The sequence below is a fragment of the Dipteris shenzhenensis genome, chromosome 11, assembly GCF_047967505.1.
Source record: "Dipteris shenzhenensis isolate YYH24624 ecotype China chromosome 11, Dip_SZ_1.0, whole genome shotgun sequence".
Lineage (NCBI taxonomy): Eukaryota > Viridiplantae > Streptophyta > Polypodiopsida > Gleicheniales > Dipteridaceae > Dipteris > Dipteris shenzhenensis.
Window position 1 is genome coordinate 9,578,542 of NC_141606.1, and position 137,188 is coordinate 9,715,729.

At 43.5% G+C, this 137,188-nt stretch overlaps 2 protein-coding genes across 8 annotated transcripts in view; both read left to right on the top strand.

Annotated features, from left to right (window-relative positions):
• Positions 1-15,198, top strand: part of LOC147896597 (putative phospholipid-transporting ATPase 9) — a 19,360-nt gene extending 4,162 nt beyond the window's left edge. Inside the window, exons 2-11 of the mRNA XM_087381132.1 lie at positions 1,315-2,681; positions 2,825-2,935; positions 5,421-5,697; positions 5,805-5,893; positions 5,995-6,103; positions 6,198-6,407; positions 12,825-12,950; positions 13,169-13,267; positions 13,389-13,580; positions 13,669-15,198. Of these exons, the coding sequence (XP_087237258.1) occupies positions 1,315-2,681; positions 2,825-2,935; positions 5,421-5,697; positions 5,805-5,893; positions 5,995-6,103; positions 6,198-6,407; positions 12,825-12,950; positions 13,169-13,267; positions 13,389-13,580; positions 13,669-14,352 (3,264 nt within the window). The 3' untranslated portion in view covers positions 14,353-15,198. The remainder of the gene's footprint in view (positions 1-1,314; positions 2,682-2,824; positions 2,936-5,420; positions 5,698-5,804; positions 5,894-5,994; positions 6,104-6,197; positions 6,408-12,824; positions 12,951-13,168; positions 13,268-13,388; positions 13,581-13,668) is intronic.
• A 35,913-nt stretch (positions 15,199-51,111) lies between these two features.
• On the top strand, positions 51,112-107,321 carry PGLCT (plastidic GLC translocator). 7 transcript variants are annotated; one of them, XM_087381083.1, is made up of 14 exons: positions 51,112-51,661; positions 52,726-53,086; positions 70,510-70,624; positions 70,709-70,776; positions 70,891-71,023; positions 71,188-71,287; positions 71,407-71,519; positions 94,667-94,760; positions 94,893-95,046; positions 95,185-95,331; positions 103,416-103,489; positions 103,640-103,728; positions 103,814-103,928; positions 106,664-107,321. In XM_087381083.1, the coding sequence occupies exons 2-14, from the start codon at positions 52,822-52,824 to the stop codon at positions 106,844-106,846; spliced, it is 1,650 nt and encodes a 549-aa protein (XP_087237209.1). In that variant the 5' UTR covers positions 51,112-51,661; positions 52,726-52,821; the 3' UTR covers positions 106,847-107,321. The 7 variants fall into 7 exon arrangements, with proteins under 7 accessions (XP_087237209.1, XP_087237212.1, XP_087237210.1 ...); XM_087381086.1 differs by having other exon boundaries at positions 52,871-53,086; XM_087381084.1 differs by having other exon boundaries at positions 51,112-51,533.
• The last annotated feature ends 29,867 nt before the right edge of the window (positions 107,322-137,188 follow it).

Sequence of the window (137,188 nt, forward strand, 5' to 3'; positions counted from 1 at the left end):
TTTGGAATGCATCATTCAGAAAATTGTAGAACTCCCTTCCGATGTTCATTCAATTTTTCATGTGAGTAGGCTTAAGAAGAAACTTGGAGATGGAGATAGGTTAGCATCTCATAGAGAACTGATAGAGTTGGAGGATTTGACCTGTGTCCGCATGAACCTTAAGGTTCTAGACACAAGGCAAACGCAACTAGGGAAGAGAATCATTACGAGTAGTATATAAAGTGGAAAGATAGAGGTGATGAAGATTCAACTTGGCTAAGAGTTGTTGACATAAAAAAAAGCTTTCGTGGATTTATTTCAGTGGACATAAATATGTGAAAGGTGGAAGAATGTTACATCCCTAGCTAAGCAAGGTTAGCTAGTGGCCCACCTATAAGTGAGGAGAGGGACCAAAGTGCTATATTTGGATGGAGGTATAGAAGAAATGGAGACTGTATGCTAGTTAAAGCAATATGCCGGGGCTATATATTGGCATAGGCTTATTGTAGGGGCTCTGCCAGTTGATCCCTGAGAATCTTTACCTTGACTATATGCTACTGTCTTTTGTCCATCATTATGCTGATTAACTTATTCTGGAGCATGATTTTCCTAGAGGCATTGTTGGTCTCCTACAAACCCTTTAAGAAATTCCAGGCGCAAGTTGAATATGTGGTATAACTGAATCCGCGGTCTTCCAGGTAATTACAAATAGTGTTTCAGCATCTCTAAATATTCAATCTTTGACTGCTACCAGATCTGCAGGTTTGGTCACCTTACGCGAATCTCTCACATCCTTGGCTTCGCCTGTTGGGATAGATGGGGTCAAATCCTGACCTGTGCGCCCCCATCCAAGGAGGACATGGGCGAATGACACCTGCAGAGGGCAAGGGAATGAGAGGACTGACACATGGGCAGTAGAACAGCATGCTATGGGGCACATCTAGTGTGGAAAGGGAAGCCACACCCTCAGCATCATGGCTGTGCATGCCATGTGGGCAGCATGGCAGGCTGTGCAATAGCAGCATTGCACTCATGCTTCTTGGATTAGGTTTCAGCCCTTATAGTTTTATGTGGAGATTCGTATTTCTTTATACGGGTTCATGCATCCCATCTAGGAGCAGCAGTTCCCCATGTACTGGCTTACCCGTCTGTTAGTCTTGTTTAATATGCTCTGCCCATCCCTGAAACTGTATTTGTATTTGTGGGCCTGTTCTTCATGCGGTTGTAATTCTTGCATCGTGTTTTTAAGCACTTCTGGTTTCTGCGTTGTTGTCTCTGTTGCTACTGAGTGAGGGACCCATTGACAAATTGGCATCTTTTTCTTGAAACGTGCAGGATAAAGATGTAAATAATAGGAAGGTATGTGTGAACCGCGAAGGAAAACTTGTTCTTCAAGGGTGGAAGAAGCTGAGGGTTGGAGACATTGTAAAAGTGGAAAAGGATAATTTTTTCCCTGCTGATCTTTTACTGTTGTCATCTAGTTTTGAGGATGGCATTTGCTATGTCGAAACCACAAATCTTGATGGTGAGACAAATTTGAAGTTGAAGAGATCATTAGAGTGTACAATGGATTTGGATGAAAATTTAATAAAAACCTTTGATGGATTTGTGTATTGTGAGGACCCCAACCCACAACTATATAGTTTTATTGGCAATCTGCAAATTCCAAACAGAGAAAACCAGTCAGAATCTCATGTATACCCACTAGGCCCACAACAGATTCTTTTGCGAGATTCAAAGCTGAGAAATACACAATATGTCTATGGAGTTGTGATCTTTACTGGTCATGATACAAAAGTAATGCAGAATGCGACCCCTCCACCGTCAAAGAGAAGCCGCATTGAGAAAAAGATGGATCTTATGATATATCTTCTCTTTAGCGTCTTATTTCTTATGTCTGTTATAGGCTCCATAGTTTTTGGCATTGTAACTTGGAGAGATACGCCTCATTGGTGGTATTTGAGACCAGATGATACAACTGCTTACTACAACCCAAGACGGCCCATAGTTGCAGCTCTATTACACCTTGTCACTGCACTTATTCTATATGGCTACCTCATACCTATATCGCTATATGTCTCTATTGAGATTGTGAAGGTTGCACAAGCCATGTTTATTAATCAGGATGCAAAAATGTATTATGAAGAGACTGGCATACCTGCTCGTGCTCGCACTTCAAACTTGAATGAGGAACTTGGACAAGTAGACACCATCCTTTCTGACAAGACAGGAACTTTGACCTGCAACATGATGGAGTTTCTGAAGTGCTCTATAGCTGGTGTTTCTTATGGCCAGGGGGTAACAGAGGTGGAGATGGCTGCAGCTCAAAGGCGAGGAAAGAGTGTAACTCCGCAGGATGATGAGGATAATGCATTGGACACTGAAATTGAGGGTGGTGCCATCGTTGAAAAACCCCATGTGAAAGGATTCAACTTTAGGGATGAACGGCTGATGAACAAACACTGGGTACAGGAGAGAAATGTATCGGACATCCAACTCTTCTTTCGTATTTTGGCAATATGCCATACAGTCATTCCAGAGGAAGAAGAAGAAACTGGGAAGATTAGTTATGAGGCTGAGTCTCCGGATGAAGGCGCTTTTGTTATAGCTGCTCGCGAATTTGGCTTTGAATTTTACAAGCGTACTCAATCAAGTGTGCTGGTGAGAGAACCAGATCTTGAATCTGGCAAGATGTTGGAAAGGTGAGCTGGATTATTCTTGTTTTTTGACAAGAGATGTTTCCTTGCAGAAAAGAATCTGAGAACTCAGAATGCCTTCTGACTACCTGCTAGTTCGAATTGTTTTTTGGTTTTAACCAGATGGAGGGAATGTGTTATTTTGGCAGGGAATACCAAATACTTGAGCTTCTAGAGTTCAGCAGTGCTAGGAAGCGCATGTCAGTGGTGGTGCAAGATGAAGAGGGGAATATCTTTCTTTTTTGTAAGGGTGCCGACAGGTATCTTCTTGGACTCAATCTATCTCCAATATGGTTAATGTGTGCTATGCCAGTATTTTTTGTCAGAGCTTTACCGCCAACTTGTCATTTTTTAGTTGCAACGCATCATATGACAGGGCCACTCGGGAGAAATCCTTGTGGGCATGTGGGTGCTCACCTCGCTAAAGTCACCGAGTCTGAAAATGCATGCAGATCTTTGCCCATGTGGTATCTAAGCAAATATCATGTCTCCCAGCATTCTTTAACATGACAAAATTGTGGGACTCTTAAGTCTAACAGTGCACCGAGTTAATCCTCCACAATACCAGCAACCCGTTGGAACCCTGTCGATACTTTTCACAGCAAACAATCTTAAATGAAAGGGATGCGCTCATATCCAAGCATGTTCATAGACTTTCAGTAATGAATAGTTTCATGTTTTTTGAATTGCTGTTTACTTACTGGCCAGATAATGGCTACTTCCTAAACATAGGGTACCCTTAAAAATATAAATTTACAGTCTAGTTTGTTAACAGAAGGTATCCTTAAAAATATAAATTTACGGTCTACTACTTTGTTAACAGAAGGTATCCTTTAAAATATAAATTTACAGTCTAGTTATAACATTAATCCAGTAAAATGACAGCTGCCAAATATTATTTTCAAACACAGAAAACACTTCATGGCAAGGGTTGCAAGCTTCAAGGAATTAACAAGACCTCAGATTGTCCATGTATATTATTTCTGAGTTTGTGCCTCGACTCTGGCACAACCTGCTATTCATCCCGACAGCCTGCTACTAATCGTAGGCTGTCTAGCTGCAGTTTTACTGTTATACTCAAGCTTATGGAAATGAAATACGATACAAATGGAAGCACTCGACGATGTATCAAACCAAACTAGATGATTATATGACTCATATATTCAGAAGAAAAGTAAGAATTCAGGCCAATGTATTATGTAGCCAAAAATGGGGCTCTCTCACAAGTAAGAACAAATCCAATATTCACTTCTTACGCAAACTTCTATCTCCATTCTATCTTTGTCACTGCAATGCGTAGCAGCAATCTGCTCCAAGTAATATGTCTTACCGGTTCAAATCAACCAAGCCGCAACTATTGGATTACATTGCTCCCAATCATCACCAATTATGAGGTTCAACCCTTGGAGTCCTACCTTTACTTGGAATCAGAACTCAGAGATTGGGAGCTGAACGTTGGTAGATACTCCAGATCAAGTGTTGGCAAAGTCAATAAAAACTCGTAAGACTCTGACTGGTACTTGGTATAGCCCCCCTTTTGAGACGACACTCGCATGGTTAGCCAATTATTGAAATGTTGACCAAACAATTTTAGTTGTAGCTTCTCATATGTATCCAAATTCATGACATTGATGGCTGACTACCACACTGTTATGATATATCCTTTGATAGGTATAATGTTCTGATGGCAATTTTGTTTTAGCAGTCATTAGCACAATTATAGTTTCTCGAGATGTCAAAATGCCATTGTTGACTATTTCGCACCTTGAAATAAGGTTCTAAGGATTCGACGAATGCCTAACAAGAGTATCTATTCACAGGTAATTTAAGGTCTTTTGTAACGTCATATGCATTGAAATCTTTTCAACGGAATTTCAAGTGTGACGGCAGTCTATTGTCTGACTCTTTCTATATCAGTCTAGATTGCCCTTTGTAGCTGCTATATTGCATACATACGTACATATATATGTGTCTCTCTCTTTCTCTGTGTGTGTGTGTGTGTGTGGTGAAAGAGAGAGAGAGAGAGAAGAAGAAGAAGAATGTATTACCGTCCTCTGGGGGCCGAGAAACCGACCCATGGGACCCATGAAAAACACAATACAAGTGTCTCCCTTCTTTTATGGAAGGGGTAGGAAAAACAACTATTCTGAAATACATTGAGTAATACAACATTCCCGATATTGAAGAATCTTGGCAATAAAATTGCCCAGAGTGGCTATATGGGGTATGTATGTATGTATCTCTATCTATCTTTTTTTGTACGTATATATATATATATATACACACACACACACACACACACACTAGTATGACATTCTTCTAATATGAAAAACACAATTCGAATCTCTTTGTCCTCAAGTTTTCTTTCTCCCATGTCATTATTTTCGTAGGACATTCCCATTTCGACATTCTTTTTCGTCCTGCTCCTTCCTAGGTAAGATTCGTCTTTCCTCCTCTCTTCCATTGTCCTTTCTCCGCTCCATCGCCTCTCCTCTTCCTTCCATCTCTCGCTGTTCCATTGCCTCCTACATGTACTCACTCATGCATGCAGATGCACATGCACGCATGTATCTGCATATGTATATGTATCTGTATAGTGGACAGTTAGCTCGTCTGCATGCAACGGGGATCTGATATGAAAAGCATTGTGCGTGCCTATGTATGTCTCATTTCTGGTGTTTATAAAAAGTTTCTATATTTGGTCATAAGAATAAATTAGACTTGTGGATCTATGTATTCTTGCAGTGTAATATTTGAGAGACTAGGGCATGATGGAAAGGAATATGAGGAAGCAACGAGAACACATATTGCCAATTATGCTGATGCTGGACTGAGGACTTTGGCTCTTGCGTACCGCAAACTGGATGTTTCAGAATTCCAGTCTTGGAGTGCAGAATTTTCAAAAGCTAAAACATATGTGGGTGCAGACAGAGAGGCGAAATTAGACAATGCATCAGAGTTGATAGAGAGGGACCTTAGACTCCTTGGAGCTACAGCTGTTGAAGACAAGTTGCAGAAAGGGGTATGTAACAGACAAGAATTCCATCTTGTGTAAGGTTCTAAACTTGGTTGCAGAGTTGTTATGATAAGTGATTAAAGCATCTTTCTCCTGTTTGCATTGTTGTATAGGTTCCACAGTGTATAGATAAACTTGCTCAAGCTGGTATAAAACTTTGGGTCTTGACAGGGGACAAAGTTGAGACTGCCATCAATATTGGGTTTGTGCTGAACTGTGATTATTTGCTACTGAATACAGGAATCGCTTAAGCTCTTTCATGAAGGTACTCTTGTGCTAACTCACCCTTCTGTGCTCTGACAGCTTTGCATGCAGCCTTCTGCGTCCGGGTATGACCCAATTGATCATCTCGTTGGAAAATGAGGAGGTGAAAAGAGCAGAAGCCTCTAAAAACAAGGAACTTATAAGCAAAGTAATGTTCTGTAACGATATGTTTCCTTGTCTCTGTATGATATTGCAACTCACAGTGTGCATTTGTGACAACTCACAAATGAGCTTTTCTATAGGTCTGCCGAGAAAGCACAAAACGCCAAATCTGTTCCCGAAAGCAACAGATTGATAATGAGGAAGATATGGATGCAGCTTTTGCTTTGATAATTGATGGCAAGGCATTAAACTATGTTTTGGGGAAGGAAGATGAAGTTGAGCTGCTGCAGTTAGCCATCAAATGTAGCTCGGTAATTTGTTGCAGGGTTTCTCCAAAACAAAAGGCCCTGGTGAGTAGCTTGAATTATATAATTGTATATAATTCTTCAAAACCAATTTGATTTTGTACAGCGAGAATCCCTTTTCTAGGCTGTCAGTGACTTGTTACTGATTTGCAGTTCGCAGAGAGAGTATGGGTTCTGGGACCTTACTTTTCAAAGTTTTACGACTGTAATTTTCTTTCAATCAGCCATTGTGTGTTCCTTTTCTTATGTTATACGCTTTGATGTTATTGCATTAGCATCCTGCTATAAATTTTGTGAGAGAATCCTCTGTGTGTGTGAAAAAACCCACTGACATGTTCTGGTTTATTCAGCACCAGAAGCTAAGCAGTATACATCTAGCTGGAGTCTCATCATTGATGAAAATCATGGTGAGAGGAGGTAGGGATCACTCAAGGTGGGTGAAGGCAGATTAACGTGGCTCAAAGAGTGGAGTGCAAAGGGCTTGCTGTCAGCAATGTTGGGCATATGAATGATGGGCTTGACAAGTGCAGTTAAATAATCTACATCAACCCAAAGTTCATGAGTCATAACATTTGTGTTGCATGCATTCCTTGCAACTGTGCAAGAGGTTGGCCAGCTCACCACTCGTTATTCACCACAAGTTGTTTTAGTGCCATTCGCACATCATGGAGCCTTTCCAACATAGTGAAGAGAGGCCAAGCTCACACAATTCCCAATATCTTCTAGTTATTTTCATAAACCAAGTACATCATCTTATATCCAAGGGTACATCCATCCACATCATTGATTAGCTCACTCTCAATACCTCATCACTTTACATGGCTCAACTTTGACCCCTATCCACTCTCAAAGGTCACTCGACCATTCACACACTTCAAGCACACCATCTCCCACATGACCCTCAAACACAGACAAATTACTCGCATTCTTGGTGCGGACATGAATACATGAGCAAGACCTTGATCCAACAAACTCCTCCTCAAGGGATAATTCTAGATGCATTGTCTCTAGTTTCTCATGCCAGTTATGGTTCCCAAGGGTAGAGGCAAACATGCAATTAGGACATGCACATAAGGCTCATGTTTCCCTTCAATCACAACATTGTCCATCACCGCAATTTTCAACAATTCCTAGCCAAAGTAGTGCAAAAACGAAATTCGCACCTACCTGGAAGATCCAAACAGAAATCGCTATCTCCTTTAAAAATTCGCCATCCAGAGTGGCTCTGATACCAACTGACATGACCACGATCGCTATCGGGAATCCGGACCTGTATAGAATCACAAACAACCGATCATAGAACCATAAAGGGAGGTGCAGGCATGCTCACCACCCAACCGTGATGCTCATGGGTCCAGGACCCCTAGAATTCGAGCATCCCTCTGAGCCACAGACTGGGCTGCTGGCACGAACATTACATCCAACCAGTCCACAATGTCCCATACCATCAGAAGGTGCCTCAGGATTGTGTTGGGAATCCGGGCTACATTAGAAAGCAGGTGCGCGTCCGCAACACGGTCCAAGATCCTGACCGGCAAGGAAGAGCTAGACCTGCTATGACTTGCATGAATGAAAATTGAACCCCTAGGCCCCTTATATAGGCTCCAGCCCAGTGTCGCTAAAAATAGCAGGAACCCTCACTTGTCTGTTGCCCTTGCAACCCAACCTGAAATTGTCTGCCTAGCCTCTGGCCTCCCCAAGCTATCAAAGCTAGTCTTGTGCGCCTAAGCGCACGTCAGATATGATCCATGCACATGACACTTGGCAATTAGGTGCTAGTTTGTGCTTGAATTTGGATGCCTATTGAAGCCAGGAATCGGCTTGGACAGTGGGCTCATGTTGCCCCATGCCCTGCAAAGCTCTGTAGCATCATCATTTGGCTGCTCACTAATAACATCAGGCATTAATCCTGCAGATGGTTTAGGCTTCTTGATGTTTTGCTCTTCCTTATCATCCACTTTCCCTTTTTGCTTACGTTTTGGGCAATTCCGTGCCATATGGCTCTCTTCTTTACAGTGAAAGCATTTATTAGCCTCCATCAAGGCTTTCCTTTCCTCACTGGATAGCGAATTAGAACCTGGCCTATCATGCTTCTTCCCTTTGTTGAAAGGAGGCTTGAAAGCATTCCCTAGCTTCCCTGCTTTCTTGAAACTCTCAGACTTCCTGTTTTTATACTTGCTGGTTTTTCCCAACAGTAATGCATTAGCTGTGGTAGCATTCTCAATAAGTTGAGACATGTTGGTAACCCTTGTTTTAGTACAGTAATCCCTGATTTCCTTTGGCAGCCCACAACAGTATTTTCAATCTGTTCTGACAAGGACACATGCCTATAAGAGCTGACCGGCAAGAAAGCTTCCCAAAACTTTTTGTTGTACTCTTCTAAGTTATGACAGTGAGCTGCATCCAACTTGTGCCATGCTGTCATAACATCTACCTCAAAGGTAGTGGTCAACCAGGTAACTGAAAACACTTGCTTAAATCGTGGGTGCTCTATTTTGGAGCAGCAAATTTGTCCACCACTGTAGAGCATTCTCCTTTTAGAAGGTGGCTGCCTTCCGCATTTTAGATGACTCAGTAATTTCCCTCCTGAGAAGGTTGCATCAAACTGCTGCACAAAAGTTAAAGCCTTCAGCCTGTCTTGAGCCCCATTAAAGGTCTCAAACTTCACTGCTGTACCACCCTCTTTATAATCTTTTACCATCCCTTTGGGTGTCAAATTATCATACACAGGTGGCTGCAAAAATGGAGGTTGAATTGCATTCGCTCCAGCCTGTCCTGCATTACCACTACCCATTAGAGGATTTGTCAAACCTGCCCCAGGCATACCAAACATACCTGTAGGAGCTCCAAAGGTTCCTATCCTTCCACTTTGCATTCCTGGCTCCATGCCAATATTGCCATACATCATGTTGGACGTTGTGGGCTGTATTTCCCCAAATACATTGCCTTGCATCCCAGGCTGTAAACCAACAGGGTAATTTCCAAGCATTCTTGGACCATCATTAACTTGACCAGCCCTTGCTCGAAATACTGAACCCCCACCAAAATACCCCAGATGCATAAAGGGTTGGGGAAGAGCTTGCTGCCCTTGATTTAGATTATGAAAATCCCATCCAGTGGATTCAATCCAGATGGCTGTTTTTGAACCCCAGTAGGCTCCCCTGAATGAGAATGCTTCTCTCTCTCCTTGGACCTCAAAGGAGTATGCATAAACTCAAGGAACCTCGGGTCTTGTGTGAGCTGCGTGAGTGCTCCCACAGTGCTCACTAATTGTGTCTTAAAGATAGCTTCGGCTTCCTCTGCATCCTCAGCCTCTTTTGACCCTTTTGACTGAGAGGCACTCGCACCAAAAGCATTCACCTCTTGTTGTGCCTCAACATTTTGGTCATCTTGAAAGGCTCCCTCATGCGTGGATTGCTCTTCTTGCTCATCTTGGGAGGACTGCCCCTCCATATCCCAATCATTATCTGTCAAAGACATATTTGCTGATTTTCTTCTCGCTGTAATTGAATTACAGCAAACAACACTTCACTAAAGACAACAACCACAAGGTCACCTGCTTAAGAAAGATGGTGATGTCCCGGCAACAGAACCCTGAAACCTAGCCTCAAGGCTAACAAGAGGGTGGTAGAACACTAACTAAACAAAAGCCTTCACAATAAAATACTCAGCAAACACTCCACAGACAGATAGGGCGAAGGAGCGCTCATTTGGTGTGGTTGTACTCGATCCAAATAAAAATGCATTCTTCTTACCCAGCATACACTATGCTGATCATTGCTTTGCTCACTCCCACCTAGTTGGCATTTAACACTACCCAACCATGAGTACACAACTTGAGGCAAAGCCAGCCTATCACCCTCATGCCCGCAAGCTGCCCAAGAGAAGAATGAGCGGTGCAATCATCCGTACACCTGTAGGTACATCTACCGTACAACATCCTGTACATTCACGTACAATTACCGTACAACCACGTACGACTGCCCGAATAGAGGCTTTGGCCCTTTGCAGCCCATACTCAGGCGTACGATATGCCAGTCATACACCCGTACCAAATGTCCGTACACAAGCGTGCACCTGCACGTGATCATCCGTACATCCGTACTGCATCCCATGAGCACCCGTACACGGACCATATCGCAGTTTGTACGACCTCAGCGCGTGCTGAGGTCGTACAACAGCATATAAGCCAAGCCCTGCACAATCCGTACACACCGCCAATCGACCAGCCTGCGTCCACGCCTATGTGATGACCAGCAGCTCGCCAATAGGTCCCTTACCGTTATCTGCTCCTCAGCCCGTGAGCTTAAGCATACGCCCAGCCATCCGTTCATCTGTAATCCCCCTTTTTCGTTTTCCTCCCTGCGTGGACGATCCCATCGATTCTCCTGCTTCCAGGCCTTCCTTTCCAAAGTGGGGCTGCATGGGCTTGCCACGGGGCAGCCCATGCCTTGGGTTGCCCCCAAGGGCTTCATTTGCCCCTAGGCCCCCTCTAGTGGGGCCTTTTTGAAAGCCTACCAAGGTTTTTGGGCCCCTCTTGACCCTAAACGTTTCAGTTGCCCCCAAGGCACAATTGCCTAGGGGGAATTTGCACACCCACATCCTACGACCCCGCCATTTGATTACCGGGGTCAAGGCCACATGTGAGCATCAAAACTCACGCCCTCATGACACTCATAGTAGGCCGGACAGGTACATAGAAAATACTCCTTTGTCTCTATCTCCCCCAAGGTGCACAATGTGCAAATCCGCTACTCCTTGGGCTATGGCTCTTCCTGTCTCAATCTTGAGTCGATGGGATGAGACCCACATATGTCCAATGGCAATCTTGAGGGCATGTGAAATGTGTTTGTCCTACAAGTACTAGGGTCTGATGATCACTCCATCCTCCGATACTCTCAAGAAATGGTCGCGATAGAAATGGGTCTATCGCAATCGAGAGAGAGAGAGAGAGAGAGTCCATAATATATGGACTTTATATACTATTAATTATGCATATAGTATTATATATAGTTTATATATTATGTATTTTTAATGTATAACTAGAGCACGTTTCTCCTATCAAAATCTCAAAATGTTTCTAAACAAAACCTGCAAAATGCATTTCGTAAAACATTTCTAGTAATACTGGCTGTAAGGGAGAAAAATGGAGGAGTGGGAGGCAAGGAGGGACCAACAGAAAAGATAGAGCTGCAAACAAGCTGGCCGAGTCATCGATGACAAAATGATGGCATGTGCAGATCTCCTGAATAGTACTTATAAACTTCTCCAATGAGGGCAAGAACCTCTTTTAAAATTCTTAAGGAGGACTTCTCATTTCCTTTGTGGAAGCCTCTAGGGAACCAAATGCTTATCACTTTGAAGTAGTCTGAGTAACCCTAGCACAAAACTCATGCTTCACTGTATGTGGAGGCACAGCTTCGCCTTTCTTGCTCAACTTCTTCTGAAGGAGGCTTGCTTGCATAGCTTATGGAAACACTTGGCAAGATTCAAACAGCTAACCAAGATTGGAGTACTTGACTACTAGCTTTTTTCCTGGGTGTTGGTGTGAGTGAGAGTGCCCCGCCCGGGGGGGGGGGCGGGGGTCTAATATTCACGAGTGGAACAGATTTGCAGTCACCTGCACTTCTTGCTCGCCCCTATGGACCCACAAGGTGAATGCAGGCCCCTCAAGTAAGGACAAGACACAAGGGGGTTATCTTCCTCCCCTTTTGTTATGCAGCTCTCAAGGCATTCATAGGTTCTTTTCAAGAACAATCGTGGAATCCATGATAGGGTGGTGCCTCTCTGCACTTAAAGGCAAGACGTGAAACATAGAAACATGTATACCAGTAGGCTAAACCCTTGGCGTTATCAAACGATTATTCCTCCCCCTCTATACTGAACTTAGGGATGAAGCTTGCAAGAGCTTCTTGCAATCATTCCTCTGTGAGCCCAATGAGCTCTCTTTCTGTTGACAGAGCAATCTTCCTTAACTTATTATAAGATTTGCTGGTGACTTGAAGCACAATTTGTGTGCTCTCTGTATCCAGCATCATTGGATTCTCTTCGCTAACCACCATAACAAAGAATGTTCTTATGGACAGATTTCTTTGCCTAAGCGATTGATGGGATTTTTTCCAAGTCAGTCTCTCCTTCTACTATTTTCATTAACATGTGGTGTGGATGGTATATCGGTGTACCATGCGCCCAGTAATCTGTGCTTTGATTCTAGAAAATATCCATAATGTTGACAGTTAAATTAATGCAAGGAATTGTGTGGTCACCTTAGATTTTCAATGACATTTTTGGCTACATTTGTTGTCTTGGTTATCTTGCTTGTCTACTAATGATGTCCTTCATGGGTTGGTGTACCACACTGTCCTTTGCGGGGCATGTATTTGTAGAATTAAGGAAGAGGTTGTTGGTTTGCTAACAGTAATCTGCTTTTGTTAACTGCTTGCTGTATGGATAATTTTGCAGATAACTCGGCTGGTTAAGCATGGGACAGGAGTCGTCACCTTGGGAATTGGGGATGGTGCCAATGATGTTGGTATGATACAAGAAGCACATGTTGGTGTTGGCATCAGTGGAGTTGAGGGCATGCAGGTATTTTTCTGGTCTCAGCTTTGCTAGGTCCTATTACAGTTTGAGGTATAGTCCAGTTTTGAATCATGGTTCACCTGTCTTTTTTCTACAGCACAATTCTTTTGATCTCCGTCTTCTTAGGCCACATTTATGTCTTTTGATCTTGGCTTTTCTTCCTTGTTTCGTCTTCCATTTTCCGAGTGGTGATCTCTTATTGGAATGGCGGTTTCTTGATTCAGGCAACCATGGCCAGTGACTTTGCCATAGCACAGTTTTGCTACTTGGAGCGTTTGCTGCTTGTTCATGGCAGCTGGTGTTATAAACGAATCGCTGTCATGGTGCCATTTCCAACCTGCCATTTGGTTGCATTGTTTACTAAGGATTGCTCGATTGAACCTGTTCCTTGCATGGGTTGTTTTCTCACTTTGTGTATGTCCTGCTTGCTTGTCTGGTCTTCAGATCTGTTACTTCTTCTACAAAAACATACATTTTGGCTTCACTCTCTTTTACTATGAAGCCTATGCAGCTTTCTCAGGACAGGCAGCCTACAATGACTGGTATATGTCACTATTTAATGTGTTCTTTACATCCCTTCCAGTGGTAGCCCTGGGAGTGCTTGAGCAGGACGTCTCTGCAAAATTGAAATTAGAAGTAAGTATGCATTAACTGCCTTGCTGGATATTCCTGAGTTCTTTGAAGTCTTTTATATTTCAGTGACTCATGGATGCTACTGCGACAGTTCCCACACCTGTATCAGCAAGGAGTAAAGAACCTACACTTTGGTTGGATTAGAATTCTTGGATGGATGGGGAATGGCGTGCTTAGCTCTGTTATTGTCTTCTTCTTTACTATAAGTATCCTACAGCGACAAGCATTCCGCAAGGGTGGTGAAGTATCAGACTTGGAAGTCGTGGGAGCTACATTGTACACTTGTGTTATATGGACAGTCAACAGTCAACTTGCCCTGTTCGTGAAGTATTTTACGTGGATTCAGCACATATGTATCTGGGGTAGCATTCTTCTTTGGTACTTATTTTTGGTGATTTATGGCTATATACCTCCTACCATTTCAACCACAGCATACAGAGTATTCATTGAAGCCTGTGCTCCAGCACCTACATATTGGTTCGCAATCCTTCTGGTTACTATTGCATCTCTTGTTCCTTCTTTTGTATATCAGGCCTTTCGCAACATGTTCTTCCCTATCGACGATCAGATAATTCAGGAGTTCTCTTATCTTAAAAAAGATAGAGATTGGCCATGGCTGAAACGGGTTATGGAAAACACAACATTTCCAGTCGTCGTAGGTTTGACAGCAAAGCACCAGCATGGAAAAAGGAAAACCATCCACAAGCCTCAAAGTCAAGTCATGGATTCAGGTGATAGGGTTAAGCCATTCAAACCTAGTGACTCAGATCCTTAGATATTCGAGTGATGGAAATCTCCGTCTGGTTGCCCAATATTCATGAGTTAGAAGATGACTCTTCAAATGGATTTAATCATTTGAAGAGTTGTAATGTCAACCTGTAGTTGGCAGCTAGCGATGATACCGTGAAAAGGGATGGCAACTATCATCTGTGCAAAGTAACCATCCAGTGGAGAGTGATAATGTCACAACGAAAACAATTTTATTGTGGTAGCATCTAGTGGATATTATACGCTGGTGTTGAAGGACATGAATGGTTTGTTGTCAACCACCACTAATTCTTTCTGGGCCTGAAGGCCGTGCAGTTGTACTGTAACATAGTTCATTTTATTGAATGTGTCCATGCTCCAGAGTGCTCAAAATTGTCTCATTCTCTCTCTAGAAATCTCAGTTGGCCCAAATTGATAATGATTCTGGAATCATGTTAAAGGTTGTTCCAAGGGTTATCAACTTCATATGGCAGCCAACAATTCGACCAGGATTGCTTATGGCATGGCATGCAGAAGATCGGTTCTACTTTGAAGGCCAATTAGAAGTTGCAAATTATCGGCTGACCTTTTGTGAGCTGATGGCCACGGAACTGAATTGTAATAATGGCCACGGAACTGCATTGTAATAAGACGAGTAACTATGAGCAGTGAGGATCGCATATGCCATTGTAGTTGTAGAATGCCCTTTCGCTCGCTCAGTTTTGAAATGGATGGGGATTCTGTAATTTTGTTTAAAGGCCATTTAATACGGGAATGCTGGGACTCTTTACCTCCGAGCCTGGTAACTGAAAATAGTTTGTAAAATCAATGACCTTGAATAATGAAATTCTTACCGAGGATTAGCCAAAGGTCTTGCAGCTGGTTCTTTTGTAATCCTGTCAGAAATTGTAATTGTGAATAGAAACACACATCACTGGCATGTGGAGATATTTACATGGAGGTGAATAGCATGTGTACATCTGTTCTTGTAAAATTGATTTGTTGTTTTTAATTCTAAGTTAATTGCGTTAATATGTCCAACACCGTACACACATAAATTCATTTATACTTTGATTTAACTTGAATTTGCCTTGAAGACAAGAAGCTTGCTTGCATACTTGTCGTGGATTCTGAGATCACTGGTTTGGGTTCACAGAATCTCAATTCTGGGTTCACTTGTTCTGGATTTCGGATTCACTTGTTCCGAGTTCTAGGTTTTCAGATTCATTTGTTTTGTGTACTAGGTCCTAGGCTCACTTGATTTGGGTTTACATGTTCCATTTTGGTTTTGGGTTCACTTCCGAGCCCTGGGTTTCAGCGAGTCTGAGTTCAGGGTTCAGTTGTTCTCGATTCTAGGTTCAGTTGTTTCGGGTCCAATTGTTTCAGGTTTCGGGTTCACTCGTTTTAGGATTCGGGTTTCACTTATTCCAGGTTCCAGGTTCACTTTTTGCAGGTTTTGGAGTCAAGTTGTTTTGTGTTCCGGATTCAATTGACGAAGGTATCTACCATCACTCGTTCTGGGTTCTGGGTACACTTGTTTCAGAGTCCAAGTTTCTGGTTCTAGAGTTGCACTTCTTCCGATTTCAACATTCCCTTGCTTCGAGTTAATTGGTTTCGGATTCACTTGTTCTGAATTTCTGGTTCCAAGTTCATGGATTGTAAGTTTACTTTTCACAGAATGAAAATTTTTAGGAGGTAGCAGGGCTGTCGTCATGAATGATGACTTTGGATTGAAATCGTAGTTGGTGATCCTCAATGGCTTTCAGTACCTTGAGTACTAGGCAGCCTTAGATACTAAGTAATGCAAATGAGTTTTAGTTGAGAATCTCGAAACAACAATAGGGGCCTTCAAAAACTAGAATGGATCCCCTACCAAACAACATGAGAAAAACAGGGAAGGTGCATGCTACGTAAGAATGAGCATCGCCGTTCGACAATAATGAGATCGAACTCCTTTCGAGCTCGCGTCGAATCTAACAAGGAGTGGGACTGTGAAAGATATTTGTAATGGAAGGCCCTACGAAAATGAGAGATTGGAACGAAGACGGTTTCGTTTTTCTTTTTGAAAGAAGACCTTTCTATTACCCTTGTGAGGCAAGCGAAAATTTCGAGAAAGCTGGGGGGCCAAGAAACAAATTCTTCAATGAAGCCAATGCGCTGGTCGAGTTATCATTCACAAAGAACCTAGCTTCGCTGCCCTAAGGAATTTTTGGAATAGGGGACAACTAGGGTGGTGGATTGTACAACCATTATGAAAATATAGGAGACACCTTCAGGCCAAGACGCGCAAAAGGGTGTCTTGCTAGTCGCACGAGAGTTCCTCGCTCCTCACGTCCACATGGTGAGCACGGTGTAGATGATTTCTTGCCGCATGGCAATCAGGGTGGTGGTTGGTGGGTTCCATTGCCACCCATCAATAGGCGACCTAGATGCTCCAGGTAGTGATGTTGGACACCATCTTCCACATGTTGTCCTTTGGAAATAACGACTAGTGGTGAGAGGGAGGAGTCGTGTCTTGAAACTCAATTCGGAGGACCCTCAGTCCTTGGATCTTGTATGGCGGCATAACATTTTCAATTGAAAAGGCGTGGCTACCCTTTGTTAGACAAGCTACCATACCCTAGGTCTAGTCCCTTTGCATCCTCTATGATCTAACCATGATTCGGAGGGCCCCATGCCAAATCCTCTGTATAGAGCCAATGTGAGATCATCTCAATGTCTTTGTTCTCACAATAGAGACACCTCCTATCCACATGCTTTTGATCCAACCATGTGGAAGTTGGTCCATACCTACGACCAAAATTTGGGGGTGACCACTTGGTGGTACCTGCTACTCCACCTAGTGGTGTTCTCTCAAGGGGGTCCAACTGGCTACCTCCATCTAAATATGATGTCCAATGCATTTAGTGTACAAGAAGGGAACCTCCATAAGCTATTCGAGTGCCCTGCTCTTGAGGGCCAAAACCACTCTCTCGAATCCCACTGACCCTCCTAAAGGGGGCGACTTCCTGCAACCATAGTCACCAACGTGATTGGTCCTTGGGCCCCTTCCCATGACCATAGCCGCCAATGTGATTGGTCCATTGATCCATCCATAAACCCAATGTTGGGTCAATGGACCAGCTCTCGTCCAAGCATCCCACAACTTCGATCCATTGACACTCTACCATCTCTAGTGTCACAATCAGTTCTTAATCTCCCTCTGTCTCTTACTGCAGAAAAAATCCAGGACCCACTTTATAATCCATATAGATCAGAAGGCACCACGGGTTTTGTCTACATACTGAATCCGCAAGGCATCTCTATCCTAGCAAACTACCCCTAACGCTATGTAGACCATCCTTCTAGGACTCAAGGATGGCGGCACACCCCTCTCAAGCAGACACAGGGCTCTCAAACATGTCTTTGGCTCATGGGGATTTCGGCTCCAAGGCCCAAAAGATCTAGCTAAGCTGCTATCCCATTGTGCCCAACTAGTGTGCTCCCATTGCCCTAGCATTTGTCCCTCCTGATCTCGAATCTTAGGATGCCACAAAAGTGGCTAGTGATTCCACTCCTCCCAGCACAATGAGTTGGCCAGGATGAGTTCCCCCTAACAAATGCTGCCATACACGATGTAAACTCCTCATCAATGGTGAGCCCTTTGTTGTGAGAGGGGCCTCGGACAAATTCCACCAATGCAACTGCTACCATTGGCCCCTCGAAGGGGGGTTTCCTTGAAAAGCCCTCTCTAATGTAAGAGCTTCCAAGGCTTTGAAGTTGGGGTGAGACCTTGCACTACTGGCTTGCCTAGCAAAGCTTTGCTATGCATCTCTATATCAATGATGCCAAGTCCTTCCTTTGCTTAGGGTAGGATCACCATCTCGCAAGCAACCTTATCTCTAGTGTTCTTGGTACCATTTGATCCTGCTACCCACAAGAAATTGCGCACCAAGCAGCTGAGTCGTCCCATGCACCCTGTGTGAAAGCACCAGCAAGAGGCTATATGCCATGCTGTGGCTAAGGGAACTTGATTGGTCACAAGGGCAAGCCCTACTAGAGAGAGTTTGGTTGAGCTCCAATGCAGTAGTAACTAGGGCTGCATGCTCTCTAGTATTGGGGCTATCTATTGCTCTACCGAAATGCCAATGCCCACCTGACATCCTAAGTACCTTACCATTTGACCATGCTGAATCCAATGGAAACCCAAAGTTGTCCACTAGTCTAAGATCTCTTGAACCTCCTCAGTCATCACTGTAAGGAAGCTGACTAATTTGGTCCAGTTGATCCTAGCCTCGGATGCTAGATAATACAAAACTCAAAGGCTTTTGGAATCCTAAACTCACTGCCATGCCTTCCACAAAAAGCTTTGTGTCAATTGCAAACTTTGAGTCCATTAACTCCTCTTGGTGGATTAGGAGATGCATCCTAGCGAGCCTTGCTGCTCAAGAGTACAAGAAATAACTCCAAACATTTGCCACAAAAATGAAAATGAATGGAACCAAAGGGCATCCCTCGTATAAGGGCAAAGGCCTCCTTGGTGTAACCCCTACTAAGCATTTGCCTAGTACTCTTCTATGAAAGACCCCTCAAATCCATTTTTATCAGAAGCCCATCCTCTGCATGGTGCCCTCCCAAAAGGTCCACTCCACCCTATTGTAAGCCTTCTCGAAATTCAAGTGGATTTCAATAGGCTGTGACTCTTCCCGAGCCCAATCCATCGCCTCCCAAAATGTGAAGATGTCGTCCAAGATGTTGCGTTTCTGAACAAACTTGTTTAAGTGACATGAACGATGTGGGCAAGATGGGGCCACTATTGCAAACTCGATCTTAGCTGGGATCTAGTATGTGGTATCCAATAGAGTGATGAGCTGCCATTGTTAAAGTTCGAATTGAGCTCCCCTTTTAGGAATCAAACAAATCCACCCTCGAATCATTGACTGTGGAAGCAAGGTAGAGTCGAAGATCCCTTGAAAGGCCAAAAGCAAGGGTGTATGGATGTACTCCTAGAAGCACCTAAAGAAACATGGTGTCAATCTGTCTTTGCTAGGCACTTCTATGGTGGGCAGCTTTTGAGGGCCTCTAGAAGGTCCTCATTAGTGAACAGGGCCTCCACCAGCCCAATCATGTTCAAAGAGGTCATCGATGAAGTGTGTGCCTAGACTGACTCTCAGGCTATAAGAACTTGGGGGGACGACTACTCAGGCAGGAACGATTGTTGATAGAAGGCAGTCGTGATCATATTCTAGAGCTCAAGTACAACACCCTCATACCTATCCTTGAGCCACTGAGAGGCCGAATCTTGCTCCTAGAGTCGCTCGATGGAAGCTGAATCTCATCTCAATGCTCTCTCTTGCTCCTAAAAGTGAGTGTTTCCCTACTAAAATGCTAGGTGGCTGAACCTCCTCACTACTCCTCTGGATCGCGTATGCTACCGAACTTGCCCAAAATCCTGAGGGGGAGGTATCTGATTGTTGCCAAATAAATGCTACCTCATCTTGTAGCAAAGCATCAAGAATGCAAACCCCTTCTCGGTGAGTCTATGATGGGATTGCTCTAAGTGCATCATAATCAACGAATGATTTTGCTAGCAGAAGTGAGAGGGAGAGAGAGAGGAGTGCACATGATATAGCTACCTGTACACTAAGTGTATTAACAATGAACATGAAGATATACATGTGAACCCCTTAGGGTTAGGGTTAGGGTTTGCCCCTATGCCCTATGTGGATAGTGCAATTTACACTATCTTTAACACCCCCTCTTAAATTGCACTGGGTAAGTAGAGGGTGCATGTACAAGACCTTTTTGTGGATTTTGTTTGGTGCATATGCTAGCATCCAAAACTGAAAAGAAATCAGAGTAGTATGTGCATATGTGAGCACAGTGACTACATAGTGGAAGCATGTACAATGAGTACAACTTATGTGGTCCTATACAAGGTGTGGATTTCCCCCTCTTAAGTTGTGGGTCATCCTTCACCTTTCGCAATAAAACCCAGAAGATAGGTCGAAAGGAAGAGGAAGGAAATATGCAAAAAGTCAAGTCCACCTAGATCAAAGACTGGTAGATCAAAAGATGACTGCGTGAATGTCTACATGTATGGTTGCGTACTGAACATGTCATGAGTCGTCGTGGACTGTGCAACTGCTCTGAAGAAGTGGCATTCGGATGTGAGGCTAGTTGACGTAGCTATGCCGATGTGATCTGGTAGGTTGTGACATACAAGGGTGTCACCAACATAAAAGAACTGATAGCAATGTGCGAGGTATGCTGCAGTAATGTAATCTCTGTCGAATGATGCGGAGTCAAAGACGACCACATAGTCAGTGTAGACAGAGTGATCTAGGGGCTGAAAATATAGGGCCGAAGGTGCAGGTATGATACACTACTCTATTGAATAAGAGGCCTGTAAAATTGACAAGGTATGGCAACTTGTCAAACCTGTATGCTCAACTGTCATGAACTTAAGGTCGTCTGATGTGTGCATAGCTAAACATCCATCGGCATGGGATGTAGAATCTGTCAAAGGCTCATCGAGAAGGAGCTGATAATAGAAAGGCCTAGAAGCCTAAAGTACAACTGTGAATGCATAAGATATCCCTATGAGGTGCCGAATGCTGATGTAGGGACTGATCTATAATCCTGGACCCCCAACCACGGATGTGCATCACGTATGGACTATATACGACAGCCATAAGTGCATGCTAAAACACTGAGTCTCCCCAGGTTGTGCTATGGCTGAACCTCATGATGTCTATTGCACTAGGGCAAGACCGCACTGATGCATAAGTATCCTCATGCTGAGGAATGATGTGCTGATGGAAAGTGGTGGTGATAACTGAATCCAAGGGTGGTGCAATGCGGCATGACTAAGCCGAGTCCTGTAGACTGATGTGTTGATCTGTACTGCTCATGGAAACTATGTCCAAGGAATGCTCTGTCTTAAAGTTGAAAGCATCAATGATGGATGCTGGAATGGAATCACCTGAAGAGCTGAATGCGATGTGGCATATATCTCTGCATGCGGCGAGAGATGTGAGTGCCTCATACTGAGGACTTACCTGTTGAATAACTGCATTAATCATAGGTGAACTCTTGCTGAGTATCTGCATCTGTGGCAAAGGATGGAGTTGAATCCCTGCATGAACGTGATGGCTGTACATCACTAGAATCAGCCTGTGCTGATGTAGATGAGACTACCTTGTACTAAGGACTTACTGTCAAATGTGCCTCGTGCTGAGGGCTTACTGAGAAGTGTGCCTCATGCTGAGGGCTTACCGAGGAATGTGCATGATCAAAAACTGCGGGCTGATCCATGCTAACATCTGAAGTATCGGCATCTGCATCTGATCTGTCAAGGCCAATGAGGCTCGAGTCGGCATCATAGACTGGTACATATCCTGTGGCAATGAATGGTCGAAGTAGGTTCTCTTTCCACTCACGGATCTCGTCCGGAGTCATGATTGGTGCATCATCAACTGTGTGATGTGGATAACTCCATGATGGAGGCAATCTAGTGCGCTGTGCAAGAGGCTTACCCGTGTATCGAGACGAAAGTGTCTACCCATGAGAACACTGTGTGAGAGCTGCCACTGGGGGCTTATGTTGAACGTTCAAAACCAAGTCATGTGAGAACTGCTATGTGTGCCAAGGATCAAGCCTATAGTAAAGTGATGACAACTATATGTCGAGAGTAGCCAAGAGGCTGTACAAGGCTGATGTGTATGCATGCAGGAACCAATGCCAAAAATAGTCAATGAATGTGACTGTACATGGGTGGCATGTGTGCATGTGGCTAGAGTTGAGTCAACTGGGTAGCCGTGCTCCCGTTTCGTGTTGACTTCACTTCCTTTCCTGTGGTCATCTGTGTAGGAGGCATGGATGGAGGTCGCTTAGTTCGTGGCTAGGTCGCAACTTGGCTTTGGAGAAGCTCGTCAGTGGAGATTTGGCACCATTTCGTTATGGAGGCTGTGAGTTCGACGCACATAGAGAGCTCGAAGGAGATGTAGTCGCCTCTACTATGCTACAACCGCACATGCTGAGGTCTTCAGGTTGTTGGGGGGCGTGCATCCGACCTTAGGCTCTATTGTTGCATGTTGCCTTTCATTCGGAGGTCAGTGTAGATGAAATAGTTGTTGGGCGGTTCTTGGCCTGCTGGTGGGTCATGAATACTGCTCGTTACGTGCTGCCTTCAGTTGCAGTGAGACGTCACAAGAGGCCTTGGCTGTATAGTTGGCCCGCATCATGTGCGGTTTGGAGGAGCTCAAGAGCTAAAGTTGAAGGTTTCAGGAGTGCATGACCGTCCCAGTTGATGAAGGAGCTCATCCTTGGCGGCCGTTGTGAGCTACTTGTCATCGTTAGTGGTGTCTAAGGTCATTGATGGAGTTTGTAACAAGTCTATCCTTTGGAGAAGCTTGGCATTGCTGAGGTTGTAGAAGCTTGGTTGGGTCATAGGAGCTGTGCTTGGCCGCTTATTGTCGCCTGTGAGGCTTAGTTGACCATGGAGACTAGCCTTTGGAGTAGACTGGGGCTCGTTGGAGCTGGGAGGCCATAGTGGTGCTTGGAGCAGCTCAAGGATGGAGAGTTGTTGGGGCTTGTTGCTTCATTGGCAGAGCTTTGCTAGCAAAGTGACGAAGGTGCCTCAAGGAGAGGGCTTGTGCCTTGATGGAGCAAGGGCTTGCGCCTTGATGAAACAAGGGCTTTCACTCTCTCTAACGGAAATCTCTCTCAATGGAAGATGCCTCACGAAAGGAGGGCTTGACACTCATGAAGGGAGTGGAGCACCATCGGCTCTGATACCATGATAGGGGAAGTGAGTGAGGGAGAGAGAGAGGAGTGCACGCGATATAGCTACCTGTACACTAAGTGTATTAACAATGAACATGAAGATATATATGTGAACCCCTTAGGGTTAGGGTTAGGGTTTGCCCCTATGCCCTATGTGGATAGTGCAATTTACACTATCTTTAATAGATTTGTCATCATTGCCCTTGCCAAAATGCCCTTGTCTCCCCTTCCATACATCGCCCAATCTCCCGTGTAGAATTTGTAAGTCACTCAAGCAGCCCATCATATGGCACCACCTAGTTGAAGTAGCCTATAGAGACTACCCAAAAATCTAGAGAACTTTGCCTCCCACTAGGGGTCATGACCACCAATTGCGAAGAAGAAATGCTCCCAAGTAATCCACGGATAAGGCATCGCCGAGGAGGCAGCTCCTCATCGAGATCCTTTATCACTAGGGAAGCAAGAGCTCAACCCGTGGTAGTAGCAAAAATGTAGAATGTTTTTTGCAATTGCAAGTGTCTGACATAAAAAAGAAAGTAATAATTGATTTTACTCCTTTCCTTAATACATCAAGGAAGATGCATATTCCTGCCTATAATCCATTTCTTTCCACCAAGCATCAAGTTGACATTACTTGATGCCACAGATACTACTTCATTACCATATTTAACGAGCAATTATCCCACTCCTAATTTTGAATGGATTTGGTTCCGGATCACTTGTTTTGGGTTTGAGGCTCACTTGTTCCCAATTTTTTGTTCCATATTCTAGATTCACGTGTTTGTAAACCAAGTTTTGGGTCCCCTTTTCTAGGTTTACATGTCCTACATGCCAATTTTAGATTTAGTTGTTTCAATTCCCTATTCTAGTTTCAAGTTCCAAAATTAATAGTTTTTGTTTTGCTTCCACATCCTTTATGTTTTGGGTTCGCTTATTTTGGGTTTAGGTGCAGTTGTTCTAGGCTCCAGGTTTGCTTGTTCCAGGCTCCAGGTTCAATTGTGTTAGAATATATAGGTTTTGGCTTGTAGGTTTCAATAAGCTTGGATGCCAGTTTCACTTGTTCCAAGTTTCAAGTTTAGTTGTTGCAAGTTTCAAGTTTAATTGTTTTCAAGTTTCGGGTTCATTTATACCAGGTTTTGGTTAACTTGTTACGTCAATTATTTTGGTTCGGGTTCACTCATTCTAGGTTTTGGTTCACTCATTTCAATTATTTTGGTCCAAGTTCACTCATTCCAAAATCTAGGTTTTTGGTACTAGGTTTGCTGGTTTTGAAATCCATGTTCTAGGTTGCAAGTTCAGTTGTTCTTGTTTCAAGGATTACTCATTTTAAGTTAATTGGTATAGATTCACTTATCTGATTTTGAGTTTTGAATTCATCACTAAGAGAATAGCACTAGTATGATTGAAAACTCATAATATGCCTATTGGCCCCACACAAAAAGGGTACAATATTCTACCAAAACTCATGTGAGGCATTGCCAAATGCAATCTCTTAGAACCAAAAACGAAAAGAGTATATTATTTTGCCAAAACCCATGTGAGGCATCGCCAAATGCAATCTCTTAGAACCAAAAACAAAACCCGGCTTTCCAACCCCACATGAAAAGGGTAAATTATTCTACGAAGAGCTCGTGTAAGACATCAATGAGATTGAGCTCCATGAAAAGGCTCTTGAACATTTTTTAACAATGGTCTATCTCAATCAGCCAAGGGTTGCTAATCAAGGAAGAAAAATAGAAAAAAGTGGTGGTCCAACCAGCTCATTTTTGGAGAACTTAACTCATTGCCTAGGGCATCTCTAAAACATGGGCTAGCAACTAGGGTAGAGGGTTATACATCCAGCAAATGTGGTGCTCCATGAATGCAAATTTAATCTCTACCATCTTGATGCCAAACCCCCTCAGCATGAGGACCTTCTAATCTCGGACATCCGAATGCCATAAGAGGGGTTGCCACTCAATCTCGACCCTACAACACAGTCAGGCCTAAATGAGACCTCTCAAGAAGTGCTGCCACCCTCTTTCAAGGCTCTGCATCATGGGGGAGAAGGGAGGCGATAAAAAGATCCACTTGTGGGACTACGGCACTAGCCTCTCATGTGGGGTTTGTTCCTAAGCATCCCTCGATAGAGCAAGAGTGTTCAGGGCTCTAGGCTAGGAGTAAGACGTTGAACTTTTGTCTTGCCAAAAAGGAGCATGTTCTTCATCTCTCAGTCAATTATACCAAGTCCTTTGTTCACCTAGGTCATAACTATCTACCAAGCAACCCTGGCTCTGGTGTTCTACGTACCATCTGATCCCACCCACAAGAAGTTGTGCACTAGGCACCTAAGATCTCCCATGAAACTTCCATGAAAACACTAGCATTGGCTATGTATCAAGCCATAGCCAAGAGGACTTGGTTTTCCACTAGAGCCTTACTTGCAAGAGAGAGTTTGGCAGAGTCGCATTACAAAATCCTGCACCGCATGCAATGAAGCATGGTGGCAATCCGATGGTCTACTAAATTGCCAATGCCCACGTGGTAGCTTAGGTATCTATTTGTCTATGCTCTCGAAATCCATTGGAAGCCTAATACAACTCCCTAATCAAGGAAATTTTGAACGTACTCAATTGCTATGAGAAAGACTACGAATTTGGTTAAGTTAATCCTACCCTGGAGGCCAAGAAATATCTCTGTAGGGCTCCCCAAACTCCCTCAATGTTGATTATTGCCCTCTACAAAGAGTGTCATGTCATTTGCAAACTCTAAGTCCAATAGCTCTACCTTCTAGCAGATTGGGAGCCTCAACCTAGTGAGGTCTATTGCCTGAGAATGCATAAAATAGCCGAGTGCATCTTCTGCCATAAAGAGAAAGAGGAAAGGAACAAGGGCAGCTCTATCACATTGAGTGAGAAAGTGCAAAGGCCTCTCTTGTGTGACCTCCTATAAGCATTTGATTGGCATTGCCTACATACAAGGCCAAGATGCCTCATATCCATCTATATAAAAGCCCAACCTTTGCATGGTGCCCTCCAAAAAAGACCACTCCACCTCTCGTAAACCTTCTCCAACAAGGGAAAGACTATGATTCATGCTGAGACTCCTTGTGAGCCCAATCCACTGCTTTCCAAAAAGTGATGATATTGCCTAGGATACTATGTTCTTGAACAAAACCTACCTATGTGTTGTGGATGATGTCAGCTCGGTGAGGCCATACCTACAAGCTCAAGACCTTGGCTAAGATCTTGTAAGCGGTGTCCAACTGGGTTATTGGTTTCCACTATCGAATCTTAGGTCTATTCCCCCCCTTGGGGATGAAACAAATCCATTAATTCAATGACTGGGGAAGTAAGCCAATGTTGAAAATCTCTTGAAAAGCGAGGTGAAGAGGGAGGTTATTGAGCACCTAAAGATGGTTGGTTTCAATCCATCGTCCCTGGGGTACTTCTATGAAGGGAGGGTCATGAGGGTCTCCAAAAGCTCCTCATTAGTTAAAGGGGCCTCCATTTATCTACTCATGCATTGGGAAACCACTGTAAGGATATGAGCCTAAATGGCATCCCTGGCTCCTATGCAAGGATATTAGGAGTCTCATAATTGGATTGAAACAATTGCCAATATAATTCTATGGTCATCTCCAAGGTCCCTTGCATGTCTGAGTGCAACACTCACATCCCATCGCTAATGGAGCTACATATTTGTAGAGCAAGGGACAATGGTATGAAAAAATTGCCTCGTCATCCTATCTTTTCATTGCCCCCAATGTGCCCTAGAGGAGTAGCAAGAAATCGGCTTGGCATATCTCCATGGGCTCGATGTGGGTGATGACTCTAGCAACTTGCCAAAACATCGTCTAATGGAAGACAAGATAGAACAAACCTAAGGATAACTGGGAAGCATGGCACATATTATGTTGAATCCATGTTTTCCCACTGTGAATCCATGATATGAAGGAATGAAGAAGACCAAGTGAGGTCCAAGGAAAACCTGACTTACTCCACTAGTGCCTGGGTGACATTATGGGAACTTAGCTAGATAAGGGAGATCCCTCCCCCATAGATAGTGACCTCTTGAATGTGGTCGCCCTCTAATGCCAAGTGCCCATTGATGCTTTATCTTGGAGTGACTAGATTGCAATCTACAATTGTTATTTGCCCTTTGGGGAAAGTACAATCCAAATGGTTGAGGAAGTGGAGGAAGTTTCCATGTGAGCCGCTCTTGCCATACCAAACAGTCAGCACCAAGATTAGTAACTCCACAGTTATGAAAACAAATTTGCACTGATCTTGCTACTAGCAAGCAAAAAAGAAAGGGGAAAGGGTTGAAAAGAAACCAAGTAAAGGGAGAAGTAAAATTATTGAGCAAGTGGTGCTCTAGAGGTTTTAAATTGTAAAAGACCCCTAGTTTGCTGAAGTATATGCCTACTACAAAAACCCAATATGGCTCTCGAATAGGCTATCAAAAAGTATCCTGCCACAAAGTTGTTGTAGGTATGGAAACAACCAAAATGACCACCCTTGGCTAGTAATACCTAAAAGGAAACTTTTGACAATAATTCCAAAATAGAAAGGTTGCCTAGCAAAACAACAGTAAAGTGTCATGACTAGGTAGTTGAGCAAAGCACACAAATGGGTAGGTAAACATGAGCCTCCCTGAGCTTAGATTTTTCTAGTCTCAAGAGGTCGGATTTAGCATTTAGAAGCTCTTCTTGAGCATTAATGAACCCTTGCCTTTCCCGCAACTCTAGACCTTCAATGACTTCCTTAATTTTGTCCATTCTTCTAGCCCTTATGCTAGCCTAGTTTTTCCTTGAATTCTTTAGAATCAGTTGGGTATCCGTGATTGCATTTTGCCAAAAAGAGGAGGCATCTTGGCCAAGATTCAGCTTGTCCCAATTGGCTTGCCCTAGACGTCAGTAATATGTCATTGTACTGATTTAAAAAGGAAAGACTGGGGTCAGCTTTGAACCAAGATGAGGTTTTCCTCTCTCATCCAAAGTCATAGCTCAACATTACTGGCTTGTGCTCTGACAAAGAGAGGTAGAGAAAGTCTGCAACCTAACCTTGGAGGTGCTGGTGGAAAAGAGATCTTGGGAGAGATAAATTCTGCCCAATTTAGCTTCTCACCTGCAATCCCCAATCTTCTTGTTAGGCTAAGTAAACTCTCCCACCTTGTTGGGGTCTATAAGCTACAAAGCATCCTTTACATCCTCCTAGTCCTAAAGTTCTACCCCCTTATTGTGCCCTTACCCAGCCATCTGTCACGTCTGCATTCGTGCCCCAGAAGAAAGACATGTCCATCTAGCTCTTCTAAAGACTGCCAAGTGCTCATACTGTCTTGGGAGTTTGTCGGTACATACACCAAGATAACCCAAAACTGCATCCCTTTCATGTCACAGTGCAAAGCAATCCATCTATGACTGTCATCAGTAACAACCTTCATGACACCTTGTTCTTCATAATGTAAGAGCACAACAATAGTAGTACCCCTCTTCCTGCCTCATGCTTAGCAGTGAAGAACCAGACTCAAGATCATCATTGCTACATTTAACTTCCTAAAGTGCAATTAAGGTGGGAGATAAGGAACTTTATCTTAGCCACCTAGCCAAACACCCCCTTTATAGGGATCTGTTAGTCCACACACATTAACTGTGAGGAAGGAAATGGGTTTACCTACCAAGTTTCTTTTGCCCCTTCTTAGCCCTAGGGTTAGGGCTCTTGGTCAAAGTCGAAGGGTCCTTAGCAAAGCCTCCTTTTGGATTGGAGGTGGGGGCTAGAGCTTTCCCTTTAAGAACAACATCTTTCTTAGCACTAGCATGGGAAGGAAGCTTTTCTTTAGATTCAGCAACGTTCGAGAGCAAATCATCACTTTTCAAAATCTCATCTTCGAACTCTTTGGACCATCCCTCCTCCAGCTCACCCTTGGGTTTTTCAATAATCATTTTGTGTGATGTTGATTCGGTCAATACAGCAAAGGCGTTGTTGGTAGGAACATAGGATTTTCCCTTCTCTACAAGGGGCTCAGCTTTAATAATGTCTTGCTTGAGAGGGTCACTCTATGCAAGTACGAGGGCTTCTTGTGACATTGGGTTAGAGTCAAAACATTAGGAACCCATTTCTCCTTGTTAACCGCTACCACATCGGCAGATTCGTAGTAGCTTTTGGCATGGCTTTTATGCTAGGACAATTCTTAACTGTGTGATTAGAGAGGTTGATCCAAAGGCCTTGATGGAGGACCTTGGAAGTTGTCTCAGGACTACTGTTAAAGAGGAAGATAAAGTATCCCCTCTACAAGAAATGAACGTTGGTGGCACTCAACCCTTTTTTCACCCAATTTTTTCATAACCACCCTTCGAGATAGGTTACAGGGGGATGACGACCATACAAGAATTCTATAAGTGCACGATCAAAAAGATGATCTTCTTCGTATTCTAGATCTTCTTCATTGATGACTACCATGATAGACTTACCTGCTTGATGAGAAGTTTCATCTCTTGTAGTAGCTGGTACACCCTTTTCATGAATAGTTCATGGATCTTCAAGTGTTCGCTCTCCTCCACTATGGTCATTGGAGTGTGTGGGTTGTTCATAAGCTCTTTAGCACTGACCTAGTCTCTTTCTCTCTGCTAGTCTTGTCCCTTTTCTTCTAACTTGATTGTCTGAGAGCTGCCAAAATAGTCTATCTTCTGGGGATGTCAAAAAAGACTCCTTTTGTTTGTTGTAATGCCCCTATGTAAGAGGTGTGGGGCTCAATGTCTTGTGTTGCCTTGCCAAGAGAAATGCTTTGGGGTATCCACTGTGAATACTAGGCCTCAACGTACCCCTACCAGAATGCACTCCTCCTCTTCCAAGAAAAGAGGCTCTTCCAAAACTTGTGGAGCCACATCCACTACGTCCTTCTTAACTAGCTCCGTCTTAAGCACCAGCAGGTAATCATGGAGAGGGAGCACCATGCTTGTCATTTTTGACAAGGGTAGGAGACAAGATCTACTGATGCTTAGGTCTCTAGTTGAGCGGGGGGAACTCAGAAAGCTCAAAAAAGTCTATCTTGGATCTTTCCCAGCTGAAAAGATGTAAGGCAAGTGAAACGCATAAAACTAGGGAGTGATTGTCACATCATAGGTAGGATAAACCCTGAACTCCACATGCAAGATCTTTGGGGGGGGAGCTAGAGAGGATGGGCTATCCCATCTCAGTCGACCTCAATCTCTCACCTCCCCTTTTATGCATTTCAATGCCTTCTAGCCTACAAAATACACTTGTTTGTCCATAGAAGCATTTTACATTAAACATTTGGGCATCGTTTCAATGTAAAATGAATGCAAAAGAGCACTGAAGGCAGAGAGTGAGACTGAAGAATGGATTTTTAAAAATCAGAATATGGATTTGGATTCTCAGATGGTCAAAGGATTTTGAAGAGGACATCAATAGAGAGAATGAGACAACCTCTTTAAGATGAGTGAGGAAGACTTTGAAGATGATCAAGACATGGTCACAACCATGGAAAAGGACACTATGGTTCAAGGAAAGACTTTTACTCAAGTACAAAGCAAGAGAAAGCTCTCTCAAGGAAAAAGTGCTTCCCCCCAGGTCAACAGCCCCAATCCCAGGGCCAGAAAGGGAACCAAAAAGAATGGCAATTAAATCAATAGCCATCCTCTCCCTTAATGTAAGAGGACTCAGTGACCCGTCAGAGGAGAAGAGTTAGCTTATTGGGCTAAGAACCAATAATATTTCCCCTGATTTTCTTACACTACAAGAAGTTAAAGTCTCTGGTAGCTATTGATAAGAGAAGAAAATGGTTCTTCACCTAGCATGAGGGAAAGGGTGGAGTGGCAATTGGGATACTCTCTAATTATTCCCATAAAATCCTAGGGGTTCTTGGATATACTGAACAGATGGATTATGCTCAAATGCTCTCTATAGGTCAGTCTTTTGCTATGGTTTCATTGCATAATAGTATACAGGACAGAAAGATCAGCTGGGAATCAATACTGCTTGCAGGAACAAATGTTTTGTGGTGGGGGATTTTAACATGGTGGAAAACTCCACTGACAGATGGATGGGTAAAGCAACAGTAATCAGAGGCAGTGAACTGACTCTTTGGGAGAATCTAAAAGAGGACCTAGGCCTTGTGGACATGGGGATGAAAGGTACTTTCACTTGGTCTAATAGCCAATTTGGAGCCAATAGAAGAGAGGCTAATTGGATAGAATCTATGTTTCTCAAGAACTAGTAAGGCAAACTAGCTCTCTTCAAACTCAGGTCTTCTCTTCTCTTTTTCTCTCTGATCACAAGCCAATCCTTCTCAAATGTGATTTTGGCCCAAGACAAAAAACCAGCTCCTGGTTTAAGGTTGATCCTAAATTCTTTGACCTTAAAAGTGTCCAAGAAGCAGTTAAAGCAATTTGGCTGATGGCCTTCATTGATTCTATCTCAGTCAGTGACTCTTGGTGCATAGCTGTTGAAGAGACCCAAAGACTATTCAAAAAAACAAGAAAAGATAGAGCCAGAATAAGGGCTTAGAGAATGGACAACATTCGAAACATGATTGTTTCGTTGTAGAACTTAGAAGCACGGGAATGCGCTCTTATTGGTTTACCCAGCAAGCTTTGTACTTTGGTGCACTAAGGCTTGAAACCACTCTAAGCGCAACATGCCAGCTCCTGATTGGCTGGGGCGGAATTCTACCGTTGGTGCTCAAAAATGAAACCTGAGGTGCCAATTCTTCAATCAAATGCGCTTCATTTTCTCGTTGTTTGTGCAACTAGTGCCGCTCTATCTTGTGCGTGTGCACTAAGAATTGTCATAATCTGAACTCTTCCTAACCAGGACGATACAAACCTGGAAGAGAGAGAGAGAGAGAGAGAAGCGAACAGTTGCAGTGACAGCTTCATCTACAGGAAGTGGGTGGGGTCCAATCCGGTTGTACAAGTCTGATAAATCTGTGAGCGCGTTCTCAAACGCACCTACTCGTCCCGTACTGTCAAAAATCTTCATGGAGCAGGCAGCAGGTTCCATGCTCGTGCTTCTATCGAGGAAAAGGAATCGTTTAAGCTGACTGGCAGTGACGAGCCGGGCCTGTTTTGCAGCGGTTGTCGCCATCGCCCGTGGCTATTCGTGGGGCCGTGGGCGTGATTGGTGACGACCACTACCACATGGGTTATGTGCGTGGAAAGATCCGAGCACGTGAGTTGTTGTGGACTCGTACTTCTCAAGTTCTCTTTCTTCAGCTTTTCATTACCTACGAGCTCATGAGATTGAATAGGTACCCGTCCCGTACCCCATCGAAGAAAACACTCCCAATTAAATTAGGCGAGGTGCTGGATGCATGTGAGGCCACGTGTCATGCATGTTAGGTGACGTGTAGACACGTCGTGGATATTCTAGAGCTTTCATGTGCACGTTAAATGCTCCATATTCGTATTTTATCTCCGAGCAACGATATTTTGGTTGCGCAGTGTCAAACCATGATTCATACGACGATGTTATATTTCTCGTCGTGGCAATGGAGTTGGCGTTGCAAAGGATTCTGGTGAAGTTGGCAATGGCGACGGCAGGGTGGAGGCATACATTGGCGCGGCTGATGGATTGTTGAAGCAGTAAGTATGCTTTTGGATTGGTGCTTTTGTACTAGCGTTTGCCTTTGATGTTGCAGGACTAAGAAGAAGGGTGGGAGGCCTCCGAAGTCTAAGAACAAAGAGACTGCAGACATTACTAACGTCTTCGAGCTCAGTGTCACAGTCGGAGTTGCACGAGACGATATCGACGTGCATCATATGAGCAATATCGAGCGTTTTTTTGGAGGAGGCGTGCATGTCGTAGTTGGAAGGGGAGGCACTTTATTTCCAAATGGTTATTCGTATCAGCGCTCGCAATATTGAAGCGGTCAACAAGATGTTGGCAAAATACATCGCCTAGTAGGCCAGAAGGAGGTTTTATCATGTGTCGAGCCCTTAGGCAATGCAACATCCATGCATTTCACGGCATGTTGGGCTACTGCCTCAAGGATTTTGGTGAGCCACACTTTAAGAGTGTATGTAAGAATGTTAGCCGTGCAGATATGAAGTCGGGTATGGAGTTGTATGTGTACGCTAAGGGGTGGATGGAATAAAAAATCGTGTTTGTCTCAGTAGCGCTAATCTTTTTGATCGCTCCCTCATGTACCGGAAGTTCAAATTGGGCTGCAGGCTAGGAATGCCTCTTAGCAAATGTCTTCTCAAAATGTGGCGTTCTGGGCAATACTACCCCACTATGTGGGTAATTCCCTACCAAGGTAAGGGCATGGACCAAGGAGGGCACAATGTCTGTGGAAATTGATGATTTCTCATAACGCTTTGACGGCTAGTGACATAAGCAGTATCTTTTTTTCCTGTGAGTCACAAACGGCGCAACCTAGAGCAGATCAACACATTCATGGGATCTTTGATACACCTCGGTACTTTGATTTTGGCTTCGGAATGTCCTTCCAACGGATGCAACAAGTGTTGAAAAGGTGGGTACACGTATTGATGTTTCGAGTTCAAGGTTTCTTTTGGCAAACAAAAGGCCCCTGACTGCGGCTCTAACCTGAGAGTATGGGATCTGTTCCTAAGCATAGGCCCGGTAAGGAGCCAGAGCATAATCATGTTGCAAGTGATGGTTCTAATAGTAGTATACGTCCTCGTGTTCCAGATTACCTGCCTTTGGTCAGAAAAGCAAGGATGGGAATCCATATTGCGTGATTGTTTCCAATGGAAGAAAGAAGAAGTTTTGTTTTTTAGGTTATAATAGCGAGGTCTCACTCGCCCAACGTTTTGTTATATAATGGCAATAAAATACTGGAAATGTTTTTGTATCTTCAGAGTGTATTAAGACTTGTTAATTTTTTGGGCGCCATAATACGAAAACGTATGTTGATGGCTTGATTAAGTGAATATTGGTTTTTCTAAGGTTAATGATGTTAATTAGGTTAATTAACTTAATCTGCATCAGTTTTCATAGGTAATGCGTCATGGTATTAGCCAAAGAAATTAATTAATACATTTTAAGTTTCAAATGTGAATAGATAATGGGGCACAATGACTGTGGAAATTGATGATTTCTCTTAATGCTCTCACAATCAGCGACAAAAGCAGTATCGTTTTTTCATGTGAGTCACCAATGGCGCAACCCAGAGTAGATCAACACATTCATGGGATCTTTGATGCACCTCGGTACGTTGATTTTGGCATAATGCCATCACCTCGAAATGTCCTTCCAACGGATGCAGCAAGTGTTGAAAAGGTGGGTACACGTATTGATGTTTCAAGTTCAAGGTTTCTTTTGGCAAACGAAAGGCCCCTAACTGCGACTCTAACCTGAGAGTATGGGATCTGTTCCTAAGCATAGGCCCAATAAGGAGCCAGAGCTTAGTCATGTTGCAAGTGATGGTTCTAATAGTAGTATATGTCCTCATGTTCCGGATTACCTACCTTTGGTCAGAAAAGCAAGGATGGGAATCCATATTGTGTGATTGTTTCCAGTGGAAGAAAGAAGAAGTTTTGTTTTTTGGGTTGTAATAGTGAGGTCTCACTCGCCCAACGTTTTGTTATGCAATGGCAATAAAATACTGGAAACTTCTTTGTATCTTCATAGTGTATTAAGACTTGTTAATTTTTGGAGCGCCACAGTACGAAAACGTATATTGATGGCTTGATTAAGTGAATATTGGTTTTTCTAAGGTTAATGTTGTTAATTAGGTTCATTAACTTAATCTTCATCGATTTTCTTAGGTTAATGCGGCATGGTGTTAGCCGAAGAAATTAATTAATAGAGTTTAAGTTTCAAATACAAATAATTAATGATGCGCTTTCTGTGAGATTGACAACACTACATATTGGTTGTACCATGACCTTTTCTGATTTTGTAATTAGCATCCTCTCTCTTATGGGACTCGACATTGCAATATAAATACAACTAGTTTTCACCCCCAAAAAAAGGTACGTGTGTGTTTGCATGTGAATGTGCATATGCATGTATGGTTGTACCATTTATGGGGCACTTTCTGTGAGATTGACGACGGTACATATTGGTTGTACCATGACCTTTTCTAATTTTGTAATTAGCATCCTCTCTCTTATGGGGCTCCACATTGTACTATACATACAACTAGTTTTCACCCCCCAAAAAAAGTATGTGTGTGTGCATGTGCATGTGCATGTGCATATGCATGTATGTAAGAATCCTACCAAAAGCATCTACATACAGGTGCTAGTGTTACATGGTGTATGCTACAAAGAGAACATGTGTTGCTAAGGTATCTCAAATAAGTGGGAAAGGGTAGAGTTCATTGTAAGTATTTCCAAAAAATGAATAGTTCCAAGCCACCAAGGTGTATATGTCCAACCGATTTTTAATATTATAAATTATGAATTAGAAAGAAACTAGCATTACTCCAAAGGTAGGACCTAGGACCTACTGCTAACCAACACAAAATGACATAAGGAGTCTGTATTGGGAGACAAGTGTTAACAGTCAAGTTATTGATGTCAAGAGAAAGAGTGATGTGCAAAAAGTAAGAAAATATAAAGATCTTTTCCTAGTTTCTACATTTCCGCTAATCTAGAGTCTAGAGTCTAGATTCATAATTCTTGATCCAAGTATATGCAATCTATATTAAAGTGAACCATTTCGACTCCATGCACTTGTTCCATAGTCCTCATTCTTGGCAATCATTGGAAAACGTTCCAAATCAGGGTCCATAAGTCTAGATCCACCTATTCAGATCTATCTATCCAAATCAACGATCTGATAACTAAATCACCAAATTTGGCATGAATAATCTTAGGTTCATTATTGGGGAATATGGATCCATTAGACTTAATCGATGGTCTACCATCTAGATTACATGTTCTTATCTAAAGCCATTCACTCCTTGATCAATACTTTGAGTCCACAATACAAGTGTTAAAATAAAAAAAGGTTTAAAATTTAAACAACAATAGCTATAAGTTATCAAACCCATTATCAAGGTCTATGGGATCGAGAACCATGGTAAAGATCTGATTCCATAGTCTAGATATTTCAATATAAGGTCAGATCCATGGCTTGTCATCTAGATCCCATGTTTTGGGTCAGAGAGTCCAAGTCATACTCAAGGTCCAATTTACACCCTCGATTCCAATCGTACAAAGAACGTTTGATAAACTTGGATTTAACAAGAAGATGCAAAGATACTAATCCCCAAAATAAAACTTGTCAAACTTAAGTCAAGAGAGTAATCCAGCCTTACGTGAGTGATGCTCATAGAGGAGATCCCTTCCAAAGGGAGTGATGAGCAGCACAGTTCCATCTTAGCTTAGCTTAGAGTTTGAGCAAAGGCACATCGACAAGCCATGGTGGGTAATAGAGAGAGGAGCATAAACATATACAATACCTCACAGATATAGCAATCAATAAGTTTTTGCAATGACTGCACAATTAGTGGTAGATAGCATTCAATCATTCATCTACATAAACAATGATGCTAAGACATTTCCCTTCATGAGTGTCCCAATCAAAGACAACTGTCAACCATTCACATAGGGCAAAAAATTGAAAGGTCATTTCCCTTCATGAGTGTCCAATCAAAGACAACTGTCAACCATTCACATAGAACAAAAAATTGAAAGGTCATTTCCCTTCATAAATATCCAATCAAAGACAACCATTCACATAAGGTAAAACATTGAAAGGACATTTCCATAATAACACGGAGAGAGAGAGAGAGAGAGAGAGAGAGAGAGAGAGAGAGAATGCATGTGTGTGCATGTGCATGTTCATGTATATTTGCCTAGCACACTTGTGTGTGTGTGTGTGTGTGCATCCGCATGCATGCACGTGCATGTAGGCACTTCATGACATGTTCCCTCCCCACACAAAAAAGTGTGTATAGGCAATCCCTAACTCAAGTACACATAGCCTAAAAGGTAAGGTAGTGGGTCCAACAAGTGGGTTCCCACCATTTCAAGTGTGGGACCCACTACCATCAAAGGTATGTAGTTGCACAAAAAGTGAAAACCTAGTTGGGAATCTCTTCTCAAAGTTAAAATTGTTATGAACACAATTGGGTTCTTCCCTCAATTAGAGGTGGGCAAGATGTTAAATTCTCAAATACAAATGCCTATGTTACATAGTAAATTCTAAAAAGAGAAACAGGCGTTGTTAAAGATATCCCCAATGACGAAAGAATAAAATTCACAATTGGAAATTTGTAAATATTCCCAAAAAACTAGAAATGACTAACAAGGTTAGGTTCAAACTTAAAACTTGTCAAAGGTGTATAGATCCTACTATGAATTCTTATTAGAAATTAAAAACCCAAATTAGTAACAAGATCCATTCAAAGACCAACATTACTCCAAATATAGGACTTGGTACTTGCCACCATCCAACACATAACAACATAAGTTAGTCTCTCGTGGGAAGAAATATGTCAAGCATCCATCTAGTTCTTGATGTAAAAAGTCAAAAGTGGTGTAAGAGAATAACTTAGTGTGGTTGGAGATAATCACTTTTTCTTTTTGGAGCGTATCCGAATTCTTCCTGGATTGGAAGTTACGCCTTGTTGAAGTTTTTGTGAAGAAGAGGGGGCTTTGATGATGTGGCAGAGGCTGTTCATATGCTGCAGACACACTGTGCTTATGAAGGGACTGTGTGCTTAGGTGGTTGCATGATGATGTGGCATTAACCTAACCCTAAGCCTTAACCATGGTTTAACTTAACCACACCCACACCCAATCTTCTCTGCCATGTGTCAATTTTTGAACCATGACCCTTACCTATGCTAACCAAGCATTTACTAACCATGGTTGTGCTAGCCACATGGCCTTATCTACCACGTGGCATCGTCTTCGTCAGATGGCTCTCAGGAAGGCATGGCATCCTGAATGGCGATGGCAATGGCGCTCTACTGCATAGCTGAGGATGCAGGGGCCACTAGCTTTTTGGAGTTGGCTAAGCCCGGTCGTTGCAAGAGTTTATTGAAGGCATCGATTGCCTAGAGCTTCTTGGTTGCCGGGAGCGCAGAGCTAAGAGAGTCTTTATCACAGGTGTCGAGGGAGCCGTGAAGGTCTCTACACCTTGGATGGTTGCATAGGCTTTTGTTGCGGGTCAAGAGAAGCCGCTTGCTGCTATGGTGCTGAGCCAGTCGTGATGTTTGGGCACAGGTCATACGAGCTATTTGCTTCGTGCGTCGCTGGAGAGGCTTGGATGGCGGGCCATCTATAACATGCTCACTTCAGCTGATTTACAGCTGCCCGCTATGTGGCCTCGCTTTGCATGGCCATGGAAGCTCGAGGTAATCGTAGGTGCTATGTCTGTGTAGCCAGCTGCTTGCTTCATTGCTAGTGGCATGTGAGTCATGGAGGGATGGAGATTACAGCTTTGGTTGCTACTTGTGAGCCCGTGTCTACGGAGTCACCAGGATCTTGGAGCATCGTCCAAGCCTTGTTTACTATTTCGATGCTACTGCCTAGGGCACCAGGCATTGCTGAAGCTGGTGTTCATCAAGGGCTCATGGATGGAGGCTTGCTTGCCTTGGACATTCACTCCTCCCAGTAGCTCAGCCCTTGTTGTTGTCGTTTTGTGGACAAAAATGTAAATATGTTTTTTACTTATTGCATGTTGATGGGTAGGTGCATAGCTATGTATATAGCTAGTTAGTGGTGGCATTGAGTTCTGGACACTCCCAAAAGGACTCTACACTGATGTACAGATGGTAGAAACTTCTACATGGACTTCTGGGAGATGATGGAAAGCAATGTGATTGTACCAGACATCCAGAGCAGGGCATCCAGTGTGTGGTCAAGTGAAATGTTTTCGAGGTCTTATGAAGTCAAGTCATAAAGGTTTTTTTTTAAAACATTTTCTTGAGTCAACATGTTCTTGCATGTTACAAGTATTTGATATGTTCTGATGTCCATGCCAATGGGCTCTTCATGAGCGTGTACATGGCTGCATACAATTCTTAAGGTGCATCCTGATATGTGTAATAATTGAGTGACCAAGAGGTCCAAAATGTGCCTCGGAGGCGATATGCATTTTTTAATGGAGAGTGGTGAATTTCACGTGATGATGTGGCTCTAATAAAAAGGCATGCATGAGGTGTCTACATAAGAAAGGAGCTGGAGGCTTCTGGGGGATCGAGGGGGAGGTGATCGTGAGCTCGAGGGAGAATCAGGAGGACCGAAGAAGGAAAGAGGAGGTGGCGGAGGGGATTCTGGAAGAGGGATGGTATGGCGAGTTGAGAGGCGAGGATACTAGGAGGGAGAGAGAAAGGCCATCTCGAATGATGCTTGAGAGGGGGGGCTATAGCAATGGCTGTCGGGAGCTTTCGAATGGGAGATGGTCTCAACCATAGAGGCTTGGATCAATACCTTGGATACAAGAGGGCCGTGAGTTGGTATGCTTTGTGAGGGAAGCTTGGTTTATAGGGAACAGGAACGCTACGAAAGGTGAGCTTGGCTCGATAGGAGCTCAAAGGCGAGTGGACAACAACCAAAACCAAGGTGCATAAGCTCGAGGAGGTTCTAGGAAGAGGAAGAACCAGGTAGTGGAGGAAGGAGCATTGTGAGCTTGCAGGAGGGCCACGTGAAGAAGAGACTCGTGAGCGAGGGAGGTCTATTGTTGCTTGGTGGAGGGCATGAAAAAGGGTTGAGGGGTGGCTGCCGATATAGAAAGAGGGACCCCAACCAGAACCAAAGCAGCTTGCAGGAGAGCCTGGAGTGAGGTTTTCGAGCAGAGAGTGTTGGACTTGCAGAGTGTGGAGGCTGTGGACAGCAAATACTTGGCAGGGAGAGCAATTCCATCACAGGAAGTTGCTAAAATTTGCTGCTCTTGGGTGTCAGGTAAGGTGAACAGTGAGATTTTGCTGAAAACAGGTGCTAGAGGTGAGAAAAGAGTAGGAGGGAGGCAGAGGAATCAGAAAGCAGAGTTGAAACAGAGCCAGGAAGTGTAAAACAGTAAGGCGGCCTGAATTTTTACCAGGTAGGTGGCTGAATTTTGCATGCTGGTGTAGCAGGAAGCAGGGCAACTTCATGAAGAGAGTCCCTAGTCAGTAGCAGGCATAGGAACTGTAGGAAAAAGTGAAATCAATTTCCGATTTGCTTTTTTTGCTGCCTGTTGTATGGATTTGTTGGAATATGATGTCTGGAAGGGGAAAAAATGCAAAAAACAGGAGTTTTTGTCTGAATTTTATCAGGAAAAGTATCTGGCTACTATGTCCTAAGAAGATAGGAGTTGTAGAAGTGAGTTAGCCTCACGAGGATTGCTAAAATCTATAAAAACAGACTTGATTTGTTGTGTGATAGTTGTGGGCATCAGGGAGAGATGTTTTATAGGGTTTTTTTGCAGAGCAGTAGCAGAAAAGCAAGCAGTTTGGTGGGCTATCCAAATCTACAGCAAAGAGATGTTTCTAGTCTTTGAGATGAGCATGGATATGGAAGCAATAATAGTACCAAGAGACTCTCAATACGTGATGGTTAGAAACTCCGTCATAGAGGACAGGTGGATACTAATTTTGCAGATCACAGACTAAGCAACAGGACTAGAGTTTCCTCGCAGCAAATGGCCCAGAGAGTTATTTTATGCCATAGACCTGATACCAGAGCACGAGTTCTACTGAGGCAGTGTGACTCTAGATAGGGTTTTTTTGTTAGTAAATAGGAAGCTGAGAATTAAAGACATTTTGTATATATTGTTTTGAGTTGAGAAATCTGCAATGTACCTTGTGATAGACATAGATTCAGACATACACGCTATAGTCTTTGGTTGGATTTTTGAATATGAGGTTATATTTGATGTCACAAACAGAGATATGTGGTACCTCATATTGAATGTAAATGAAGATGAGTGGAATGATATAGAGATCCCTAGTGACAGTGATTTACCAGAAGATATTTACTGGTTTTGTTTATGTACTGATGAGGAGTTTGATGATGCCATGTAAATAGACTGAAAGAAAAATGAAGACTGTGGTTTTATGTATCTGATTATGGAATTTGGTCCATCTATTGGAAAGCTAGCCATGTAAATAGACAGAAAGAAAAATAAAGAGTGTGGTTTTATGTATCTAATTTTGGAATTTGGTGCATCTATTGGAAGGCTAGAATTTGGTGCAAATATTCATGTTGAAATCTTGTATTCAGAAGTGCATAAGCATATCAGGTCTGTGTTGGCTTATATGAGAGAGGAAGAGTAGAAGGATTTGCCGTTACCATCAACAAGATTAGAGTTAGATGATGTGTTTGTTTTGAACTAGTAAGAGATAGTGACTTCTAGGGTCTATAGGAAGTCTGGTGCCTCTGTTTGGTGCTTTGGATGAGCAGAAGGAAGATACTGTAGGGAGTACAAAGGCATAGTTTAGCTCTACCATTTTTTGCAATCATCTTTTGGTGCCTCCATGGAGGATCAAACTCCGGACCTTTAGTTTACAAGATTGGAGGAGTAGATGTTCTGAGATGTGTTGCAAGCAATGGGGAGAAATCCACAGATGAGAGTGATACAGTGTGAGAGGTGTGGAGAATGTGGTCATAGGAAGGACAGATGCATTGAGGTCCAGCTACGTGTGATCCGACTCCGCCGAGCCAAAGTGCAGAGAGCTCTGAAAGTGCTTGCCTGCAGAAAAAAGAATGCTCTTCAGATGCAGAGTGAGCTTCTTCAGTAGTGTGTTTGTTTTGTTGCCTTCTAGTTTTGTTGTGGTTGAGGAAGCCAGGGTGTGACAGTTGAAAGATTGTGAGGATAGCACAGGATTTTCTAGAGTTCTAGGGGATGCCGTATGAGAATGCAGTAAGATTCCCGGAAAAGATGGAATTTACAGCACTTATGAAAGATAGGGCAACCCCTGAGATTTTGTTTCAGATTCTGAATTATTGCTTGCAAGGAGATGCAAAAGCATGGTTGTAGACTCAAGTTGCTACCTTCAGGGCTGCACATCCTCAGCAACAAAATCCAGGGTATACAGTGGTGAGAGCAGCTTTCCTTGTATGGTTTGCACAAGCCTGGAGCCCTAATGAAGTTTGGAAAGAGCTATGCTCAGTGAGATAGGAGGAAGAACAAGATGTGAATCAGTACATAATCCAGTTTGGGAGATTATGGAGTTTGTGGTGCGAAGCTCTTGTTCAGGAAGTACCACCTCAAATGATCAAGCGTGATCGTTTCATAGCTCGCCTAAAGCCTACACTCAGATTGAAAGTGGAACTGAAGAATCTAGATAGTTTTGAAGATGCTATCAGAGTGGCCAGGGAGAAAGAATGGAAAGTCCAAAGACTGAGGCAGCTTGGCATGCAAGAGGAGCCTAAAACCCTGGTCAGCAGGCCAAAAATGATCAAGGCATATATAGAGAGAGAGCCGGTGTCTGTTCCTATACAGGATGACTCCCTGAAGAAGGACTTGCATGATGCTATAGAGCTTATGAAGTCACTCAGTCTAAATTGGATGGAGACTGCAAGAAGAGGAAGAGGCCGAGGTGTGCAAAACAACAAGAGAGATGTACAGGCTGGGAGTGAAGGAAATACAGCTGGAACAGGTAGAGGATGGGGATACATGAGCAATGTGAAGTGCTCGAATTGTGGAGAGTGGGGACATATCAGCCCTCACTGTGATAAGCCAGCAAGAGTAGGTGGAGAAGTTTATCCTGTGATGCAGAAGACAAATGATAGGTCAGGAGACTTCAATGTGGAAGTGAAGGATTTGAATCAGCCCTCTACCAATGGAGTCAAATGGGATGATAAAGGAAATGGGAAGGCAATCAGCCTGATTAGGGTGGAGACTATTCCGGAGATCATGCAAGTCGCAAAGAGAACAAGGAGTGCAATAGGAGAGAATGGATCTTCTGCAAAAAAAGGGAAGCATGTGGAGTTTGATCTCAACCCTCAATCAAAGAGTCGCAGGCCCAGGAAACATTACAAGACTTTAGATTTGCATATGGGTCAAGGACAAGAGGAATACACACTGATGAATGATTTGAAGGGGAGGGACAGCTAACATAACTTTTGCACAGTTACTTGGATTGTGCCCGAAGCTCAAAAGAGAATGGAAGAAGTTGGCTAATCCCAGGAAAAGTAATGAGCAAGAGCCTATGAGAGGAGAGATGGAGATGATGTCTGTGGAAGATCTTCCAGATTTATGCCCAGCAGTGGATGCATGGTGTGGGGGTATGAGTGTTGGAGAGGCATATGTTGATGGCGGTGCACAGATAAGTGTTATGACTCAGGCATGTATGGAGAGGTTGGGGCTAAAATTGAATGCTCATTCAAATTTTAGACTCCGATTGGCAAACCATGCGAAGGTGAAGTGTTTGGGTATATGCATGGGAGTAGTAGTGGATGCTTTTAGAGTATCCTGTTGCATTAATTGCCACATTATGCCTGCTGGTTTGGGAGCATACCCATTGATTTTGGGCAGACCTTGGCTCAGACAGGTAGGAGTGATACAAAACTAGAAGATGGGTACAATTACAATGCATAATAAGAAGGGAAAGGCCAAGAAATTTGATATGAGCAGCAGATGGGAAATAGAAGAAGAACAACAAGAAACAAGCATGGAGGAGGAGTCAGACAGTGAGACTGAAGAAGAAAGTACCACATCTGAGGAGGAGGGGCAAGTATCATTTCTATTGAAGGATTCTGATGCATATGAGTTGCAGGCAGCAGAGATACAAGAAGCTAAGGAGGAGAGTAAGCTTGAAGATATGGATATTTTGATGCAGCCCCCACCTTCCCAGACAAAAAGAGAAGAGATATTGTTGTCCATGCTGAATTTCAGTCTGGACGAACTGGAAAAGGAGGAGTATACAAAGTAGTGCCATTTGGATTGAAGAATGCACTGGCATGGTATCAGGAGAATACTGATGAAGTGTTAGCTCCTTTTATTGATAATTTGTGAGAGCATTTTTGGATGATATATGTGTGTACAGTTCCAAGAGAGAGCATGCATGGAGGCTGGATCAAGTGTTCCACAGAATGGATGAAGCAGGAGGACAATTCAACCCACAAAAATGTCATTTGGGATGCTCCAAAGTGAAGCTATTGGGACATATAGTATCCCAAAATGGCATTGAGCCTGATCCAGAGAAGGTAAAAGCCCTTATCTTACTTCTAGCTCCCTCTACATCAAAACAGTTGCAGAATTTTGTGTAGAAAGTGAAGTATATGACAAGATTCATACATTTAGTCTCTCAGCTGTTGTATCCTTTGCAACAAGCTATGAAAGAAGAACCTCTGCAATGGAGTGAGGATTGTGAAGCAGTGTTCAATAGAGTGAAGTGTTGGGAGAGATTGCTTGTGTGAAAGCTCCAGATTTCTCTCAGACCTTTTATGTGAACCCTTCATTTGGACCTGATGCTGTGGGAGCCATTTTATTGCAGAAAGGGGAGGAGTCCAGTATATGAGGCCTGTGTATTATGCTAGCAGAGTCAAAACAGAAGCAGAGAGGAGATATATGGAGGCAGAGCTGATTCTGTCAAGCTTGGTGTATGCTTGCAGGAAGTTCAGGGCATATCTGATCTCAAAGCCATTTGTGGTTTTGACTTGCTACTCTTTATTGCCTCAGCTTGTTAATAATTCAACACTTTCTCGAAGCATGATGAAATGGTTAGTTGAGCTACAAGAATATACTTTCTCATTTTTGGTGGAGAGCACTTCCAAAGCCACACTGGCAGATTTATTAACATACAAAGAGGGTCCCATTTTGGTAAAGGAAGTAGAGAAGAAGATAAATAAAGAGGAGCATGCTATCATCCCAGGAGCATCTATCTTGCATTTTGATGGCTCATATAGGAAGAGTTTACATCAAGCTAATGGAGGCTATGTGATTACTGATTCAGAGAGCAAGTTGATTCAGAAGGAGGGAGTCCATCTGGAAGCCGGAAGTAATAATGAGGCGGAGTATGCAACACATATGAGGGGTGGCTGGCTGCACTTAATCTGAAGATTCAGAAGATAATGATCAAGGGAGATTCTCTACTTGTTGTAAAGCAGGTTCTAGGCAAGCAAGAAACCCGAGGTTGAGAGGGTATCTAGCCAAAGTAAAAAGGCTGCTTCAACAATTTACAACATGGAATATCCAGTATGTGCGAAGGGAGGATAATCAAATGGCACATGAATTGGCTCAGGAGATGAGTGACCAAGATCCAGTGATAGCAAAGCTTGAAGATCCACTGTATAGAGGGAGAGAATTCCTGGCTCAAATAGTGTTATTTTTACTTACTGGACATCTACCTCGGGAGCTTAAGAAGAATAAAAAATATCACTTCATACGGAAGAGCAAACAGTATATGATGATTGATGATGAGCTTTACATGAGAGGAGCTAATCAAATCTTGAGAAGAGTGCCCTAGAGAGAAGAAATATATTCTATACTATCATCCAGTCATGAAGGAGCTTGTGGAGGACACTATGTTTTTAAGATTACACCGTAGAAAATAATTCTGGAGGGTTATGTGTGGCCTTCAATACAGAAGGATGTGCAGCATTGGTGCAGATCCTGCCATGAATGTCAGAGGATGGGAAAAAGAATTCTTAAAATGGAGCCAAGAAATATTATGCTGGTTTATGATATCTTTGAAAGATGGGGGATAGATGCAGTTGGTCCTCTACCCAGAACTGCCAGAGGGAAATGTTATATGCTGACTGTAGTGGAGTATTTGAACACATATGCTGCAGATTTGGGATTCCCTTAGAGCTACTTTCAGATAGTGATCCTGGATACAGAGGGGAAGTGATAGATTACTTATGTAGTAAGCTGAATATAAATCATAAGTACATCACCCCATACTACCCTCAGTGTAATGGGTTGAATGAGAATTTTAATGGGGATTTCAAATTAATGATGACTAAGATGACTGGGAGCCACACCAAAAACTGGGATTTGGAGATGAATAGAGTTTTGTGGGCATACAGGGTAGCGGTGAAGCATAGCACTCAATTCTCTCCATTTCATTTGGTATATGGGAAAGAAGCAATTCTGCCATTGAATGTAGAGATACCAGCTTTGAAATTTTTAGTTGAAGAAGGATATGAGCCTTTAGACAGTTATAGGGAGAGATTACTAGCACTGCAGGTAATGCAGTTAGACAGGGATTTGGCTTTTGAGCATTATGCCAGAGTGCAAATGCAGAGGCAAGCATTGGAAAATGTAAAAATCAAGAAAAAAGAAATTGAAGATGGAGACTTGGTTCTCAGATACAATAGTAAACTGGACAGTACATTTCATACTGCATTTCAAACCAAGTGGGAAGGTCCATACAGAGTGGAGAAATGGAACTTATCAATTGCTTCCTTTGGCCTTGTAGGGTTCAAGGTTGAATATAGCTGAAGTAAGAGGATAATTTCTCCATTTGGTAGCCCTACAAGGTCTGATGTGTCTCATGTTTCTCAATAAAAGTTGAGCCCAATCATCTTCTGAATTTAGTAGAGCTTTGATTATCCAAGTGGTAGAAAGTTTTTTGGCATCAGGAGCTAAAATATCTATAACACCTAGACCCATCTTACCTTGGAAAGTTTGTGGTTTCCTCCCCACAAAAAGGATCTACACATTCTAATGAATCTTTCAAGCCCATAGTTAGAGGGAGACTAGCAAAAAAGATAAAAAATAGATATAGGGTAAAGATAGCGGTTGAGTACTAATCTCCTCCCAGCCAAGTTTTCTTGGAAGCATCTCCACCTATCCAACTTTTTTTGAAATCAGTCTAAGACCCACTCCCACCTTTGCTTCATTGTTATCTCAAAGCCCATTGGGATGCCGACATACAGGTTATAGTCTTTGATTGGGTTTTTGAATATGAGGTTATATTTGATGTCACAGACAGAGATATGTGGTACCTCATATTGAATGTAAATGAAGATGAGTGGAATGATATAGAGATGCCTAGTGACAGTGATTTACTAGAAGATATATATTTACTGGTTTTGTTTATGTACTGATGAGGAGTTTGATGATGCCATGTAAATAGACAAAAAGAAAAATAAAGAGTGTGGTTTTATGTATCTGATTTTGGAATTTGGTCCATCTATTGGAAGGCTAGACTTTGGTGCAAATATTCATGTTGAAATCTTGTATTCAGAAGTGCATAAGCGTATCAGGTCTGTGTTGGCTTATATGAGAGAGGAAGAGCGGAAGGATTTGCCTTTACCGTCAACAAGATTAGAGTTAGATGATGTGTTTGTTTTGAACTAGTAAGAGATAGTAACTTCCAGGGTCTATAGGAAGTCTGGTGCCTCTGTTTGGTGCTTTGGATGAGCAGAAGGAAGATATTGTAGGGAGTACAAAGGCATAGTTTAGCTCTACCATTTTTTGCAGTCATCGTGCTACCCAGCTCCCATTTTTGACTACGCTCTCTATAAGTATTGACTTCTTTTGAGTCTCGCAGAGCTCATCTCGTTAATCCATTCAGGTTGGGGAACTATGGCAGACGACCAGCCTGTTGTAGAGGCCTCAATGACTATCGAAGCCTCGGCCCATGAAATGCCTCCAAGTGATGGAGTTTCCAAATGGCAGAAGAACTCTGGAGATCTAAAACTAATCTTCCATTCTAAAACTAATCTAGGAGAACTAGACCTAAGCTCTGATACCATGTAAAATCGGGGGATTGAGCTCTCCTAGTCATGAGACAACATCCTAATACAACAGTAATCTAAGGAGGATGCAACCTAAGTGCAAACATGATGAAGAGAGTGCTCATGACATGTCCTCAAGTCAATAAGGTTCCAAGATAGATAAAGCTTGGACTCATAAAGAGAATCTTGAGATAGTGCAAAGTGCTTGATTGATATTACTTCAAATGAACCTCCCTTTTATAGGTGAGGGTACTTACATCCATATGCTTGCTCACATGTGGGATATGTCCTCCATGCCATGTTGTAGCTTGCCCTTTACTCATACCTTTGCTCTACATGTGCTCATGGCACCACAACTCTCAACACCTCCTCCTCCTCCCTTCACCTCACTCCCTTCACCTCACTTGCTCCTCCTCCTCCTCCTCCTCCTTTTTCTGCCTCCTCCTCCTTTGTCCTCCTCCTCCTCCCTCCTCTTCACCCTTATTCACTCCTTCGGAGTCCTCCTCAACCCTTAACCCCATGAATCCATGAAGGAGACTAGCTCTCCATTTCTCAACCCTACATCTCTTTTTGAACATTGAACTCATCCTAAACCCTATAATGTATCTCAACCTTAAACCCCTAATTAGATTCTTACTCTAACATCCTTCAAAACCCTATAAACTTTTCCTAAATGCTTGAATCCCTATGGATGTGAGAATCTCCATCAAACCTTGTGATCCACACTTCTTTTCACCTAAAGCTGATTCCAATACACTTTCCATGCTTTAGCCTAAGCAAAGTTGCAAAGATATTGATTGCTACTTGGTTTAAAAGCTAGCTTTACCTCACTAAAGAGTATTTTTTTCAATTAACAAGATTTCGTGTCTTGATACACCTTATCATAATTTTAGAAAGGCACCGTGAAGGGGTTGTCTTGGCTTCAGTCACACATTAGCTAGGCATATTTGTTTTTTCACATAGTGGGTGAAATTCAATACAAAGCTTGACTTTCCACCTTATATAGAGTTTACTGATGGGCATATGCATGATCTCACTACATGACAACCAAGGAAAGTTGAAAAATGTGAAGCCTTCATGTATATCTCGCACTATAGTTGATAAATACATTTTAAGTATAAAATTTGCAAAAATAACAAAAAACAAAGATGAGCATAAGGAAGGTGTGGAATGTGAAACAAGGCCTCACAATTTGCCTCCTTGTTTATAGATTTGTTGTCCATAAAACCCCCTTAATGGCTGATTTATAATGTAAAGAAGGCAATTTAGTGGTAATTAAAAACCATACACAAAGAACATAACGTCTTTTCAAAATATGGGCTTCACATATGGAAATGGCAAGTTATATAAAGTTTTTGTAAGAAAAGGGTGTTTTGACAAGGTTTGCTTAAATATGACATGGCATTCGTTATTTACATAGGGTTTCATATATTTTCCTCTTTTTGCTAATATACGAGCATGCTTTTGATGGTGCCAAATGTGCTGATTAAATATAGCATCTCATTCCTAAAGCATGATGTGAACCACAAAGAGGATAAACAAAATATTGTGTTTCATTTGTTTCATGCTTATGCTTGTAATAGTATTTTTACAAGTCCATGCTAACGTCATCCATTGTCCTTGTGTCTTTTCAAAGGAAGTGCCTCAATTTAAGTCTTATATGATAGTATTTTCAATTGAAAGGGCCCTCCTATAGGTGAATTATTACCCTAGGCATACCTTTGAGATGCGAAACTCGTTTGAATTGATTGTTGATTTTCAACCTATACTGTGATTTTCATTCCTGATTAAAAGATACTACTTGGTAATATCAATCTACGAGAATGATTAAATGATTTTCCTGTTATGTACCGGGTTGGTACTAGTAGCTAAAATTTATAGTTTGGATGTGCGAGCATTGATGGAATGACCCTTAAGGTTTCAAGTTGCATTTATGATGCAATCCAATATAGCTTGAGTTACTTGATCAATAGGTGTAATTAATTTACAAGATACATCTATAATATTGATGTGCTTAAGAGCTATTTTAGAACAAATTCAAGGAAGGACCTTGGTTATTAATAATGGTTGATAAAGTTATTATGACATGACAAGGATATGCCATCTCCCTTGGTAATTATTGGTACTATAGGAGTCTTGGGTTCAATTTGTACCTTATATTTGGGGCTACTACTATTGTAGGATGCCTCATTGTGCTCTAAAGGGAGGTTGTGGTTTGCTCGAAGGCCTTGGGGAAACATACTCATGTGGGTGTAGTGAAATTTAGGCTAGGCAATTATTTATGCTATCGTCATTACGATATCTTTAAAAAAAAGAACCCAATAGAAGATAGTGGAAAAGATAAGGGCATAAGATGTGTGTGTGTGTGTGCGCGTGCATGCACGTGCATGTGTGTGTGAGAGAGAGAGAGAGAGAAAGAGACGAGATCTTCATGAGATCTACAAGACTTTGGGATTAGTGATGGAACTCCTTGTTGGATTTATGTTCAAGGAGAATGAGAGGCAAGTTGAAGAAGGCAATGGGAGGGTAGAGGTTTGAAGATTTTGTTCTTATCCACAAGGGCATCATAGACTTGAGAAGGTGGATGAGAAATAGGAAACAAGTCAAAAAGGGGGTTGGAAAGAAAGAACCCACACACACAAAAGGCAATGCTAGGGAGTGGTAAGGGCAACCTTAAGGAAGGCATTCAATGGTAGAAGTTTTACCGAGTTAGGGTGATCGCAACTTGGTTGTCATTGGTTGTAGGTGCCTGACTCCTGTGCTTGCCCTAGAGCAACTTGCTACGGCTCACCTTGTTAGCAAGGTTGGGGCAAGGGTTACATTAGCTAGTAAAAAAGCGGGCATGCACTCGGAGAGAAGGCAAGATTTGTAATGTGGAAATGCCATGTCATGGGGCAAATGTATGACATAAGGTAAGTCTGGGGGTGCTAAGGTGGCTTTTAGGCCCTTCCAAACAAGAGAAGGTGTTCACCTCGAGTGCCACCATCCATTTGGTGGCAGCAGAAAAGGGGCTGGATGGTAAGAGCATGGTGCGAGAGGTGGTTTGCAAACCAGGACGTTCAATTTAGGTTCATGTGTGGTGGTTTTGGAGGGAAAACCTGGTTGCAGCTTGAGCCCCTATTCTTGAGTAGGGGCCAGCAGGAAAACCAATTGTTGCTGACAGGGAGAGCGTGGTTGCAGAGATGCATCATGAACAAGCTCTGAAATGCAAGAATGCTGCTCGCCACACTGTGCGGAGACTAAGAACCATGGTGGACCAGGCGGGGCGAGCGAGCAACCAATTGTGAAATGGTGTGCACGCATGCTGCATATAACGGATACTCAGACGGGAGCACGGTCTGAGAGCCTCGTTTTGGAGGGTTTTGCCTTTTGCTTTTAAAAAGAGAGATAAAAGGAGGGGGGGGGCCGAAAATGCCGGAAAGATAGATCATAAGTAGATAGATAGATAGATATTGATAAATTTGATAAAAAAGAAAAGTGATATTAATAAAGATGTTATCGATGGATTCGATGACGAAGAGCTTTTTTTGGGTTCATCGATCCAGCCATTTTTTTGATCGATCTTTTTTGCCCTCCTTCAATCCTTGATTCATCAAATTTCCGTCAATCGTCGGAGATTGTTTTGGTTTTGATCGTCTGCCAAAAATTTCTTTGCTTCCCAACAATCCGTCCTTTCGAACAATTCCGTCGCTGCCAGACTTTCCTGTCGTCAAAAATTTCCGTTCGCAGTTCCCGTTCATCGTCCGCCACTCCGCAATCTCCGTCCGTTGCTTCCGCTGCTCTCAACGCAAGATTCCGTCGCAGAATTTCTTCTTCCGGTTGCCGCGCCCACCGAAGGCTCTTCGGCTCACAGAATCTCTCACCGCAGATCGACCAAAACGTCTCGACTGAAAGCTCTTTCGTTGACGGTATCTCTCCCCGCAGATCGACGCACCAACACTTCGGTTTCGGCATTACCACCAACCAGAACAGGTTTTTCGGTTGTAGATTGTCTCGCTCCCAAATTCGTCGACCAATCTCTGCTCAAACCTTTCTGGTACGCCAAAACGCAACTCCTAGCAGCTCTGCTCTCGGATCTGTTTTCGATGGACGCATTTATCTGCCTAGAAATCCACGATTCCGTCCCAAACGTCCCAAAAAACGATCGTCTAAAAGCTCGCGACTGGATGTTTGATGCATTACATTTCCGGCTTCGTCGTCCTCAAGAGCTTGCCGGATTTTTGCGTCTGCAGCTGCTTCGATTCAAGTCTTTTCATGGTTTGATCCTTCAGTTCTCGCTAGTACCGTACTTTCCCTCCCTCATGCAGTGCCATCTTTTACGGTAACTCATCGAAGACCAAATCTACCTCTGTAGCTTTCCAATTGCGTGACAAATCTAGCTGCGAATCTGATTTCTACATCCCCAGTCCTGCCGCTTGGCACTGAGCTTCACAAAGTAAGCACAGTTTTCTTCCCATTCCGCCAGCAGCTCGCTCTCTCGCAAAATCCTCCCCTCTTCGACAGATCATTTCTCTGCAACTCACGAAATTTGCATGTAAGCTTAGCATCCGTAGCAGCTTCCTTTCAAATATCCCCAGCTTGCGAGCGGAAATCTTGTCTTCTTCACAAGATCGCGCGCATCGTTTACCTTTTGCATCAATCGTCATGGAACACCCTGGGTATGTTTTTCTCTGTGAAGATGGGAGGTCTTCTTTGCATTTCCACAACATGCAGTTCCTTCTTTCCTCTCCTGCATCGTTTCTAACTTCATCCTTCCTCAGATCTGATTAGCTTTGAAATTGTCAAAGTACACGAACGTCACCTCGGTGCTTCCGTCAGGTCCAATATTTTGGTCGTTTTCGTGCGTAGATTCTTCGTCATCAGCGTAAAAGCTTTCTTCCTCCTGATCTCTTGGGTTACTAAACAAGTTTAGCTCGTCTTTAAAAAAAATAGTTGATCGCGCAATTCGTTGACACACTGACTTTCATTATGCCCTTTTGTTCATTCTAGTTCTCGTCCGCCCGTGTATGCTAGTGGCTGTCTTTGTGTTTCTTTGTCTAAGAGGGCGATGTAAGTATTTTTGTTTGACCCGCACCTTCCTCTTACGTTCGTGGCTTTCAGGTGTTGTTTAGTTCAAGCCTTCCCTGTTGAACCGATTAGGGCGCTCGGTTTAGAGTTCTTGGGAGTGCAAAGTGCGATAGTCGACCGTCAGAGAGAATGCAGCTAACTGCTCTGTCCGCTTATAATAAGGTGTGGACTGCACCAGGACCTCACTCGCATTCGAAGCAGTATGCCGGAGTCCGGAATCAGGCAACTCATATCAGTTGCGCGATCGCTAAAAAGGTGAAAGTGATCCCTCCCAAACATCACCCTTGGATCGTGCCGTCTTTTACAGCTTCCTACATGGGACAGGGCCTTGATCTTCCTGCTATTGGGAGGGCTGGCCAAAGGCGTTCGTCAGCTGTACGGGCTCAAGCAGCGGGTTAGTTTCTGAGCTTTTGAATCTCTGTTAAACCTTTTAGGAGGTTTTGTTAAACGATTCTCATGCAAGATGTAGCTACACGTGAGTAGTTTAATTTGTCTTTTAAATGGATCTTCGATTTTTTTTTGGCCGTCCTTGTTCTTACGATGTTCTCGTGTTGCTGTCACTTTCCTTCACGAACGTATATCTGATCAAGTTTGCAATCCTTCCATCAACCTTGCAATCCGGGGGTCTCGTTTTGTGGTGTTAATTTTCATGGGTCCATGTAGAGGTGAAGTTGACTTCGCTCATAGGAGGGCACATCAATTCTATAGCACTCTATGCTTGGCATCATGCAAGTGATGCATGTATGGACAAATGTTAGCACTGTCCCGATCTGAGATTATAACAACCCTGTTGTGTGAGTGAAGAACTAGTTAAAAAGCTTCTGTTCTTCAAAGTATGTACAAGAGGGCTGATTAACGGCGAGAGTAGTTGATTTAAGGAGGTCACAAACTAACCATGATTGGGATTTGATCATAATGTGATTTAGATCTGGGTGACTATCATGAGATTAAAACTGCATTGTTCAATTTGCTGTACATACGCACAGGTTATGGCGCCATTTTGTGAAATAGTGCTAGCCCCTGCTAACGTCACCTATTCTCCCCCTCCAAATCCATAGACGGCAACTTTGAGAGAAGACTTCCAGGTTCTAGCCCACATGCAGTGTCAATAACGACGATGGAATATCTGATGGTCCATGGATGCTAGAGGTATGTGGTAGCTCCACTGGATATGTGACTTGTGCTCAACCTTGCAGATTCTCCAATTGGAGAGTACCTGTGTGCCATCTTGGTGTTGGTGTTATCCATGACGGAGGCATCTCTACTCTGGTGGAGTCATAAGAGTACAACATCTGCTTTTTAAAGTACCTCCTAGGTTCATCTTCATACTTCTTTCGCATGGCCTGGCCATCCCGCCTCTTCTTTTTGGCCAATTGTAAAAGTGCGCCCATCCTCTACCACTAGCACATCTAATCTAGGTGGACAAAGCTTAGATAAGCTGAAAAGTAGAAAAGCCATACTTTTTAATAGTCATTTGAGGTTATAGTGATAATGGATTAGTTAATTAATTGATTCTTAATTACTTGATTTATTTGGTCCCATGACCTCTTTACCCATGCACACAATTAATTGCAAGTTAGGCTTAGAAAACATATTATCCTAGGCTTGCTAGGCACATATCTTGACCTAGACAGCTCAAAATTTACCCAAACTAAAACCAAAGGTTAGAATTCCATGTGCTTTGCCTAATGCACATGTGAGTGATCAAAATGCCAGCAATACTCTCAAGATTATTGGTTCCGAAGATCACATTTCACAAATAAACACATTTGGATCTTCATTAAGCCAAGCACGCTTGCCCGAGTGCAGAGTAGTGAGTGCTTGGAGTCTCTGAAATAGGGGCCAACTGACTATACGTTGAGCGAATACCTTGCTTTGTGAATACATAGAAGACACCTGCACGCCAAGCCTCGTAGAAACGCATCTGCCTCTCAATGGTTGTTTGAGAAGTTATCATACCTCGCACCCATATGGCACATGCCAAATGGCGACAAGTGTGGCTATTGGAGGGACCTGGTGGCCTCCCATCATGTGGCTGTAGAGCGGGTGACCTAGATATTCCAAGCAGTTATACTAGACACCGACTATCCTCTGAGGAAGGTAGAAGATGCAGATTAGGAATCGTGTCATGCAACTCGATCCGGAAGATCCTCCCTTGAATGTTGTAAGCTCGCGAAAACTTGTCAATTGAGAAGGCGTGATCCCCCTCCGTCAACCAAGTTGGCATGCCCCAGGTGAAACCCTCTGCATCCTAGGCACAATGCCTTGCCAAATCCTTTGTGCTGCAGAGCACTCCACAAACATTGCGGGATTGTCTCAAGGTCACTATCTAGGCACTAGTGGCACCTCCCATCACATGCCGATGGGCAATCCCCCATGGGTCACCATCCAAAGGAAGTATGTGATCTTCTATGGCTGGAGGTTGATCACAAACGCTACCAAAATCTGGATATGGCACCTGTTGCTTGATCGGGTGCCGCTCTCTCAACGGATTCTAGGCAGCTGCCTCCAAGTGAAGACAGCAGCCAGTGCATGTCATGCACCAAAAGAAGGGCACCTTAACACACCTCTCCTAATGCCCTACTTTGAAGGCCAAAACCAGTTGCTCAGGTCCTATTGCACCTCTCAGAGGAGGCGGCCCTCCAAGAGCTAGAGGTGCCACCATGACTTGTACTCTCCCAAAGTCACTAGCGTTGGATTGATGGTACAACCCTTGCCCAGTTGGCCAACTACTCTGAACCGGTGCCACTCAAGCATATCCAGGGCTCCATCCAACTCTGGGTCTTCATTTGTCTCTAAATGAAGAAGAACCCAGAGCGGAAGGTGCCGAGGGCTCAGTGCAAATACTGGATCCTCAAGGGTACCCTTGTCCTAGAGAACTGCCCATACCAATGCAGTGGCACTGTGTAAACCAACACTCCAAGGCTTAGGGATGGTCGACTCTATCTATATGCTTGTCCCCCTCAAGTGAAGAGAGTTCTCACTCATGCCTTTGTCTCCCCGCCAAATCCAAGAGGGAAAGAGACACATGGTGACTGAAGGAGACCCTGATTCAGAGGATGATCCAGTCCCTGAAGCTGATCCATTGGGGTTAATGTTCCCCTGCTAGGAAGCTCATCATTCTAGTGGATTGGCAGTTCACAAGGCTAAGGGTTTTCCAAATGTTAATGCTCCTGGAGGTAATAGCCTTGATGTTGGTGGTTTATATCTGAAATGTAACGAATATAAAGGATTGCCAGCAGATCTCAGGGCAGTGTTGACTTTCCAGCAATATATTCAAACTGTCAAATCAATTGAACCCAAAGGAACTCTACATCCAGATATAGATGTTAAGGACAAGATTATTCTCCTTAAGTTCAAAGGTGATTCTTGTTCTCCTATTGTATTGGAGGAATGGCTGAGCGAGTTGGACGACTACTTCCTTTAATATCCAAAAGGGGTTCAAGGAAAAATCAGATTTGCTGTGCTGCATCTTGAGGATTTTGCCCATTCTTGGTGGAAGCATCTCCAAAGGGAAGGAACAATTATCAGCACATGGGATGATTTCAAAGCAGATATATTCCAGACTTTTGTTTCACCCCCTCCCCAAGATCAATATGTATGTCTGTGGTATGACCTGATGCATCAAGGAACAGTGAAACATTATATCAAGCAATTCTGGCAAAGTTATCTCTATTTACCCATGGTATAGGGGCAAGATGCTCAAATTTAGTCATGGTCTTCATTCTAGTCTAGCCTCTGATGTTTCTGCTCAGAAACCCAACTCTTTGAAGGAGGCTATGCAGCTCTCTCAACTTTATGAGCCCAAGTATAATTGAAAGGAGAAGGGCGTTGGCATTGGGCATTTTGGCAACAAGCCCCTCAGCAAAGTTAGTCCCTCAATGGACCAGAAGCAGTGGTATCATCATTAGTTCCATTTATTCCGAGATTCCTATTATGCAAAACTAAATCTGGAGCTAAAGTCAGCACGATTATAGAAATTGATGAGGACTCAGCCTTAAAGCTGTGACAGAAATGGAATTTCATGATTGATTGACTGACAGCAAACTAGATGATGATGATGTTGCTGAGGGTTCCAAAAAGAAAACTTCTAATCCCTTTGACCTAGGTGCTTGAGCAAGAGAGCATTCAGTAGAAAGATTTATTTCCTCAGTCAGTGCCAATGTTGAAGTTGCATATGATTTCTCTCTCGATGACAGATTTTCTGATGTGCATTTTTGTGTGGAGGATGATGAGAGTTATTTTGATGCATGGCTGAACTGTTCAGCATATCTGTAGGGGCTGTAAAGGAGCTCAAACTCTTCATTTGAAGGGATTCATCCAAAACAGGCCTGTCCACCTACTAGTTGACAGTGGAAGCACTCATAATTTCATCAACTCAAAGTCCATCCAAGCAGTGAGGCTTTATCCCACTACTATGCATCAAGGTATTAAAGTAGAAGGGGCTAATGGACAGCACTCTTATAGAAAGCAATGTTGCCCAGCCGCCAGGATCCAACCATCTGGATATTTGTTGGTGATTGACATGGGCCCTATTGATGTGGTATGGGATGTGAGTGGATGAAGTCATTGGGTGAGTTTTCTTCGAATTTGAACAAGATGCTAATAGAGCTCATTCATGAAGGTAAGTCCATTAGATTGGCTGTCTTCAATTCTCCCGAGTTGGCTTCCATATCTGCAAGAAGATTGGCTAGATATATTTTAAAGTGTTTGTGATATCTATGCTTTACACTTAGCCAAAACACAAGAAAGTAATGGGCTGGAAGTGGAGGATAATGACATGCAGGAGCTACTTCAACAATTCTCATATGTATTTGCTGATATGCCCCAACATTTTCCACCTAAGCGGGAACCAAGATCCAAACCTGTGAATAAGCCTCCTTATAGGCTCTCAAGGGTAGAAAGAGAGGAAGTGACAAGGCACGTTAGGGAGTTAATTGGATAGGACGTTTATTACCCATAGCCAATCTCCTTTTGCTTCCCCCATTCTTTTGGTAAAGACTCCCCGGGATTGATGACCTATTGGATGAGCTAAAGGGGGCTAACTTCTTCAAGAAAATTGATCTCAGATCAGGTATCACTAGATAAGAAGATGAAGATGAGTCTAAAACTGCCTTTAGGACTGAAAGGGGTCTCTATCAACTTAAGGTAATGGCTTTGGCCTTACAAATGCTCCTGCAACCTTCCAAGCTCTTATGAACAAGATCGTGCATCCTTTTCTCTACAAATTTGTTTCGGTATTCTTTGTCGATATACTAATCTACAGGAATTCCAAAGAAGAGCACCTACATGTAAGGTAAGTTCTGGAAGTTATTTGCCAAGGCCAGCAAGTGTACCTTCATGGTAGATGAAGTTGAATATTTGGGCCATTTGGTAAGCAGCCAGGGAATAAGAGCAGATCCCAATAAGGCGAAGTGTGTAAGGGATTGGCCCATACCTACTAATACTACACAGCTAAGGGGATTTCTTGGACTAGCATTCTTTTACAGGAGGCTCATTGAGCATGTTGCAAACATTGCTGCACCTCTAGTTAAAGAAAGAGGCTTTCTTTCGAACAGCCATTGCAGAAAAGAGCTTCCAGGATCTTAAGGATGCCTTGACATCAGCTCCCATTCTTGTATGCCTGGGTTTTCCCAGGCTTTTACTATTGAAGCTGATGCTATTAGACGTGTGGGAAAGGGTAAGTGATCGTTAAATTTTCAAATTGGCTGGTTGAGGCTGAATATACAGCTTTGTTCCATCATTTGTTGTTGGAAGGCACAACATTAGACGGGACGACACCCATGGAGGTTTCCCAATTTTGTTTCAGGACTTAAAAACCATTCTTAAGAGGAAGGGAATGTTATGTCAGTCATAATTAGGAAGCCCATTGCTTGATTATGGTGAGACGGGAAACCAAAGGGGAGACAAAGCTGGCATATGTGGATTAGAAGCGGTATTCCTAGACCTAGGCATTAACTGAAGGTGCAAATGGAATGCCCTTGTGACGGGTTTATGAAAGGTCCCTTAAGGACACATGCCACACTAGGAAGATTCCACAGGGCGGGCATTTGAGGGTTCTAGAGGAAGCTGTAAGTAAGAAGAATGAGGAAAGAACTTGTAGAGTGTTCATGTAAAGTTAGACACAGAAGGGAGCTTTCGAGGGACCTGTGGTTGGATGAAAAACCTCTTTTGTTAGTGTATGTTAGAGCCCACGTAGAATCTATTGAGTGTCTCTAGGAGGCCATCTCGCCGACATTGATCAAAGGAACAACAGAGGCTATGGGAGTCTAGAAAACTCCATCTTAGGCGAGGGATAACTGCGAAGACTAATTGCTCCCACATGCTAAACTTTGATGAGGGCATCGTTGAAAAGGAGGCGTCACCCTGCTTGTCCTCCTTGAACTCTAGATTGGTGAGGTCTCTTCCAACAATCCACAAATCTAGCCTCTAGAAGGAGATCCACAACTGTTGGTAAGCACGTGTCTAAATGTTATGGATCTCACCCATCCTCAAGCCAATCCATATCACCCATTCTCCTATGAGCTCCCCCTGATCATAAACATCGGAGGCCAGAGTCTGGGATACTGAGATACACACCCCCCACTCCTCCCCACTGTTGTGAACCAAACCTCAGGCCCACATCTTGTGAGGAGACGTCATCGTTGCCTGATGTCTGAGCTCACTGCTACTGCAATACCCAAGCCTCATCTATCACGCAAGCCTTATCTATCACACAAGAAGGCAAGCTGGAACGTGGCAGTGTGACCATGGGTGTTCCACAACTTCGAGGCTGCAAGCTCAAGACTGACATCTCAAATGCTCTAGCCTACAAAACTCTTGCGTATGGGATGCCTTGGGCGGGGCTTTGGTCCTCACGTCTGAGAAAATAGGGAATCCACCTAAGTCGGCTTCATGGAAGCCGTGCCCTGAATTGATGAAGGGAGGGTTGGGACTGTGATGACGATGAAGCTGTGCTCTGACCAGATGCTGTAGGCTGAGAAACGGGAGACAAATGGCTTTACTCTGGTCCAAAACCCCATCAGAAGGCTGTTCCGAAGGGGTCTGGGACTCCTACAGCTATCTTGTTGGCTAGTGGGATTTGTCCTCCTGGCCTCCCAATACTGGACCAAATATAATCAACGGCAAAGCCATGGTGCCACAGTTGCGGAAAATATGATTTTGCTCCACTAGGGCCTGGGTAGTGTTAGGGGATCTCAATTGAAGAAGAAAGACCAATAATGAACCTGGTTCCAACTTCCTAATAAGGATGGGGAGGGCGGATTAGCAGGGAGATGTAGGCAAACTCTTTCCCTAACTCAGGGTGATTGTGGCACCATGATGAAACATCTACTCTCAAACAATCACACGCATGGAAATTCTGTAGGCTGACCTAAGGCTATTGTCTAAGCAGCTTCCTCAACTAGAAAGGTAAGCAAGTCTTGATACTTGTCAGACTCATGGTACAGTGGAAGCGCAATTTTTTGTGATTAACTTAACAACGGCATTCAACAGGTGGGAATGAGGTCACCCACTACCAAGGCTAAACCTTGGTATGTTGTTTTAGTACAATAATACTTGACTTAAATTGCAACGAATTCCAAATAGAACTGATGCAAGAAACAACCAAAAGCCTAGCGGGCTGATGGAGACTTGCAAGAGTGAGAGGAAGCTAGCAAATCACATTGTAATTGAAAGAGATCCCTTGCAATTGAGTAAAAATATCTAAGCTAGATTACAAAAGTTGAAAAATAGAAAAAGCCACAAAAGCTAAATCTAACAAGCTGGCTTTTTAAATTAGAGAATTCGAACTTTAAGATTTGGGTTAGATTGATTTATTGATTTGTAATTATCTTTAATAATTTTACCCCATGAACCCTTTACTTATGCAAACAATTAATTAACATGTGAGGCCTAGAAAAATAATTATCACAGGCTTGTTAAGTACATATCTTGTCCTAAACAACTCAGAATTTACCCAATTTGAAACCATCGTTACAACTCGACGTGCTCTATCTAATGTGCATGTGAATGGTCAAGGCACTATCTAATACACTCAAACATGATCAATTCTGAAGATCGCATCTGCCTCGCAGATAAACACTATGTAAGCTTCATTTGTACTCATTAAGCCAAGCATTGTGGCCTAACACACTAACGCTCACGAGTCACACTCAAAGCTAGTCTGATACCCAATAGTTGTTAGGAAACATTGTGGATGTACGAAGTGACATAAATCTCACATGGCATGTTGACAATTTAATATCAGATGGAGGGTGATCTCAAACTACTTGTAAGTTCACTGACTGGAGCCTGGAAGTCCACCCATGCAGTAATTTCCAACATCCTATCACTAAATGTGGCTACCTTTGGAAACTGAAGATTCATCATTTAGTTGTAGCTGGTGTAACCATGATGGAGGTGGTAAAACATAGAACCATGCAAAAGGTGGTAGAAACGAGGCCATGTAGATGTTAAAGTCGTAATTAAGGTGACATAGTCAGACTGAAGATGGCATGGCCATATTGGAGATTGTTCAGAGCTATAATGGAGATAGCATACATGGTGATCAGCCAAGATAAGTGGCAACCATTGAATTGATGATGAACTGTGTAGAAGATTCTGTTGGAAAGGTCACGTCCCCATCTGTAAGCCCCCATTTGAGGAGAGCATGGGGGAGGTAGACCAGGGGATATTGGGGCTGCCACATGGGCAGCACATGAGCTGCCATCATGTGGGCAGCACACAGCAAAAGGCAAACTATCCAGACATCATGTGGGCAGCTATCCAGACAGGGCCAATGGGCTAACAAGAAGAGTACCTGGCAAGTCGTGGAGCTCCTGATGGTGAAAGCAGTACGGAGCAGACACGTGGACATCAGGGACCTGCAGGAGCCTGATTGCGCAGGGTTTCCATCAAGAACAGCTGGCGCATCAGTATGGAAGGCTACAGGAGTGCCTACGTGGCTGTACGAGGCTGGTGAAGGTCTGGCAGGAGGCAAGGATGCTGCAGCAGGAAGGCGCCTGCATGAAGAAAGATGCGGGGCAGATGGCGATGGCTATGGGCAGGTGAGCACTGAGAGGCCTGCAAAAGGCCCTGGATCTGAGGCAGTACGGCCCTGGCCAGTGGCGCAATGCCACGTGGCAGGTCGGCCCTGCAAATGGCCCTGAAGGGGCCTAGTTTTGTGAGCCCATGGGGGGGCTGCTGGGTCAGCCAGTAGACCCCACAATGGGTCGGTTCTTAAGGCTGCTAGTCGGTCCATATGAAGGGGCATCCTTGCCCTATAAAAGGAGAGGCCTCAGGCCTCATTCAAGCATCCAGCCTTGCAGCTTTTGGAGGAGCAGAAAGGAGCAGCATATACACTACCCTTGGGCCTCTACACAGGAAGTGAAGGAGAGAGGTGTTGCTGCAGAGGGAGAGGCTGAACCCCTGTCTTCCAGGGCAGAAGGTTGCTGAGATCATTCTGGACAGAAAGCCTACAGACGCTCGAGGTGGAGCACACGGGCTCGAGTCTAGAGATAGCTGGCAGATAGGAGAAGTACCTTATGGTAAGATCAGAGGACCACACCATTGGTGAGACTCTGGACCTTTTGTATTGTGTCCATAGCTTTAGACGGAACTATATTATTTTGGTGTCTTCTATATCTGGCTGGTTCATTGTCTATTGATGAGTCTGCACATCAATCCTATGCACATAAGTTTAAGAAGTTTGTGATCCCACACCTCACACAACACTGTGTGAGCTCTTGGGCTATTCTATCAGTCTTCCGCTGTGTGTACCCTCTCTTGGTCCATTTCTAACACACCCCAGCTGTTGGTCCATTTCTAACACACCCCAGATCTTACTTCTTCAGCATCAGCTCTACAACCTTGATATGGATGAGGGAGATTCGGTACATGACCACTTGACGAAGGTCAAGGTGGTGAGGGATCAATTGGCATCAGTTGGTTAGAAGGTGGACTCGTGCCATTTGGCCTTGATGGTACTGAGGAGGCTACCTCGGAGTTTTAAAACCTTCGTAACAAATTTCAAAAGCTTCCAAAAGTCTTCCACTGGGCATACCCTCTGTTGGTCCATTCTAACACACCCCGGATCTTGCTTCTTCAGGATCAGCTCTACAACCTTGATATGGATGAGGGAGATTCGGTACATGACCACTTGAGGAAGGTCAAGGTGGTGAGGGATCAACTGGCATCAGTTGGTCAGAAGGTGGACTCGTGCCATTTGGCCTTGATGGTACTAAGGAGGCTACCTCGGACTTTTGAGGAGTTGGGTCCATTATTGCTACAGGAAGAACCTAGGGAGAGGCTCTACAACCATAGTATCGAGAAATGGCGTTTTTGGGCACCCAAAATGGTTCGCCATTTCCGCACCGTTTCCAAAACCAGAAACGGTGTTTCGGACAAGCTTTTTTTTTTTTGGGGAGGGGGGGGGTGTTGTGCTTTTGCAGTGCCTCTGGAATTTATCAAAGGAAACGTATATATAGAGCAGCAATGTAAGAGCTTGTAGACACCAATGCTCAGCTATAGAAGCAAAAGTACCAGCACACACACACACCCGCCTCAACAACCGAGTAAGAAATTTAGAACCCCATTGGCAGGTAGGGCAGTTTTTTCTCTCCCTCTCCAGCCTCTCCTCTTGCTCTCCTCTTATCCTACAACCCCCCTCTCAGCCTGCTGCCCCTCCTCCTCACTCTCCTCTCTAGCATATCCTCCTTGCTTTCCTCAACTTGCCCTCACCTCTCCTCTCCAACCTCTCCTTCTTACTCTCCTCTCCTTCTTGCTCTCCTCAGTTGTTGTCCTCTTCTTCTTGCTCTCCTTAGCCCTTGCCCTCTCCCTCCTCCTTGTCCTCCTCTCAGGCCTTGTTGTATGACACATGTATTAATCTTAAACACATATATAATATATATTTTATTAACCTTAAAAACCGAAACTCTGTTTCCACCGTTTCTTCTGGTGTCCGAAACTCCAAAACACCGTTTCCCGCCCATTTCCGTTTCCCTGTTTTCGAAACTCTTGGGAGCTATGTCTACAACAATGACAAAGATGACAAGGCATTGTTGGCGAAGTATTACGCCGGCAAAGGAAAGGGCAAGCCTAATGGTGGCAAGTCCAAGAAGGACGAATTTGATGACGAGGACACTTCCAAGAGGAAGCAGAAGAAGAAGTGCTTCTATTGTGACATGCCAGGTCATTTTGCAAAGGACTGCAGAAAGAAGAAGGCGGATCAGAAAAATAGGAAGGAGTCCGACTCAGATTTAGACGGTGATACAAAAGCCAAAGCAAATGTGATAATCGAAGAGTTTTCTTGGTGACATCTCCGTGTGTTATCGAGGCCAGATATGCCGACCTAGAAACCACAATAATGATGTCTGACATTGAGATGTGGGTCGACGAGGAGTCAGAGACCTTTGTGAAGGTGAAGGACAGCACGGAGTGCTTGGTATCTTCCCGGTGCGTGGCTGTTGATATTGACACGAGGATGGATTCCATGCAGTGCCATGGGGTTTCATGTTCAAATGGATGCTGTACGTTAGAAGGGGATAGTACAAGATTACACATGCTATTGATATGTGCCTCGATGAGGTGCATGGTCTGCTTTCAAAGCAAGCACACAGGTAGTACGACGATCTGGTATGTACTTGATGTTCTCAATTTGAGCCTTTATAGCTTGCTGTGGAGAGACTCTGCTCTTCATTTGTCTCACACAGATTGCTGGAAGGTGATGGACAAGGTGTACTGAAGCCAAAACAGTACCTGCTTGAGAGCTCAGTGAGAGTTCGTGGTCCAGGTTATCTGGAGATATTCATTTGTTGTGGACCTTGCCAAAGGAAGGATGGGTTGAAACATATCCTCAGAGCATGGTGTCTGGAAGACTCCAGGTTGTTCATTCATTATGAGGGGGACAATTGGAAGATCGTGGCGGCGGGATTGCTCGAGTTCGAAGGCGAGAATGTGACTGAAGGTGGTGGTGCCTCGAGGTGCTACCAAAGATGGACCTGTGTACTAGGATGGTGTGCGGAAGCAGAACCAGATCTGGTGGAGTAAGAGTCACTAGATGAAAAGCGAGGAAAAGATTTCGACATCAAAATGTTCCAGAGGACTATGACCAGGGAGTTACTGGAGCATCGTTATTGATGTGTTGGCATTGGGCCGAGATGTGTCGGTGAGAGGAGGTGTTGGAAAGGTCACCTTCCTGTCTATAAGCCCCCATATGAGGGAGCATGGCGGAGGTGGACCAAGGGATATTAGGGCTGCCACATGGGCAGCACATGAGCTGCCATGTGGGCAGCACACAGCAAAGGGCAAAGGCTGCCACATGGGCAGCACATAGGTTGCCATGTGGGCAGCTATCCAGACAGGGCCAATGGGCTAACAAGAAGAGTAGCTGGCAAGTCGTGGAGCTCCTGATGATGGTGAAAACGGTATGGAGCAGACATGTGGACATCAGGGACCTGCAGCAGCCTGATTGTACAGGGTTTCCAGCGAGAACAGATGGCGCATCAGTACGGAAGGGCATGGGAGTGCCTATGTGGCTGTACAGGGCTGGTGAAGGCCTGGCAGGAGGCAAGGATGCTGCAGCAGGAAGGCGCCCGCATGAAGAAAGACGCGGGGCAGATGGCAATGGCGATGGCTATGGGCAGGTGAGCACTGAGAGGCCGGCAAAAGGCCTTGGATCTAAGGCAGTAGGGCCATGGCCAGTGGCTTAATGCCACGTGGCAGGTCAGCCCTGCAAATGGCCCTGAAGGGGCCTAGTTTTGTGAGCCCATGGGGGGGGCTGCTGGGTCAGCCAGTAGACCCCACAATGGGTCAGTTTTTAAGGGTGCTAGTCGGTCCATATGAAGGGGCATCCTTGCCCTATAAAAGGAGAGGCCTCAGGCCTCATTCAAGCATCCAGCCTTGCAGCTTTTGGAGGAGCAGAAAGGAGCAGCATAAACACTACCCTTGGGCCTCTACACAGGAAGTGAAGGAGAGAGGTGTTGCTGCAGACTTAGGTCCAGGGAGAGGCTGAACCCAGACCGTCTTCCAGGGCAAAAGGTTGTTGAGATCATTTTGGATAGAAAGTCGATAGATGCTTAAGGTGGAGCACGCGGGCTCGAGTCTAGAGATAGCTAGCAGATAGGAGAAGTATCTTGTGGTAAGATCGAAGGACCACACCATTGGTGGGACTCTGGATCTATCTCTTTTGTATTGTGTCCATAGCTTTAGACGGAACTATATTATTTTGGTGTCTTCTATATCTGGCTGGTTCATTGTCTATTGATGTGTCTGCACATCTATCCTATGCACATAAGTTTCAGAAGTTTGTGATTCCACACCCCACATCACACTGTGTGAGCTCCTGGGCTATTCTATCACTCTTCCGCTGTGCGTATCCTCTATTGGTCCATTTCTAATAGATTCGCTATAGAAGAATCAGATGGTGTGTTACGAGGACGTGAATTTATGGGACCTTTGATTTGCGACTCTCATAATTTACACGTGACTGCCTTGAGCCTTCGAGGTGTGAAAGTCTGGCCATGTGCGCAAGACTTGGGGAATTAAAATTTCTAGTGGGCCCTTGGAAGGTGTGAATGTGCACCGAGGTACTAGGCAATTAATTCGTAGGACCAAAGTGTGCAACAGGGGCCAAAAGAGTGGTGCAATTTGAAATTGCTATTTTTAGCACAGGACTCCAGAAAGAGCAGAGAGCCCTTCTTTTGGGTAAAGGAGGCCAAATTCAGAGCAGGAAGAGAGAGGACAGGGAATCGCCACTTGCTAGGAGCTGACGGGTGTTGCCAAGGATGTGCTGGAGGAATTGCGATTTGTCCAAGAGTTTCTGGGAGATTCGCTGTGGTCCAGGAGCTGTCTAGGTAGATGAGATTTGCCTTCAGGCTGACCAGGAGCTAGTGCGGGTGTTGCGGCCTGTTTTCGAGCTGAGCAGGAGCTACCATAGGGATTGCGACCTGTTCTCTTGCTGCTTTTTAGGCTGTTGCTGCTGATTTTGAAGCTTTTTAGGCTTGGGCGACCTCTTCTAAGTTTCTTTTGGGCTGTTTCAGGCCAGAATCAACCATTCTTTGCAAGATCTAGGGTTTTCCAGCACAGGTGACCTGATTGCTTTGGATTCTGGGTAGAAGAAGGCTAGCTTTTGTCTACTTTTGCCGTTCATGGACTGGTTGCTGGTTGGTTATTGCGTTTGAGATTTATTTCTCGCCATGAAGGGTTGGTTTTGGCCGTTGGGCAGTGGCCAGGAGGGCTACAGATAGAGGCGACTTGTTTGGAAATGCTTGGTGGATCAATTGCACCAGAGTTTGGCTGTCTGGGACTTTTCTGTAGTTGTTCAGCCGTGTTTGGCTGGTTGGGCACTGGGTTGTGCAGGTGCAGGAAGTGCACAGTCTGTTGATGCCTTTGGGGCTCTGTTGCACACTTGGTTGGTAGGGAGATTGCAGGATTGCCTAGTAATTGGATTCTTATTCGGCGTATAAGGTTGAGCAAGGGGATTGCAGGGTGTGCAGGATATTGGAAGTCTGTGGGCAGTGGTTTGCCCGTGGTGCAGCTTTCAGGAGACTCTGTAATCAGCCGCTTGGCTTTATGAATATTAAAGAAATACCGCAAGGGGCGCCAATGTTTGGGGCCAATAGGTGTCCTTGTTTCTGAGTAGGAGCGCTCTAGCTCCCTCTGATTAAGTTTGTGGTGATTAATTATTTGGCTATTTACTGTGTGTGCTATAGTGAAAGTGGATCTCACCACCCTTTAATCTAAGAAGGCTGGTTTCATGGTGTAAGAAGTTATGTAACAAGAATCACATCATCAGAAACTCACACGTATGGGCAGTAAAGAGGTGCACAAAGTGAAATAGATGGAAATAAATATATATTAAATGTTCCATGAATGTAATCCAAGAAATTGAGGGTTTGTTACTTTGGACCATGGGTGAACATCACGTGGATTGTAGAGGAGTGAAATTGCAACAACTTTACAGGCAAGGGAGGATTAAACCATGGGCCCATCAAGGGCAACCATGACAATCAACTATGTAGTTACAAGGGGTTCCACTCATTCAACTATTTCAGGTGCTCCAATTGAAGTTATTTTCTTTGGCACCAATGCTTGCCTCAACTTCAATTTGCATAGCTGCAGACATCTCTTTCTTTTACGCTTTGGCTGTGCTTCAAGGTGATTGGAACTATTTCAACTCCTTGTCAAACGCTCTAAACTTGGTCTACAAGTAATAGTGTGTAGCAGGCTTGATGGTATGGCACTGTACCTGTCTTGTAACACTCAGTAAGAAGAACTAGCTATGAGATTGCTGCTTATATTAAGCCTTGACTTAAAGATGCGGTAGCTAGCTGATCCATCTGACCTTTATGTCATAAAAAGTTGAAAGCCTTCATGTCTCACCAGCTAATACTATTGTTGTATTATTATAGAGATGTGTGCTTCACTTTCTGATTGCTCATTATCCCTACCATCTGTCACTGACCAGAGGTGATGAAAGTTATCACTGTGCCTCCGTGTGGCGGCTTGTAGGCAATATACTTGTGTCATGGATATAGCTAGGAGGGTGCACAAGACTATTGCAAAATACCGTAAAGTTGGATCCAAGTGTGCATGATCGACATTATAGTTAAAGGTTTTTTGGTGGAAGGTAATCAATGAAGATTCACCTGTTTTTCCTATTGCTGGTGTAAACTACTCGGTGCTTTCTATCAATTCAGACAACGGATTTTGCAGAGGCATTTGAACGAGTTGATTGCGAGTTGCCAAACACATATGCTTGAACTTAAGAGTTTGCAATTAAGCTGGAATTAAGACTTATACAGCTTAAACACAAAGTGACATCATTGGAGAATGCAATATGATTGAGGGGCCAAGACGGGCCCCCCCCCTTATCCAAGCTCACTTTATTCTTGAAAATGGAGATACAAGACCAAGGTGCAATGCACCTTCCAAACTGATGAACTCAGTGAAAACCTAGGACCTAGATACAAGACTCAAGAGCATATGTACAAGGTAGACAACAAAAAGGAGGACTCCAAGCTCAGGTTTCAGCTCTTGGCTTGCCCAATCCACAAGGAAGAAGCCTGCAACAATCACCACTTACATCCAACATTAGAGACAAACACTAGTTTCTAGAAAGATAGTAGAAACAACATGAAATAGTGCTGTAAATGAGATAAACTTGACAATACAGGCTCCCTTCGTGACTTGGCCCTTTTGTAGATGAAGTCCTTGATGCCTCTGAAGCTACCTTGGGTGAGGAGAGTGTGGAAATGGGGCTGGAATGAGAACAGCTTAGAAAAATAGCCTGTAGGCTAGAGAGAGAAAGCTTTTATGGAGTGATAGCTGTAGAGAGAGAGTGCCTATGCTGATCCCAAGGGAGGAGATGTAAGAGAGGAGCTGCTGCTGTTCCAGAGGTGCACCGAAAGGCAGATTTCTGCAAAGGAAATGGGCTGGAACAGTAGAGAGAGAAATTCTGCAGTAGAGAGAGAAATACTGCAGCAGGAGAGAGAAAGGGGCTGTGGCTGCTCCAGGCTAGGTGAAGGAGAGAGGATGCTGCTGCTGTTCCAGAAGAGCTGAGAGGGGGCAGATTTCTGGAGAGGAGGGGCTGGAACTGTAGAGAGAGAATGTGCTGTTGTAGAGAGAGAAAGTGCTGCTGAGGTGAGAGAATGGCCTGGGGAGAAGCTGGCTGCACCCAAGGAGCTGGAGAGGTTCTGCTGCATCATCTAAAAGGAGGGAGAAGAAAAGTGACGAAATTTTCATGTGTGGAATGAAGGGGAGAGGCCTTCTTTTATAGGCTCAGCCCCCTTCCTAGGCCTAGAGTGGAAGGTGGACACTTGTCCCAGATTTTTGGTGGGCTGCCGTCCCAAAGAGGACAGCCCACCACTTGCCCTAAATCTACCAGATTTGGGGCCAAACACTTGGCCTGCATATGGCAATGAACATAAGAGAAATATTGCCTTAGTCTCCGCATCAAAATTCATTTTCTGAGCCCACGCATGCTGCCACATGTGTGGGACAGGTGGACTGACCTGCCAGCTCAGATTCCAAGTGGCAGTCTGCCACGTGTCAGCTGCCACGTCACTCCCAAAAACCCTAAAATTTCAAAGTTGTCAGAATTTAATTCTGATCGCACCCACGGGTTCCTAACAGCTTAGACTATCTATTGACGTACTCTAAGGTCATAATTGAGCCATACTGAGCTCATTTGTTTGTCGTCTTATCTTGTATCTCCATTACTCTTGGCATGCTGCCAGGCCTACACCCAAAGCTCAGGGAACATTCTCTTGAATGGTTCCTAGGTCGGTATGCAATCTGTGCATTTGATTGGTCCCATGTTTGGGTACTCAGGTGGGGTGTGGTTTCTAGATGTCCCTCTCAAAGAGAGGCCATCACTCTTGTGGGTCACTAATGCCCATAACCCCAAGCAAGGGGGTCCACCCTCAAATGCTAGACCTAGTCCCCATTGTCCGTAATTGAACAGAAGGAAAACATTTCATTTCTTAATAAGCATACTATTGAAAAACAAAAAGAAATAGTACCAAGCAAGTGGATACATGTTGAAGCAAGATGACAGCTGGTATGTTAAGTTTTCTTAGCCTTGGATGTACGTCTCAGGGTACACCATGCTTATGTTTATCACTATTTTCTAAAACATTGATTATACTTTTGAAAGTTATATACTTCCCAGTTTATGTCTTCTTTAAAAAATCCCCCCTGAAATTCTACAAATGCGCCCTGCATCTAAATTTTTTCCATTTTAGAACATTTTATCATTGTTCATGTCATAGAATTGGATGTTTTTTTCGAATTTCTGGATTTGGCCTACGTGATTTGATCGTTTGAATGCTGTTACAGATGGAGAGGTGGAAGAATTGGTGGCCACAACCAGTGTTTCCCAGTCAAAAGGCTCCGTGTTGCCATATGTAGCTGTTGCTTGTTTGGGTGCCATTTTGTTTGGCTATCACCTGGGGTAGGTTTTTTATGTTTTGAGTTCTTAATATGTTTCAGGCCTCAAACATTGGGAGCTATTGAAATGAGCTTTTTCTGTCTTCAGGGTTGTTAATGGAGCTCTCGAGTATCTTGCAAAAGACCTGGGAATTTCCTCAAACACTGTGTTGCAAGGTGTGCTATTAAATCCACATCATGATACAAGGGCATTAACATCATCATATATCGAGCTGCTGGTCTCTGTGTGAAGGCATTTGGGCTGACAATTTCTCTTTGCTCATCATGTAGGTTGGGTTGTGAGCTCAACCCTTGCTGGAGCAACAATTGGTTCATTTACTGGTGGGGCTCTAGCTGAGAAGTTTGGTTGCAGGCGTACCTTTCAACTTGATGCAATTCCTTTAATTGTTGGTGCCTTTCTCAGGTATCCCTCACTGCTTTCTAGGGACCTGGTACAACATTAGAGTAATGCCTTTCATCTGTATTTAGGGAGTTTGAAAATTTAATAGATTTAAATGCTGTTGTAGTTCTGGATGATCACATAAACCATAGTTTTTGTATGCATAATGCTTTTATCCTGGAAAGCAGTGCCACAGCACAAGGTGTCCAAGCCATGATACTTGGAAGGCTACTGGTTGGCCTTGGCATAGGGATATCATCAGCTATTGTGCCTCTGTATATATCTGAGGCAAGCATTACAAGTTCTACTTTTTTTCTTGTTCTTACTAGATTCTGGCCAGTTGTTTGTTTTTTTGAGGAATGTGCTACGGATATTGTTTGTTTTGAGAAATCTTACGTATGCAACAGATATCTCCAACTGAAATTCGTGGTGCACTGGGTTCTGTAAATCAACTTTTTATTTGTATCGGCATCTTGATTGCATTGGTGGCTGGCTTGCCCCTGGCTGCTAATCCTGCTTGGTATGGTTCTAAAACAGAATCCTCTCATAATTTGTGTCTCATGTGCTCATTCCCAGACTCCATTATATTTCTGATCAATTTGTGTTCTTTGGATTAAGCTTTATCGTCTTCCTTATACAAGAGAAAGAGAAAAAGTAGGAAACTGGACAAGGTCAAAGCAATTATTGAAAAGGACACAATCTTTGTGGTAGGATCGTCTGGTATGCTTCAAAGACGACAGTGCTGGCTTTCTGGCACTAAAATAAACAGATGTCTAGCTTTTCCACCCTCTGCCGGCATACTTGCCCACTTTGCGTGCTGACTAATGTGCATCTCTAGTGCTGTCTATATACCTTGGCTGTCAAATGGTCTACCATGATGGTCCAATAGTTACCAATCCATAGGGTCTCCTGCTTGTGCATCCGGGATATGGTGTGAGTGGTCCAAGTCATGGGAAGCCTTTACAGAAGGCTTCATTGAATAGCTTGGCCAAGATCATTGCAAGTGTTTCCCAACCATGGGTGAGGAGTTTTGCTTTGAGGCCATCACGATCTTTGTCTTTGCCATTTGAAGCTCCTTAGTGGCATCCTTTAACTAGGAGGTAGTGAATAGAGTGGAGCTGGTGGAACGAGTTTAAGATGTTTGGCTGGGGCTGGTTGGGACATCATATAATGTAGCTGCATAGTCCGTCCAAAGGTTAAGGTCTTGGATGGGGCATGGTGACTTTTTGAAACCGGATCAGAAACCCTATAACGAATCTGTATTCAGCTTTGAAACCCTAAAAACGAATCACTGCTGGCAGAAATGCAGTCTGGATCTTTGGTTTGCAGCAGAATTAACCAAGATAGATTTCGAATTTCATTAAATAGTGGGGAAAAACAGCATCTAATAGCTTCATCTGACGAGTAGCAGTAGATTTCTTCTAGGAATCAAAACAAACTGAGAGGGGGAGTGAAAGAACAGAGATTGCTACTTCCAAGCAATGTTTTTGCAATATTTCTTAAGAACTTCACGATAGAAATTGATGAACACAAACTGAAATCTGAAAATCAGAATTGCAGCATTTTTCTCAAAGATTCTTCACGATAGAATAGAGGGAGAGAAGAAGGAGACTCAGCACACACAACACTAGGGCTCAGAATTAAGGGTTGGACCCCCCGAAGGTCTTTATTGCAATAGAATAATGTTTTGTACAACTGGCTCTGAAAAGAGCATGAAGCTGAGTACAACTCTTGAATGAATCTGGGAGGCTGGGGCCTTTCTTTTATAGGCTAGGCCTAGCAAAAAGCTAGGGCCTACTTTCTAAAGGCTACTTTTACATAAAAGCTAAACTTTTTAGGCTTTCTTTTCAAATCTGTTGCTTTTTGGGGCCTTTTTTATCTCGTAGGTCCTCCTTCTAAAGAGGTGCCCCCTTGTCCTTACTTTTAGGCCTCGTGGCACCTGCTTTCTTGTGCTTTTCTCCCCAGTCTTGGGTCCTTTTTGCACTATATTAGGTCCTACACATTGCACAAACAAGTTCCAACACTTCAACCCATTAGAGGTTAGCGAAATACATGCATTCCTAGTTGTTGGACTAATCCTAGGCGTTCCCACAGTTCTCGTTTACTAATGCAAAGCAAAAGTAAAACAAAGCTTATTCTAGTTAACCAAAGTCAACTTTCTTGGCCATTGTCAAAGCAATAAAGATTCCTCTTTATGTCTTGGGAGACGTACCAATTTGGTGACATACCCTCCGCTTCTAATAAGTTGTCCTCAACTGAAAAGAATCTTGATACAGCTGAAACTTGAGGATGCCTCCTCTCTTGACATCAATTGTCTAATAGTTCTGCCTCTGGGTGCTTTTCTTTTGTGTGCGGTACGCAGTCTGGTTGCTAGAGGATCTCCTCCATCTCTTCCATCTAAAGTGGATCTTTGAATCTAGTAACTTCAGTTTGTTGACTTTTTTTTTTGCCGAAAAAACAGTTCTAATTATATTACTTCGAGAACAAGATACAAGAGGTCAGCTTATAGCTGACGGGCTGCGTTCACAAACCGGACGCAGCCCAAAAGGTAGCATAATAAATCATACTCTCACGGAGGAATATGCTGAGTGTGAATGAACAGCCATCGGGGTGGTGAGTAGTGCCACCGAAGGCCCTGCGTAGTCTGCTCGAAGAAGAGGCTCTGTGAATCCCAAGCCTGGAGGAAGCGTCTCCGCTTCTCCTGACCAGCCCGGGAGTCTCCCTGAATCTGGTCCCACTGGCCTCTGAGGGTATGAATAATCTCACTCCAAATCTCCGCCATGATCTGGGCAGTCGATAAGGAGGTGCCACCGAGGATCTGCGCGCAGCGCGAGGTCCAGATGTGCCATCCTGTAATGCTGCTGATAATCTCCCAGACTGGCTGCCTCTCCCGAACTCCTGTATCAGCCTCTGCTAGGTGCTGTGGGATACCCTCGAGCGGCCCCCACGTCCCCTGTGTGATAAGGAAAGTGGGGTCCTGCTGGCATGCCTCGAACAAGTGATGAAGACCAGGTGCGGTGCTGCACCAACAGAACGCGCCCCAAGTGATCACTCCTAGCTCTGGTGCTGCACGAGTAAGAAGCCCGAAAGTCCACCTCCACACTTCCTGGGCGCGCATGCAGCTCCACAGGCAGTGTTTTGGTGACTCCTCATCCGCATGGCAAATCTGACAGCAACCGTCCTGGCCTATCTGCCTCAACCAGCTCCCCACTGGAAGACCTTTGTGGGTAAGAAGCCACAGGAAGTACGAGATCTTCCGCGGCCGCCAGCTCTCCCACAAGGCCTTCCAGAAAGCCTGCAAAAAGAACCTGGAAATACCCTGTGCGTACCAGCTAGGACGCTGGGTGGGGGGGCGGCTCTGCATCCTCCCGAGAATTCGCCTGCCCAGAGTCGTGCTGTACGCGAAGAAGGAAGTCTGCCCCTGTCCTGTCACAATCTCTGGCCACCACCACTCTCCTGGGTCCCACTCAAGCTCTGACAAGGCCCGCCCCTCCCAGAGCCAAAGACGCCAAAGCTGCAACTGGTCCTGCTCGATACTAGGGTCGGTATGCCAGACCTTCCCCAGAAGGCCTACGACCCTAACCCTCTGCCACGGTAGTAGGGGGTCAATGAGCGCATCCTCTCTCCTGAGTCGTCCGTCCCCTGAAACCGCAAAGAAGGCGATAGAGGAGTCATCCAAACGTCCTGCGACCACCAGTGGGATGCCACGGGGGGTGAACTGTCCCAGCCAGTGGGTGTCTCCAGGCATGAGGACCTGAGGCTCAGGTGGAGCCAACCAAGCGGCTGGGATCGCTCCGTCGATCTCCGTGCGTCTCGCCTGGACTCCGCGTGCACCTCCCGCTGCGTCTGCCAGATCGGCCATCTCCAGATGTCTGTACGTATCCCTCCAAACTCGAAGGGACCGGGCTGGCCCCCTCATCCAGCCGTCCCACCTGATATGTGATCTCTCCCCCAACTGAAGGCCCTCGGCGTCTCTGACCTGCCCATTCCAGACGAGCGGCTGGCGATCGATCTCCTCCTGACAGCTGGGCTGGGACTGAATGAGACTGAGACGGAGCCGCCTCCAAACCATGAGGAGGCTACGAACGAGTGGGGAGCGGGGCTGAGTGAGCGGGGCGGAAGTGAAGATCCACCTGAAGGACGGTAGCCACTCTCCACCTCGGCGCGGGACACAAGAGCCGACTCCCTGCTGGAGTAACATCTTCCACGTCTGCCCCCCTGGGGTCAAACCGCGGATGATAAGCTTGCCTAACAAGGCCTGACTCTGAAGCTCTGGATCAATGACCCCCAGACCCCCCTCCGCCTGCGGAAGAATGACTGTCTGCCAAGCAACCCTGGCTCTGGTATCTCTCTGCCCATCCTCCCCAGACCAAAGAAAGTTCCGAACCAACCTCCTGAGCTGTGCCACGCTGGATCTCGAGAAGCACCAACAGGAAGCCACATACCAAGCCGTGGCTAGAAGGACCTGGTTAACTACTAAAGCACGACCTGCAAGGGACAGCTTAGCAGTGCTCCAGAAAGCCAGCTTCCGTCGGATGGAATCTAGCACCGGGAGAAACTGCTGGGCTGGCGTAATGTCTAGGCCAACCTGGAAGCCAAGGTATCTAGCTGTCTGACCACGTGGAATCCATCTGAAGCCCAGGAATCGCCCCCACTGAGAACACGCCCCCGGGTCTGTGAGAAAACCAACTGATTTGTTCCAGTTGATTTTCGCACCAGCGGCCGAGCAGAAAACCTCCAGGGCCATCCGCACCCTCTCTAGCATCCTCTCATCGTCCTGGACATAAAGGGCTGTATCATCTGCGTACTCTGAGTCCAGAAGCTCCGTGTCCTCCCGGAGTGGAAGGCGAACACCCCTGAGCCCTGTGGACCTCGCCCGAAGGTAGTAAGTCATGGCCTCGGCGAAGAAGAGAAACAGATAAGGAGCCAGGGGACAACCCTGACGTACTGATCTCTCCAAGCTGAAACGCTCACCCATCCTGCCTCCAATGATGACTCTGCTAGACGCTGTCCTGTACAAAGCTGAGATACCCTGAATCCAGCCTGCCGGGAAACCTAGCCGCTCCAGAGTCCCCTCCAAAAAGGACCAATCCACGCGATCGTAGGCCTTCTCGAAGTCGAGAAGTAAAATGGCAAGGTGTGAACCGCTGTACTGAGCCCACTCCGCCGCCTCTGAAAAGGTAAAGACATTATCCAGGATACTGCGGTCCTGGACAAAGCCTGTCTGAGTGTCATGGACAAGGTCTGGGAGTAGAGGTCGAACTCTGGCACTGATCATCTTGGCGAGGATTTTGTAGGCAGTGGTAAGGAGAGTGATCGGACGCCACTGGCGGATCTCCTGTCTATCTCCTCCCTTCGGGATGAGGCAAATCAGTCCCGAGGAGAGGCTCTCTGGCATCTGACCGCTGCTGAAAATCCCCTGCAGAGCTGCAAGGAGGGGCTGATGGATCTGGTCCCAGAAGGAGGTGAAGAAAGCTCGGGATAGCCCATCCTCACCTGGGCATTTCTGCCCATCAATAGCCATCAAGGCCTCCAACATCTCATCCGCGGTGAACGGCGCCAACAACGACGCCTGCATGCTGGGCTGGACCAGGGATGGAATGTGCCTCCACACCTCCTCACGGTCACGACTAGCACGAGGGGCAAGTGGCTCCTGCTGGAAGAGGGTCCTGTAGAAGTCAGTGGCCAACCCCATGACCTCCCCCGGGTCCGTAACAGTGTGACCATCCGCTGTCCTGAGACTCCGTAGCTGATCACCTGCAGCTCTCTGGCCGTGTGTCCTGAAGAACTCCCTGCACATCCGGTCACCCTTCCGGGCCCAGAAGGAGAGAGAGGCGTGATAGGAGAACTCGGAGCGACGCTGGAGGGTCTCCTCCAAGAGGGCTCTGGCTCGAAGGGCCTGGATCCGAAGCTCCTCCGAGCCCGGGGAAGACTGCTGAAGTCGCTGAATGGAGGCGAGGTCCCTCCGAAGAGCTCTCTCTCTGCCCCACCAATCCTGTCGAACCTGTAGGGCTGCGAGCTGGCAGATCTGGCTGGACTCCTGCAGAGCCTGCGCGACCGAGTCTACCAGATCCATGCCCTCCCCCCAATCTCTGTCCCAAAGACTGCAAATGCTGCTACGGACGTCCACCCTCGAGAAGATGGAATCGGGAATCCTGCATGATCGGGGGGGGAGAGTCTGGGCTACCGAATCTAATGAGAGGAGCACAGGCGCATGGTCGGATAGTGTCGTCCCTGGAACAATGCCCGCCTGGCCACCTCTGCTGATGGCCCAATCACTGACATAAAACCTATCAAGCCGCTCCAGGAGTCTGCCTCCTTCCCTGCGGAAGCCCCAAGAGAAGTCCAGGCTCCCGTGCCAACGCCGGAAGGACGGGTCTCTCCAACTGTCCCTCCCTCCTGTCGCGAAGATGAAAGAATCCCAAGCTGACTGCTCTGCCTGAGCCATACCTGTGAACTCCGGATCTCTACCCTGCTGGTCCTCCAAGGTCTCCAGGTTGTTGAAGTCTCCTCCAACAATCCAGGATTCCATGTCTGGAAGAATCCCTGTGAGTGTCCTCCAAAAGGTGGCTCTGCATCTGAGGTCTGTGGGAGCATAAATGTTGAGGATTCCTATCTTGGAACCCTCCAAGTTCAGGCCTACCCAAAGGGCTCGGCCTGGGATCAACGTGCCGTGACCGAAAACTGACTGAGCTAACTGCTCGCACACGGAGGTACAGACCCCCCCGCTCCTCCCCTGTGCGCCGATCGAAGGCTCCCAATAAGTGTAGGAGCGTCCAGGGAGAACCTTCCCGCAGCTACGGGCATGAGCCGCAGAAAGCTTGTGCTCCTGGAGCAGCAGTACATCCAATCGACCAATCACTGCAGGCTGAAGTTCCTGACGCAGAATGAGCTTCCTGGGACCACGGGTACTCGAAGAGTGAAACCCGTTCACATTCCAGGAAACGAGGTGTAGGCTCATGGAGAGGGATGGGGGGCTGCGAACAGCTGTCTGCTCGCAGAAGAAGTCGAAGAAGAATCAGACAGATCGGAGTGGAGGCGCTGCCGCTTGTGAGAAGGTTTGGAGGGGGAGACGGGGTCGTCCTGCCCGTTCTTCAAAACCTTCAGCAAAGGCGAGAGGCCTCTAGTGCCATGAACAAATGCTTTCTCGAGCCAGCTCGAGATCTCTGAAGCAGTCATCCCGTAGAAGGTTCGGAGTTTCTGTTGGGACCAAGCTCTGACATCCTGGGGAAGAGGCCATGTCAGGGGGGGTCTGAGGATCACGATCAATCGGAAACGTTTGGCAGCGCAATGCCACCGCAAGCGCACATCGCCCTCGGACCACTGAGTCTCGAGGAGCTGCCCACCGGACGGGCCTATCCAGGAGCAAATCTGGGCGTGTGTCTGCTCTCTGAGAGCCTCCCACACCGAGTCGTCTGTCCAGGTCTCGGTGCCATCGCTGAGGAACGTGAAGGCGAAGCTAGGGCCATCCCTGGGAGCCAAGGCACCAAGCCTCCCATCCGCCCCTTTGCGGAGCATGAAGATACTAATGTCGAGACAAGCCGGGAAGGTCCCAAGGTCGGCCACATCCAGGTAGTCCCAGGGGCCAGATCTGTAAAAGTCTCGAGGGAGCTCTCTCTCCTGGAGCTGAGACCCAGCTGAGTCTGCCACTGAGGGGCTAGCGGGAAGGGAAACCTGCTCCACTGATGGTACAGACACCAGGTGTCTTGCAAGCGGAGGAGGAGGGGGAGGAGGCTGCGGGATAGGCGACTCGGGCTCCACGGAGGCGACTGGCGGAGAAGGTGGAGGAGGTGGAGCGGAGGCTGCACTCGGCTGGGAAGGCGACGGTGCAGCTAACTCTGTAGGAGGGGCGAGGGGAGCAGGGGAGGGAGGGGGATGAGGATGCATCTGGACCTGGGGCTGAGAGGGAGGGGGGGGGGGAGGGGACTGAGGAAAAGGAGGCGGGGGCTGAAACTGCGGGGCGGGCGAAGGGGGGGGAAACTGGGGAAACCGGGGAGAAGGCGGGGGGGTGGGAGAGAGGAGGATCTGAGGCTGTGGAGGGCGGGCTGCCGTCGAAGAAGAGGCTCTCCCAGGTCCCTGGGGCATCTGCCTGTCAGGCCTGTGGAGTGCTGCTGCAGGAGTGGTAACCTCTGCCTCCTTGCCTTTATCCGAAATCTTCTTATTCTTTCCTCTTTTCCTTCGAACCTCGGTCCAACCGCCCACTACCTCTGGCCCAGGCTCCGACTGCCTCGGCTCCTCCTGACGTGGCTGTCCGGGGGGGGGAGGTGGGGGCGGAGGGGGCGGGGGCGGGGAGGGTCGAGACGAGCTGGCAAAGCGTGGACAAGCAGCCGCCAAGTGCCCAAAGCCATGGCACCGCAGGCACTGACCTGGCTGTCCGGTGACTATCATGCTCTGGGTGATACTGTCGGCACCTGTAACGATCTCGATCACTGCAGGGAGAGTCGCAGGATCCGCCACAGCCACACGGACTCGGGGAGCTCCTGCCGTGGTCACCGCATCGGCAAAGGTGTCGTGCATAACCCAGCCAAAATGGGAGCCCAAGTCCCTGACAATCGGCCGCAGCTCAGTAGCAAGCCCTGGAAAAACGAGTGTCACTGGGTGGCGAGGTATACGGAACCGAGTATCGAAATCCGCTGCGCTGAAACCACGGTACCACGGGACTATCATGATGATCTTCCCATCCACCGATGTGGGGGAACCGGCTACCAGATTGCTCGCAGCTTTCTCACTGGAGAGTTTGAGCCAGAAGATGCCCCTTCCCATAAGGGCCACCTCCTCAATGTGGCCATCCTCTAGCAAGAGAGTGGACTGGAGCCAGTCCCTGATGGTAGACCTGGAGGGGGAGTGTCCAATGACTCTACCGTAAACAGAGGTACGAGCAAAGTCACTGGCTACCGCCTGAACACGGGATGATTGTTGCTCTGTCAGGATAACGCGGTAGGCATCTGGAGAGGGAGGGTCCGACTGGGCCTCCGGATCCGGGCTGGGGGCCGCCATACCGCCAAGACTAACTGCAAGCTTCCGATGAAGAAAAACAGGCTGCCACCCAAGAAGGGGATGAAGCGGCGGTGGAGCCTGGGGGTGAGGCGGGCGAGGCGAAATGAAGGGTCGGAGGGGTCGAAGCTGAGGGCGGGGCGAAGGCTGCGGGGTGCGGGGAGTACGGAGAGGGCGGGGGGGGGGGGGGGTGAAGTTGGAAAGGCGGGGGTGAAAAAAAAAAAAAAAAAAAAAAAAAAAAAAAAAAAGAAGAGCGGCGGCGGCGAGGCGACGCGCGCGGTTAGAGCGGCGGCGAGGGGGGGTTAGAGCGGCAGCGAGGGGGGGTTAGAGCGGGGGCGAGGGGCGGAGTGGAGCGAGGGGGCGGGATGGAGCGGAAGTAAGGGGGGGGGATGGAGCGAGGGGGCGGGTTGGAGAGAGGGGGGGGAGGGGCGAGGGGCGAGGGGGCGGATTGGAGCGAGGGGGCGAGGGGCGGGTTGGAGCGAGCGGAGGCAAGGGGCGGGAAGGAGCGAGGGGGCGGGATGGAGCGAGGGGGCGGCTGGGGCGGAGGTGAGGCGAGGGGTAGCGGGGGGGGTGGAGGTGGTCGCAGCAAGAGGGGGGGGGGGGGGGAGCGGGGGGGGAGGTAGGGGCTAACGGCGAGGGGGGGAGGGGAAGCTCGCAGGAGCGCGATGTCTTCAGTTTGTTGACTTAGATCGGTCTTGTGGCATTCTCTGCTTCTTTTGGCCGACTAGCCTTCCAGGGCACTAGGCAGCCACACGCCCCTCTTTCTACATATAAAACACTTGCTTTCCGCACGGAGATTCTTGCTTTTCTTTGGCATTTCCTGCTCTGTAAGAGCCACATGCCCTTCTTTTCTTGGTGTTTCCTGCTCTTCAAGAGTACTGGGCAGCCATAGGCCCTTCTTTTTCTTGGCATTTCTAGATCTATAAGAGCATTGGGCAGCCATAGGCCCTTCTTTTCGATTTTGGGATTGGTTATTCCATCAAGGTATCTTCCATGCCACTGCTATGCAATAATCCTCTTGCTATGATCAACCCACTTGAGTCCTTTCGATCTTGTGCCATTCTCGATCATATCAATATTCTTGGTTCAAATTCCTTGGAATGACAAAGCTCTTGACATCTCTGTTTCTAAGAAGGAACATAATGTCTATAGGTACACTCAGAGAAGTTTCCCATCCGATACTTATATGTCCTTCTTTCTAAGCAAATTCATGCCCTTTTCACTTGGAGTTGAGTGCTTCTTCTTGACAAAATATGAAGAGGGGAGAGGAGAAGAGTGGAGATGGGGAGAGAGGGCACAACTAGAGAGCACACCACAAATGACTAACTGTACACTAGATTTAGTTGAAAATGTAGAATATATACAAATCCATTTAAGGTTAGGGTTAGGGCATCTAACCCTTTCCTTTATAGCACTGTATATGTGTTAATGCTATGCACATGTAATAACATGATGTCTCAACACCTTTCCTCAAGATCAACGTCATGAAGTAGGCCTTTTCTCAAGATGATGATTCTGGGGAATCGAAGAAAGACTGAGCATTACATTCCATCACACCCCTTTAATGGGAATGTCCTTCCTCTGCGTCAAACCAAGAGCTTGTCAGTGTTTCTTGAAAAGCTCTTTACCGAGTGATTTGGTAAAGATGTCTGCAACATTCTCTTTCTATCATAATGTTGCAGTGTGATGTCACTAAGTAGTACTCTTTCTCTGATGAAGTGCTCTCTGACATCAATGTGCTTTGTCCACGAGTGATATACTAGATTCTTGGCCAATGCTTGAGCTGATTGATTATCACAATATATTGTTGTTGGCTTTGATTCATCAAAGTAGTTTGTTTCTGACAATAGTCTTCTGAGCCATATAGCCTCACATGCACTTGTAGTGAGTGCCCTATATTCTGCTTCAGTCGAAGACAAAGAAACAGTTGGTTGTTTATTTGACAACCATGATATAACACCTTAAGGAAAAATGTATATTATTGTGTCAATCTCTTGGTCTCATGATCTCTGGCATAGTCACTGTCACAGTATCCATGCAACCTTGGATGACTTCCTCTGTATTTTATCCTAAACAGTCTTGTACCTCTGATGTATCTCAAGACTCTTTTGGTTGCATTTCAGTGAGACTGTTTTGAATTTGCCATGAACTGTGCAAGTGAGCTTACTGCATAACAAATATGTGGCCGTGCGATAGTCAGATATATAAGAGATCCGATGAGCTGCTTGTAGTACCTATCATTGATTGTAGGCTTTTTTGAATCTTTTGTAAGTTTCAAACTTTATTTTGTGGGAGTGACTGTAATCTTGCAATCTGCCATATGAAACTTCTTCAAGAGGCTGTTAACATATTTGAGCTGACTCGTGAAGGTGCTATCTAAATCTCTCCAGAACTCAATCCCAAGACAATAGTGCATAAGTCCAAGATCTTTCATGTCGAGCTCTGCAGATAAGTCTTGTTTCAATTTCTTGATGAAGCTATCCTTGCTTCCGAGCAGTCACAATCAGATCATCTACATACAAAAGTGTAATAATAATGTCTTCCCCTTGAACTTTGTAGTAGAGAGTATGATCTGCATTGGACTTCATGTATCCCAAATCAACAAAATACTTGTCGATTCTGTTGTACCAACTTCTGGGTGCTTACTTTAAGCCATAGAGACTTTTCTTATGATGGCAAACCTGATTATCTTTTCCTGATTCAACATAACCTGCTGGTTGTTTCATGTAGACTTCCTCGTCTAGATAAATGCATTCTTGACATCGAGCTGGTACACATTCCATCTGCTAAGTGTCACTAGTGATATCAAGAACCGTATGGAATCCATCTTTGCTACTGGAGCATAAGTCTCATCATAGTCTTGACCATATTGCTGTGCAAATCCTTTTGCAACTAGTCTGGCTTTGTATCTTTGAATACTTCCATCTGGATTGTACCTCATTTTGTATACCCATTTGTTTGCTATGGCCTTCTTTGCTATATGATTCCCAAGTATTATTCTTGTACAAAGCATCCATGTCTTCATTCATAGCAGTTTGCCATTTTGGCTTGTCAACAACATCTTTGAAGTACACCGGCTCTTTTGTAGCCATGGTGCAAATTGACTCACACTGAGTCCAGAACTGCTTGCAAAACTCCAAAATGCTCTTTTAACTGCAAAATTGCAACCCAAATGCAAAAGCCCCAATTTATGGTAGAAAATTGCATACAAAAATGGTCTGAGAGCCCCAAATGTTGCAAAATTTGCACTCTGCCTGCAAAAGCCCCAAATTTCACTGCAAATTGCAGTGTAATAGCAAAAGCCCCAAATTTCTTCAACACCTGAAAACTACCTGCAATGTCTAACCTCGAATACAAAATGCCACAAATCACAGCAAAAAAATGGCTCAAAGCACAAATGCCTGCAAAAGAACCCTGCCAAGAAAACCTGCAAATGTGCATGGACACCTTCAGCCTGCACCGAGCTGACAGTACGGAACTGTTTCAACCTGAATTGCTTTGCCTTTCTGAGCATATATCAATTTGGCTGGAGGTCTGCTTTCCCTAGTAGACCATCTGAGTTGCTGTGGTTCTTCTTGGGGTGTTTCTGGCAATTCTTGCTCTTCTTCATCAACCTTTTTTGTAGATGGCTTAGTAATTGGTGTGTCTATCTTCTGTGTATTTGAGGTTTTCCATTCTGATTCCTCATCAAAGATTACATCTCTAAAGATGCAGTTGATGGGATCATACAACTTGTATGCTTTGCTTTCTTCACTGTAGCCAACCATGATGCATTTGCGTGACTTTGCATCCAATTTTCTGCAATGGGCGTCATGTATGTGGGCATATGCTATGCAACCAAATATGCGGAGATGTCCAAGTGTCCAACGAATGCTTCATAAGGTGTCATACCGTGAATCAGTTCGGTAGGAAGTCGATTAAGCAAGTAGTTTGCAGTGGCTATTGCTTCCACCCAATATTGATTCGGAGGATGCTTCTCACTAAGCATTGCTCTAGCACTGTCTGCTAAAGTGCCATTCTTCCTTTCAGCTCTTGCATTTTGCTGAGGAGTATCTACACAAGTGAATTGTCTTCGAATGTCATGACTTTTGCAAAAGTTCATGAATGCTGAAGACATGTATTCACCTCCTCTGTCTAATCTCATGACTTTGATCTTTTTGCCTGTTTGGTTTTCTACCATGGCTTTGAATTCTTGAAATCTGGAAACACTTTAGATTTCTCTTTCAGAAAGTAGACCCAACAATATTTGCCGTAGTCATCGAAAGTCAAGTAGTAAAGTGAACCATTGATGTTGCAGGTCTGGGCATAACCCCATACATCTGTATGTATCAAATCAGGAACACCTCGTGCTCGAGAGGTGCTTCTACCGAAGTTGGTTCGCTTTTGTTTGCTGAAGCAGCATGATTTGCAAACGTTTCTAAGAAACTGTAGCTTAGGAATCCCAATTGCCATATTCTGATTCCTGAGATCTATCAAGCTCTTGAAATTGACATGACCATATCTCTTGTGCCATTTTGCGGATAGTGGCATCTGTTGCGGTTGAGCTGACATGGTACTGTTGCTAGCATTCAAAACAAGCGTCCTTCCTTGACTGCTTTTCCTATTAGCTGAAATCCTCTGGATTTGTCTCTAATAGTGCATTCATCTCCGTCGAAGATGACTCGGTAGTTGTGTTCCGTCATTTGACCTACTGACAAGAGGTTCTTGTTGAGCTTCGGAACATAGAGTACATCTTTCACCAATCCTTTCGTACCAGTGAAATTGTTTATAGGGATAATGCATGTCCCTTGAACTGGATTTGGTGTATTATCTGCAGTGTAGATGACATTCTTCTGACCTTCTAATGGTTTCATCTTTGTGAACTATTCCCGATGAGTTATCATATGAGATGATGCACAGCTGTCGATGTACCAAGGATCTTGATCTGCTTGGTCGACTTGATAACTGAAATCATCTTTTGAATTGCAATCAGTGTCTAGATACACTGTATCAGTCTTTTGTATTTCCTCGTTTGCAAGAAACATTCCCATGTTCATTTGTATAATGACTATGACTAGAATATCCACCACGATGATTTCCTCTTTCGCGGAAATTTTCTCGATTGCCACTAGATTGACCGCCTTGGTCGTATTGCTTCTTGCAGAAATCTCTTTCATAGTATCCAAACTTATGACGGTAGTTGCACTGAATGTTTGACAAGGTGGATGCATTCCCTCGTCCTTGGAATCTTCCTCGGTTGGAATGATTTCATCTTTGCTGATGTTGATGTTGTTGAAGATGATGATTTCCTCTTTGATGATGCTGATTCTGACTTTGCTGATGATTTTGTTGCTGATGATGACCACTTCACTGGAATGATCTACCTCTGCGTCTGTGTCTGCCTCTACTTATGAATGAAGCTGTGAATGCATGATCATTAGAATGACCTTTATGTGCATGAATGGCTTCCTGAGCTCTTGACCAAGTCAGATGACTGAAGTTCTTCGAGTGTCGGACTAGATTCTCATATCCCTTTCCTATTCAGGATGACTTGAGCCATTTTTGCTGGATTCATGGTCTCTCTTGCTGCTGCGAGTTTGTTGTTATAATCTTTAATCCTGAGTATGTAAGCATGACCGGTTTCGTTGCTGTTGCGGAAACTTTGGCTGATTTGGTTTCTCAGTGTGAGAATCCTGGACGTGTTCTTGGACTCATAGAGAGCTGCAAACATACCCCATGCTTCTTTTGATGTCCTAACGGTGTTGAGCTGTCTTAGCATGACATCTTGCACATTGTGCTTGATCAGATGATATGCATACTTGTCTTTCTTATCCCATTCTGCCTGTGCTCGGGCAATGACAGGATTTGCTATAGGTGCGAAAATTGTTGGTGTCGCTGGAGATCCCATTGCTTGTGCTGTGACAATAGGTGGAGTAGAGCTACTGCTGGCTGGATCGTCCAATGGTCTAGGTGTAGAGCCATCGACATACTCCCATTTGTCTTGAAGTACAAGAATGGTCTCCATTCGGTATTTCCATGTGCTGTAATTGGAGTTGTCTAGCTTAGCAGATGCCTCCAGATTTGTGAAGAACCAGCCTTCTCAAGAATGCAAATGTGTGCAATGCATGCAGAATTTGAATGCCAATTGACCCTCCAATGGGGAAGAGCGCCCTCGTGAGAGTACTTGTTTCTATTTTCGACCTACATGCAAGGTGTGTGTGAGATGGCGGATGAATGCAATGTGAATGAAGAATGCTACATGAGATTCACAATGAAAGGGTGATATCCTTTCATTAATGTCCCTTGAGATCACTCAAGTTTCATCTTCCCATTTACACCTACCCTTAGCCTATGACCCATGCATCTACCATTCAATGCACCTTAGTGCACCCTTCCCGAAGCAGTGGCTCTAGCTCGACTAGTCCTATCTACTCAGATGATCCACCGCCATAACAAACCGGTCGGTGTCCATCATAAATACATATACATGTTACACCATTGGCATATAATATGTAATAATGTTTTAATGTCTACTAATCATAGATTAGTGATTTCTCTTGTCATGACACTCCCTCCTGCTTGAATGGGCAGAAGTCCTCTTCTGGATTCTCTCATCTCTTTCTCTTGCGCACACTTTTCTCTTTTACTTCTGCATTTGCATCTCTTCATAATCTGCATAATCTTCTCTTGGTAGTACACTATCTCTTGTGAATTAGAACTTAAATCCCATCTTCAAGTTCTGATTCCTCTTGATGCTGAAAATTCAAAATGTAGAAGTACCACTGCAGTGCCTCTTCAGTATCTCTTCATGCTCAGAATCCTCTTCTGAATACTTAGTTGCTGAAATCTCTTTACAGTAACCTGCTCAATAAGCTGAAACACATTCTCAACAAACTGGTCAGTATTACAACGATTCTCTCACCCAAATGTTTCATTGAACTAGGTAGACCTTGGCTATGGATGATTTTGCGATGGAGAGCTACTTACTCCATAGAAACTATAGACCTTTAATCTCTTTTTCCAACTCTTCTATTTCAGCCCTATTTATCCTATCAGACGCTCTACACGGAGGAGAAAAATATTTATTCTCTGTCCATACTCTACAATGAATATGCCTACTCTTTATTTAGTTCACACATCCATACACCAGTGTTGGCTGAATGAATAGCATTAACTCTTGGTTCTATGTGCATCGTAGAGTCCTAGAATGAGGAGGTAGAAGCCTCACCCTCCTACTTGGATGCTTTGTCTTTCCCTTTTACAGAATTGGTTTTGACAATTTTGGCTAATAGAGTAGGACATTTATGCCATGGATGCCCTAGCTTATGTTTCTTACATCCGAAACATTTACCCTTCTTAATTAGCTTTTTCTTCTCACCGTAAGTCATGGAAGGAAATGGTATCCATCCAGGATGTGATTGGATGTTAACATTTTATACAATAGCTTTCTCCTTTCCTTTGTTGAAGGGTTTACGAGGATTGAATTTCCTCTCAGCAATCTCAGCCAATTTAGTGAGGTCTTTCAAGGTGGCTGGGTTGAACATTTCAACCTCATACCTCACTTTTGGGGTTAGGGCTGCTAAATACTTCTTCCTTCTATCATCCTCGCTCTTCTCAGGTAACTCTAAAGAGAGTTTCCAGAACCTAGCTGTAAATTCAGCGTTACTCTCATTTTCGAATTGCTTGAATCTTTCCCAGCGGAAGGTCAATTCTTCTTCATGCCTCGGAGGCATGAAAGTGGCCTTAAGCTGCTCTACAAATTTGGACCATTGAAGAATAGGCTCTTTTCCCATTTGTGATAAAGACCATCACATCAAAGTATCCTTCTGGAGATGTAGTGTGGCAAGAGCAAGCTTCTCGTGGTCGATCTTATCTTGATGGGCAAAATATAGCTCAAAATGGCGAATCCAATTGAGGATTTTATTTGCCTCTCTTGCTCCATCATACTTTGGGAAGTCTATTCTCTCTCGGGGTTGGAATTTAGCTCTCGTTGAGGGGTAACTTAAATCGTCATTTCCAAAATTTAGCACTCTCTTAGTTCCTAATTTTGTCATAATGGACTGTTCAATCATATGGCTAAGCTAAGAAACTAGCTTATCAACAGGAGACTCCTCTCTCCCTCTTGCACTTGGATTATAATCCATGTGTACGGGATTTTGAGTTAAAGGTGTAAACTCGGTGCCTTGCTCTTGGATGAACTCGTTTCTTCCTTCATTTCTAAAGGAAAACTCCTTATCAAGAGATTCTTGAAGGAGAGATGAAGGTAATTCTATACGTGGGTTATCATACTCAATATGTGTAAAACTCTCATCTACATCATCCTCTTCAGGAGGAGGTAATGGTGTTCTCTCCCTATCTTCTTCTGGTAGTGGAGGGAAAAGGACAAGTTCATTATTAAATATCCCTTCCCCTTCCATTCTTTCCTTTTAGTAATACAAGAGAGAAAATGACTTGCTGTAATTTCAGAAAAGGGTTTATTTTACAGCAAAAGTCAAGTGTTATAGAATTGGTGGTACTTATTTGACTCCCGCTTCATTTGTGTCGGCAAAACACTTGAAATGACCTCTTCTTCCTTCTCTTTTAAGCTTTTCTTCTTGTATTTCTTCTATAAACTGGTGCACTCCGTTTGGGCTACTTATTTTAAGTGGATTGGAGCTCTAGATACCGTTATAGGGGGTACTTGATGGGTGGATTCTTGTTCCAACTTTCCGTTGGGGAGAACGGGGGGGTCTCTTTTCCTCACGGTTTAAGGGTTTTAAGGGTCAGGGAGGGAGAGTCATTCCGTTAGGACATCTCGTTCCTCGTCCAAAGGCCTAAAAAATCAGATAAAGTCCTTACCTCAGGGCTTCCAAATTTGCGGCTTCCAGGACTGCGGCAAATGTGCGGTCGTTTTTCGCACGGGGTCCTTGCAAAGGACTGTTCCACGCACGGGTGCATGGCAGAGGTCTCTTTCGCACGCAGATTTTAAGGGTGCACTTCCGCGTCCACATTGTGTCACGTACGGCCTTGCAAGCCTCTTGCTTCTCGCGTCCTTTCTTCCACCCGCAACTCTCCGTGCGTGGCCTTCTTGCTACTCTCTTTGCTTGCGTCTTACGTGCAGTGCAGTCTTCCCTTGTGCGTCACCTCCTTCTACGACCCTCTTCCACGCATCATTCTAGTACGCTCGTGCCTGCTGTTCGTACCTCCGTTCCGCACACTCTTTTGTCCCGGTTGTGTATTGTCATAGCTCTGATACCAAATGTGAAGAACCAGCCTTCTCAAGAATGCAAATGTGTGCAATGCATGCAGAATTTGAATGCCGATTGACCCTCCAATGGGGAAGAGCACCCTCGTGAGAGTACTTGTTTCTATTTTCGATCTACATGCAAGGTGTGTGTGAGATGACGGATGAATGCAATGTGACTGAAGAATGCTATGTGAGATTCACAATGAAAGGGTGATATCCTTTCATTAATGTTCCTTGAGATTACTCAATTTCCATCTTCCCATTTACATGTACCCTTAGCCTATGACCCATGCATCTACCATTCAATGCACCTTAATGCACCCTTCCCTTCCTATTGCTCCTAGAACCTAGACACATGTGTGCACATTTTTATTAATAGAATAAGTATCACATGTCCAAATTCGATGCTGTTTGAAGCAGTGGCTCCAGCTCGACTAGTCCTATCTACTTAGATGATCCACCGCCATAACAAATTAGTCGATATCCATCATAAATACATATACATGTTACACCATTGGCGTATAATATATAATAATGTTTTGATGTCTACTAATCACAGATTAGTGATTTCTCGTCATGACAAGATTGAGGTTGCTAGTCATAGACATGGTGCAAGAAATGTACTCAAAATGTCTGTGAAATCACTGTGTGAATCAACTACGACTTAGGTGAAGGGGGAAAAAAGGGTACAAAGTGATGATGTGGCCACTGTGTTCACATGTAGGTCACATACAGTGTGCTTGGCAGGGGTCTAGTGTGTCTGCAGGGGTTAGTACCACGTGGCAGTTGGTGATGTGACAGTGCTAACTGGACAGGTGAGGTGGCACTTTGAATAAGTCAAAAGATGACGTGGCAGATGACGTGGGTGCTGACCTGTTAGTGGTGACGTGGCTTGGCTGGTTTCGTTTTGCAAAGTCCGTCGGCCCTTGTTGAAGGAGCCTGACTGTGGCGCGTTGGTGCAGCTTGCAGAGTCACTGGAGGTCGCCCGTTGATGGCTGAGGAGCTGCTCGCTTGTAGACGTTTGGAGAGTTTGAAGTGCTGGCACTAGTGCGGAGATAGTCCGGACATTTGTCGGCTGTGAGGCCACAACCTGGAGCCGGGTCTTTGTAGGACTGCTTCAAGAGGTAGATGCGTGATCTAGGTTGATGGCTAAGGATTGTTTTAGAAGGTAGGCAGTCAAGCTAACCGCCGTGGGAGCCTGGCGTTGTTTTTCAAAGGTAGGAGCCAGCGGGAAAGCATGACCGACTGGAGGTGTCTGTTGAAGACTGTCTATGTCGTGGTCGCCTTGGTTGTATTTTGGGTTGGAGGCGTCTGTTGAAGACTGTCTATGTCATGGTCGCCTTGGTTGTATTCTGGGTTGGAGGCGTTTGTTGAAGATTGTCTATGTCGTGGTCGCCTTGGTTGTATTCTGGGCTATAGAAGCCGTGAGCAGTGTCGTGGGTATCGCCTTTGGAGAGGTGCTTCGATCGATTGGAGAAGTCTCGTGGAAGTGCTGCCATACGTTTAGAGAAGCTGGGTCATGGGCTTTGTTTGGAGGTATAGTCGTATGGAGAGAGGCTGAACCGAGTAGAGTCGTCGCTGGCTGTATACAGTCGACCAGGAGGCTTATGCTGCTGGCCATCAATGTTGAGACGCGCGGGAGCCAGTAGCTTTCACTCCAATAGCTTTGGAGCCGCCCATAGCATGAAGGTCTGTAAGCCTTAGTCTTGGCCGTGGCTACGAAGCTGCAGATGGATATTGCGTAGTAGATCCATGCAATTGCATGCAGGTTGGAGAGGCTGGTCTTTGTGGAAGGAGTTGGAGCACGGGCTCTGCAAGTTCTTCTGAAGAGTCGAGAGCTATGGAGAGCTAAGGAGCCCTCAATCTACGTCTCTATTTCTCTCAATGGCTATTTCTTTCAATGAGCACACAAGTAATTTCTCTCTCTCTCTCTCTTTCTCACAAACTCTTATACAAAGAAAATCTCTTACTTCCTCACAAAGAACTTCTAATTAAGTGAACGGAAACCTTCACAAAGATGGAATGAGATTAACAGAAATCTCTCAAGAAAAAGGACGGAATTCTTTTTCAATCACAAGTGAACTCTCACTAGAATAAACGGAATTCTCTCTTTCATCAACAGAATGAAAGGATGCTCACTCAATCACTCTCAATCAATCTCAATCTATCACTCTCTCTCACGTGGATCACAATGCCTCAACGAAAGGCAAGGGAGCTCTGATACCATGACAAAATATGAAGAGGGGAGAGGAGAAGAGTGGAGATGAGGAGAGAGGGCACAGTTAGAGAGCACACCACAAATGACTAATTGTACACTAGATTTAGTTGAAAATGTAGAATATATACAAACCCATTTAGGGTTAGGGTTAGGGCATCTAACCCTTTCCTTTATTACACTCTACACATGTAATAACATGATGTTGAGTGTGGTCTCTCAACACTTCTTTGAATTTCACAAGCCGGACTAAAGATAGTTTGAAAATGATTTCTTCTTTCAAGGGCTCTGTATTCCCCTCGGCTTCTTTGGCTGCAACTCCCTCTTAAATCTGAATAAAAAGGAAGCCACAAATTGCATGGCCAATATTTGGGGCGTGGCCATATCATACTCATTGGCTTCTCATTCATGAGAGGTGTCTTCCTTAAACAAATTCAAGAAAACAGTCCACTTTTCTCCTTATATTGCCATACAAGGATTAGATCTTCGTAAGGCAAATTTTATCAACATAAAAGAGATACTTAGTCTTAATAAAACAATTTCTTGGAATCTTTCCATATCCTCTTTCTTTGAGAATCCACTCAATGAAGTGATAAACTCCATACCGATACTCTTCCAAGTATTGTAAAGCTCAACTTGGAAGTTCCTTTGGAAAGAAATGTGCATTGGAGAATATTTACAATTCTATTCACTGATTTGGTATTTCCTTATACATAAAATATCTTCCTACCAAACACTTATTGTGCTGGTAAGACATAAACTTGGAGGGTTCTTAAACTTTCCAAAAGGACATATAACTGATAGATGAGCTGTAAAATGGTGTCATTTTTCCATAATAATCCATGAGAAACCATAAGAGTTATTGTATAAAAATCCCAATAGAAACTATTGAATAATAGAATCTTGATGAAAATACTAGGTCAATAGTGACCATGAAATGCTGCCATATTGAGGGCTGATACTTGAGCATGTCATGCTCCATAACAAGAAAACGACAAAACTGAATATCATAACTGAGATTGCTCTGGAACTGAGAAAATATAATTTGAAACTGAAATACTTGGTCAGTAATGAACACATGGAATCCCGCCATAAGGGATCGGAGACGTGATCATCTCATCCTCCATAAGAACATAACTGATTATCAGGATTAGTTATCATAACTCAATTCCCTAATTGAAGATTATAAGAATTCAGGCTCATGACTATTAACTTGCCAACTTTGAACATACTACCCTCAAATAGGGTCTTATCTTGAATCTGTCATGGATCTAACTCTTCAATTCATAAAAGATATACACGTAGTAAAATCGCAAGTAGCTCAAACTCGTAAACTGGATATAATAACTTTGAGATTCGTACTATGTATACAAAAGTTTGATGAGACCAAACAAATAGTCCATAGCCTTGACCACTCAGGTCACAGGAAACTGGTTCCATAATATAGACTGTATCACTCGTGTACAATAACTTGGAATCCTCCAAAACTGAAATATAACTTGGAATAGCTAGCTTGTCTCATAAAGGAATACTTTAGGACCACATATGTAAGTATAAGCAATCTTGTGGGCTTGGCTTTTGATTCATGAAACAATCAAGGAAACAACACACTTCTTTCCTTATAATAAGATGCAAGGGTTAGATCTTTAAATAAAGATAAATCAAACTTTATAATCATGAAAGAAGTACTCAGCTTTAAATGTCCCATAACACCTCTGAGAGCACTTTGTCCAATGACAAGCTTTCAGTAAGAAGTGGTTCTTTCTTGCTTTTGTTAATTCAGCCTATAGTTTTCGATAGGAATCCTCATCCTGGGACCTTCGTCCCTTCATCTCGCAATCTTTCTTAGGTACTTGTACTTCTGAGGGTTGAGAGGCCGCATCCATGATTAGAAAAACCTGCTGCCTTTTGCTGTCTTTTGTTGCTTTTTGCTGCTTTTACTGCCGCTTTAGAAAGAAGGCTGCGTGTGCAAAAAAAGCGGTTGCTTTTTGGGAGAAGCAGATGCTTTTTATGAAAAGCAAGTGCTTTTTTTGCTAGGAGAATTCTGAGCAAGAGATTGGAAGCACGTCACCAAAGATGACGATAGGATGAACGCGTTTCCCACTTGATAGATCACAAAGAAGAGAAGAAAACAGCCCAAGAGATAGGGCGATAGGGAGAGAAGATACGTATGGCCAAGACAACTTTGTGCCTCTTGAAAGGTGTGCCTTTGCCGCAACGACACTCCATACAGAAGTGCCCACATCCCTGGATGTGTATTAGTTCACAAACAAGAGTGCCCCACCCTCTCGAGCAAGAATTAGGTCACAATTGGTGCGCCTCACCTTGATTCACAGCTGTGTGCTAGCCTTGGACCGTTTCCACCAAGGAAAGTGAAAATCCTACGCTCTGATACCAGTGAAACTAGACCAGAAACCCTACAACGAATCTGTATTCAGCTTTGAAACCCTAAAACAAATCACTGTTGGTGGCAGAAGTGCAACCTGGATCTTCGTTTCGTAGCAGATTTTAACCAAGATATATTTCGAATTTCATAAATAATGGGGAAAAACAGCATCTAATAGCTTCATTTGACGAGGAGTAGCAGCAGATTTCTTCTAGGAATCAAAATGAACTGAGAGAGGGAGAGAAAGAATAGAGATTGCTACTTCCATGCAATGTTTTTGCAATATTTCATAAGAACTTCGTGATAGAAACTGATGAATACAAACTGAAATCTGAAAATCAGAATTGCAGCACTTATCTCAAAGATTCTTCGCGATAGAACAGAGGGAGAGAAGGAGGATACGCAGCACGCACAACACTAGGGCCCAGAAATAAGGGCTGGACCCCCCAAAGGTCTTTATTGCAATAGAATAACACTTTGTACAGCTGGTTCTGAAAAGAGCATGAAAGAACAGAGATTGCTACTTCCACGCAATGTTTTTGCAATATTTCATAAGAACTTCATGATAGAAACTGATGAATACGCAGCACGCACAACACTAGGGCCCAGAAATAAGGGCTGGACCCCCCAAAGGTCTTTATTGCAATAGAATAATACTTTGTACAGCTGGCTCTGAAAAGAGCATGAAGTTGAGTACGACTCTTGAATGAATCTAGGAGGCTGGGGCCTTTCTTTTATAGATCAGGCCTAGCAAAAAGCTAGGGCCTGATTTCTAAAAGCTACTTTTACATAAAAGCCAAACTTTTTAGGCTTTCTTTCTGCCTAACAAGCATTAATTAACATAAAATCTTCTCAAATTCATCGCAGGTGGCGTACAATGTTTTGGCTTGCTCTAGTTCCAGCTGCTTTGCTTGGATTGGGTATGGTATTTTCACCAGAGAGTCCACGCTGGCTTTTTAAGGTATTGCATCTGTAGAAGATTGCCTTTTTTCCCCAATAAATAATATGGATTAACTGGTACCGAATAAACTGCACTGTACTTTTGCTTTGTTTAGCATTCACAAAATGACCTCACATTATGCATACTGTGTAGCAAGGAAAAGTGGTTGAAACAGAACATGCAGTAAGGAAGCTATGGGGAAGGGGAAGGGTAGAAATGGCCATGTCCGAATTGCGAGCTGGTGGTGGTGATTCTGCAGGAGAAGATGCAGGCTGGGGGGATCTTTTTAGTAGCCGCTATTTGAAAGGTATCTTATTTTGTACTTGGCTACTATTTGAAAAAAAATTGTCCAAGGAGGAATAATGTGGGAGGAAGTTCTCCTAGTATGTTCAGTTTTGATCTAGAGGGATTTGTAGATGCTCATCAGTTTGTGTATTGTGGGCAGTGGTAAGTGTTGGGATGGCGCTCTTCTTGTTTCAGCAATTTGCTGGCATAAATGCGGTTGTCTATTATTCAACAGCAGTATTCCGAAGTGCTGGCATTACTTCAGACGTCGCAGCAAGTGCTCTCGTGGGAGCTGCAAACGTTCTTGGTTAGATATTTTCCCCTGCTCATCCACAGCACATACGTATCCACTGTTGCATATTATGCATCCATTTATGCATACACATCTGCTATTATTCAACATCAGTCTTCAAAATACTGGCATTACTTTTGATGTCACAGCAATGTTCTACAATGTAATGACATTTAAACTGAAATTATCTTGTGGATATGAGAGGAACAGGTACATTAGATCATGTCCTCCCACTAGGATTGCAAGGGTATTTCTTCTTTTTTTTTCAACAAGGAGATATAAGATCAGGACTCTTGGACGGAACTTCTAAGGACCCTCTCTCCAATAGAGAAGTTTGACAATCATACATCTCCACAAGGATAACAGATCTAGCTGCTTCAGATTCAATAGAAAGTAGCTATGGGTGAAAACCAAAGGTATTCCCAATGAAGAATGTCCTGAAGAAACACCAAAGCTCCAAGAGTGAATATTTTAGCTGCTCTTGGACTTGCTGGTGCACCCTTCTTTAGAGTCTTCGGGGGAGATTACTCTTACTCTTACTATGGGTACTGGCCATGACAAAAGTGGATGGATGACTCAACATAAAACAGACAAATCGGAGTAATCAAGACACACACAACTGTATTCTGAGTTAGACATATCATGTTTAGATTGATTATGGGACTGCCAACATGAGACTTTGAAGTTGATTATGGGAATGCCAATATGAGATCTGCAATGTTTTCACTTTAGATAAGGTTTCATTTGAGCATGGGTTGAATCACAATTTGCCTTGTAGCTTCTCACTTGCTTGTCAAATTTTAGCAGCGAGTAGCCAGCTTCCAAAATTGCAATCGAACATAGAAATCACTTGCATGGCTAAGACCTCATGCTTTTGGAAAGCTGATAAAAATAATCTTGGTTATCTAGGGATTATTGTAACCCTAGGCTTTTATGATTAGGTAGATTAAAAAGTTCCCCCTTTGTTCTACCCTTAACCTTATTTTAATTAATTAGTTTAGGTAGTCAAATTTAGGAAATTTCAAAGCTCAAAACTTCTTTCAAAAAAGCAGCTCAAAACCCAAATCAGAGATCTCATATTTGCTCGAACTTTTCACACATAACCTCTGTGAGTGCATAGGCTTAGGCCTTTAGTTCTAGAGGCCATGTCCACTAGCTTTGAGACTTGCCTCATTAATCTTGTATCACACCCAAAGCACCAAGGCTCAGCCATGACCTAAGAGGGTTAAGTGACACGTAAGGTCCTATGGATAGATAGGTGAAGCAATCTATGTGCATGTTGCATGTTGGATCATATGGTGTAGCATATGGCTAGGTGGACGGTGATTCGTCAAATGAATTGAGAATGTCTAAATGATTTCAAACTACGAAATCCACGAGAAATGTATGCACATGTGTCAAATCTAACCAAAGATTCCTTGGGTGACCACCACATGAAAGTCTTTTAGAGACCACAAGAAAGATAGATCTATTAACGTCTTCGGGAGGCCTCACAGGCCTATAAGACGTTCGTTCATTACATCAGTTTAAGATTGAGAGTCTTTGGGTTTGGATTTGAAATTTCTAAGTAATGCTTGCCCATCTTAGAAGACTGCCTACTTTACACGCCTCCTCCACTTTTGTGAGTTCAATGTTACTTTGTTTGAGTTGGTTAGAGTGAGCTCCTCGGATATACAGATCCCTATACCCTTCAGCTTGTGTGTTTGCCTGAGAATCTTAAATCTTGCGCCCTCTCTTTGAAATAGACCTGCACTTTTGTTCCTTTTGAGTGATACAACTTATATCATTTTCGTCCCATTCAACTTGTGGTATTTTCTTCTTGAGGCATGTGATTCCTTTAGTTTGTCATGTTTTAAATAATTCACTCATTCTGTCATTCTTTCTTTCATTCATACATGAGAAAGAGAGAGAGAGAGAGAGAGAGAGAGAGATTTTATTCCTTTTTTTTCTCTCTTATGTTTCTTGATTTGTTTGTTGTTTTTGCTTAGTCACCTTCTTCCTTACTTCTTTATTTCTTTTTATCTTTCCCTTTTGTTTATTTGATATATTTTAGTAAGCATTGGGTTTGCCCAAGAGACTCTGCGGGTCTTTAGAAACCCAGTATAGTTGCTTATGCTTGGGCATTGATGACGACGTAAGCATTGCTTTTCTTGCTAGATATGTCGACCTTTAGTTTTTAAAGTTTTGTTATCTCGTTTTTCTTCTCTTTCATTTTCTCTTTTGTTTTCTTTGTACAATTTTGGACTTTAAATCAACAAAATCTCTAGCCCCTCCCGCTAGCCCCTCCCTCAGCCTCTCTCTCCCACTAGCCCCTCTGCTCAGCCTCTCCGCCTCCGCCTCAGCCTCCCTCACCCGCTCAGCCACCAGCAGTGCCGCCACAACAATAGCCAGCAGTCGCCGCCATCAGAAGTCACCGTCCACCTCAGCAAGGGTCACGTAACCCCAGGGTTTGGGCTGAGCCCCAAAACCCAACCCTAGGGGTTAGTTACAGCAAGGGGCGCCTGAATATATGCAGGCCACTATGGATGGGGATGCCAAGACACCTATGGCCTTCCCCAAGATCGAGACACTTGTCTTGACCCCGACAAAAGCACTATATTCCTCCGTTGCAGCTCTACCCTCGCCTCCCCCCTATGAGTTTGCAAAGATGCCGTCCCCATATGCAAAGAACTATCTACAGCAGAAAAGAATGGTAGGCATGATAGACCCACAAGAGCATATTTACTACTTACAGCAGGAAATCCGTGAGCTCAAGCTCTCAGACTTGCAGCTTTAGAGAGCAAAACAGATGCATGGGAAGCACAAGGAAAACAGGAATTATTCATGAGGTACTGCAGATACACAATACAGCAGCACCCACACCACAGATGGTGACTAAAGTCCAGGACCTGGTCACAAGTCAGCTCCAATCAGTAAAACAGGAAATTACAGCAACACTGGACACTAAAGTTAACACATCGGATGTGTATGAAGAAGTACAAGAACATGAAAAGAGGGTGGCTAATACACGACTCGTATGCATAGGGGGGCTACCAGAGGGCTGGTTTGAAGGAACTCAAAAGGAAACACTGGAAAATATCATGGAAAGAACCCCACAACTAGAATGGGATGCTGAAGACGTAATAGTTGTCTTACAGGAGGGGACACAAGCCAAAGTATGCTTCCAGAACAAGATGAAAAGAAGCAAGATTCTTACGCAAACCAATAAGCTGGAAGGCACTAAAATATGGATAGCGGGGGAGATTACCCCAACTCAACTCAAAATGAAGGCCACTAAATTGGCTAAAGTGAAGGATGCTCGAAAGAAAGGAAAATGGGCTGTTTACAGAGATGGAAAAGCACTTATAAGAGACTTCAAATCCAAGCCGAAAGACTCTCAGTCTTAAATTGATGTAATGCAGGCCGATTATAGTTGGTAGTAGACTGTTGTTAACCTATAATAACTTTGTGAGTGCTATATACACTCACAAGAGACTCTCAGTCTAGAACTGATGTTTTGGTGTTCACCTTTTGGTGTGTGTTTGTCCCATAGACCCGTGAGGTCTCCCGAGGACGTTAATATCTTTCTCTCTCTCTCTCTCTCTATACATATATATATGTGTGTGTGTGTGTGTGTGTGTGTGTCCAAATGGTACCAGTTTCCAGGATGGGTCAACAGTTTCCTCAGGCATATATTTTCTTCAGAATGTTTCTCAAGCAATCCTTATATGATAGTTTTGCTGCAAGGGACTTGGATGCTACTAGCCTTGAAGTGTTTTCTAACTGTTTTTGAGTTCTTCCATTGGGCTCTCCTTTGGAGTCTAATGTCATGTACATTGATTTTATGTTAATATAGTAATGTGCTTTCACCAAAAAAAAAGTGTGTGTGTGTGTGTTGCCATTGAAGCAAAGACTCTTTCTATGGAGATGTATTGTTGGTATTCTTCGAGTGGGAGTGAAATTGGCTCAAAGACGGATAGCTTCACCTCTTTGTCCAAGATGTCACCTTACTTCTGAGAGTATTCCGCATTTATTGTGGTTTTGTTCATATTCCAGAGACCTTCTAGACAGAATCTCCTATTTCTTATCTCTCAGATTTCCAGCACACAGGTTCTACAGGTTTTTTTGGATGTATGGCAAACTATCAGCTTCCTTGTCACAGTATTCTCTTTTCTTCCACTGGATCAGATACTAGGCCTTATGGACCCTCTGGCTGCAGTGCAATCAAGCATATCTGAATTCTCCCCTTCAGCATCCTTATGAGTTCTTCTGAGCCTCATTGCAGCAGTCTTTATATGATGCCTTACATGAGGAAGATTTGGATGTTTCTTGTATTCAGCTTTTCTTTTATTGTTTTTGATGGATAGGGCTTTGGCTCTCTTTTGAGCACTGCCCTGATGTAAATGAATGTCTCATAATATAATTTTCTTGGTTTCACAAAAAAAAAAGTGTGTGTGTGTATGTTGGATAGGCCTTTATCTTGGTGGCAATCACAACTCAAGAGAATTTGGAAAGCTAAATTGCCATTGAAACAGAGGCTTTTCTTTTGGAGATGTATAGTGGGAGCTTTTTCCATTGGGGTGAAATTGGCAGCACGTCGTATTGCTTCCTCTTCCTGCCCCCGTTGCTCTCATCACCGTGAGACAGTTTCCCATTTGTTATGGTCTTACCCGCACTCTCGGATATTGAGCACTCATGTCTCTCATTTGCTGCGGCTTCGGTTTCCCTCTATCAGATTCGGGAAACTCTTCTGGATGTTTGGATGCTTCTTATCTCAGATGTCTTCATTCCTCCTTTTCTTTCACTAGGCTCGTTTTTGGGTACTATGGACTATTTGGACACAGAGATTGCGTTTTAGGATGGGACAACAGTTTCCTCAGGCATATGCTTTCTTCAGAATGTCCCTCAAGCAATCTTTATATGATAGTTATGCTGCGAGGGACTTGGATGCTACTAGCCTTGAAGTGTTTTCTGACTGTTTTTGAGTTCTTCCATTAGGCTCTCTTTTAGAGTCTAATTCATGTACATTGATTTCATGTTAATAATATAGTTACTGGTTTCACCAAAAAAAAAAAAAAAGTGTGTGTATAGACTCCTTTCTCTACTGCTCTGATACTTGACTGGAAACAAGTACTTTCTAAGGTCAAATGGGCTCTTGATAATTGCTTGGGGACAAACTCAATGAGGAAAGAAAGTATTCATTGGAGTGCCATTTTTGCAATTCCGCTCGCCTTGCAGGAACCTGTTCGGGCCTACAATCTCATGAAATTGGTAATTAGATACATACATGATGTGGTAGATGATCGGGGATATGTCTTATCTTTTCCTCAGGCCACTGCTTCCTATGCATGGGGAATGCATCATAGGTCTATATGGAAGAAAATTGCTGATTTATTACGTCCTTTTCTACCTGTTCCTCCTGTGGCTGACACTGATAGGCTTACGGATTGACAATTGCAACCCTCTGCTACATGCACACATCATGTTCCTCTTCCTACCTTAACCTCCATCAAAGTCTATAGGCTTCTTCAGCCTGCTCCATGGATTCAGCAATATGCTAATTCTCTGTGGCATATAAAGAAGCCCCTCTCATGGTGGCAGAAGAATCTCAGGATGTTATGGAAGTGTAAAATGCCATTGAAACAAAGACTTTCTCTTTGGAGATGTATGACAGGTACATTGTCAGTGGGGGTCACACTTGCTAAACGTCGCATTGCACCATCCACATGTTTAAGATGTCAGGCTCCTTCAGAGACTGTTATTCATTTGCTTTGGCACTGCCCGTGTACTAAGATCCTCCTCAGGAGAATTTCAGATTATCTTCGGATCCGTTTCCGGAGTCATAGATTTGGGAAACATTTCTGGCTCTTTGGCAAATTTATGAAGTCTTTATCTCAATACTCACTATTTCTCTCTTGGGTGCGATATTGGGCTCTTTGGACAATCTGGAGTGAGCATAATTTGGCATACTTGGGTAGGCAGATTCACGAGTCATATGAATCTTTCCGAGCCTCATTGCGGCAATCCTTATATGATGCCTGCCATGAGGGTGATATGGATGCTTCTTGCATAGAGCTTTTCTTTTTATGCTTCTGAACTTTGGGATACTCTCCATTTTGGAGACCTCCCATCATGTAAATTTATGATCATATAAATATATGCACTGGATATTACCAAAAAAAAAAAGTGTGTATAGACTCTTTGCAAGGCAATTCTGTAAGGGTTTAGAACTTGCGCTAGTTAGTATTTCATCCGCCGCTTGCTCTACAGGAACCTCGGCGTTCTATTTCCTCTCTTCTAAAGGTATTTCACTTGTCGGTGATGTCCTTCGGGATGATGGTACTTAATTGCCTTTTCCATTGGCTGCCAGACAGTATGGATTGGGGATGCATTACAGATCACTTTGGCATTCCTTCTCTCGGATGCTTTTTTCTTTCTAACCAGCACCCAAATTGGAGCTCACAGATCGGCTTACTGATCGGTCTTTGTATCACCAGGGTTCTTCTATGCGCCTGGCTGATATTCAGTGTCTGGTTTATGCAGTGCAGCATGCCAACCGACTCTGGTCTTTTAATCATAGTGCTAAATGGTGGCGTAAAAGATTGCATCAAATTTGGTCTCGCAAACTGCCCCTTCGCCAGCAGGTTTTTTTTGGAGAGTGCTGCTTGGTGTCATTCCCTTTGGCCAACTCATGGCTCGTCGACATATTGCTCTTGTGTTATGCCACATATATTTGGCTCCTAGGGAATCTCTGCTTCATCTTTTTGGACTTGTCCTATCACTCATGATTTTTTCTTGGTACTTCAGCAGCATCTTTGAGCATACTTTCTCTCTGCTACATTTGGAAAGCTTTTTTGGTTCTTTGGGATTCACGTGCGATGATCGGATTTTGATTTGTTCTTTCTATGGGTCAGATATTGGGCACTCTGGACTATATGGAAAGATAGGAATCAAACTGTCTTTCATGAGTCCACTGCTTCCATGTTCTTCTTTTTTCGCATGTCACTCAAGCAATCATTCTATGATTGTTTGTTTGTTCACCAGATAGACTATGCTGTCTACTTGTCCTATACTGAGATTTTGTGATTTTGTATTGACTGATCTCCGCTTTGGGAATGGTCTTTTTGTAATATAAACAAACATGGCTTTCACTAAAAAAAGTGTGTGTGTATGTATGTGTGATTTTTCATTTCCACTGTATCCCTAAGGCAGCCAAGGCAGCCACCTTGCAATCCCCCAATGCATAGGATCCTCTTATTTTGTACCATGGCTTTCTGCTCTTTTGCTTCCACGACTTCTCTATTTTGCTTAGCCGTTTTCCGATAGCAATAGTCCTAAAATGGCCCGATTTACCACAATAGGTGCATTCAAGTTAGTCTTCTACACTGCCTTTGCTTTCTCGGCCAGATATGCGCTCTCAACAAAGCCAAACTCTCGTTTCTGACGCCTTTCATCATCTAGGAGTGTAGCGGCCATCTCGTTTCTCACATGCAGCAGTGGCCAAGCACGCTTCTTTCATGTGAGAGTGGGACCATGGTTAATTTTTCACATATACTACCATAGCGCCCTTATGGGATTTTCACCAACAATCCCATCACTTCTGCATCATTTTGTACATGTGTTTATCTTGGATTTTTGTACTTTCATCAGACTTAATAGTGTTCACTTTTTAAGGAATCAATGGGCGTAGGCTTTGTGGGGGCATACTTTATAAATAAAGATAGTTTTTTCTTCCCTTAGATTTCCACGTTGTAAAGCCTACAGTGGAAGGATTGGGAACTTTTTGGCAATCTTCCAATGACAATCTTGGAGGGTATCTTTTGTGATAGTGCGCCTTATACACATCCTCCCCACCCCCTTAGCCTAGAAGAGAGTCTTTCCTCTCTATGATGGGACACTGTATAAATAGAGATCTGTTAGAACCATGGGAAGATACTATGTTGCAGGAAGCTGTGCCTTTTACCTGCTTTGATATGGTTGTGTCTCAACAAACACACATCCTGCTGGTTCGCATGTGTCCTGCCACGAATGTATTTAAAAGTCGAAAATTCGAAAAGATTGAAGAATGTTGGTCTTAGTCTCGAGCTTCTTTTGTTCTTACAGTCTGCTCTCTGTTGCAGGTACAATTGTGGCATCTTCTTTGATGGATAAGCAGGGGCGGAAGAAATTGCTGATTACAAGCTTCCTAGGGATGGTGGGTTCCTTTTTCTTAATGTAAACCCTTCCCAGTTACGCTTCTGGTTCAGATCTCAAGCAGGCAGGAAAGGAAATTCAATGTACTGTCACGATTCTCTTGTTAATGTGCATGGCACGCTAATATCCAGTCTTTTTGTGCAAAGTGCAGGCTCTATCAATGATAGTGCTTTCCCTTGGCCTTTCTTGGCCAGCACTTTCTGCTTATTCAGGCACTCTTGCTGTAATGGGGACTGTCTCGTAAGTTGTAAACGTATCACTGCTTGTTGAGGCCTTTTATTCTCATTATGGGCATGATTGTACTCATCCATCTTTAATTATACAGGTATGTGCTTGCATTCTCTTTAGGTGCTGGTCCTGTACCAGCACTTCTGCTACCAGAAATATTTGCTTCACGCATACGTGCAAAGGCTGTTTCACTCTCTCTTGGAGTACACTGGGTGAGAAATTTGTGCAAGCGAAGCATCGATGTTTGTTCTCTTTGTTGTCACCTTCATCTTTTTTTATTCCACAAATCGTATTTTGGGTGGGGGCACAGCCTTGCATTTGCATGTGTATGTGTGTAATGTGCCTGTGTGCATGCATGCATGCATACATGTATGTATATTTGTGTAGATTTATGTATCGATGTATGCATGGTTACACAAATCGTTAGAGGTGTTGTTTAGAGGTGAGGTATGGGACGAAACTTTGGACACATCGTAAGTTTTAGAGGCCATCCATTTTGGATTTACTTTATTTCTGTTGAAGAGAGAGGGCTGAGGGATGGCTGAGGCTGAGAAGGAGAGAGGCTGTGCTGTGGGCTGGAGGGATGATGCTGAGGAGTAAGAGGAAGATTAAAGCTTGCTGAGAGCAAGCTTCAGGCAAGAGAGCTGGAAAGCTCGTGGTGTGGCAAAATGGTGCAGAAAAATTGCTCAGCAACATTCAGCCTTGAGATGAGTAAACAGTTTCAAAAATATATTACAGTACAAATATATTTATATGCATATCTATCGAGAAGTTTGGAAATAGCCAATCCAATAGTTGAGGGGGATAGACTTTTTGGCCGCATGTGCGCATCCATGCGCATACAAGTTAGGTCAGAGGCGTAATTCTTAACAATTAGAGGCATTGAAAATGCCTCTAACCCATTAGAGGCTTGCTTGTATGCTATCAGTCAGATTCCACACACACACACACACACACACACTTTTTTTTTTTTTTGGGGGGGGGGGGGGGGGGGGGTGTGAAAACTTTGAAGGCTTTATATTACAAGAGACGTATCCCAGAAAAACTGGTAAGCCACAAGATTACATCAAGAAGAAAATCTCCATGTAGGATAAATATATATCATGATCCATGTAGTGAGCTTACAGACAATCGAAGAGTGATTGCTGCAAAGAACGATGGAAGAAAACAAAAATAGAAAGAACTGGATCTCCAAAGACACTGTGATTTTTATTTTTCTAGAGAGCCCAGAGTGCGCAGTAGCGAACCCAGGTAAAGAACAACTCAAAATCCGGCGGTCGAGGATAGATCCCAAACAACCAGAAAAGCTTGCCAAAAGAAGCCTGAGGACTCTCTGCCGAAGGATGCCCAAGAAGTTGCGTGTCTCAAGGCAGTGCCAAAAAATATGAGATACACATTCTCTTGGAGCTAAACATCTACGACAAATAGCCGGAGCAATATGTTTGCATGATAAAAGCTGTCCAGATGGAACAACCCCCAATAAAACACGCCATAGAAAGACCTGTTGTTGTAGAGGGACCTTGGAGTGTCAAATTTGTTTCAATCTTTTTCTCCACCATTTTACCAGATGATGCAAACACCAAATTTGATTAGACCTATGGTGGAGACAACAGAACCTTATATAAAGATGAGACTGTTATATGAGACAGCTTCAACAAAGGACGAATGGATGAGTGTACAGGAAGAAGAGTCCAATCCTGAAGCCTGTCTTGAAGTTCCAAAGGAGGCACTGGCTGAAATGGCTGAAGCATCCGAGTAATGATCTGCCATATAGGACGATAATGCATTCCCAAACCATATTTTCCAGCAGTCAAAGGGAAAGATAAAAGAGTGCCATTGAATGATATCTACCACAGAGGAAATTCCTTTGACTTAAGAAATACGAGCGTCTAGGCTTCTGTAAAGCCAACAGCTCAGAAAAAGCTCGATACTAGTGGATGTTCTCCGCTCGCAAAGAATTACCCTGGAGGGAATCCCGACCATGCCAAGCCAGATGTGAGAGAATATGTTTCCAATCCAAAAACATTTGGGTAAGTTGTAACAATGGGGCAATCTTTGACCTTGCCTTAAAAAATCTCACTGAGAGGGTTGCCAATAGCCAAATGCAGGAGTAGTGAGTTGAAGAAGTAAATAGCACATCATGGCAGCCCAAGGATGATCTCCTTGTAGAAATTGCAACATCATTTTCCCCTTATGAGCCAGAATGTGCACATGAATGTTGAGAATATTCAGCCCCCCATGTAATTTTGGCAAACATAACTGCTGTACTGGAAGCAAGCGCAAACTTTTCATGCCATGCTTCGAACGCCAAAAAATTTCATGATGGCGGACATAAAGGATGTAACATCTCCTTTAGTAAAAACGATCATGCCACTAACATAGATTGAACATTTCTGACCCAGACATGCAAAGGCCAAGTTGGACACACACATTTTTTGGTGAAAACTTTGAATGCTTTGTATTACAAAGTAGCTATCCCAAAACTGGGAAGCTAAAAGATACATAGCTGGAAAATACATCAAGAGAAAATCTCAGTGTAGGACAAATATACATCATACTCTATATAGTGAGTTTGCAGGCAATCAAAAAGAGATTGCGTCGAAAGAAAGCAATTTAGACAAACTAGGGTCACCATAGACTCTATGGTTCCTATCTTTCCAGAGAGTCCACAAAGTGCCCAATACCGAACCCAGGAAAGAACAAGTCAAACTCCGGTCACGACAACACACACGCGTGCGTGCGCGCATACACATATGTGTCTATGTATGTGTACATGTGCACTCATGCAATTACATGTATAAATGGATAAGTTAAGGGGTGCATGCATGCATGGATGTGTTTTATGTATGTAAGCCTACCATTGTTTTTCCCACAAACATGATCTCTCTTATTTAGTAGTAATAAAATATTGGAAAATCTTACTGATACCGTGGATCATCTGTCACAGGTTACCAACTTCTTGATCGGCTTATATTTTCTGAGTGTTGTGAACAAGTTTGGTATCAGCACGGTCTACCTTGGCTTTGCAGTGGTCTGTCTTGTTGCAGCTACATACATTGCACACAATGTTGTGGAGACAAAGGGCCGATCCCTTGAAGAGATTGAGATGGAGCTTAATCCTGCTGTATGATGTGTTTTTGAAGAGATTTTGCCTGCTAATTGTGGTCTGATTGGAATAGCCTGCAATTTCAAGAATGCAATCACGGGCTCGTTGCCATGGGAGGCCTTACCATTCCAACATCACTTTGTAGTGCAGCGTAATAAAGTTGTGGTTGATGAAGTCCTCTATAGCAACCTTTAATGTTGCTAAGTTGTGCTAAGGCTTCTTTAAAAAGCCACCAAATTGTGTGCAGAGAAACAGGAATGGGATTCTGTAGCTTCACCACTGGGTTTTTTAGTAGACCTGTGTGATTAGGTTCGAGAATTGGGACTGAAGCATGAGGCTCAAAAGAGCGAGATCTGAATCTGAAGCTTCGTACTTGATTTTGAGGACTTCAGGTTGCAAGACAATTCTTACTTCAGAAGCTGAACAACCTCGTATCTTGTTTTTGCCTTCCCAATAACATTTCATACTATAAAACTGAAGGCCTGTTCCTGTTTTTTGAGTGCTTTGCATTGGCTCAATAACTAACAGGGGTTTTGGACAGGTTATATGGAATAATAATATAAGGGGAATTGAGTCCAACTTGAACGTGCAATGAATAAAATATGCAGAAAGTGCTTGATAAAAAATGTTATTGTCAGTCTCTTTAAACTAGTTTCCATGTGCTTTTGTGCATGCCTGCCCTTCTGCAAGTAAGACATGGCTGGACTGTGCACTCACAGCACATGCAACTTAACCTGGACTCCCAATGATTGCACCTCTATCAGGTACTAGGCAGATTTTAGGGTAAGGTTAGAAAGTATCTTGCATCCATTTCTTGAATAAGAGAGGCATGTAGGCTGAGATGGGTGTGAGTATTCATAACACAATGGAAGATTTCTTCATCTTTTCTTTCTGTTACCAGCTTGTGGATTCAGCTATGAGATGACGAAGATAGAAGATAGGGGTGCAGCAATGCTCTCCCTGCTCACGAGCTGCCTCGCTATCTCCCTCACCTATCCGCCTCTCCTTCTTCACCTTCAGCTCCCCCCCGCCATCCCGCCTTCCACCCCCCACCCCCCCTTGGCCTTCTCTTTCCCCCTCGCCTCCTTCCCTTTCTTCTCCCACCTCTGCTCGCCTTCCTGCCCTTCCATCTGGGCTCTGAGCCCCCCTGCCATAGCTGTTTGGCAGCTCCACCTGCCTGCTGCTGCAGGCCACCCTGCAGCCCGTTACAATTGCGCCCCAAGGTGCCTTCTTGCTGGTGCTCGTCCTTCAGGCTGCCCCGAGGCAACCCCTTCAGCCCATCAGTGGTGTAGGAGCAGCTGCAGGCAGGTAGTGTTGGAAGGGGCCATCAAAGCCCTTCTCGTCTCTACCTCAGCCCCTTGGTGAAGAAGCCCTGTTGGAAGGCCCAGGCATAGAAGCAGCCTGACCTGTGTTCGAAGTGTTGGAGGCCTCCTTGCTGCAAGTCTCTGTGCTCCACTAGTCTGGTTGGAAGCGCAATCTTTGGTGGAGCTCCAGCTCGCTTCAGAGCGCTTGTAGCGGCATTGGCCTGTCCAGGCAGCTTTAGAGGGGCCCTTTCTTCCCTCCTCTTCCCTTTTACCTCCCATTCCTTCACTCTTCTCAGAAGCGTTGTGTTTATGGTTGCTCTTTTATGAGGATTGTACCCTTGATGGTGACCCTTGGTCTAGGCAGAGTAGCTCAAAGGGAAGCATCCTCGACCCCTGAATTATCAAGGTTCACCTTTCCCAGAAGACGAGCAGCAGCAATCCTATCACTATAGGACAGCAATTGTGGGCAGGATAGTAAGACTCACACCCACGAGGCGACAGATGCGTGGTTGGATTTAGGCGAGCCTTACATCAGAGGGTGATCACATTCAGGAGGATTCCATCTATGTGAGGGGGGTTTTCCTTCTCTAGTTGAGCTCCCCTGACACCACCTGAGCCCTCGTTGAGCAGAGCCATCTTCCTCTTGGCCGACATTTGGTTCTCTTCATTCGGTACCACAGCTTCACGGTAGAGGATAGGTGACTCATCACAGGCCACAATTTTCAGTGACACTTTGTTTCTCGAAGGTGTATCAGATCATCATTCAATCTATTGGTGGAGCCTTTGGCACGGTGTTGGAGCCGCCTCGAGTCGGCAGCATTAGTGGTAGCTGATAGAAGTCGTAGGTTGGACCAAAGGCACGTCCAAAACTTGGATTTGACCCCCTTTGGCTCCTGCTAAACTGCCCAGTGTGTCTACCTCGACGGGGTCTAGGACAATGCATCCATCTGTAGCCTCCGTCCAATCCATGTAGTGTAGGAGAAAAAAGCTCTCACATCCACAGGCTCTGTATGGCCTACCGTGGAAGGCCAGTACCCCCAAAGCCACAAGCATCAATTTGGGCATGTTGCTCTTGAATGCTAGAGGGCTCAATGTGCCACTCCTTGCCCAATCGGCCCACTACCTTGATCATGAACCAGTGTATCTCATCCAGGCTCTCATCCATCTCTGGGTCCCCCTCAAGAAATTGCCTTGAGTAACCCTCCGGCCCTACATGAAAGAAGTCGGGGTGATCCCTGCCGCGTTGAATTATAATCATTCAAGGATACCCTGGTCTTAAAAAGCTATCCTAGCCATCTGCTATCCACCCATGTGAAGAGGCCCTCCCACTAAGACTCAGGGATGGCAAAGTCAATCTCCCTCATTTGCTGTCCTGTCCCACGCATGTGAGCTATGGCTCCAAGTCTCACCTCTGCTTGCATGGGAGGTTTGCTCCATCTATGCTAGGCCAGTGTCCCAATGTGCCCAACCTATTTGAGTCCGATGTCCCAACACAAGCCCATCTTGGTCTCTGATCTTCGGGTGCTACATAAGGGGCTGACGCTTGAACTGGTTGGCCACCCACAATGGTTTGCTCATTAGACCATGGTTGGAGCAGATGTGTTACCACTCTTTTCTATCCTAGTCTCTAGTTCCGATCACGGGAGTAGCACCTCTCTTATCCACCCAGCCAAACTGCCAAAGCTTCCAGCATGAGAGAGAGAGCAGTTACAAAATCACGTAAAAATCCACACTTCTTCATTCTCTCTCTCAAGCCTTGACAGACCCCAATTCCCTAGATAGATCTAGATGCCACATGTCATCCATATAGGGCCTTTCTAATGCAACATTTCACCCCTCTCTTGGGATGCATTTAATTCCTTGCCCCTAGGCACATTCTTGCAATAGGCCCTTGGTCTCAGATCTATCTAGTCCGGTGCTATCAACCCTCACCTAGGACCTTGACATTAATCCCTCCCGATCATTTACATAAAGCGCAAACACATATATTACAAAGATAGATCCTATAAGGGAAATGTCGACTGATTCTTCCGAGGTCATGCTACCTCGGCTAGAGCGTAACATTCCTTCCCTCTTCAGACATCAGCGTCCTCGATGATAAAGTCTGGGAACACTCTCCGCAACTGATATACGGATTCCCAGGTAGCTTCGGATAGAGGCTGACCATGCCATGCAACCAACACCGTGGGTATCTTCCGATTTCGTATTTGCATTGTTCCTCGGTCCAGGATTCTTGTTGGTTTGCGCCTTGCAATATCCTCTATCTCCTGAAACAAAACCACACCTTCGATTAGTGAGTCACCAGTATGTAAAAATTTCTTTAAACGTGAAACATGAAAAACCGGGTGCACCTTACACCCCTGTGGCAATTCTAATTTATAGGCTACACTGCCTATTCTTTTCAGAATTAACCACGGCCCACAGTATCGAGGTGATAACTTAGCACACTCTCCTGAAGTCAACGACTTCGAGTGCGAAGGAATTCTGAGAAAAACTTTTTCTCCTTCTTCAAATACTCTTATAGACCGATTTTCATCCGCATACACCTTGGCTCTATCCATAGCCTGACGGATATTAGCTCTCGCAAGTGCTAGCATCTCCCGCATCTGAACTACAAAGTTCGCGGCACTAGGCACTTTCTGAGGTACTCCAACTATAGTTGGATTGGCTGGCCTATAACCATAGTTCAGCTCAAACGGACTGAACCCAGTAGATGAATGTTTCCGATCATTGTAGGCAAACTCCAACAATGGCAACCACTTGTCCCATGTATGTTGCCTCAATGACACATATGCCCTTAGCATATCCTCTAAAGTCTGGTTGACTCTCTCCGTCTGACCATCCGTCTCAGGATGGTCCCCACTACTCATTCCCAACTCAGTCCTTAGTGTCTCAAATACCGCTGTCCAAAAGTGACCGGTAAACTTGACATCTCTGTCTGACACTATGGATCTAGGCAATCCATGCAGACGAAATATATGTCTAATAAACAATTCCGCTACTTGCGGGGCACTAACAGACTCTCTAGTCGGAATGAAGTGAGCCATCTTGGTTAGACGATCAACCACCACAAGGATAGAATTATACCCTCCTTGTGTTGCAGGTAACCCTACAATAAAGTCCATGGAAATGCTCTCCCACTTACTTAGTGGTATTTCCAAGGGCTGTAAAAGTCCGGGTGGCTTCACCCGCTCGGCCTTACTTACTTGACACGAGAAACACCGTGTCACATATTCATGAATATGCTTTTTCATCTTTGGCCAAAAGAAATCTCGCTTCACGAGATCATAGGTCTTCTCGACTCCTGGATGTCCCGCACACGGGCTATCATGGCATTGTCGAATGACTCTCTGCCTGAGATCATTCTGACCAGGTACTACAACCTTGCCATTTCTAACTAGCATACCATCCCTTATGGTATATCTTGCATAAGTTTGGCCTTTTCTGGATGCCAGGTCATCCTTTTCACTTTCCCCGGGTTTTAACACATGAGCCTTAGGCCATAAGCTCTGGACAAACTCGTCCACCTTCTGAATTTCTCTGATCTCGGTCATTAGAGCACTCTCTAATACCGTGAAACTCAGGTTGTGCATAATGCGAGACAACGCATCAGCTATCTTATTGTCTTTTCCTCTTCGGTACCGAATCGTTAGATTAAACTCCTGCATGAGCTCTGCCCACCTAGCTTGGCGGCCCCTCAAGTCAGGCTGTTTACAGAAATGTTTCAGAGTATCATGATCCACATCCACATAAAACTCTGAACCATACAGATAATGCCTCCATGTTTTCAAAGCATGGATAACAGCGTACAACTCCAATTCATGAGTTGGCCAATTCCTTTGAGAGGGAGAAAGCTTCTTGCTTTCAAAGGCTACTGGCCTTCCCTCTTGAAGGAGGACTGCTCCTACCGCAATGCCACTTGCATCGGTTTCTAGGAACAACGGTTTCTGGGGATCAACTATTTTTACCACCGGTCCTGAGACCACAGCTTGTTTTATGGTGTTAAAACTTTCTTGTTGATTCTGTCCCCAAATAAAAGGTACTCTATCTGAGGTCAGATCAGTCAATGGCGATACTATTCCGGAATATCCTTTGATATGCCTTCTATAAAACTGGACAAATCCCAAGAATGATCGCAACGCGGTCAGACTCTGAGGGATTGGCCAAGTCAGTATCGCAGCCACTTTCTTCGGATCCATTTCTACCCCCTGTGGAGTAATTATGAATCCTAAGTACTCAAGCCTAACCATACACAGTATAGTTTTCTTTTTATTCACGTAAAGACTGGCTTTCCTCAAAGTACTGAACACTATTCTTAAGTGGCTTTTCGATATACGGTCGTAGTAAGTCGTTCATAAGCATGACGAAGGTCGCTGGAGCATTGGTAAGGCCGAAGGGCATTACCAAAAACTCATAATGACCAAACCTACTTCTAAAAGCGGTTTTATGCACATCCTCGGCTCTAATCCGGATCTGATGATAGCCGCACTTGAGATCTATCTTGCTGAAAATCACGGCTCCATGTAATGCATCTAGCAAATCATCAATCCGAGCCATCGGATACCTATGCTTAACAGTGATATTATTCAATGCTCTGTAATCTATACAGAGGCGAAACGTATCATCCTTTTTCCTCTTTAATATCACTGGCGAAGCAAATGGTGAGAAACTTGGTTGAATCTGCCCCAACTTGAGGTATTCTTCCAGTTGCCTACGCACCTCCGCTTCTTCAGTAAAACTCATTCTATAGGGAGGTCTATTTACAGGTTCTGCCCCCGGGATCAGTTCAATCTTATGCTGAACTTTCCGCTCTGGAGGTAACCCATAAGGTAGTTCATCCCTAAAGCATTCAGAGAACTCCTCTGTTATAAGATTAGCCAGCTTGGCCATCTCATCACTTTGCGTAACATCAGTGCTAGTCGAAGAATCATTCACCGACTCTACCGATGCGGTGCAAAGGTACAAAAACTCCACTTGAGCCTTCCTGATTTCCATCACGGAAACCAACGGTCCCTGAGGTATATCTTTTTCACCTCGCAAGACATAAAGCACATCATTCATCTTGAATTGATATACGTGCTTTTTCCAATCAATGGCTGGATTCTTCCTAGAATGCCACGCCATTCCCAGGGCTATATCCGCATGAGCAAGCTTGGTCATTTCAAAATCAAGCTTCTCAGTATAGTCCTGAATCCGAAGCTCCAACTGGGTAACCCTTTGGTCCCATACTTCAGTTGAACTTCCATCAGCCATCCTGACTGTATACGCATAGTCAGATGGACTTGTCTTTAATTTCAGCCTCTTCACGAGCTTGGAGTTAATCACATTGTGAGTTGACGCGGAGTCAAACAACACAATGACATCATGACTGGCCACTTGCCCTTTCATTTTAATTAACTCCGTATCATTGAAGGCTGTATACCCCGTTGCTGCGGGCTTAGATAGGATGTTATCAGGTGCACTCGTCACTAACTTAGCAACAGACACACATAACAAACAAGGTACTAACCTCTGAGAAGATCCCGCTAGCTGAATCTGCATCTCTTCCGCTCTGGGACTTCCCTGCATCTCCACGTCGCACTCTGAGATCACCATCTCAGCCATCCGACGATCTTTATTACGTGGACAATCTCTCCACTGATGAGGTTGAAGGCAACCAAAGCATAAGCCTTCTCTCCTCGCTTTTTCCCTTTGTTCTGGGTTCAAGGGAGACTTAGACCAAGCCCGGGCTGCCATTGGAGTTACTTTTCTCTTCACTCCAATGGTGGTACTTGGTTTAGGAGTTTCAGCCGGTCTCGCCTGCTTGGCTTGACCACTCGGCTGCGAACCACTCCCTTTACTAGTCCACTTCTTCTTAAACCCAGATTTCTTCGGATACCCATACTGGGTTCCGACCTGTGCAAACCCACTTGGCTTGCTGCCCTTGGCATCCTCGTAGTTCAGGGCTATAGCTATTGCATCATCTAGCGTGTTCGCGTACTTAGCCCGAACTTCCATTTTTATTCGGTCATTCAATCCAAATATGAAATCTTTCACTTGGATTGATTGAGGCAGGGGTTCGTCAACCTTCATTACACTCTCTCGAAACTTATCAGTGTATTCTGCCACTGATAAATTTCTCTGACGCAGGTTCCTATATTGATCCCAAGCTCGGGATGCCTCGTCAGGAGGTAAGAAGTGTTTCCTGAACTCTCTTTTAAACCCCTCCCAGGTAGTGGATGCTATGCCATCCTTTTGTTGTTTAATCCACCACCGGTCCGCTGCCTCACTGAACATGTGGGTGGCCTCGCGGATCTTTTTGATGTCATTTCTGATCTCACAAATGGCGAACGCCTCGTCCCATTTGTGTAGCCAGGTCTCAATGACATCGGAGCTACGGTCGTTCATCCGACCAGAATACTTTTCCGGTCTGTAATTGGCAATAATGGGCACTTTAGCCTTCCTAGGCTCGACCGTATGGACACTAGACTCCGGTTCCATTGGAGCCTTTCCCTTCTCCTCTCGAGAAGGTCTGGCAGACATACTATGTATCGCTCTCCTAAGCTCGGACTGCCCTGCATTAGCTTGTAATTGCTGCGCTAACAACTGTTGCAAGGCATCTTCCAGCAATGCAATTCTGCCAGATAAAGTGTGAGCTACTGGGCGCGATCCCTGCTGGGTCGGCCGGACTCCTGATTCACCAGGGTCCCTCCTGGAAGCTCCTTCTTCTGCTTCCATTTGTTCAGTAGGTGTATTGTTTTGGGGTTTTTTTTTTTTTTTTTTTTTTTAAAACACCCTTCGAACACTGTAATCACAAACTGACACTCTGAACACAATTCCCTATACTAGGGAATTCCTGCAACCTGACATGCACACTAATTACGTATTTGACACAGGCATATATATTCAATCCCGCCTTTCCCTATACTAGGGAAATTTCTGCAAATAACTCAAGTATACCGGCATAGTCTCAACACAATCTGTCCTTGTTACAGCATCATATTCTATGCATACTTGTCGCTATTCACGCAAACGGAGTATCAGCAACTAAACCAGGGAAAAAAAACATAGAATCAACAGAAATGACAAAGAGCCTTCCTGGTCTACGAATTCTGATCCAAACCCAGAAGGGAAAATAGGTAGAAGGCCCCCTGGAATTCGAATTCTGCTGCTTGCAGCCTGTACGACTGTCTGCTATCACATCTCCATTAAAACCACGAAGGGCGTCGTGACACGGGTCTGCACTCCACGCCTGGCGATCTTTCGAGTGCCTAGGCACCCTTTTCGGACACGTACGTAAAAGAATGGCGAATCTGCTCCGAATACGTAGCTTTAACAAAGCTCGTCGGCCATCTGCTATCCTTCGTCGCTCGTCAGCAATTTCTTCGTTCGCTTCCTCTCCAAAGAAGCTCCGTCAGGTCCGGTGATACCAGCTTACGCGATCGTGATACCACTTACGCGATCGTCAGACGGACCCTTGCCCTTAAGGTAATCCAACACCCCGCCAATTCGTAGGTCCGCACGTGAGCGCCACACTGTCGCAACCCTCGACGAATCGCTCCAACAGCCCGTTCGTCGATTCTACCTTTCCTTCCAACCTTCCGCTCCGATACCAAAATGTTACCACTCTTTTCTATCCTAGTCTCTAGTTCCGATCACGGGAGTAGCACCTCTCTTATCCACCCAGCCAAACTGCCAAAGCTTCCAGCATGAGAGAGAGAGCAGTTACAAAATCACGTAAAAATCCACACTTCTTCATCCTCTCTCTCAAGCCTTGACAGACCCCAATTCCCTAGATAGATCTAGATGCCACATGTCATCCATATAGGGCCTTTCTAATGCAACATTTCACCCCTCTCTTGGGATGCATTTAATTCCTTGCCCCTAGGCACATTCTTTGCACTAGGCCCCTGGTCTCAGATCTATCTAGTCCGGTGCTATCAACCCTCACCTAGGACCTTGACATTAATCCCTCCCGATCATTTACATAAAGCGCAAACACATATATTACAAAGATAGATCCTATAAGGGAAATGTCGACTGATTCTTCCGAGGTCATGCTACCTCGGCTAGAGCGTAACAAGATGCTAGTGGATGGGTGGCATCATCGTTGCAATGACGGTGTCCTTGAACGATACCTCATTGCCTATGGAGCTGCCCCAATGCACAGAGGATTTGGATGGTATCCCTTCGGATTGTGGCCCATTTACAATGCATGCGGAGATATTTCACCTGGCAAATGGCAACGTGGTTGACAGAGGGAGGCCATGCTTTCCAGATCATCGAGGTTTCTCCTGCATATAAGATCTAGGGGCAAAGCATCCAAAGGATCAAGCTTCACGAGGTGACCCCCCTTGCTAGTCCACTTCCTCCTCCGCCACCGAAGGATAGCGTGTGGGAGGTGGTGACTAGCATCACTGCAAGGAACATATAGGTGGCTCGCTCTATAGTCTTATGATGGGTGAGCATTCGGCTCCACCCGCGGCCACTCTCGTCGCCATCTAGCAAGACATCGTCTACACCCTGCGCTCCACCTGGGAGCATGGGACCTTGGATTCTAGGGCGGGTGTGTTTTTGCAAGGCTTGGCTTACATGTGTTTTCTACGTTTCCCCTCCTTGGTTGTTAGCCCTTGTTCCTAGGCAATGAGTTGGGTTTTTTGGAACAGGTTAGTTTTTCTTTCAGCTCGGTTTTTTTGTTTCTCCCATACTCAGCACGTTTAGGACTATTGACTTGTATGGATGGAGTTTTTTCCAAACATTAATAGAAGGTTCTTTTCTTTGCCAAAAAAAGAGTATGTGCAGCAGTGAGTAAAAAGCACTCTTTCCCAATGTATTGTGAAGCAAGACAAGTTTCACTCAAACCAAAATGAGTTTTTAATGAGATTTCTTGTTAAAGAGTTCTTTTCTCATCTTCGCCCAAGGAATGAGGCATGTTATAGCTAGATTGAGGTAGTTTGATAGCCAAGCATGAGTAGTAGGAAAAGAAACTCATTATCAAGAGGAGCTTTAGTTGTAAGAAGTTTGGAGGGAGGGAGAGAGGAGTTTACAACAAAGATGGCTAACTTGGTCATTATGTATAGTTAGCCATCTTAGGGGGAGAGGAGTATTCTAAAGATAATGGCAAATACGTACATGTACATCTTTATCTCTTAGGGTCAGGGTCAAGGATTGTCCCTATGCCCTTTGAATATTGCAATTTACACTATTCTTAACACCTCTCAAATTGCACTGTATACGACGTATTAGATAGTAGAGGGTGCATGTATAACTTCTTTTTTGGATATTTTGTTGCATATGATAGCAACTAAACTGCAAAAACAGAAAAATAAAAAAATATCATAATAGTATGTGTATAAGTGACTCCAACAACGGAAGTCTAAACAGTGCAATTTAGATCTTGTACATGAATCTTTACTTTTCTCTCTTGTAGTTGATGAAGATCAAGATTTTGTGGAAAGTGAGAACTTGTAGAGGAAAAGTGCCTTTGTGAAGATATCTACAACGTCTTCTTGTGTTGAATACTGAAGAAGGCCTATTTGTTTATTAATGCACTTCAACATGTTTTGTTCTAAATTGTCAAAATAGAGAACTATAGGTTCTCGGGAAAGAATCCCTATTTTTTATCAAAGTCTTTTAAACCAAATTAATTCATTGGTGCATCCTCTCTACACTATTTTGTGGGAAGATAAGGCTATTGCCATTTATTTCTTGCCTTGTCATCACATGGCTAATTGCAAATCCCTTTTATACCTTCTTGATCAATGATCTCAAGTTTAGCGTCATATAGATAGTGTCACCATTTTTGATGCATAAACTATAGCGTATAGTTCGTTCTCATATGCCGACTAATTCCATTGAGTGCAATTAACTTACTTATTACAAACGCTACTATCAACCTCTTTGTAAAAGTATCGTTCTAACAACAAAAGCATTAGCATTTGTTTCAACTATGATGGTTGTGTTCATTAGGATCGATTAGGTTTCATATAGGGGCTATAGCTAGAGCTACTTTCAGCATTTTAAAACTCTTCCTTTGAGGTTCATCCCAAATGAGGGTACTTCCCTTCCCCTTAAGTTGATCTATCATCAGGTACTTTAAGATAGGGGCTACAATGATAGCTACTTTAGATTTTCCAAACTCTTCCTTTGAAGTTCATCCCAAATGAAGTTGTTTCCCTTCCCCTTAAGTTAATTTGTCATTGGAACCACTATTTTAGCATATTGTTGGATGAATCTTTTATAAATCTGGACAAACCTAAGAATTATGTAATTGTTCTAAGTTTGTCGGATGTGGACATTCTAATATGGCCTTAACAAATTGAAGACATGCAAATCTCTTGGGATATAATATGTCCCAAGTACCATACTTTGTTTACAAAGAATTAACACTTGGACTCTTGAGCAAAAGGAGAGTTATCTCTGAGAAATTGGACCAGTTTTCTAAATGTTCCATATGATTCATTCTTGTTTTGTTATAGATATGGATATCTCTAAGAAAAAGATAGTTATCTCTATTTTACAATAGATATGGATATCTCTAAGAAAAAAGAGAGTTATCTCTAAGAAATTCTAGAGTTTCTCTCAAATGTTTCACGTGCTTCTTTCTTGTTTACAATCATACAAGGAGAAGATTTCAAAGGATGTAGGCATGTCCATGAGTTCACATTTAGTTCCAAATAGACAAGGTGGTCTTGGCTTATTCCACTTCACAATTTTGTTTATTGATTTCAAAATATCCAAATGTATACATTAAAATAGTGGTGGTCCTGCAAATTTTCATAGATTAAAATTCTCTACATGATTTTCTTCTAGACAATAGGAAGTCTAGGCAAGGTGAACATTGGGGTGGTGTGCTCTAATGTCACGCATAGAAGGACAATGTGGTTTTTACGTATCCCATTTAATGAAAAATATTTCATTTGGATTTCCAGTACAAGTGTCAGTCATTGGCTTTCCATTGCCCCAAGCAATGACGACAACATAGGAATAAGCTTCCCTATTGAGGATGATAGGGGAGATGCCGAGAATGTGAGTCACATTACAACGGACTTTGAGGGATGTGTAAGAATGCTTGTAATCAGGGATACCCCAGTCTTAAAAAGCTATCCTAGCCATCTGCTATCCACCCATGTGAAGAGGCCCTCCCACTAAGACTCAGGGATGGCAAAGTCAGTCTCCCTCATTTGCTGTCCTGTCCCACGCATGTGAGCTATGGCTCCAAGTCTCACCTCTGCTTGCATGGGAGGTTTGCTCCATCTATGCTAGGCCAGTGTCCCAATGTGCCCAACCTATTTGAGTCCGATGTCCCAACACAAGCCCATCTTGGTCTCTGATCTTCGGGTGCCACATAAGGGGCTGACGCTTGAACTGGTTGGCCACCCACAATGGTTTGCTCATTAGACCATGGTTGGAGCAGATGCTAGTGGATGGGTGGCATCATCGTTGCAATGACGGTGTCCTTGAACGATACCTCATTGCCTATGGAGCTGCCCCAATGCACAGAGGATTTGGATGGTATCCCTTCGGATTGTGGCCCATTTACAGTGCATGCGGAGATATTTCACCTGGCAAATGGCAGCGTGGTTGATAGAGGGAGGCCATGCTTTCCAAATCATCGAGGTTTCTCTTGCATATAAGATCTAGGGGCAAAGCATCCAAAGGATCAAGCTTCACGAGGTGACCCCCCTTGCTAGTCCACTTCCTCCTCCGCCACCAAAGGATAGCGTGTGGGAGGTGGTGCCTAGCATCACTGCAAGGAACATATAAGTGGCTCGCTCTATAGTCTTATGATGGGTGAGGATTCGGCTCCACTCGCGGCCACTCTGGTCACCATCTAGCAAGACATCGTCTACACCCGGCGCTCCACCTGGGAGCATGGGACCTCGGATTCTAGGGCGGGTGTGTTTTTGCAAGGCTTGGCTTACATGTGTTTTCTACGTTTCCCCTCCTTGGTTGTTAGCCCTTGTTCCTAGGCAATGAGCTGGGTTTTTTGGAACAGGTTAGTTTTTCTTTCAGCTCGGTTTTTTTGTTTCTCCCATACTCAGCACGTTTAGGACTATTGACTTGTATGGATGGAGTTTTTTCCAAACATTAATAGAAGGTTCTTTTCTTTGCCAAAAAAAGAGTATGTGCAGCAGTGGGTAAAAAGCACTCTTTCCCAATGTATTGTGAAGCAAGACAAGTTTCACTCAAACCAAAATGAGTTTTTAATGAGATTTCTTGTTAAAGAGTTCTTTTCTCATCTTCGCCCAAGGAATGAGGCATGTTATAGCTAGATTGAGGTAGTTTGATAGCCAAGCATGAGTAGTAGGAAAAGAAACTCATTATCAAGAGGAGCTTTAGTTGTAAGAAGTTTGGAGGGAGGGAGAGAGGAGTTTACAACAAAGATGGCTAACTCAGTAATATTTTTTTGTAGTAGTTCCCTTGGCTAGTTTCATTTTTGCTCTTTTATCTCTATTAATTATGGTAAATTTTCCTTTAGTTGTATGAGGTATTCATTTATTTACAAGAATTTGAAAGCTCTATCATTTATGGTTATGGATTACCCCTCATGTGACATGGGATGCTACTTTTTGCATTATGCTCTTATAGTATTTTAAAAGTTTACTTATGAATCTAGATGGTTGTCTATATTCCTTGGTAAAGCAATAATATGCCACGGGATACAGGCATTACCTGTCTTCGCATTTGAAGTGATGATATTCTAATAGCTCATTTTTCTTGGATGGTGGTAGGTAAGTGAACCCTGACCTCGTAGCCTGGACTACTGGATGGATTCTACACTTTTGTAAATCTACCTTGTTTGGCTATGATACCTTCGAATTAAAATTATATCTCATTTCTTTTAAATGTTTAAATCTCCATATTTGAATTATTTTTAAATTTTAATTGTTTAGTTTAAGGCCAATCTATGATTGAATCGATTGTATGGTTCAATTATTGAGGAGATAATGAATTCTAAACACATACATGCTCTCCCTACTAGCCTTTGGTTGGGCTAGTACCATACAATTATTTCAGTTTAGTAATGGCTTTTCTTTGCTTTGGTATCCTGTAGTTTCTCTTTTCCTTTTATACAGGGTTGGAATCATCTCCTTATCAAGAGGTATTAAGTTGATTCTCCTGTCCCCTTATTCAAGGTCGGAGTTGTCTCCTTACTAAAAGGTATCTAGATAACTCTCCTATGTAATAATATAATTCTCAATGATTGTTTAGCAGTTTGAATCCCCTTAATGGTGGGCTTACTCCCCACCATGTGGTCTTACCCTTTGGTTTGGGGGTGGGCCATACACACACACACACACACACACACTCTGTCTCTACACTTTCTAAAAGTCAACTAAATATTTCTAGTTATATGATTGACCAAGAAAGGATTTTCTATTTCCTCTACCGTCCTGGAGGGTTCACACACACACACACACACCCCAAGATAGGATTTTCTATTACAACCATCATGAAGGGTTCTCACACACACACACACACACATTAATTTTGCTTAAAAATTTCTTGCACTTTCACACACACGCGCACACACACTTTCTAATACACTACCTAATAATTTTTCCCCCCCTCCGTGATGCACTCCCTAATAATTTCACCCCCCCTCCCTTATTACACACACACATACACACACACGTGTACACATTCTCATTTCTTAAGCAACCCCCTTGTTTTAAAATTTTAATTATTAAGTTTTAATTTAATCCCCACTTTTTTCCTTTGCCGTTACCCAACCTTATCCCCTATTCTAACCTTTAACTAACTTTCCCCCGGCCTCACCTAACCTATCTTCCTACCTAAGTTTCTACCCTAGTCCTACTAACCACCCCATTGCCACCTTCTTCGTTTGTAACGGTTTCCTACCGCTCCCTGACCATGTTATTCTTCTTAAAGGCCTACCTCCTTTCATCCTCCTCTTAAAGGCCTCCCTCCTCCTCTTAAAGTCCTCCCTCCGCCCTTACATTTGGCTTCTCTCCATTTTTGTGTACCATGCTTTTGTCCATTACCTTTTTAATGCCCGTCGCTTGCTCGTAATCCATGCTCTCTTGGCGACTCGTTATGACTCGTCTCTCTGTATATTGCATAAGAGGACCGTCATCTTGTTCTTACTCTCCATATGCCTGTTTCTCTCCTTTCTACTTGGCTAGTTCTCAGGTTGGTCTTGCACCCTTTGCCTCTCCTTGCACGACTTGGTGCTTTCTCGACCATTCACTACTACTGTAGTTGCTCTCAGGCTTGAATAGTCCCCTGCCTTCTTGACCTTTACCTCTTTTAGTTGATCGGCTCTTTTCTTCACTGTGACTCGCTTCCATGCCTCGTTCATGGCAACGTTACTCTTGCTTCCCTTTGAACTTTGATAGCCGACTCAAAGGCCTCCTCTCAAGCTCAGTTGCTCTACGCTGGCTACCTCTTTCGCTCAGGAACTAGTTCTCCTGTACCCCTTCTTGACATTCTCACGCTTATCTCTCGGGTACTTGCCTTCTTGTTTCCTCCCTCATGGCTTCCTCACGGCCGCACCTTGCGCTGCTTATGTGCTCAACCTTCCTTCTTACGTCTACCTCGCTATTTTTCCCAAGTGGATCCCTTGAATGGGAGCTCCGTGATTCGTCACCCACTTCTCTCTCAAGTATCCTTCTTACCTTCTCCTCTCTCAAGTATACAGTACGTTGGGCCGAACTTCTCTCTCGAGTATCCTTCTTACCTTCTCCTCTTGCCAACTCTGTAGTGAAGCTTTCATCCTCGCTCACTTTCCGACTCTGCGCTTTTTGTTTACTCTTCCCCGGCGGCTTTGGCTGTGATCTCGAAGGTTTGTGCTTACTCCTTCTCATTTAGTGCTTGATGGAAGTTGCTTGTGCTTGGCGACTCTGTATTAGCGCTTTGCGACAGTTCTGATCACGTGGAAACTGAACTTGTCGGCTGCGCTCCTCTACCCTGCTGCGGCACTTGTTTGGCGACCCTTCCCGTATGGCGACCCTTCAGTCTACATGTCTCACAGCTGCTTCAGCACTCGGGTCCTCTACGACTTTTCCTTTCAGACCTCCTCTTATTTAACCTCTCCGCTTCTTTTCCGTTCGCCCTGACTGCTCGCTTCTTTGCTTCTCGTTGATACGTAGCTGCATGCCACGTAGCTTGTTTGCCGAGTCAACCGTATGGTTGACTGCCTAGTCAACCTCATGGATGACCGTCTTACCTTTGCCTAGTTATCTCGACTGGCCCCTCTCTTTCTCTTAGGTTTCTTTTTTACAAAAAATGCTCTTTCATTTGCACTAGATTAGTAATTTAAAGTGAAAAGATGGTTTAGTTCTTCCCCTACATAACCCTTTTAAGTTTGGTTAAAAAGAGGGCGAAGTTGACCCTCATTCACTTTAACTATCCTTATATATATATATATATATATATATATACTTACATACATACTTATATAGTATTTAGTTTCCTTTAGACAAATATTTTTTGGTTATTTTTAAGATTTTAGTTCTATGTATTTTTTTCCTTATATATTGCCCCCGTCTATGTAGATTCACCTACAGTCTATAGAATTACAAACATTCCTATTCAAAAATTATTTGTCATGGCACTAGAAACAAGTTGACTATATAATGTTTACCTCGCTTTTTTTAACCGTATAGTGTCATAGCTCTTATTGTTTAGGCTTTCATTTTTATTTCTTTAAAATTTACGTTGTAACCTCTAACTCACTCCTTTTTGTTAAATATATAATTTCTCTTATTTCTATGGACAACCTTATAATTTTCCTTATGTATAACTGTCTACATCTATCTCAATACATTCTTTTCCCCCCCAACTTCCTAATTTTGCTTGATTCTCATTCCTAAATTTAAGGGTGTGTACTACCCCCCAGTAATATTTTTTTGTAATAGTTCCCTTGGCTAGTTTCATTTTTGCTCTTTTATCTCTATTAATTATGGTAAATTTTCCTCTAGTTGTATGAGGCATTCATTTATTTACAAGAATTTGAAAGCTCTATCATTTATGGTTATGGATTACCCCTCATGTGACATGTGATGCTACGTTTTGCATTATGCTCTTCTAGTATTTTTAAAATTCACTTATGAATCTAGATGGTTGTCTATGTTCCTTGGTAAAGCAATAATACGCCAGGGGAAACAGGCATTACTTGTCTTCCCATTTGAAATGATGATACTCTAATAGCTCATTTTTCTTGGATGGTGGTAGGTAAACTTGAACCTTGACCTTGGAGCTTGGACTATCGAATAAATTCTACACTTTTGTAAACCTACCTTGTTTGGCTGTAATACCTTCGAGATAAAATTATATCTCATTTCTTTTAAATGTTTAAATCTCCATATTTGAATTATTTTATAATTTTTATTGTTTAGTTTAAGGCCAATGCATTGATTGTATGGTTCAATTATTGAGGGAATAATGAATTCTAAACACACACACACACACACACACCCTCAGGGACCCTTGTAACATTTGGGTGTGCCTATAATTGGTCGGCTCCACTAACATTGCGGAGAGAATGTTTCCACTTTACCCATAGATTAAACACTTTATGATCATGAGATAATGTTTTTCAATAAATGATCTACATTATAATTTACTTTTAAAATATTGATTCCTCTTGTATTTAACTTTAAGGCTGTAATACTTTGGGCCACTATGGGCTCTTGAGGCTTTTTAAATTGGGAAGGGAGATTGCCAATAATCTTTACCGTATTCTAAGGTAACCCTCAATTTCTATCTAATGATATAAGAAGACTAGCATTTTTTACTTACTAATTCACGAGAAGTAATAGGAGGAATCCTATGCTATTAAATCTATGGTGTAAGAAAGGAAAAAAATTTCATTTGACTTCCTTGGCTTATATTTTTTCATGACATAGTAGATTGGCTAATCTACCACTCAATTAACACCATTTCATAGATTCATGAAGGGTTTGACACTAGACCATGAAATATACCTTATATTCGCCCACAAAATATGGATTGGCTAATATACCACTCAATTGGAAAATTGACACCAATACGTCTTCAAAAGCACATACGTCTTTTGAATTCTCAGCTGTCCAACACTCAGACTTTCATCACACTCAAAAAGGATTTGGCACCTAATTCCATTATTATCCGCGCGACACATACTCTACCCTTGTAGAGTAGGTAGCCATCCTCAATAGTATATTTTTTCCATTTGAGTCCTTTATCACCAACCTGTGGTGTGCCACAATTTCCATGTGACTCTTTAGTGAAGGCAATTTGATCCCTCTTTATAATTGCTTTCCATATTTTAGAAAAGTGAGGATCAAACCCACATTTTCCTTTTAAGGACTCTACAAAATCATTTTGAAATTGAGTAAAACTCAATTCATTAACAATTGGCATTCGGTTAAGGGAGTCTACTACCACATTCAACTTCTTCTTCTGATGTGTCAGTTGTTTGTATATCAAACTCTTGCATTCATCCCATCTAGCTTTTCTACCGTTAAGCTCTAGCAGATTGCAAATCCACTTAATACTTTCTTGATCAAAGATGACCTCAAATTTGACACCATACAAATAGTTCCTTCACTTCTTCAAAGCATAGAGTATAGCATACAGTTCCTTCTCATATGCCAAGTAATTCCATTGGGCATGGTCTAACTTCTTGCTTTGAACAGCCACACTGGTCGACCCTTTTGTAAAAATACCACCCCAAGAGCAAAATCATTGGCATCTATCTCAACCATGAATGGCTAAACTAGTGCAGACCAAGGTGAGCTACTAGGTTGAATTTGGCCCTTCTTAAGGTATTTAGTTAATTTTCTCTTGACCTCAAGTTCCTCTGTTTAAATAAGCCTATATGGAGGTTTACAAACAGAGGTAGATCCAAAATTAAGTCTATTTTGTGATCTACTTCTCTCTCATGAGGTAAACCATCAGGTAAATTACCCGAAAAAACATATTTAAATTCAACTATTAAATCATTAAAAGAATGATACTTTTTAACATTATCAAGAAAAATTTTACTTCTTTCAAATGCAGAAGAAATAAAATCACCAACAAAAGTAGCTTCATAGAGACAAACCTGACATTCTTCTTGGTGTAGTAGTCATTCCAATTCCATCGAAGAAATAAGAGGAGAGTTGGGCACATCATGTTCTCCTGAATCTAGAAGACTCTACCATCTTTTTCAAACATATTGGAATTATTAAGATAACTCTGCTGTAAGCTATGCCCAAGACTATATAACTATTCTCGACCAAGAACAACATTTGTTTGATTGAGATGCATAATTTGGAAATCCAAGGAATCTTAATAGCCTTGAATATCCACCTCTAAACCATGTATCATGGTGTCCAAAACCTTTTTATCACTACCCTTTGCTAGATAAACCACATATTTATGGGCACTTGGACTCTCACGCAACTTTAATTTCTTAACTAATAAGTAGTTTAAGAAATTATGTGTTGCACTATCATCGACCATCACTCTTACCCTTTGCCCCTTAATTTTTCCATGCATCCTCATTAAATCATGAGGACCAAAGGTGGGCTACCACATTGTTGATGAGATAGACAATACATGTGGGTGCTATCCTCATGATAGATGTCTAACTCAGTGTACTTTTTAATACCATTAAGCGGCAACACCTGCACCGCATGTACTTGTTTTGGTGGAGGTCTATTTGGGGCATTCACTCCCATTTGCTTGTTTTTAGGGTAGTTCCAAGCAGCATGGCCTTTGCCCAAACATTTGAAGCAAAGATTTTCTTGCTTGGCCCTTTCATAATCCTCTTTCTTCAAGAGAGGATAATATTGTGTTTGAAGTTTCTTAGGTGGCACCTGAGAAACCTCCTTCTTACAATGCCCCTTCCTTTTCAAATTGGGAAACTTTCATAATCCTCTTTCTTCAAGAGAGGATAACATTGTGTTTGAAGTTTCTTAGGTGGCGCCTGAGAAACCTCCTTATAGTGCCCCTTCCTTTTCAAATTGGGAAACTTGTTGAACTTAGGAACAAAGCTTGTTTGTTTCGAAGTTTCAACTTTAGATTCCCCTGTCGTATTGTCCCATATTTTGGCATACTTAATTGCTTCAAATATTTTGGGAGAATTTCTTTTCACCTCAACCTTATAGGTGTCTTTGAGATCTCTTATGAAATCCCTTATCTTCTGGAGTTCATCAATTCCTTTCAGCTTAAGGATTGCCTCCCTATAGTTTGCTATATACTGGAGTGTTTTTACCCCTGAGTGCAATTGTACCAAGCCTCCCATAGTTCGCTATATACTGGACTAGAGTATTTTTACCCATAGTGCAATTGTCCCAAGCCTCCCATGCTCTTTCTAGATAATTCATTTTCCGGTAAACATTCTTATAAGAAGGCTTGTTCAAATTCAGTCCAATATCTAAGAATTCTATCATTTTCTCTAAGGCTCATCCGCCTTATTTCCAGGGGGAAGACTTGCTTCCATGACTTGATTTTCAAGAGGGGTATTCATGAGTCGATGGAAGTCTTGCCATTTTTGCAAGAACGTATTAATCACGTCTTTGTTACGTTCCTTTTCTTCCCCATTAAAAATTGGTAAAATTTGGTGGTTTCAAGTCCTTAAGAATATTAGAGTTTCTCTAAGTTGAGAGGTGGCCCTCTCAATGATTAGGAGTCGTCGGTGATTTTTCCATAGGAGTTACCGATTGAGAATTGGATAACTTGCTTATGGCTTCAATTAGGGACTTCAATGTATCATTAATAGTTCCTAACTGCATTTCAATGTTTTGTGTTCAAGTTTCAAGTTTAATAAATTCCGTATACGGAATTCCATAATCACCGTAGTATGATGTCTTCCATTTCCATGTTATCCTCCTGAGTTTCATTTTGTACTTCCTCATGTATTTCTTCTCCAACTATAGCTTTTCCTTTTCTAGCCCTTTCTTTACTCTCCCTAATCATTTCCTCTCTTTCATTTCAAATGCAAAATTTTTACGAAAGATATAAAGAAAAAAGCTTTATTACAGAGAGATGGCATGCAATGCCCACTTCTCTAGTACTCGAGGCATTGAATTCATATTTTTACTTTCTTTGATTCCCAATGTTCACTTTTGACCCCGTTCTTTTTGCTTTCTTCTATCTCAAACTCCTAGCTTCAAAATCTCAAACTCCTCGATCTACTTTTTAAATTTGGTGAGGCTAATAAGGTTGGAAGAGTTAGGGTTCTTTAGGAAAGAAATTAGGTGGGTTTTAAGTCCTTGGGGGTGAAAAAGAAAACCTTAAAGAATGAGAAGGTGTTAAGAGGCATTGATGATATGGCTTTTCCAAAGGCTAGTGGCCTTTGATGATGCGGTCTCTATTCTCTGATTTTATGTATTTTCTTTTTGTGTATTTTGTCAAGCTGCTACCTCAAGTTGCCTACTCAAGGCTTAATCACACCTTAGCTGCCTCACAAAAATAAAGCTCCAAATCCATGCGCTCTAAAAGGGGGTGGGGACAACCAATTGCATTAAGCATCAGAGTACTTGCGCTTCTTCCTTTCAACCTATCTAGGCTATGCTGCTATTGGAAATGCATTTGTTCTCCTCTTCTATGCAGGTATTGCCCACAATAGGCTACCCAATTTGATCTCCAGCCCAAAATTATTTCCACACTGATGCTCAAGCATTCATGAGCATCGTCGTTCATGAAGCTCTTCATTGTCCATATGCTAGAGCACAATCCAAGCACTGAACTCCAAAGAATCTTGAGTCTTCTTTCAATTCTATACTTGAGGCAGTGCAGGAAGGATTGACTTCCATTTATTGAGGTTAAAAGGACTTAAAAAATGTTGTTGTATGTAATTGGAGGATAAGCTCTACAAGGCAACGTTCATTTCTCCACTTCAATCTAAACAAGCTCATTCTACCCGCCTTCGCCCATCCACTACTTAAAGACCCTCCGATAGGCTCTTGAGAATGTAGCACAAAGCCGTGGCCAAAAATTACTCCTCAGCAACCTGTCGTAATGCAAACCATCGCACCTCAGCATCTTGAATACCACAGAGTCTAGGCTCCTTAACCAAATGACACATCACTACAACAAAATGAGGGCTCTACTTCATTTACCACCTAACCAAGGATCCCGATTGTGAGCTCACATCCTTTTCTTTCATTCCTTTTATGGGCTCCTTCTCTAGAATCCACCCCTGAACCAACACTTGCCAAATGGTTTCTTCATAGTGCCACGTGCCTCACAAAGGACCTCACCATTTTAGCCCTCTCATGGGCTTCCCTTTGCTCCTTTTCATTAATGCCTAGGCCTAGGAATAAACCTAGACCCAAGCCCCATTAACTTAAAGTGCTCTCAAGCACCATAACCAAGCCTTAGGCTTCCCTCATTATGTCTGACGTAACATCTAAGTTTACCTTGCTGAGAGCCTTAGTGCTCCCATGCAACTATGAAATCTCTATCTCTCTTCACAAGCCCTCTACTTCTGCAGCTCGGCTATTGTCTGCCTTGCAACGAAGATGGACTTTTAATATGCCAAAGGTCTTGGCTTCTTTATTAGGAGCGCACTGGGATACTTTGTTGTTTGTGATGAGTAGGAGGAGCTTAGGCCCCTCCTGTTATGATTGGTCTTTTATTATGAACATAAGGTCTTGCACTCATGTGTGACAGAATATATCACAAGATGCCAGTGTGATATAGGTTCGGATACTATTTGTCACCCTTGAGACTTTATAGCAAATTCCTGGCTTTTAACTAATAACTCCCTACCGTTGAGCAAAATCTGATGCATTTATATTAATGGTGAAATCGAGGCAGGGCACTTGAGACTTTACAGCAAATTCCTGGCTTTTAACTAATGACTCCTTACCATTGAGCAAAATCTGATGCATTTATATCAATGGTAAAATTGAAGCAGGGCACGAGATAGCTTCTCACGACCATAGTTGTTCACATTCTTCTAGCCCGAGCTAATGATAGATTTAGGGGTCTCTGCTTTGTCCCTAGCAGATTTGGCGGGGCCCTACGTTGCTGGAGCTCTTTTCCAATGCCGGCGTGACTAGAAGAAGTGATTATAAACATAATTATAGAAATATGCAACTTGTGTGCATACGCGTTTATGTGTCTTGGTGGTAGAGCTCATAGATGGTTATAAACACTTCGAGGGTTCAATCCGCGAACGTGTATAGACTTTTCTACTTTGCTGCATATAGCTTTTCTGGCGGGTGGATCCTATCCTCTTCAATGCTACAGATAGGACAAAGTAACATATATCCCCAGGCAGTGGAGGGAGGGAGACGATTAGAACTAGTAAACTCTCAATAAGAACCATGGATGTCAGAAACTAACTTCGCTTTTCTAGATCACGAAAACAACCAGATTAGCGTATTGCAACTACATGATAACTCGTAACATGAAGCCTTGGTGCCTACAATGACTAGAAGACGTCTTCTATACATGAATAGAAGACAAACACAAAAGAGCAGGGCAACGACCAACTCTCCAGCAAAGGGTTATTTCTACGCTCTCAATAAGGCATTTGGCCCACGGCTCCATCAAAGCTCCCTTCTCGTATGGGTGTTTGAGGAAGTTATGCCTAGCTTTCAAGGTCTAAATTTGGGAATATATTATACTTGGATTAGTGTCAAAAATATATTACTTCCAGGTAAGCTGGATTATTACTGTCAGGGATGTAGCCTCTATTGTAGAGCTTGTCACCATATTACTTGTGAGGCTCTGCATGTTGGTCACTTTTGTATTGACACCATACTCTACTTATCAACTTGGGCTAGATATCGAGATGTCCTCCACCTTTCTTTGCAAAGTACTCGAGCTCTAGGTTGCGCGATGCAACATCACCTCCTGGGTAGTATTCTACTTGCACTAGTCTTCCTCTACTCATTAGAAATCCCAAGAGCAGGTAGATTAAGTGTTGGAAAATGTGGCTCCATATTGGCCTGATGGTCTGATGCATGCTACCACGCCCACAGCTTGGAGGGAAATATGATGATAGACAATGTTTACGATGTACATCGAAAAAGATGAATGAACCAAAGTGCAAAAGAATATGCATGTTTGGGGATTGAACCCATGACATGTTCATAGACATCTGTGCATTCTACCACTAGGAGACATAGATGCTTATGCACATAAGAGGCGTATTCTTAAACATATGTTTATCAACACTTATTCCGATCATGCCGCCATCGAAAAAAAGCTCCGGCAACGTAGGGACCTGCAACATCTGCTAGGGACAAAGTGAAGACTCCTAAATCTATCATCATCCTACGTGGATACAGTCTATGCCTTAGGCTCTGTCTTCTAAGAATACTTGGGTATGTATATAGTGAATTCTAGGCCTTCGAGTCTCTACATATGGTATGGCCAAATGCTTTCACGCAAGAGTTAATGAGCCTGGGCATGGTATATAATAGAGTAATCCATTAGAATTCAATGGGGAATTTGGAATGGAGCATCTTATCCCATTATTTTTTTTAAAGCTGTTTCGGGAGCATTGGATTGCTCAAAACTCACGTGTGATTGTATGATAGTAGAAAATTTGATTATTTTCCAGAAGATACATTTCTGTTGCTTGGTATATATGTTTCTACTATTGTTGCGTGACTTACCTTCATGATGGACACCTACTAGCATTCCTGTAGGGACAACTTCAGATATTCATTTGCTAGGTTCTGCATTTAGTCCTATGGAGATCGAGGAGAATTTCTTCATCTGACCTTGTGATATTTTAGCCAAAGTACCCAAAACAAGCTAGATGTACATTTAATGAAGACTGACACTCGAATGTTGTGATGGCATTGAATCTCTAACTACCTTTATATGTTATTATATAGTGAATGGACTTAATCACTTCGTTGGCAGTTCCCCCTTTTTTTCGTCTGATAATTTCTTATGGGATCTTAACTATCCATGATAAGGCAAAGATTTAAATGGATAAGTTTTTCTACATTTTCTATGAAGGGGCAAAATATGTCTCTAATAAGGGTTTTAATCCTACGTTGAGATAGTTGTAAACCTCAGCGTAGCATTGATAAATGGAAAAGGCCATCATTTGACATTTATTTATCATGAGGCGCTAACTTGAAAGGTAAAGTAAATTTCTATGGGTAATATTTTACCGTTAGGATGGTCTTGGGTTACACTTTAAGATTTGATTTCCAACATTACACTTTATATTTCATATTACCTTAAGACATCTCCCTTTGAATTTTATTATGACTTCATGAATGTATGTCTTATCCTTGGGGACCGATTGGTACTTAGATGTTTCAATGCAGGTATCACCAGCCTTTTGGGGGGTCTCCATAATGTTTTAATAGCCAGAAACCTTGGACTTGTAGCCGTTAGCAAGGATTTTTGGGCTCTTGGACTTATAGGCTTATGTTAAACCTTTATGGCTAATACTTAAAAGTGGGTTTTAAGTCATGTATAATACATAGTTTAAGCCCTTTTCATGGTTCCTTTTCACAATGAATTTATTTACCTTATGCGATTTCATTGGGATTTTATCAAGAGAAGTCAAGAATATAGCATGATTTTAAGCGTGAAATGATGAAAAGGCCATATAGCATGGAGTTTGTCCTTTAATTTTGCCCTCTCAAGAATAATATCTCACTTTGACGTGTGCAAAAATTTAATTGTGATACTGATAATCGGAAAATGCCAATAGGAGATCAAGGATACCACCTATTTGATCCAATCAAAAGTAATCCTATCATTTTTAGAGATATTGTTATAGATGAGATAGCACCATATTTTCATCATCTTATAATAGTTTCGATAGCACCATTTGTGACTCTAACAAGAAATTATCTTCCAACTCATTCAAAGAGTATTCAAAATTAGAAAAAGTTCTAGATGCAGTTGATGTTTCAACTACCACACTCATTATAGATGTACTAGAAAGTTCCATTATCAATGCCAGATGACATTGTGAGAAAAAGGGGAAAAAAAAATGGATGAAGAGTATTCAAAATTAGAAAAAGTTCTAGATGCAGTTGATGTTTCAACTACCACAATCATCATAGCTGTACTAGAAAGTTCCATTGTTAATGCCAGATGACATTGTGAGAAAAAGGGACCAAAAAAATGGATGAAGAGTTTGATGCTCTTATTAAGAATAGAAAAATGGACTTTTGAAATTTTATTTAAAGAGAGATTTGCATATCAAGTTAACTCAAAGAAGCAATTGACAAGTATAATTCTAACTCGTTACCAAGGGATATGCTAAATAATATGGAGCAAACTATGAAAAGGCACTTATACTATTATCAAAATAGTAATTTCCCTTACTTCACACGTTGATTTGGACTATCCACCATTAGATGGATGTTAAGAATACTTTTAAATGGTTACTTGGATGAGAAATTTGTTATTGACACAATCTACTGTTGGAATATTGATCTTGGTAGGTTCATAGATTAAAGATCTAGGAGAGTAAAGTTGGTAGGTTTTTGATTGGTTAGTCATAAGTGGTTTGCTTCTATTCAATAGTAGTGGTAGTTGATAGGTGTCACATGCATGGGAGGGCCAACTTGAGTGGTCAAATCAGCATGGGCGATGAGCCTTAAGAAAGAGGAAGTTACAAGAAGTTGAGATGGTGATCAAAGCCCTTATTTATGAGGTGGTCATGATCAGTAACTACTTCTATGTAGTTGCATACATGAGCGTCGAATGAGAGTCGCTTGTGTTGTGTGTGTCACAGCTTTGCATGAGGCTTTTAGAGCTCTTGTGCGGGAGCAGCTTCTCTGGGGCATACTACGTCTATCGCAGTAAATCTCACAAGCTTGTCTGGTGGCATTTGTATGGATGTGTGTCAATTTGAGTCTTTTTTTCATCATTTTATGCAACTCAACTGTGGTGATTTGTTGGGAGTCTTTGTGGTTTGGTAGTTAGTCTTATATATGACTGTAAACCTTCACAACATATCCCATAGAGATGCATGAAGTTTGTCTTTGAGCAATTAATACATTTGCATTGTCTTGTTTTGGCATAATGTTCATCTTGGTTTATTGTGTGAGCATTCTCTTATGCTTGTGAGATAAACCTACATCTTGAATTCCAACACCTACAAGGTATGTTGTCATAAAAATGGAAAAGAGACCCTAAAAGCTATAAAAATCACATTCTAAATTGAAACAAGCACCACACACATGAAATGCAAGAATTGATAATTGTTTTTGTACACTAGGTTTTCAAACATCAAACTATGATCATCTCTTTACACAAAAAAGACTAGTCAAGACATAACTTTTATATTTCTTTATGTTGATGACTTGATCATCATAGGTTCCAATGGACGCCTCATTTCACAAGTAAAAGTTCGTCTTGCATCAAAGTTTGACGCAAAGGATATGTAAGAACTCCATCATCTTCCTAGAATAGAAATATAGAGAAATGATAGTAGTATCATGCTCACACAAGGAAACTATACTGAAAAACCTGTCAAGCAATTTTTTCTACATGACTATAAGCTACTCCCAACTCCTATGGTATGCAACATCAAATTGTTAGATCGAGACAATTCTCTTGATATGGATCCTCATCAGTATAGATAGATGATTTAAAAATTGATCTATTTGACTATTTCAAAACACCAAACATCTCTTCCTTAGTTGGTGTTTCTTAGTCAATTCATGTAGAATCCTAAAAAGAGTCATATACTTGTAGCTGAAATAAACCTTAGATACTTGAAATATACATGGGATTATGAATTGCATTAACTTTCATGGATACGTCAATGCTGATTGGGCATGAATTGTAATTGACAAAAGATTCGCAGGTGGATAAAAATTTAGCCTTGCATTCTTGGACTCATAGATTTGTCTTGGTGGCAAAGAAAGAAATAGATAATGATGGCATTATAATAAATAGAAGTAGAATACAAATGATCAATCGATGCTACATGTAAAGTAATTTGGTTTAGATGACTTCTATCATAAATTGAATTTCTTTTAGGAGACTATAAGTCCCAGAACCTAGTGTGTCATTCCAAAACAAATTACATTGAAGTGCATTACCATTTAATTCATGAAAAAAGCCTCCATAAAGTAATAAACCTTGTGCACTATCTAACATAAGAGTAGGTTCCAAATATCTTCACAAAGCTACTTTTCCTCAACAATTTCTCATACATTTGAGAATAGATAGGACTTTTACAGCTGTAATATAAGAGGGGGAAGTGAAGTTTAATTTGTATTTCTTAATGTAAAAATTGTGCTCAATGTATAGACTTTTGTAGCATAATCAATATGCTAATCTTAATAGATACTGTTTTGATATCTTCACTTTCACTTTTGGCCACCATTTTAGTAACAAAAAAATCCAAAATGATATCTTCTATATGTTCTCTCTACCTATCCAATTAAATTCAAAAGAGTGTGTCAAGAATAGTGTCAATCTAAAAAGATATCTTATATATGAAACCTATATATATCCAATGAAATTTAAGAGAGTGTGTTCCAAATAGCATAAATTCCAGTATTCTAGAGAGGACTATGAAGGGCAAAGTGATAAATTCTAATTGAACCCTAACGTGTAATGATACTTGTTCTTTATCATAATGTAGTGTGTAGTTAGTATGTGTATGCACTATTGTCCTCTTACCCTACCCACATCCAATAATGAGAGCAAGGCTAGAAGTTGCATGGGAATTCAACCCGAAGCTCAAAGGATGGTCAAGTTTCTCCATATTTTTCCTAAGCTAGCAAAGTTTTGTCCCAAATATGTGTCTCTCGAGTGAGCACCTTTTACTAGTGGATGGATGCAAGGATCATGTATAATTGCCTACTATTTAGGCCTTGCGCATCGTCAAGTTGCACTAGCAACTAGCAAAGTTTCTCCATCTTTTTCTTAAGAACTAGCAAAGGTATGTCCCAAATATGTGTATCTCAAGCGAGCACCTTTTACTAGTGGATGGATGCAAGGATCACATATAATTGCCTACTATTTAGGCCTTGCACATGGTCAAGTTGGAACCCCTCGATGTTTCTATGTAAAAGGTTTTATGTGGTTCCTTCCTCTATAGACGTGCAAGGGGATGATCATGACCTACCTTAGGATATAATGGACCCATTCAAGGCCTTGTCACTTCCTAGACATGTTAGAAGGATGGCTTGAGTAAATATTTAGAGATAATGTGATGCAAGGAAGCATAGTGCAACAAGATTAGTGCAACAAGATTCTAGAGGAGTAAACAAGATCCCTACCCTACTTATGTAGACTACACCATTGTTTACATCTAGTGCCATTTGCTAGTGCGATGGACACCAAAGAGGAGCTTCCTTTGTCAAACCTCCCACAATGTCCCAATGAAAAACACTCGCAAAACACAATGGGAGTTGTCTTGTATATGATATTTACAAGAGGGGATGAAGAAGACACAAGACTATGTAGTGCCACTAACTTCCCAATACAAAACACAAAGGGCTTTCTCTTGACATATATGAGATTTACAAGGGGGGATGAACGAGACACAAAACTATGTAGTGCCATAAACTTTTATGTATCTTACAACCTCACAAAATCACTTGAAAGGAAGCACAAGAGTGGAGTAGCACCTCTAACTTCCATGTGCAGGACGAGGGCAATCAATGCCAATGCATGCGTAATAATGAGCTACATAGGGAATGCTAGGGGAGCACAGTATATGGAGTCATATATAGAGCTGGAAAACGTGTTCAACCTGTTTTGAATTTTGGTGTTTTTGGTTCTTTTGGATCATAGAATTAGAATTGCACATGTTATGCACCCAATTGAGACGACGTGAATAGCCCTTTGCTATCGTTATGTAATCTAGCTATGTATTAAGTCAAAGTTTTGGAAATGTGTGCCATGCCAAAGTACAAAAAAAGGGTGGATATTCTTTGTTATACATACCCACATCAACCATAAACTTAAATTAATCAACCTTTAAGGAATGCCTTCCCTAAAATCCATTGAGCCATCATTGAAACAAGTAAATCATACCCATAGCTACCCTCATTGATGAAGAAACATTAATTTTATTATTTCCAGTGAAAATTCTTCAATTTAGTATGATACATGCCCAAAGCTCATGGCAAGAATACATCATGCAAGCAATGAGAAAAAAAACACCCTAGGTGGGCAAAAAATGTGCTCATCA

What these genes read in the sequence shown, in the direction of transcription:
- PGLCT (XM_087381083.1), top strand. Translation starts at nt 52,822, where the DNA reads ATGCAGCTAACTGCTCTGTCCGCTTATAATAAGGTGTGGACTGCACCA. An exon ending in TTGTTTGGCTATCACCTGGG is followed by an intron (nt 70,625 to 70,708) that starts GTAGGTTTTTTA and finishes TTCTGTCTTCAG; the next exon opens with GGTTGTTAATGGAGCTCTCG. An exon ending in TTACAAGCTTCCTAGGGATG is followed by an intron (nt 103,490 to 103,639) that starts GTGGGTTCCTTT and finishes TGCAAAGTGCAG; the next exon opens with GCTCTATCAATGATAGTGCT.